The sequence below is a fragment of the Lynx canadensis genome, chromosome F1 (assembly GCF_007474595.2).
Source record: "Lynx canadensis isolate LIC74 chromosome F1, mLynCan4.pri.v2, whole genome shotgun sequence".
Taxonomy (NCBI): domain Eukaryota; kingdom Metazoa; phylum Chordata; class Mammalia; order Carnivora; family Felidae; genus Lynx; species Lynx canadensis.
Window position 1 is genome coordinate 63,586,237 of NC_044319.2, and position 134,553 is coordinate 63,720,789.

Sequence of the window (134,553 nt, forward strand, 5' to 3'; positions counted from 1 at the left end):
TTTTATTTATTTTGAGAGAGAGAGAGAACAGAGCACACACACACGGGAGGAGCAGAGAGGGAGAGTGGGAGAGAGGAACTCCCAAGCAGAGCCTGACGTGGGGTTTGATCTCATGAACTGTGAGATCATGACCCGAGCCGAAACCAAAGAGGTGAATACTTAACTGACTGAGCCACTCAGGCGCCCCTAAAGATTTTATTTTCAAACAGTCTCTACACCCAGTGTGGGGCTCAAACTCACAACCCTGAGATCAAGAGTCACTCCACCGAGCCAGCCCAGGCGCTCCAAGTTAAGTAAATCTAAATGACATTCTTTGCCCGCGTTACTTTGTTACAAACTAGGAGAATGTCACAGACGGTATATCCTTTTTTTGTTTTAATTTTTCAAGTTTATTTATTTATTTTGAGAGAGAAACAGCATGAGTGGGGAGGGGCAGAGAGAGAGGGAGGGAGAGAATCCCAAGCAGGCTCTGCACTGTCAGCACAGAGTCTGATGCGGGGCTCGAACCCACAAAACTGTGAGATCATGACCTGAAACTGACAGTCGGGCAACACTCAACCGGCTGAGCCACCCAGGCACCCCGATGGTATATCTTGCTTTCAGAAAAACATGGGTTTCCTGACATGTTCCTTTAAACAGAGAATGGGCTAGAATATAGAAGCATTTTTATTTGACTGAACAACCAATCAACCAAAGAACTGATTCTCTAATTAGCTAGCTGGGGAGGCTGGTTTAACAGGGGGCCGTTTTGGGTCATGGCCTGTAGGATACCCAGTGGCTTAGAAAAAGTCATCCACATGGGGGCAGCAGAGAGCACTGGTAAAGAACCCCAGGGATTTCTGAAACCTGCTGAAAATTCTAATCCATAAATACTGGGTAACATTGATAGCGCACTTACCATGGGCTGGGTCCTATGCTAACAGTTCATATATATTAACTTAATATAGTCACTAAAACAGTGACCTATGGGGTGGATGTTATATTTGCCCTTTTACAGAAGCTCAGAGAAGCAAAGGAACTTGCCCAAAGTCGTTATCAGTGAATCAGAGCAGGGGAACGAGCAAAGGGAACAGGTTAAGGAGATTTTTACACAGGTCACTAGGATTCATGACTGGTTGTGGTCCCATTCAGAAGCCAGGAGATACTGGAGTTCTAGCTAAGGGCTTATAGTTAGGTTTGAAGTTCAAATGAAACTAGGAGCTAACAAGATGTCTGGCTGAAAAAGAATAACATGAACAGATTGCAGTTAACAGACCCAAGAACTAGAGAGAACTGTCAGGTCCACAAGTCGCTGAAGGGCCAACATTCAAGAGTAAAGCCCAGGCAGGGGCACAGGAATCAGAGTGGTCCCGGAAGAGTCAAGAGGATTTTTTTTTTTTTTTTGTAATGTTTATTCATTTTTGAGAGAGAGACAGACAGAGACAGTGAGTGCATGCGCATTACGGGGCAGAGAGAGAGGGAGACACAGAATCGGAAGCAGGCTCCTGGCTCTGAGCTGTCAGCACAGAGCCCAGTGTTGGGCTCGATCCCATGAACCATGAGATCATGACCTAAGCTGAAGTCTGACGCTTAACTGAGTGAGCTGCGCAGGCGCCCCCGAGTTTTGTTTTGAAGTTTATTTTTTTTTTTTTTTTTCAACTTTTATTTATTTTTTTGGGACAGAGAGAGACAGAGCATGAACGGGGGAGGGGCAGAGAGAGAGGGAGACACAGAATCGGAAACAGGCTCCAGGCTCCGAGCCATCAGCCCAGAGCCTGACGCGGGGCTCGAACTCACGGACCGCGAGATCGTGACCTGGCTGAAGTCGGACGCTTAACCGACTGCGCCACCCAGGCGCCCCTGAAGTTTATTTATTTTGAGAGAGAGCACAGGCAGGGGAGGGACAGAGAGAGAGGGAGAGAGAGAATCCCAAAAAGGTTCCGCACTGTCAGCACAGGGCCCAAAGTGGGGCTCAGACTCAGGACTGTCCGAGTTCATAACCTGAGCTGAAACCAAGAGTCGGATGCTTAACTGACGAAGCCACCCAGGTGCCCCAGTTTCCCCAAATTTCTAGTGGAAGCAAGGAGGGGGTAGAAAGGGATCATAAGGCAAGAGACGAAGTTGTTGCTTTCACTGTAGAGATGACGGAGAGGTTAAGCCAAGGGGGAAATGGTTTAGCTATGGCTAACACAAAACCTTAATGTGTTCGAAACACTTTTTCAGGTGACAGGTGTGACAGTGCCCGTTTCCACACGGGTCTCTCTGCTTTAGCTCGTGTTTTTACAGTTCATCTCAGGAAATCTGCTCAGCTCTGATGTGGCCATTACGACCTCTTCAACACCTATTACATCTCAAGGCTTCATGTCGAGAGAGTGAACTTCCAAGGCTCCCCAAACAAAACATTCCTACAGATGCAGTCACCAATGGATTGACTAACTTAGGGACAGCCGGCCAGGCCCTGGGATTTGTAAAGCTCAGTTGTTAAGTTGAAGGGGAGCCCCAGCCCTCCCTTTCGTTGTCCATTCTGAGCTTAGAGGCACTGTGGTTTCTCCCCCGTAGGCTTCAATGGGCACACTGGACACCACACTATTGGAGAAGGCCGTCCTCGGCACGCCATTTCCTCTCTGATCCTCTCAATGCGGTTGCACTAAGTTTGGAGAGGACGGGTGGGCTCGTGGAGAGGCATTACTGCCATGACGTCCACATCACCAGCATGTCAAGCCACTTTCAGGATGTGGGTATGGAGAGAACGTGAGGTTAGTTTTAGTAGTAGACCTGTTTTTCTTTTGGGGGGGGACTTACGTATTTGGGGGCACACCCCCCCGACATCACAGCTACCTATGTCCTGATGAGTCTTCCTCGAGGGAAAGCGAGGGAGCAATCTATGAAGAAAATGAGGTGAGAGAGGAGTCTGTTTACAAAGGAGGAGTTCCCATGGGTTCAAGGGGGGAAATGAGTGGGGTTGAAATTTTTGGCTTTTTCTAAGGGAGACCTCTTCCCTTCGACCTTCTTTTTTTGATAATGTTTCTTTTATTTCTGAGAGAGACAGAGCACGAGGGGGAGAGGAAAAGAGAGAGAGGGAGACACAGGACTGAAGCAGGCTCCAGGCTCTGAACTGAGCCAAAGTCAGATGCTTAACCGACTGAGCCACCCAGGTACCCCTCTTCTTTTTATTTTATTTTATTTTCTATTTTATTTATTTATTTATTTATTTATTTATTTATTTATTTATTTATTTTTAGACACAGAGAGAGACAGCATGAGCAGGGGAGGGGCAGAGAGAGGGAGACACAGAATCCAAGGCAGGCTCCAGGCCTTGAGCTGTCAGCACAGAGCGCAACACGGGGCTTGAACTCACGGACCGCGAGATCGTGACCTGAGCTGAAGTCGGCGGCTTAACCGACTGAGCCATCCAGGCGCCCCCCTTTCAACCTTCTAAAGTAGAGGCTGTTCATCTTCAGAGGATTGTGCTTTCATCATCTTGCTAAAACCCGTTCCCCCTTGAAGCTTCAGCCCTACTGCTTTTTGAGGACCCCGAGCACCTATTCAGTAACCTCTGTCTGCCAATTCCCCTATCGTTCTGGGTGGTTTTAGGAAAATCCACGTGACCTCTAGTTAGTTCTTTTTCTTTTAATGAGTCGCCCCCGCCCCCCCCCCCCCGCCCCCCAGTTACTTCTTGACTTGCTCAACTCCAGTCTATACCCCTACTTTCCTTATCTTCACCATTTCGGCAACACAGGGGTTTCTTTCTTTCTTCCTTTTTTTAAAGAGAGAATCCACTTCCAATTTTTAAAAAAAAAATTTTTTTTTTCAACGTTTATTTATTTTTTGGGGGACAGAGAGAGACAGAGCATGAACGGGGGAGGGGCAGAGAGAGAGGGAGACACAGAATCGGAAACAGGCTCCAGGCTCCGAGCCATCAGCCCAGAGCCCGACGCGGGGCTCGAACTCCCGGACCGCGAGATCGTGACCTGGCTGGTCGGACGCTTAACCGACTGCGCCGCCCAGGCGCCCCTCCACTTCCAATTTTAAGTAACCCCGACACCCCATGTGGGCTTGAACTCACAACCCTGAGACTCTTGAGTCGCATGCTCTACCCACTGAGCCAGCCAGGTGCCCCAACACGGGTTTTTTCTGGAGGGCAGCTTCAGGGCCATGGCAAGGAACGGGAGAGGCAGCAATGCTGAGTGTGGAAACATGGGTGGTGTCAGAACCGGATTCTGAGATGGGGCTGGCAGCCATGATGCATAAGGGTGCAAAGCACGGGGATCAGATTCCACATATCTGGGGGAAGGTTCATGACCTGCACGTGACCTCTGTGCCAAGCTTCCAGAAAAAGTAGGCCTGGAACGAAAAGCACGTTTCCTGTTAGGTGCCTTCCTGAGGACATCTGACACTTTTAACGACTGTGATCCTCTTGAAACACTCACTCTCTTCCCTCCGGTTCTACAACAGTTATCACCCCATTTCTACTCTTTCTCATTGGCTGTTCCTCTTCAAAGATTCTCCGAGGGCTCTTTTTCTACTTGGACTTAAAAAAAAATTTCTTTTTTAATGTTTATTTTTGAGAGAGAGCAAGCAGAGAAGGGAGACAGAGAGAGAGAGACAGACAGAATCGGAAGCAGGCTCCAGGCTCTGAGCCGGCAGCACAGAGCCCCATGTGGGGCTCGAACCCACGAACCGTGAGATCATGACCTGAGCCGAAGTCAGACGCTCAACCGACTGAGTCCCCCAGGCGCCCCTCTACTTGTACCTTAAATGCTGGAATTCTCCCCAAAGCACTCTCCTTAGCCCTCTGCTGTTCTCTGGAGTTGACCCAAATCTACAGCTTCAACTGCCACTGAAATGTTCGTAATTCCGAATTTCTGACCTATATATCACTAAGTTTACAAAAAAAAGTAGTTTTCTGTAAAGACCACATATGTACATAGGAAAACAAATTCAAACAGTAAAGACGGATCTAAAATAAAAAGTATAAATTCCACCCTGCGCAGGCCCACACGCTTCATGGTCAATTTTTTAATGCCTGTGTAAATGTGCTGTGTGGATTCTTCTAGCATTGCTTTTTTTTTCCCCAGGTAGTAATTTCCATTTAATTTACTTCTACTATTAGATCTGTATATTCAATCGCCATTGGTAGCTCTGGCCATCCCACAGGCAGCGAAAACTCCTTCCCTTTCTTTGGAATTCAGCCTCGGGCTACACTCGACTGCCAGGCCCCCTTTTTTTACAGACGACACCTTGAGAAAACGGTCTACACTGTCCCTTTCCAGTCGCTCAATTCAACTTACTCTGGTTCCTATCCCACCGCATCTCTGGAACAAGGTGCTTCAAAATTACTAAAGGCAATTTTGCAATACCCACTGGGTCACATTTTAGTCCACGTTTACCTAATCTCTTATGTTTATCACTTTGACCAGGTTCCCTGATACTTCTCTCCTGGATTCCTTCTTCCCTTCGTCTGCCCCTTCTCAACGCCCCCCTTTCCTGTTCTCTTCCCTCATCTCATTTTTCAGACGCAGACATCCCTCTCCAGGCCGTCTTATCCACTTCCCCGGCTTCAACAACTATCGACCTTCACACGCTCGCTCGCGCGCACGCACACCTCACACTTTTCCGTCGGGCTTCCAATCCACGTTACCGAATATTCAGTGGTCTGATAGGCATCCCACAGGCACCGAAAACTCATTCTCTCCCCCAAAACAAAACAGAAAATGGCATCACTTTCCCCCAGTTGTCCAAGTCAGAGCACTGGGAAATAACCTCGGCCTCTTCCCCATCCCCGATCTAGTTTTCTCCGCCTGCAGTCGCCCTTCTCTAGGGCGGATCACCCCCGTCTCCTGCCTGGGTAAAAAACTCCCCAAGTGGTCTCCTTGCCTCTAACTTCGTTCCCTCCTATCCATTCTCCCTACTGCGACCAGCGATCTTTAAAAAATGCAAACACAATTGTTCCCTTCTCGGCCAAGGCTCTTCGAATAAAATCACGGCCCTTCGGATAAAATCAACTAATTTACAAGGCCTTGCGCAATCGGCCCCTCCCATTCTCACAGGCCTCCTCTGTTACCTCTCCTTTAACCCACAGGCTGCTGACAGCTCCAGAACGTATCCGGCCCACCCCCCCCCCCCCAGCCCCAATTCCCACCAGTCCAAGGTTCGGCTCTGGCGACACTTCCTTCAGGAAGCGGGCGCTTAAAAGGCAAATGCTCAAAGAATGAAATCCGAGGGGGCATCCGAGCAGCGCTCTGGGCTCCGGACTAAGGTTTACGGAAAGTCCGGATTTACCGGAAGTTCAGGGCAAAGGTCAAATCCCGATCGTGAACCTTTCCCGAAGTTCGCGGGGCAGTCCGACCCTTGCTAGATTCCGCCCTTATGAGTCATGGCTGCTAGTCCCAGTCTTTCGATGGGTCTTGAAGTCGACGCCGGCCGGCTCCGGCGCCGCCAACGTCCTCACACTCGAGGACGCAACCCGCACTCCCTCCTCGTGACGGCCCTGAAGCCGCCGTCGGGAAGAACTTGCGTTGCCCGCTTGCCCCAAAGCAAGATGGCTGCCAGTCTCTAGTCTCTCGACCCAAAGTGAAGCTATCCACGCCCCGGTTAATGCCGCTGCCAGGCTGCCCACACCTAGCATGGCCACCCCGGCTCATGCCTCACTATGGTCTCGAAGCCGCCGCTAACCGGCCAGGTTCCGGGAGGCGCTGCTCCGGACGCGGCCGCCCACCTCCCCCCCCCCGCCGCCTCCCCCGCGCCCGCGGCGGCGGCGGCGGCGGCGGCCGGAGCCCGGATGCGGCGGCGTGCGACGGCACGGGAGGGCGGCGCGGATGGATCCAACATGGCGGCGCCGAGCCTGAGCCGAGAGTGAGGCGGCGGGGCGGCGGGGCGGCGGGGTGGGGAGGGGGAGGCGAGCGGGACGGGGCGGGGCCGGGCGGGGCCGCGGAGGGCTAGGGGAAGGAAAGTGGAGGGGGAGGCGGTGGCGACGTCCAGCCCGAGAACCTCGAGAGAGGGAGGTGACGGGACGCTGCGAGGTGGGGGAGGGGAGCGGCCGAGGGGGCGTGCGGGGGAGGTGGCAACTGTGGGAGAGAGCAGGGGCGAGGCGGGGGATTGGGCGCGGGGAGGGGCGTAAACAAGGGCCGGGCCGGGCCCGGCCGGGGGTGCTGGCGCGGCCGAGGTGGGAGTGAGGCTGCGATCCCGCCGGATTGAGGGCGGTGGGCGCGGGAGGGAGCGGCCGAGGGTGCGGAGGGGAAGAGGCTGGTGGCATGTGGTGGGAGGGACTGGACTCTGGAGAGCGGTCTCGGGAGGGGGTGGGAGAGGGTGAGGAGGGGACTTCAGACGTGTGGGGGGGCGGTTTTGAAAGTGTGAAATTGGAGGTGGGAGGGGGAAGGGCCTAGGGGAGCTTTTGGGTGGAAAAGGAGAGCACGGAGATTGGGGGGAATGGAGAGCGTGGCGGTGTGACGAGGTAATGGGGAAAGTGAGAGACTAAGAGGAAAGTTTGGGAGGAAGGGGAATGGGCTGGGAGATAGGACAGTGGAGCTGCACGGGGGGGATAGAGGTTGGGGGTTTCCCTTTCCCCGTGGAAAGGAAGAGAGAGCAGAGTTAAGCAGCCTCAGTTGCAACCAATTCTAATTGCCAGGCCTTTAGCTTTTAATAGGGTGGGAAGGGCAGAAGGGAATGGTTTGGAGAAATGGGGAATTGGGAGAATTAGGGAATTTGGAGAACGGATGAGGGTTCAAGTGGATTTGCTTTCCAGAGGCTCCCTGACTTACTGCTCCCTTGTTTTTCCTGGTTAGGGAGAGAAGGGAGAACGGGGAAGCCGGTGTCACCGCCACCGAAGTGTAGAAGGAGTAAAGGACTTTTCTAGTTTCTAGCAATTAGCAGTGTAAGAATGGGGAAACAGCCATGCTGGGTTGGAGCCCTACACGCCAGGGTGGAGGCTCTGGAAGTCTGAGAAAGGGAACAGAAAACAGGATGGCATCTGGGCAGCCTGGATAATTAAATGATTGCTTTAGTTTCCAGACTTTTTCTTTTCTTTTCTTTTTCTTTTTTTTTTTTCTTCTGTTTAAGTGCTAAGAGGGAGGGGTCAGCGTTCACATATAGGAAAGGTTCCCTGGTGAAATGTAGATGTATCAGGGAGCCGGGCCTCAGTGGATATTTTGTTTTCACTGTGTGCAGAGGGAAAGGGTGAAGACAGAATTTGGAGGCTAGCTCTGCTCTGATCAGCGAAGGGATAGAAAGTGCCTTCTTTGGCTGTAATCATTTCCCTGTCTCCAGTTCTCCCTAAAGTTGAAAGTCAGTGTTAAAATGTAACAAAAATGTAACGAAATACGTGGGTCTCATAAGGCATTGAGGAGTCCGGTGAGAAGGTATCAGAGGATGATTGGTTTTCCCGCAAGTTGTTGAATTTGGGACCTTTCTTGCCATGAGCCACCCAGGCTGGAAATTCTGGGAGTTGGTATTGTTTCGTGAATTGGCCAGTAGAGCGTTAGGGAGGCCTGGGGACTTGGTTGGGAGTGAGTTCTCCCCTTTAGCTCACAGTGGATCATTTTAATCGAAATGGCTTTAGGTGTGTCTGTGTATTTTTGGAACTGGGACTAATTCTTTGGGCCTTTGATGTTTCAAAATCAGGCTTGAAAATTGACTCTTTCCCCCTCATTTGTTTTTGTTTTGCTGCTGGCTTCCAACCTTGTGCTAGGAAGAGACCTGGGAAATTAAGTTTCTTGCAAAGGTAAGTCTGGAACTTTTTATGTTGTTGTTGTTGTTGTTGTTGTTGTTGTTGTTGTTGTTGTTTTGAACAATGGAAGGGGATGGGAATGGCAAGAGAAATGCATTGGGGTTGAGCCCAGTAAGGGGTTCGAGGCCGGGGAACGTGTGTTTTCACCTACCCAGCTGAGTGCATAAGACCTGTTGCAGTCACTGTGTCTCTGGGTAACTGGAAATCGGTAGGAGGAAAAGGAGAGCAGAAATCAGGTGTTTGGGGGCAAGCCCCCAGCTTCGGTTTGTCATTATCTAGTCTTCTTGGTGAGCTCTGAGAGACACATTTTTTTTTTTTTAACATACGGAACTAGTACTGTAGTACGGTGTCTCTGAATGTTACTCTTGGAGGGCTGCTGAGGCACCTCACCTTTGTCTTTTCGTTGTTCAGGGTTCCTGGAATCTTCCTTTTGAAAACATACTGTGTAATTCTGACTTCCAGATATTTGCTTACATTTTCCCTATCCCACCAGCAGGAAAGCTCTTTCTGCACTCTTCAGGCTTCTCCATGCTGTTTTCATTCCCACTTTCAAGACCTCACTCTTTTAAAATTTTTTTTTTTTTTTCAACGTTTATTTATTTTTGGGACAGAGAGAGACAGAGCATAAACGGGGGAGGGGCAGAGAGAGAGGGAAACACAGAATCGGAAACAGGCTCCAGGCTCCGAGCCATCAGCCCAGAGCCCGACGCGGGGCTCGAACTCACGGACCGCGAGATCGTGACCTGGCTGAAGTCGGACGCTTAACCGACTGCGCCACCCAGGCGCCCCAAGACCTCACTCTTTTAGTTCTTCCACATGACTTTCGTCCCTCAGGGCTTCGGCGAGAGTCAAATACCTCTAGCTCTACGAAAATACAGATGTCATCCTTGTTGCGACGATACCAGAGTTGCGTCTTCCTTTCAAGAGATCGTTCTTTTTTGTTTCCTCCACATGACTGTCCTCTAAGGGCTTCTGAGAGAGCCAAGTACCTCAAAAAATACGGATGTCATTCCTGGTTGGGATGAGACTAGAGTTTGCCTGGAAGTGGAAACCAGATAGACAATTCTGTAGGTATATAGGCACGGCCTGTTGGCCCTGGGCTGGCTTGGGCCTCCCTAAAGAAAACAAACTAGCAAAAAACTACGGCTCCAGGAAATGCGGCAGTTCCTCGGAATAAAGAATTATTCTTGGGGCGCTGTAGCGGGGGGACCCCTGTTAGGTTCTCAAGTGGACTCAAAGCCGCCCGCGGGATCGGGACTCTCGTGGAGCGGAGCGTTTGGTCTGTTTCTTGTTATCTGGCAATATTTCAGATACCAGGACTCAGAAGGTCTCTTAATTCTGCTGTTTAGAGGGGCTACGTTCTCCTCACGACTCTGATATCTCTAGGATCTCTGTATAATTTAAGCTGTGTTCCCAAGCTTCACTGCCACAGAAAGCCGAGGATATTTTGGTTTAAGAGGAAGTTGGCCATGTTCTTTGAGCACTGAAGTTAGGTCGATTCTTGGAACCCCATCTGGATTGCTAACTGAGTGAACTCACCATCCCAGATGATAATTAAGTGGGGGGGGGGGGTGCTGCGTATTAGCTTGCCCGTCAGCCTCCTGACAGTTCTCTCAAGGACACGGCCTTGGGAAACTCTAGCCTCTTCTACGTTTTGCTTCATAGAATAAGCAGGAGGTCTGATCAGCAGTCAAATAAGGAGGGGTCTGCAACTCTAGGTTCAGGACTTGAAAGGTGGCTGTGAGGCCTAAGGGCAGGATCCTTTTTGTTTGTCTTGCAGAGGATGGCATTTCTCTTCTCTTCACAGACGTCCAGGTTGAACTGGGTCACGTTCGACCTCCTGGGATGGGGCCGAAGAGAGTGTAGGCACCGCTCACCTGAATGGCAGCCGCAGGTGCTAGAGAAGCCAGGGTTGGAGTGGGTGGGACTCCTTCGGGTTCGTTGGACTTAGGAGTTTATAGTCTGTGTCTGACCGGCTTTGCTTTTCTTCTGAAATACTGCTCGATGGGTTTGGGTCAGAGGGACCCAATGGCTTCCGTCTCTAGATCTGGGGGGGAAGGTGACATACTGTCTCTCTTCTTTGGCCCCTTTGTGTCATGGTCCATCGAGAACAGGGTTTCTCATCCTCAGCATTATTGACATTTGGGGCTGGATAATTCTTTGTTGTGGGGGCTCTTCTGGGCATTCTAAGATGTCTAGAGACATCCGTGGCCTCTACTCACTGCATGCCACTGGCACAGTCCTTTACCCCTTCCAGTCATAACAGTCTGAAATGTCTCCAGACATCGCCAGATGTCCGGGGGGGGGGGGGGGCGGACAGCGTCCTCCGTGGTTGAGAACCACTGACCTAGAAGCGCTGATAATTCCTGGCACTTTGAATGATCCAGCCTGGGGTCTAGGACTTAAGGTGGCTGTTTCTTCCCTCCTATCTAGGGAGTTAACCCTCAGAGGACTGAGGTCTATTACAGAATTGCATCCATTGATATATAATAATTAGGACCATAATGCTTTCCTGCATTTTGCCTCATTTTCCAGGGGCGAGGTATGTAGGGACCATATTTCTTCATTTCCGGGGACTTAAAGTCAGAACACTTTGAATTAGGGAGCTCTCTAGCAACCTGCTCTTAGGATTGGTTGAATGTGAAACCTGCCCATCTGCTTTTTCTGAGATCCTCATAATCAGCAGCTGGCCAAGAGGAACAGGTGGGACAGGGAACAGGGAGACGCCTAAGGAGGCTCGGTTTTCTCATGTTGCCTGCTATGAGCAAGGAGTTACTTTCCTTCAGCACCCCCCCCCACCCCGCCCCCATTTGTACCCAGTAAGTACAACAGGTGAGAGGAAGATACAGAGAAAACTACCCTGTAGTTGGGTAGCTGTTTTCCCAGCTGTTCCCATGCTCAGCAGGCGAGTGGGGGGTGGGGGGCATCTGGGCTCTCCTAAGGAGCTGTGAGCCATATTTCTTGTCCGTATATCAAACCCATGTCTGGGGGCTAAGTGAGTGCGGGATGGAGCTCCCCTTTTCTTATGGGTATGAGTCTCTGCTTCCCTTTTAGGTTCTTGAGGAAGGGAGGATTGGGTTCACTTGCTCTGCAGTTTTCTAAGGCCCCATCAACTTGGCTCTTTGGAAGTGGCTTATTTTATTCTCTCTCTCTTTTAAACTTTATTTATTTTGCAAGAGAGAGAGTACACACACACACACACACTGTGAGCAGGGGAGAGGCAGAGAGAATCCCAAGCAGGTTCCATCCTGTCAGCACAGACCCTGACCCGGGGCTTGATCAAACCGTGGGATCATGACCTGACCTGAAATCCAGAGTCGGACGGTCACTTAACCGACTGAGCCACCCTGGCGCGCCTTATTCTCTTTTGTAACTTAGCCTCAGTGTCTCGGTGTATAAAACGGGACCACCAACCTTCTTGCTTAGTAGGGTGCCGTGGTATGGGTGGTTCCACACAGTGTAGGGGAGGCTACGGCTAGCTAGAGTGTATGCGTGGTAACCAGGCTGTGTGTATCTGTTTTTGTTTTTTTTTTAATTTTTAAATTTATTTTTGAGAGAGAGAGAGACACAGAGTGCGAGTGGGGGAGAGGTGGAGAGAGAAGGAGACACAGAATCCGAAGCAGGCTCCAGGCTCCGAGCTGTCAGCACAGAGCCCGACGTGGGGCTCGACCCCACGAACTGCAAGCTCTTGACCTGAACTGAAGTCAGATGCTCAACCGACTGAGCCACCCAGGCGCCCCTGTGTGGGTTTGTTTCTTAATTGATGCTGCTTTTGATGATCTCTTGGAGACTAAGCTCGGTTCAGTAGGTTGTGAGTACTGTGTACCAACCTCTATGCATTGCTAGGCACTGAGAATATAAAGGTGAATGTGACTTAGTCCATGTCCACGAGTTGCTTAAGATGGGCTGGGGTGATAAATACACAAATGGGGTTTAAAAGAAATACACATGATGTTCCATAGGAGCACAGAAGAGGATTACGTATCCCAGCATGGAGGTGTGGAGAATGAATTTGAAGATGGTATCTGAGCTGACTCGTAAAGGACGAGTAGGAGTTAGCCATGTGGAAAAGAGGAGTGGTATAGGGGGGTAGGGTACAGAGAAGGGAGAGGGGCACTCAGGCAATGGCAGTAGCCTGAAGAAAGGGACAGAGAAATGAACTGCCTGCTGTATGTGAGTTATAAACAAACTGATAATGGTAGAGAATCAAAAGTGGGTTATGAGGTTGAAAAGGTAGGCAGGGCCTGATCTCAGGCGGCTTGGTGTGTGGTGTGAGGAGTCTGGAGTGTTCTAGGTAAGGAGGGGGCTGTAGATAGGTCTTAAGCAGAAAAGTGATGTGGTCAGTTGTGCATTTTATTTTTAAAAATGTGGGTTTTTTTAATGTTTTTATTTATTTTTGAGACAGAGCGTGAGCAGAGGAGGGGCAGAGAGAGAGGGAGACACAATCTGAAGCAGGCTCCAGGCTCTGAGCTGTCAGCACAGAGCCTGATGCAGGGCTCGAACTCACGGACTGTGAGATCATGACCTGAGCTGAAGTTGGATGCTTAACCGACTGAGCCACCCAGGCGCCCCCAAAAAATGTTTTTTTCAATGTTTATGTTTGAGAGAGAGAGAGAGAGAGAGACAGAGCATGAGTGGGAGAGAGGCAGAGAGAAACAGAGACACAGAATCCAAAGCAGGTTCCAGGCTCTGAGCTGTCCGCATGAGCCTGACACAGGGCTCAAACTCACAGACTGCAAGATCATGACCTGAGCTGAAGTCGGACGCTTAACCAACTGAGCCACCCAGGCACTCCTCAGTTGTGCGTTTTAGGTAGCGAATTCAGCCGGATATGAGGGATGGACTTAGGTGGGTTAAGACTGGTGGGCAGGGGAGCCTTCGAGAGGCTGTTGCCATAGTCCAAGTGAGGGATCATCAGGACCTGAAGCAGGGCAGTGGCGGTGGAGGTGATTGGAGACATATTTAGAAGTGGCTTCAGTAGGAATATATAATGGATCAGGTGATTGGAGCTGTGGTTTGGTGGAACGGTATTGGGCAGCACGTGTATGTGACAAGTGTGGATGTGGAAGCCTGTGGACTTCAGGCTTGGTCACAGGTCATTGACATTACCCAGCTTGATGCTGAAACTTGGTGAACCAAACGCTGAATTATGGGGGCGCCTGGGGGACCCAGTCGGGTGAGCGTCTGACTCGATTTTGGCTCAGGTCACGATCACGACTGTGAGATTAAACCCCGCGTCAGGCTCTTTGCTGAGCGTGGAGCCTGCTTGGGATTCTCTGTCTCCCTCGCTGCCCCTCTCCTCGTTCTCTCTCTCTCGTGCTCTCTCTCTTCCAAAATAAATAAATATTAAAAAAAAAAAACCACAATGCCAAATTATAGAACGAGTGTCGGCTGCTGTGGGTCATTGTGAGGGGGTGGGGAAATGACAACTACGAGGAAGGAGTAGAAGGGGCATATATCCAAATGGTGCGTGAACATCATTGGTGAGTTCACCTGGCACAGGAGGGTCACGAGCGTGCTCAACGTAGTAACGTTCGTTGATGTAAATCCATGAGTTTGGGTGAACATTATTGGTTAGCCTCCTGTGCAGTTAGGCTTTTGAACTTGGTTGGATTGCAGGAAGTATGAGGATAAGGTTGGGGGAGGGGGTGGCTGTGGGCTGTAGAGGTCAGGGGTGCTTATCTCTTTGAAATCTCTTTCACAATCATTGCCCCAGCAGTTTCACATGTATTTTCTTTTTTTTTTTTTTTTATTTATTTTTTTTTTTTTTTTAAATTTTTTTTTTCAACGTTTTTTTTTTATTTATTTTTGGGACAGAGCGAGACAGAGCATGAACGGGGGAGGGGCAGAGAGAGAGGGAGACACAGAATCGGAAACAGGCTCCAGGCTCTGAGCCATCAGCCCAGAGCCTGACGCGGGGCTCGAACTCCCGGACCGCGAGATCGTGACCTGGCTGATGTCGGACGCTTAACCGACTGCGCCACCCAGGCGCCCCTCACATGTATTTTCTAATTGGATTCTTAACAAGTCTGAGGAGTAGCTTCTTTCCTTCATGTTTTGTAGATGGGGGACAGCGCGACTTTGAAGTGAGGTGACGTGCCTGAAGTCACACAGCTACACAGCTAGCTTGTTAATGATACAGGCAGAATGAAAACTAGGTCTTATCTAAAGATTCTCAGTTTCCCTACTGTCCGTCTGTAGGTTTGTCTCCTGCAGCTTCCATATTAGTTAAGGGCGAATTCTTGGGGCGCCTGGGTGGCTCAGTGGGTTAAGCATCTGACTTCAGCTCTGGTCACGATCTCACAGTTTGTGAGTTCGAGCCCCGCGTCGGGCTCTGTGCTGACAGCTCAGAGCCTGGAGCCTGATTCTGCGTCTCCCTCTCTCTCTGACCCTCCTTGGCTCACACTCTGTCTCTCTCTCTCTCAAAAATAAATAAACATTAAAAAAAGAAAGTGAATTCTTTACTTTTCTCGGGATTGCCTATCTTTAAGAGGTGAGATGGTTGGGGGTAGGAGGGAGAGCACAAAGGGACCAAAAGCAGTATTTGGGGGGCAGGGGAAGAATCGGGGTAACCTCTAACAGCAATTCCTACTGAGTCTGCAGCCTGAAGTTGCATATAACACTCTCAGGGAATGCGACCCTGTCTCTTTACCGTTGGATGTGGAGAGCTCTGGGCTTTATTTTGCAATAATCACTTTTTAAAACGTGATAAACCCTCAGTGTTGCCGTGCGCCAGGCACGGCGTTAGGCACTGGGGGTTCGGGAGCGAACAAGACCAGTTCTTCCACCGGGTGGCTCACAGGCTCTGTTTCCTCGTCCCTGCAGTGTAGCGGGGCCCGCGGCCGCCGAGCGGGGACTCTGGACCGCGCCGCGCACCTGAGCCCCCGGCATGGCGGGCCTGAAGCGGCGGGCCGGCCAGGTGTGGCCCGAAGAACGCGGCGAGCAGGAGCACGGGCTCTATAGCCTGCACCGCATGTTTGACATCGTGGGCGCCCACCTGACACACAGGGACGTGCGCGTCCTTTCCTTCCTCTTTGTCGATGTCATCGATGACCACGAGCGTGGCCTCATCCGAAACGGACGTGACTTCTTGCTGGCGTTGGAGCGCCAGGGCCGCTGTGACGAGAGTAACTTCCGCCAGGTGCTGCAGCTGCTGCGTATCATCACTCGCCACGACCTGCTGCCCTACGTCACCCTCAAGAGGAGACGGGCCGGTGAGGGTGCACGAGGGGCCAGACCGCAGGGCCCGGGGACCAGTCGTGGGAGGCCTGGAGCCGGCAGCACAGGAGCCCGGGTGGGAGGAGGCGATGACCCTGGGGGCTACCTAGGAGGAGTTAGGAGGCCCGTGGGAGGGTTGGACCGGGGGCGGGGGGTGCATCTTTTCCTGAAGGACCCCCTCCCCTCCTATAGTGTGCCCCGATCTTGTAGACAAGTATCTGGAGGAGACGTCAATTCGCTACGTGACCCCCAGAGCCCTCAGCGATCCAGAACCGAGGCCTCCCCAATCCCCTAAAACAGGTAAGAAGATAGGAACTCCTCTGAATTTTCCTGGCTGGCTCGGTCAGCGGAGCATGCACTCTTGACCTTGGGGTTGTGAGGTCAAGTCCCATTTTGGGAATAGCGCTCACTTTAAAAAAAAAAAAAAAGACCCTAAGGACTCGTCATTTTTCCAGCCTCGCCAGCCTGCATGAAAGGGCACTGGGTCTCTCTCGCCCCCGCTCCCCCCAGCATCTAGCCCTATAAAAATTAGGTGAGGTGTTAATGCTTCACCTGCGTCCTGTGATTGTCCCCACATCGTGCGTCCTCTTTTCAGATCCCCTTTTCAGGTCCCGTAGGCTTTTAGTGCTCAGTCTTAAGTGATTCCTTCCTCATTCCAAGAGATCGGTTTGTATTTCTACTTTTCCCCTACTATGTTTTTTCCCCTTTTCCCCTCTGGCCAGTGCCTCCCCATTATCCTGTGGTGTGCTGCCCCACTTCGGGCCCTCAGATGTGTAGCAAGCGGCCAGCTCGAGGGAGAGCCACACTCGGGAGCCAGCGAAAACGCCGGAAGTCAGTAACACCAGATCCCAAGGAAAAGCAGACATGTGGTGAGGACGTTTAAGGGTTCTGGAGGTGGAGCAGATGGGAAGGGGAAATACAGAGAAGTGCTGAGACCCCGGGCAGTTTCTGCTGTTTAGTGCCAGGCTCGCATTGAATGGGTGAATGATTTAGTGGGATTGAACGGCCTCATCTGTGGGGAGAGAATTCCTCTGTCTTTGTGGCAGAGTCCAATTCACGTCTTTCTAGTTAATACGAGATCAAAGGGATGCTGTTACAACATCCTTATTGTAGGATGGACCAAGTTTTGATCGAATACTAAAATGAACTCGTGTGCCTGGGGGCGCCTGGGTGGCTTAGTCGGTTAAGCCTTGGACTTCGGCTCAGGTCATGATCTCAAGGTTCATGGGTTTGAGCCCCGGCGTCGGGCTCTGTGCTGACAGCTTAGAGCCTGGAGCCTGCTTTGAGCTGTGTGTGTGTGTGTGTGTGTGTGTGTGTGTGTGTGTGTGTGTCTGTCTGTCTCTCTGCCCCTCCCCCACTCATGCTCTTTCTCTCTCAAAAATAAATAAAGCATTTAAAAAATATATTAAAAACAAAATGAAAACAATTAAATGAACTTGTGCCTGTTAGGAACATACTGCCTAGAAGCAGGGTGCTCCTTGTGAGGGATGGCAGTGATCTGGCCTGGGCCTGGCCCGTTTAAAGGAAACTCGTGTGTTCAGGCGAGGATTTCAGAGGTGCTTGGAAAAGAACTGGTCCCGGGGGAGAGGTAGGAAAGCTGTCAGGTGACGCTCCCAGCTCTGCTCCTCCGCTGGTCTTCCAGCCTCCCGCGCCCGCTTGTCCGCGCCCCCTCGGCAACCGCTTGTGCGTGTCTTCTCTTGCCCACAGACATCAGACTGCGGGTTCGGGCCGAATACTGCCAGCACGAGACCGCTCTGCAAGGCAACGTGTTCTCGAACAAGCAGGACCCACTGGAGCGGCAGTTTGAGCGCTTCAACCAGGCCAACACCATCCTCAAGTCCCGGGACCTGGGCTCCATCATCTGTGACATCAAGTTCTCCGAGCTCACCTACCTCGACGCCTTCTGGCGCGACTACATCAACGGCTCGCTACTAGAGGCGCTCAAAGGTGTCTTTATCACAGACTCCCTCAAGCAGGCTGTGGGCCACGAAGCCATCAAGCTGCTGGTGAATGTGGACGAGGAGGACTACGAGCTGGGCCGGCAGAAACTCCTGAGGAACTTGATGCTGCAGGCACTGCCCTGACCTTTCCCCTCTCACCTCTCGGGGGAATGCTCCCCCCGCCCACCTCTGGAGCTCACATACTGTTCTGGGGTTTGTTCTCTACCCTTCCGACCAATCACACCCCTGCCTTTTTTTTTTTTTTTTTTTTAAAGGAAAAGACAAAGGAAAATGGAAGCGGTGTTCCCCACCCCTCCCTGCACCCACGTGCCTGGGCCTCCCCTCTGTTTCCCTTTCCCACGTCCCCTCCTCCTGATGTGCGTCTACAGCCACCTTGCCACTGAGCCGTAAGACAAACGTAGAGGGAGAAGCAAAGTCTATAGAACATAGTCTTTGTAGGGGATCGAAGTGAACACTGCTTCCGGGTGCATTGCGGGGTCATCAGTACTTCTGGCTTTCTGAGGGCTCTTAAATTTTGTCTGCAAAAACCAAAGGGCTGAGTGAGGGAGCTGTGTGGAAGGTGGGACTCTGAAGCGTATTTTGGAAACTAATCACCACCCTCTCCCAAATTATAGAATTTTTAAAAAACAAAGAAGCTGTGGCCCTTTCCACTCTCTGCCGGCCTCTGGTGCTGCTCCTCTCTGCCTCGTTTTCCTCCATTCCATGGCTTGAAACCTCTGCCTGGTGTGGCGCCTTCCTTTTCCCCCTTTGGTCAAACCCTCCGAAAGGGAGTCTGAGGTAAGAGGACTAGGCCAGCCTAGTTCCCTGCTCCCGCACAGGGCGGATGGCAAAGGGGTTGCTGATAAAAATACACTCCCCCTGGAAAGGGGAAGGGGGAGTGTGAGACTTCCCTTCCATGTTCAAGTGAAAATAAATCATGTACCCTGCAGCCCTTTCCCCTTTGCTTTCTTCTGGCTTGGGCGAAGGGCAGTCTAGGTGAAAGCGAAGTCATTCAGTACCCACCCGTCTCTCCTTTTTCCTCCCCCACTCTCTACCCCACTCCCACGCTCAAGCTTGGGAGCGTGGGGCCGGGACATGCACTGAGTGTCGCACTTTGATCGGGGCAGGGAGGCTTGTCGAAGGAGCCAGAAGGCCTAGAACCGGAGCCTCGTCCGGCTGGTACGACCCCACCTCCCGTTTTCAGCTCCCAAAGGAGATGTCCAGACACAGACTTTCTGATGATTCTATTTTTTTCAATGCCAGTGCTGCTCAGCCCTCCGCATAACTTCAGTTTTCATGAAATAAACAGAGACTGTAGAAAATTCCACCTTTCTGACACTGAAATGGGAGCTCAGGCGAAAGTTTCTTCTTTCTCGAGAAGCTGAGCCTGTGTTCCGCCAAGGCAGTCTGAGCTTCTCCAAGTGAGGGGAGCCGCGCCTGGGTCCTGCCATCAAGTCACGGCAACGCCAGCTCACGATGGGAGTGTCAGCTCACAGAAGTCAGTCTTGAGACCGTGGGTGGCCCAGACTGCCATAGAGGTCAGGCCTGCGGTGCTGGAACACAGGCAGCTGTTGGCGCAGCTGTCGCAGATAACTGAGGTCGATTCGGGCAAGGCAGAGGCCTGGTCCTTCAGAGCAGCGGGCCACCACTGTCCCCCAGGGATCCACCACCATGCTGTGGCCATAACTTGCTCTCTTCTCGTGGTGGCGTCCACACTGTGCTGCTGCCACGACGTAGCACTGGGTTTCAATGGCACGGGCCCGCAGCAACACCTGGGGATGAGGAGACGTGAGTTCACTTACGTACATGGAACGTCCAGCGGGGAATTGATAGGTGACGGATGTTACAGGCCAGTCTACTCCTTGTGACCATTTTGATAACTGCCTAGGAATGATTTACTGTTATCTGTTCTCTAACGTGAAGGGCAGCAATCTAGGGAATGAATGCTTCCCCCTGGGTGGGAAGGGGAGGAAAATCTTTTCTTCGGCTGGTAGGGCCAAGGGTGGAGAAGGAAGTTTAGAGGAGGCCCTTGGGTTTTGAAGGGAGGGTCTCTTACCTCCCAGTGGGCTGGGCCCGTAACAGATCCGAAAGCTGAAGGGTAGGTAAGTATTTCTGCTCCGGCCTGAGCCAATGCCAGAGAGAGTTCAGGAAAGCGCATGTCGTAGCAGATCGCTAGACCAATCTGCAACGAAAAAGAGCCTGACACCCCTGTTCTGTTCGTCACAGCATCTAGTCGTTACCTCCCTACCCCGCTCCTTAGGGCTTTCCAGCCTCTGTTACCACCTCAGAGTGTTCCTACTCTCCTCCCTCGTGTTCCTGATCCCGCATCTCCTCCTCTCACAACTCCCACCTTGCCTGCTGGTGTGCTGACAGGAGACTCAAGACTGGGCCCCGGAATGGTAGAGTTGCTCTCACGCATAGGCCCCTGCCCTGGAATCTCCACGTCACACAGATGGGTCTTCCTGTAAGTGGCCACTACTGACCCTGGAGCAAGACGGAGAAGGAGTGCTCAGTGCTGGTGCCCTAGAAGCACCCAACTTCGTTCCTCTCCTCCCAGGGAGCTAGCTTATAAGCTAGGATGCGAAGTACAGATGCCCCTTGACCAAGCAAAGAGTTGCGTAACAGTTCTGGAGGATCTTGCTTTAGGTAGCAAAGCCTGGGAAGAGGGAGGCTAGAGAGTTCTGAAGTCTCACCCTTGTTGTCCAGAAGCACATGGCAATTGTAGATTTTCTGAGTCTGTTCCCAGTCCTGGCCTCGCTCGTGGAAACCACCCAAGGACAGCCAGAGTCCACATTCCCTGGGGGAGGAGGGGGGCAGGGGGAGGAGGCGACACGGACGACTCTTCTCAAGGTTCTACCCTCCCACCTGGCAACTCAGGGACAAGTGCCCAACAAAGAAACTACCTTTTCCTCCCCCTTGCCCTGATACCTGGCAAGCTGGGTATATCCTCCTAAAAGGTTCCCACCCAGTGGCTCAGACAGGCGGAGCGTCTCTGCAGGGTCCCTCGCAACGAAGTCAAATGCCTCCGGCAGGAAAGCCAGGCAAGCACCCAGTCTGGCAGCCTCTCGAACAAGCTCTGCGCATGTTTTGAAGTTCTGCTGCTTGTCTGGGGTTGAGGTTACCTGGCACACAGCCACCAGCGGTAGTTCCCAGGAAGAAGAGAAGATGGCCATGGCTCTGGGCCTGTGAATGGCACAAGGCAGGACTCAGATTTCCCAGCACGGGAAAATCCCAGTTTAATGATAAGGGTCTCAAATGGGGAGGCGGGAGGGCTGGACTGCCCTTTGATTTGTGCTCTTAACGGGGCACAACCACCCACTGATGAAATGTTCTGTGGATGGTTGGTACCCCAGTGTTTCCCACCATCTGGTCATTTAACAAACATTTACTGAGCATCTACCGAGGCACTGAGGACAGAACAAAACGTGTTACCTGGGCTGTGCACAAAGTACTGACGGTCGAGGGATCCGGAGTCCAGGACACAAAAGAAGGGACAGCAGCTGGTGAGGAGGCCTGATGATGAAGCCCAGCCTGAAGATGGTGAGAAATCAGGACACCGGCCCCTCCCTCAAGGAGTACATTTCTAGGCTTCTCTGACTTTTCACACTGTGGGGCCGAATCAGGGCCCTGCCAGTAACACCCCCTAGGTCTTCAAAACACTCTTTACTGTAAGTAATTATGGGCTACAGGAAGAGATCATAAAGTGGGAAGGTGGAGGAAAGGGCTTTACTGGGCACCTGAATACCTCGACTTCCAGTGATCTCATATTAAACTGAAGCCATTTTCCTCAGCCAAACCTATCCGCGCTTCAAAAGTCATCTCCATGAAACTTCCTTGTTTTTCCCAGCCTCTCTTCCTGACTGCACACCTGCACAGCTTTGCTGCTCAAAACCTATCCACCCCCCCCACCCCCACCCCTTACCCCGGAATCTCTGACGGGAAATTCACCTTCCCTCCTTTCCCACCGCCCCGTGCTGGGCAGAGGGCACTGGCACCCAGATCCCAACCCGCGCCCCCACTCTCCGGTTAACCCGTCCGAAAGGGTTCTGCCCCTCTCCCAGGGGCAGTGTCTCTGTTGCACAAGTTAAAGCACCGCAGGCGGAATTCACCGCGGCCGGCGGGGCAGACGGTAGGTCCTACATGAAGACACAGCCAAAACCATCCGCAGGATCCGAACCGAAGAGCGGCCTGGAGGCAGAGGCACCGGGGCGAGTGGGCGGTAACTCCCAGACCGGATGTGACGCACGGCGGGGCGGGGCTGCGCAGGCCGGAAGCCCAGCAGGCGGCGAAGATGGCGGAGAGCAGCGGTCGCGCCGGCAAGAGCAGCGGCAGCGGCGCGGGGAAAGGGGCGGTGTCGGCAGAGCAGGTGAGGAACGGAGAACGCGAAGGAGGGCAGCCGGGCCGGGTCCGAAGTCGATGCGGAGAGGGGGGGGGAGCCTGTGGCCGGTGCAGGCCTCACTCCAGTCCCACCTTTGCGAGGCCGCCCAGAGAGGGGAGGGTCCTTGGAGAAGCTGGCCGAGCCCCCAGGGAGAGAGCTAAAGGGTTGGTAGGTGAAGGCCACGCCTCCCTTGGGGGTGTTGGGTGAGCCAGCAGGAGGCGAGAGCCCCGAGATGCGGGGTGTGGGAGGATGCACACTTGTGAGGGGAGATAGGTCGTCACTTTCCCCACTTCTCCGCACCCTCAAACAGGATAGGCTGGGCAAGGCAGCTCGTAACGAATCCCAGGGGATTAGTCAACGGGCTGGTTGTATGTGGTCTGTTACGTGACCCTGAAACCACGTTGACAGTCGCCCTCACCCTGCAGAGCCACGTGACTCACATACTCGAACAGTCTAGTGTTCCATACTGTTTTGATTCGGGACTCATTGTAAGATTGAATTTCTTTAGCGACCAGAAACCCTTTCCTAACCCGAGTTTGCATTTCCCCCAGTCTCTGGCATCGCGAGATGTTTGATAAATAACTCAGAAAGCCTTTTGTGGCATGGGAGCCATTTGCTAATAGTGAGGCTAGTGTTTTAATGGGAGTGGGAGGAAATCTCCATGATAGAAAGGGAAACATAAACAAGAGCTCTTCTAATTACAGGTTCATTTATCATTTATTTGTGGAACAGTTGCTACAGGCAAAGGTATCTGCATAAGGGTTTTTCAAATTGCCCCATGCAAAGAGCCCGTAGTAAAATAACACATACAAAATGCTAATATGAAGCAGAAGGTGCGTGTTCTAACAGGTATAAAGTGCTGTGGGGTTTTGGGGGAGGAGGGGGAGAAAGAGTTTCTGCGGGGGAGGGGGGAGAGAGATGGAAGGGAAGGGAAAAGAAACCTAATACTTTCTGAGGGTCTGCCTTGTGCCAGGTCCTCTGCTGTGTATAGGGAAACCTAGATCTTGTTCTCAAGTTAGCTCACAGACTCAATGTACAGTATTCCACACGGGCCCCTCTTTATGGTAGCTAAAGGAGGGACCCCCTAGCAAGAGGTTATGAGATTCGAGGAACGGGTGGGAAAGGGAAGCTGTGGTATAGTGGGGTGGCTGAGAGCGTAAGAAGTGCACTTGGGTTTGACAGATCTGTGTTTGAATCACATTTCTGCTATTTATTTTGTATAGGTGACTTCTTTCACCTTGCTCTCCTGTAAAAATATAATGGTGCAGGGGCGCCTGGGTGGCTTGGTCTTTTGGGCATCCGACTCTTGATTTTGGCTCAGGTCATGATCCTAGGGTCGTGGGATCGAGCCCCAAGTCGAGCTCCGTGCCAGGCGTGGAGCCTGCTTAACATTCTCTCCCTCTGTCCCGCATGTGCACACGCTCTAAAATAAAAATTACGTATAATGGTGCGTACCTCATCACTATTTTGATTATTAGTCAAAAAAGGTGTTCAGAGTGTTTTTGCACAGTGATTGGAATATAGTATGTGCTTAATAAATGCTAGGTTTTTTTTGTTTTGTTTTTCTTCTTTCCCCTTCTGGAAGAGATATTCCTTCCAGTGAATTCTAAAGGATGAGAGGAGTTAGTCAGGCAAAGAAGGAAGTGGGGAATTTCCTAGGTAGAGGGAATAAGGTACTTAAAAGCACCGAGGCATAAAACTGCCTGGCATGTTTAGGGTGCAGGTAGACAAAGTATGGCATGGGGTGCAAGACTTGAATGTGGGGAAAAAGGGATAGAGAGGGATCTGGGATATTTCTCAGATCTCTGTCTTTGACGGATGCTGGTGCCGTAGAGAATGTAGGAAGATCGGAAATGTCTGGGAGGGAAAATACGTTTATTTTAGGGGGTTGAATTTGGGTTTCTTGTGGGACGGTCAAGTAGAGACATCTAGTAGTTGGTTTGATTTATAAGTCTTGAGTTACAGAAACCTGAATCAGAGATACGGATTAGAGAATTACAAGCTTATGGACGGTAGACAAAGCCATGGTTGTGGGTGAAATCCTCTAGGGTTTGTACAGAAAGTGAGAAAAGAAGCAGAACGAGGGTGGAGCCAATATTTAAAGGGTTGTGGAGGAAGAAAAGAACCCCTCAAAGAGGGCTGAGCGTTGTGATAATTGAGTTCGGAGGCTGTTCTTGCTTAACATTCTGTGGTCTTTGTGTTCTAGAGAGAACACTGGGTAAAACATGTAAGATTTATCAGGGCGCCTGGCTGGCCCAGTAGGTGGAGCATGTGATTCTTGATCTTAGGGTCATGTGTTCCATCCCCACGTTGGGCCTGGAGCTTACTTTAAAGGTGTGTGTGTGTGTGTGTGTGTGTGTGTGATTTATCACTGCTGCAAACGTGAACTACATAGGTCCCTTATAAACAAGATAGAAGGAAGTTACATTGTACTAGGCATTTGTTTGATCTTCTGTTAATTTATTATGCCATTTGGGTAGGTTATGTTGTCTTCCTATACCTTATCTACCTATATTGTAGGTAAGGACATTTGAGTTTCAGAGACTTTGGTTAACTCACCCAAAGTCAGTAACTGGAAGGGTGGGGCTTTTAACTGAGTGAGCGAGTTGAGAATCAGACAGACCTATTTTTCCATTTACACCACGACCGTATTAAAGATATTTGAGCTGGGCCTGAAGGATGGGATAGATTTGAACAGGTGGTAATGGAAATAGAATATAGGGAATAGGATGAGAAGAGGAGACCTAGGGAAAGCACAGGCTGACAGTGAGTGGTTAGTTTAGCTACATCACAAGGTATAAGAAAGTTGTGGTGCTTCAAGCAAGCTGAGTCTTTGCCTGGCAAAGAATTTGGAACCTTTTTTTTTTTTTTTTTTTTTTTAAGTTTATTTTGAGAGAGAGAGAGAGAGTGTGTGTGTGTGACAGAAAGAGAGCGTGTGCGAGCGAGCAGCGGAGGGGCAGAGAGTGAGGGAGAAGAATCCCAAGCAGGCTCTGCACTGTCAGCTCAGAGCCCTGTGTGGGGGCTTGAACTCATGAACTGTGAGATCATGCCCTGAACTGAAATCAAGAGCTAGATGCTCCACTGACTGAGCCCCAAGAATTTGGAACTCTTTAATGTAAGCAGTGCCCGAGTCACAGAAGGATATATGGTATACTATTGTTTTTTTTTTTTTTTCTGCTACCTAAAATAAGGCATGTTTATTATGGAAAATGTGGGAAACACAGGAAAAAGTACAAAATAAGTGAATTTACCCATGAGCCTACTTTCCAAAAGATAACTATTATTACCATTTTGGAGTATATGCTCCAAAAGAGGTTTCTCCCCCTCTTTTATGTTTTTGTATATGCATGTATAGATGGAAAGGGAGGATGTGTGTTCTTTACATATTTGCATACTTTATAATATTAGTCCAGGACAATAGCATTGTACAGTATATACCATTTTGCAATCTGCATTGTAAGCCTAATATGTCACGAACAGTTTGCTGTATCATCCAAGTGTTAGGAAAATTAAGTTACCAGCAGCGTATAGGATGAATTTGGAGAGTCCAAAACTAGGGAGATAATTTAGAAGACGACAGGAGTAGTTTAGACAAGAGATAGTGAAGGCTCGAAGTAGGGTGATGTCAGTGAGCCAAAGAAAAATTGCTGAGGTTGATGCAATAAACTTGGCAGTTGTTGCGATAAAGGTGTGTTCAAAGATGAAACCCGGGTTTCCTACCTGGAGGGCCAGGGTGGTGTCATTAGCAGAACTAGGGGAGACAAGAAAAGGGAACAGTTTAAAACGGGGTAAAAGATGATCAGTTCAGCTTTGAATGACCCGAGTTGAAGGTACCCGTAGGACATTTAAGTGGAAATGTTCTGTGCTAATTGTTACCATTTAGTGACAATCTGTTTCCTGCTGGAAATTGTCCTAAGTTCTTGATGTAACTAATTGATCTTCACAAACATGCTAGGAGACTGATATTACCTTTATGTTCTTGGTGAAGAAACTGAGATTCAGAAAAGGGGTAACTCGCTCACAGATTTTGAAGCCATTTCTGACTGACTTCCGAATGCCTTCCTCTAACTTGAAATTTGGGTCTAGAATTTCTGAGGCCTGGATTTGCAGGTAGTCAAATGAAGGCAGTTGTTGGAACCACAGAGGTAGCTAAGAATACCAGTTGAAATAGTATAGGTAATAAAGGGAGAAGTGCTGTGAAAAGAATCTTAGATCCTTCTCCACTGTTGGGATGAGAGGAAGAACTTCAGGAAGGGGAACGGAGTGTTAAGACAGGTTGGAGAACCAAGGAACTGAAGGGTCCTGGAAGCTAAAAGTGAGAAGAGAATGTACATTACACTGGGCCTCTCAGTTCAGTCCTCATTGCTACCCTGAGACAATGGTTCTCCGCTTGCTGGGACTCCCCCCCCCCCCCCCCCCCCAAGAAATTTGGCATTGCCTGGAGACATTTTTGGTTGCCACAAGTAGGAGTTGCTGCTGGCTTTTAGTAGGTGGAATCAGGGAGGTTGCTAAATATCTTACAATGCACAGGACAGCCCCCCATAAGAAAGTATTTTCCTGCCCAAAACTTCAGTAGTGCTGACGTTTAGAAACCCTGCTTTATGGTGTATGAACTCCATTTTATAAATGAGGAAACCAAGAGAAGTTAAGTAGCTTGGTCATACAGCAAGTAAACAGCAAAACACTAGGATATGAACCCGTCCACAATAGACTCAGAAGTTTGGGCTAGTTCCACCTTACCGTGTGCTACTTAAGAGAGTTTCAAAGCAGCAGAGTGAACATTGAGAAAAAATTGTTGGGTTAGGCGGGAGGCCATTCATGATCTTTGAGAAGTTAGTTTAATAAATAGTAATAGTTTAATAACTAGTATAGATAGAAAGCAATTTAAAGTGGGCTGGGAATGAATGGGAGGCGAGGAAGTCAAGGCAGTGAGTATAGACTAGTCCTAAAAACATGATGAAGGGGCGACTGCATGGCTCAGTCAGTTGAGTGCCCTACTCTGGATCTCAGCTCAGGTCTTGATCTCTGGGTTGTGATTTGGGGCCCGCAACCGGCTCCATGCTGGGCGGCAAGCCTACTTTAAAAAAAAAAAAAAAAGATGAAGAGAAGGGCTTAGAACCATTATTTGTTGGAGTAATAAGGTCAAAGAAGTTTTCTTTTTTTTTTTTTTTTAATTTTTTTTTTTAATGTTTTTATTTATTTTTGAGACAGAGAGAGACAGAGCATGAACGGGGGAGGGTCAGAGAGCGGGAGACACAGGGAGACACAGAAGTGGAAACAGGCTCCGGGCTCGAAGCTGTCAGCACAGAGCCCGACACGGGGCTCGAACTCACGGACCGCGAGATCATGACCTGAGCCGAAGTCGGCCGCTTAACCGACTGAGCCACCCAGGCGCCCCAAAGAAGTTTTCTTTGACAGCTGAGTATGTTCGTCAGGAAAAGAGGGCACTGAACTGAAAAGAAGATATTTAGCGAGTGATACCCTATAAAATGCTTTTCCAGATGCACCCAGTCGTAATTCTTGACCTGTTATTCTATTCTTCAGTGAACCAATAAGAGTAAATATCATGTAGGTAAGAAGACCAAAGGACAAGAAAAAAAAAAGACCAAAGGACATTTTGGGGATAAAGGTATTGATTGCAGATTTTTTTGTAAAGCTACCAAAACCATACGGTAGTGATTAAACAAAAGAAAAAAGAAAGAAAAAATAAAACAGGCAAATAAATCATACAAAACTAGTTTGACTTTTTTTTTTTTTTTTTTTAAGATTTTATTTATTTTTTTTTTTTTTCAATGTTTATTTATTTTTGGGACAGAGAGAGACAGAGCATGAACGGGGGAGGGGCAGAGAGAGAGGGAGACACAGAATCGGAAACAGGCTCCAGGCTCCGAGCCATCAGCCCAGAGCCCGACGCGGGGCTCGAACTCCCGGACCGCGAGATCGTGACCTGGCTGAAGTCGGACGCTTAACCGACTGCGCCACCCAGGCGCCCCAAGATTTTATTTTTTAAGTAATCTCTCCATCCAATGTTGGGCTTGAACTCACAATCCCTGGGTCAAGATTCACATGCTCTTCCAACTGTCTCAGCCAGACACCCCCTAGTTTGACCTCTATGAGAGGTGACGTATGACAAGCCGGGAATAATACATCAGTCAGAAAAGGGTCCTTAGAGTTCCACAGAGCTGGGTAGAGGTACCAGTTCTGCAGCTTGCTGTGTTTACACATTCTCTCTCTCTCTCCCTCTCCCTCTCCCCTCCCTCCCCTCCCTCCTCCTCCCCTGCTGCCTGTCCACCCCCCCACCCCCACCCCCTGCCTATCTCCTCCCCTCCCCCTCCCCTCCTCCCTCCTCCTCCCCTCCTCCCTCCCCCCTCTTTGTCTCTCCACCATCTTTGGTCTCCTGACCCATAAAATGAAGGTACAGGTCTTATACTGTGTTTTTGTTTGTTTGTTTTAGAATTAAATGAGATAGAGTCGAGCAGAGTGCCTGGCATATAGTAGTGTTCTTTTCCTTACAAACCTTGGGCAGAAGGTGCAATATTGTAGGACTGTGGAAAAAACAGGTATTTAAAAAGAGGTTGCAGGGGTGCCTGGGTGGCTCAGTCAGTTGGTCCGACTTCGGCTCAAGTCATGATCCCACGGTTCTTGAGTTGGAGCCCCGTGTCAGGCTCTGTGCTGACAGCTCAGAGCCTGGAGCCTGCTTCAGTTTCTGTCTCCCTCTCCCTCTGTCTCTCTCTGCCCCTCCCCTGCTCAGTCTCTGTCTCTCTCTCAAAAATAAACATTAAAAAATTTTTTTAAAAGAGGTTGCATTTGCATATTTAAAATTTCAAAGAAGACAACAGTAAAGATTAGAAGGCAGGCCTGCATAGTTGAAAATTAGAAATGCACTAAAATTGGAAAGCTTTTCTACCAAAAAATTTAAGGAATTGATATGCATTTAAATGTGAACACACAGAGAGGGTTAACATATGGGATGTATTAACTAACTTTATTATCAATCATTTCACAATATATACATATACTAAATCATAATGTATACCTTAAACTTGTACAATGTAATATGTCAATTTTATGTCGGTAAAGCTGGGGGGGGCGGGGGTAGAAAACCATGTCCTGTATAAAATTGTTTGTGCCAAGAATGTAAAGAGCTCTGTATAGTTGCCAGGATTGAAGTTACTTTTGAATAGGATAAACAGTTGGTATTTTAATTTAATTGGATTCTTTTTCAGTCGGGATGTTTACATGTAAGATGAAGATTTTAGTAGGGCTGAGGGAATCAACACTGACCTAACCATCCCTTCTCACGCCAGACAACTTTAGGAGAATGGGAATAAGGGAAAGAGCAGGAAAATAAGTTTGGCCATAAGGGAAAAGACCATTAGAAAAGTATTTTCAGAGGAAGAACGTGGGAATACATCACAGCCTTTCTGTCTTCATTGGCAGGTTACTATGGGCTTATTTTGCATCTAATTTACAGTTAGGTTACCGTTAGCTGCTAAGAGATTTCATTTCCTTTAAGGGCACCAGTGGCTGAAATTTTCCGTAATAACTGTAGATAACTCATACACCGAAATAGATTTATTTTAATTTGCCATCTGATTAAAAGTTCATAAACTGGGCCAAGAGGAAGTAGGGGTTGTTAATTAGCAATAATGTTTGAAGAAAAATTGGAGTTGAAATCAAAACCTCTTCTTGCCTTTAGTTGTGTTAAATTGGTGGTTGAAAAGTAGATTCCTACTGATTACTAAGGAAAATAAGTCTAGGCCTCAGAAATTTTAGACTCTTAAGCTGATTTCACTGATGTGTTCAACAAAATACATCCAGAAGAGAGGGTCATTTGGATGCTGGGAGAGCATTGAGAATCTGGTTTCGTTGTGGAATTTCCATAGATGAAATTACTTTGATCTGTAACATCGATAGTGAAGGAAAAGCTAACCATAAATGGAATAGTTTGGTATAGGTAGTGGAGTTAGGTTTCAAAGCGTTTGTTGCAATGAGTGCGAGAAGTACACGGAGATCAAAGGTTGGTGGCCGGGAGGAGGCAGCATACGACTGGGGCGACTGGGGCGACGGCGTCCTAGTCAGACTTATTTCTTGGTTTTTTGAGCAGGAAAAGAGATGTAGGGGTGGCACAGCCCAGCCAGCAGGGTCTTATCAGCTGTAGATGAGCCTTGTGGAGAGAGGTATGGGATAAAAGGTCCTAGTAAAGATGAGACGGTCACCAGTAGCATGAGACTGGGCAGGATCTGGCTGGGAGCGAGAGCGTGGGCGGGCCCACGGCCCTCAGCTGATCAGGAAGGGCCAAGGGGGCACTTGGGTTTGGGGAGAAGGCCATGACAGCAGTTAATGCACTTTGCCTGCCTACGAAGCCCTTTCCTACTAGCCCGCACCATACGACAGTTCTATAAAATAGGTGACCCTGTGTGTGTCACAGGTGAGGGAACTCAGGCCCAGAGGGGGAAACCCGGTGGTTCTCCTTTCTGGATGCACATTAGAATTATGGGGGAGTGTTAGAAGTGCTGAGATCCCAGGGGCCTCACCCAGTGATTGTGTAATTGTTCTGAGGTTCCACCATTCATGTTTTGAAAATGCTCTCCTGGGGACTTTAACGTGTCGCCAGGGTTGAGAACCATCGGATTAAATGTCCGAGGCCGTAGAGCCAGTATATGGCAGAGACCAACTTGAACCTGGTTTTTTGTCTCTGGGCCCCATGTTTCCCCCGCACACACCCCCACGATTTTCTTTCCTCATTACATTTTCCGCCTTTTATCTGGTACTTCTTTCCAAACACAGTCATCAGAGCCCTGTACTGAGTGACGGAGGTGGTGATTTTAGTACCCAGTCTGGCTTTCACGCTGTTTTAGGTTCCCTGCTCTGTTTCTGGGGAACAAGGAGCTGGTAGTAATCATTTCTCTGGGCCTTTACGTGTGTTACTTCTTATGCCTCCTTTGCACCCTTTCCTCCCCCAGTTTCTCATCCTTCAGGCTTCAGTTAAGGCCGTGTCTCTCAGGAAGCCTATGTTAGTTAGGGTTTCTAGGCTACGGACATGGACTCTGACCAACTTTTTCTTTTTTGAAGCAGTGTTTTGGAAGGACAGCGGGTAGTTCACAGAATTGAACACAATGAAAAGAAAGGTTAAATAACTGGGTCCCACCAAGTTCAAGAACTAGGGCAGCTTTGGGGATTTCAGGAGGAGGAATGGAGGATCATCTCTGCAGGGCAAGTAGTTGCCTTCGCTGCACCTGTCTTCCGTACCTGTTTCTCTCTGCCCCCAAAATCAGTTCCTGTACAGAGAGTCTGGTATAGAACAACAGGTCACTGCCCTTGTGGTCAAGGGCCAAGGGTCCTGTGAATAGTAGCCCCACAAGCACCCCCTGAGCTAAGGAGGGCGGCTCCCCTGTGGGAAGAATGCTGGCTGGGCAGGTCCAAACAGGAGTTGACTCACTACAGAGTCTTTCCGAACAGCCTTCTTTACCTGCAAGTCTAAGCCTCTCTGCAGGTGCCCCAGTAGCTCTCCACCCCATCCCGAATTACGCATGCCTGTTCCTCACCACACGGGAAGCTGCGAGAGGGACTAGCCGAGCTCCCTCTCACACAGGGCAGGCTCTCAGTGCAGGGTGAATGGCTTCCGGACAGACTGAAGGTCGAAATGGCAGACGTGGGTTCTACTCCTTTTCTAAGGGAGGTGTCCAAAGCTCGCCGTCCTGTGTTGTGTCTTGACCCTCTGCCGCGCCCGCTGTCTCCTCTCTCACTCAACTCTTTCTCACCTTCCAAGGTTATTGCTGGCTTCAACCGCCTTCGACAGGAACAGCGGGGTCTGGCATCCAAGGCAGCCGAGCTAGAGATGGAGTTGAACGAGCACAGGTGAGGCCGTCGGGGAGGCGCAGACAGGAGAGGTGGGCGGGCTGCCGTGGAGCGGGGCTGGATTCTCCGAGCGGCCTTGTCCTCCCACCCCAGCCTGGTGATAGACACCCTGAAGGAGGTGGACGAAGCCCGCAAGTGCTACCGCATGGTTGGAGGCGTGCTGGTGGAGCGGACGGTCAAGGAGGTGTTGCCGGCCCTGGAGAGCAACAAGGAGCAGGTGAGCGGGAGTCCCTGCGGACAAGCTCTGGGCGCCGAGGGGTGAGGGAAGGGAGGCCGGGACTGGGGGAGCGTGGTGGAGGAGGTGGGTGGGCACCCATGTTGAAGACGGCACACGTAGCCTGTTAGCCTGTGCTTTTTATGCTGTGCAAAGTCTAACTCCTCACACAGGAGGGACTGCTGGCTGGCGGCCTCTTCCCCGGCACTCTGTGACCTGGCTCACAAGCCTGGCTCTCCCAAGGGGGAGAGGCGGCAGTGAGAGCAGGGTCTCTCACAGTGTGGTCCGGGGACACCTGCATCCAGGTCACCTGGAGGCCTGACCCAAAATGCAGCTGCCTGGACCCACTGATTCAGAACAACTGGCCAGGGGGCCTATGGGGTGGCATCCTTTTTTTTTTTTTTTTTTTTAAGTCCTCTCCGCGCCCAACGTAGGGCTCGAACCCACAATCCCACGATCGAGAGTCACAGGCTCTACTGACCGAGCCAGCCAGCCGCCCCACGGAGTGGCATTTTAAACATAAACAGCCCAAGCGGTTCTTAACGTACATTAAAGCTCATACGCCGTTGCGTTTGAGAAAGCCATACTTTTAGGCTCTCGGCTCTACTATTGATACTTGGTAAGAGGTGAGGTTACAGGTGTCCTCTCTCCTTCCCGTCCCCCAACTATAGTCCATCCCAGGTAGGGGAAGGTGGTTCCTGAAATCCTCATGTAATCCTATCGCTGGCCCTCTAGATACAGAAGATCATTGAGACACTTACACAGCAGCTTCAGGCAAAGGGGAGAGAATTAAATGAGTTCCGGGAAAAGCACAACATTCGTCTCATGGGGGAAGATGACAAGCCAGCAGCCAAGGAAAACTCCGAAGGGGCTGGGGCCAAGTCCACCTCAGCCGGAGTGTTGGTCTCCTAGGGACCAAGGCCTTTGCGTTTTTTTTTTCTACCCTGACTCCCACTTCTTCTGATTTCTCTTTATTGTTATTATTATTATTTTCTCTGCTATTGTAATATTTTTTTGTTAATTAAATGTTTTGGTCAGAATGCTCAGCTCCAGCCTCAAGCTTTCTCCCAATATTAGGGGCGGGATCTGCATGAGGCATGGAAAAAAGCCCATGATCTGTGGGGTTTGGCTCCATCAGGCTAACGGTTCACAGTTTCAGAGGAGGCCCCATATTTTATCCTTTCCCTTGCAAATAAAGATGTATCTCCTTATTCACTGCCCCCCCCCCCCCCCCCCCCCCAAAAGATTCAGAGACAAATGTTGACTCTCAGGTTGAAATTTAATAAGCAGGTGAAATGAGGCAGATCGCTCTGGTGGTAACGCGCTGCGAGTTTGCAACAAAACGGGGGCTTGGCGATGTGTCTTGGCATATTCTTTAGATAAAAAGGTCCAGGATGCAAACCTGTGGACAAGGCGTCCTGCCATCCTCACCGAAACCCCCAACCAGGTAAAGCTGGTCGTTCCAAAGGCAGGTGCGATGGCCCACACGCTTCAGCCCTTGGTCTGCGCAGGGGAAGTGGAACCACGAAGGAGGAGACCTGCCTGTTGGGGAAGAGCAGAGGGTGCTTATTGAGGCGGTACCGTTTTGGCACCATGGGGCTCCTCCTCGTCTTCCCCCCTTCTCCCCACCCTCTTCCCCCCCTCAACCAGCCGGCCCTCACGGGTGTCATAGATGTACAGGTCATTGCAGATGGTGTCTCTGGCTCTGGTCAGAGTTTCTCCGCCAAACAGCACGGCAAAGGGCCCCACCACGGAACACGAGTGATGCCGCAGGCCCCGGGGCCCCTGCCGGGACCCCTGCCCAGTGCTCACAAGCCTGGCAAGCTGCTCCCTCAGATGGGGGGCAGCAGGTGGTTCCTCCTTGCGGGAGAAAGAAGGCGTGTTGGCTGGAGGGATTCGGGCCTCACAGTTTTTGCCCCTTTCCACCCTAACAAGTTGTGAGTCGACAGGTACCCCAAGCTTCCCGTGACTCCAGTGCCCGGCTACTTCTGGTTCAGCCGAGTTGCAGCCCCCAAAGAGCAGGAGCTGGTGGCCTGGGCGGGGCCCGGGAGTTTGGAGCAGGGCGGCGCAGTGACCCGAGCGTGAGGCTGTGTGACAGCCCTCTTCCTTATAGCTGTGGATATGCAGCAGTTCGGGCCTGAGTTGGGTTTTCTGGAAAATACAAGTGCTGTACTGCCCTTTCCCCAGCCCCTTTCTGTGGTGCCAAGCATGGAAAGGAGGCAGGGACCGAGCAGCGGTCGGATGAGAGAGAGAGGGTAGCACCGGCAGAGAGCGAGCTCGCTATCTCGCTATCGTAGTCACGGTGGGTGCGGGGGGAGGCGGGTGCCGGGGTGCGGCTGTGGCCGGAGTGCCTGCGATTCTGTTCCCCTGCGCTTTTCCAGAGCACAGATGAAGGGACGGGGGACGGTGCGGGGCCCGGGGTGCCATACCTGTAGGTGCGGGCGCCGGGGTCCAGCCGTAGCGTGTAGACGCTGCCGTAGCGACGCTGGGTGCGGGTCCCGCCCTCCCGGCCCGCCACCCGCAGCTCGCGGTCGGAGACGCGGGTGCAGGTGTGGCTGCTGAGGCCGGCGGGGGGGCGGCTGCCGGGGGCCGCGCTCCACGCCTCCCACGCTCCGCGCTCCGTGTCCAGCGCGGCTACGGTGGCCACGCGGCGCGACCCGTCCCAGCCGCCCACCACGCAGAGCCAGCGCCCGCCCACCGGCGCCGCGTCGTGGTGGCTGCGCCGCGGGCCGCCCCGGGCCCCCAGCCGTACGGCCTGGCCCCCCGCCGGGTCGAAGACCACTGTGTCGCCGCTCGGCTCCGTCGCCCCTCCGGCCGGGAGGCCCCCCACCAGGTAGAAGCGTCCCCGCAGCTCAGTGCAGGAATGGAAGGCCCGCGCCAGGAGCGCGTCCCGGGCCACCGGCCGCCAGGTCCAGCCCGCGCCCCCCGGGGACCCCGCGAGCGCCATGACCCCTCCCCCCGCCTGCCCCCCAGGAACCGCCCTGGTCCCTGCCACGCGCCGCCGTCGCCCAGCAACCACTGCCGCACTGGCAGCGCGACCGGCTGCAAACCGAAGGTCGCAAAGCACCGGTTACCGTGGAGACCGGGAGACCCGGGTAGCTGCGGGAAGGGACGGTGTTGTCACCGCGGCGACGGGAGCTGCGCGAAGTCCAGAAGAATCCTGAAAGACTGTCAGAGGGCGGCCAGGTCCTCAGACGGACCCCCGTTATCAAAGCCGCGAGCTGATTTGAGGTGCAGGCGTGGCTCTGCGGGGGGCGACGAGGGACACCCTTTTCCAATTGCACCTGTCCTCCCCCGGGATGAGTCTGGGGGAGGGGAAGAGGGGGCGTGAAAGTGGGAGTCAGGAGACTTGGGTTCTGGTCCCAGCCGTGCCCCTGACTCTCGGGGTGACCGCGGGCACCCTCAGCTTTCTCATTTATACACTGTGCTGTGGGTTTTCTTTCTCAGGCGTCTTGCAGACGACTTTCCCTGCTAGAGGCTGAAGATCCCGGTTGGCTGGGTGGGAGCGTCCTTTCTGTTCTGGCCACTAGAGGGTGGTAGAGCCTGCTGTCAGGGCACACCGCGCGCGCGCGCGCGCGCGTGTGTGTGTGTGTGTGTGTGCGCGCGCGCGCGTGCGTGCGCGCGCGTTGGGGGGCGGGGTTGGGTTGGGGGTGAGGGGGAATGCCTGAAACTTGGAGAACTTTCCACTACGGTGTCCCGGGAAGAATAATTCCTTATTTCAGCTCGCCTCATAGGCTCGCAAGGAAACTGAGGTGCTGTGGCATCTGCAACTCGAGGTTAAGGGCAGGGAGCTTCTCCCGAGAAGATCCAGGCCAGCAGCTGCCCAGCCCTGGAAGCTGGAGGAGGCGTAGTGGGGGAGGGGGGAGAAGAACAGAAAAACAAGCATCTGTTACTCCCTGGTATCTCCCTTTAATTCCAGCCAGGTCCCCTGCCCTTCCTCCTGACTCTGTCCCTCCAGGACCCGGTGAGGGACCAAGAGGCCCGGATCCAAGCTGAGGAGTTTGGGCCCCAGGAGCCAATGCAGACAGATTTCTGCTTCCAGCACAGAAACCGGACGTGTGTCCCCAGCCCTGGGCTGCAAATGCGGGTGATGGTCTCCACACATCAGCTCGTTCCCCATCACGCCCCAGAAATGGAGGCACGAGGGAGACCAGGACTGCGGGCGGGGAGGACCTGTGATTCACGGGTCTGATGGTGCGCGTCCTCTGAGCACACGTCCTCTGAGCACACAGCATGGTGACAGTATCTGCGGGAAGGCGCAGAGAGACTGGAAGGTTACCAGACCCGTTTCCTATTTGTCCTTGAAGCCGAGAACCAGTAAGAGATTCGAAAGTCCCCGTCCCCCCCAATTCCAGCCTTCCTTGAGTCTGGCGGAGATGATCCTCAGTTTTGCCAGATCATGGTAACGAAATCTCTAGAAAATCCCCAACTGCTAACATCCCCGACTGAAATCTGAAAGCCAGCCTTCCCCTAAGACTGCTCTGACTGGCTAGCCTCCAACCAGCTAGGACTTAGGCAAGGAGTTGCCTGGGATGAGGGGGGCGGGGTGGTCATTTCACTTAAGCCTTGTGGGCCTATATGCCCATTTTGCCAGACTCCTTTTCTTTTTTTCTTTCCCAAAGATTTAATTTAATTTAACTTCCTTCCTTCCTTCCTTCCTTCCTTCCTTCCTTCCTTCCTTCCTTCCTTTTTCTTTCTTTCTTTCTTTCTTTCTTTCTTTCTTTCTTTCTTTCTTTCTTTCTTTCTTTCAGAGCGTGCACTCCAGAGCAGGGGAGGATTAGAGGGAGAGGAAGGGAGAGAATCTTAAGCAGTCTCCATGCCCTGCATGGAGCCCAACCGTTGGGCTCAAACACACAAACCATGAGATCATGACCTGAGCCAAAATCAAAAGTCAGATGCTTAATCGATTGAGCCACCCAGGCGCCTCCAAAGATTTTATTTTTAAGTAATCTCTATATCCAAGGTGGGGTTTGAACTTAACCCCAAGATCAAGAGTCACATGCTACTGACTGAGCCCGCCAGGCGCCCCTTGCCAGAGTCATTTTCTGCCTCTCCTGGGTAGAGCCGGGAACTCCCCACCCCAGGGGCCTTTCCAGCTTCTCTCTCACAGCTTTGTGTTCCTTCCCTCAACTTCCACCCTGGCTCTGAGCCCTCAGCGGCTTGCATTTCGCTTGGATGTAGAGCCTGAACCCCGCATCCTCCTTGGTGGTACCCCCTCCAGGGCCATCTAGAAGCTTGAGGTATTTAGCCACTGCTGTTCCAGACATAGACCCAGGGGAGGAGCTGCTCAGGACTCCCACCTCCTTTGGTTAGTCTGAACCAAGCCCATAGTTTGGAGGAGGTAGAAAAGAGTCTAGGGGAAAGAAAGAGAGAGAGGAGGGTGGGAGGAAGGAAGGAAGGAAGGAAGGAAGGAAGGAAGGAAGGAAGGAAAAAAAGAGGGAAGGAAGGAAAGGAGGGAGCCAGGGGTGGAGGAAGGAAGGAAGAAAGAAAAGACAGAAAGAAAAGAAAAAACACAAGCCAGTCTGCCTTTGTATGACTTATTTTATACCCAGAGCAGCATCTAAAGTGGTCTATGATGACCCTGTCGGTGATCCAGAAGCTGAAGGGGCATTAGGATAAAGTGAAGGGTAGGCCTGACAAAGGACTTTGAGAGAACAGGAGAAGGGCAGCCGGAAGGGCCCCTCCTTTTCTGGACCTGCTTCCACCTGCTAATAATATCCAGGGACGATGTCTGTCCAGGGCTGGGGGCCAGGGCAGATCATTCTGAAAGTCTCGCAGTCCTGACGCGATCCCATGAGTTTGGTCCCAGTTGGCCATTTCCGGTACAAGGGTGCCCACCGCCCAGCTTCCCAGTCTCAGATGTCTGTCCCAGCCCCAAATCTGTACCCAATCTGTCTTCAGAAAACTCTCTTTTCTCCTTCCCTTAAATTCAGTCTGGCCCTGGCGCCATCCCTGGTTCTCAGCATTGTTCAGGACACGACCGCCCGCTCAGGACTTGCTCAGTTCCTTCTGCCGATGTGTCCCAGGCTGTGCCACCCTTCAGGCCGGCCCGCACTGCCTCTTCTACTGTCCTCTGACCTTTCTACATTTTCTCCCACAGCTCCCTCTGGCCAGTTGTCTTCCTGGCTCCCTGCTTCCCTGGCCCAAATTCTGGTGCTTTGCTCTCAGATCAGCCAGAATAAGGACACGGATAAACAGAAAGGCAGAGGAATGGCCGGGAAAAGAGACCGCAAGAGGCCAGATCTTGAGAGCTCATCCGATTGTAACAGTGACATGAGCTGGAAGGGGTTTGAGAAAAGGTGGACCTGTCAGCAGACGGAGTGGGGGGTGGGGGGAGGCATCAGTCTAACTGGAGAATGGTGGAGAGATGGAGTAAGGATGGGGAATATCTTGAATTTTTGAAAAAAAAATTTTAAATGTTTATTTTGGAGAGAGAGAGGGTGGGGACAGAGGATCTGAAGCAGGTTCTGTGCTGACAGCAGAGAGCCCGATGCGGGGCTGGAACTCACGAACCATGAGATCATGAACCTGAGCTGAAATCGGATGCTTAACTGACTGAGTCACCCAGGTGCCCCCAAAATTTTGAATATTTAAGGGACTTGGTGGTATTGAAGAGGAAACGTCGTTGGGTCCCACTGTTGAGTGGCTGAAACTGAGGTAGATGAGGACACCTAGGCATTCAGAAACTTCTCTTTAGGGTCTTTGTGTCTCTGCTTCAGGCCTTGTCTCAGCGTCTTTGTCTCTGAATTACGCCCCTCCGTTACTCCGTGTGTGTGTGTGTGTGTGTGTGTGTGTGTGTGTGTGTGTGTATGTGTGTTTCTGCCCCGACTCCTTTCTTTCTCCAGGTTTCTACCTGGTCTCACTGTGCCTTGAGATCTGTCACCATTTCCAAGTCTGCTCTTCCCGCCCCTCCCTGCCCCCCCCCCCTCGCTGAACAGAGGCAACCATCTGACTTTCCTTCAAGGAGCTGCTCCCCCCCCCCCCTCGCTGAACAGAGGCAACCATCTGACTTTCCTTCAAGGAGCTCTGGAACCTTCCAGGAGTGACCAGGCTTCTCCCCTTTGGCTGTGCTCTAGACTGTACACTCAGTGTGGGGTCCCTGGGCACAGTCAGAGGGTATACTGATGACTAACGAGGACCCGAGGGAGCTTCGATGTCCGGGGCCTTTTCAGGGAGTAGGATTTCCCCACAGGAGACCTTGGAGGGTGGAGGCCTAGGCCCAGGGAGGGAAGCTGACAGGCAAACGGAGACAGACTCCCGTCTTTACTCCTCTAACCTTTCCTTTATGGACCTGATCTTGCAAACTGTCGCAGGAAGGAACTCGCGCTCTGTTTCCTGATCCCTAGTCCTTTTTTTATGCCACTTCTAGAAATGAAGGAGCAACTGGGGTTCAAAAAGGCTTCGGGGTGATGCTGGAGGGCAGTCACTTAGGGGTGCCTGCAAGGGGAAGGCACGCGAGCATCTTGGGGTGTGCGGGGTCGTGGGGGGCGGGGAATGCCCAGCAGGGGAGTGGGGGGCCTGCTCGGCTTGCACCTCTGCCTCCCGGGACTTCTCAAGCTCCCGACCTCGCTGTGTGTGGGGCTGAAAACCGATGCAGGACAGAGTCCAGGTCTCCCAAGTGTGGCGGGAGCAAGGCCAAGAACGAGTTGTGCTGCCCCAGGGCGGCCGGAAACCGGAAGTCCTGGCCCCTGCTTCCTGGGGGCCGGGGAGGGGTGGGGGGGGCGCAGACCAAGATGGAACCTGGGCGCCCGGGACTGGGCCCCTCGACGGCTGTGACGCGTCCTGGCCTCTGACCAGGGCAGCCACGCGGCTGCTGAGTGCTGGCCATGGAAACAGGCCCGGCCGCAGGTCTGAGGCCACCTGGGTCTTGGAGGGGAGAGGAGGAGGGAGCTTGGATTTACAAGACTGACAGGTGAATGTTCCCAGGCCACACAGAAGGAAGATTATGCCAACAAACTTCAAAAGAAGATGTGCCCTCAAATTACGGGGAGTCCCCAGCTCCTCCCCGTTCCCCCCTCCCCGCCCCCCGTGCCCCGCTCCCCCTTGGCCCCCGTGCTCTGTCAGCTTCGGCCCCTCTCTGCTCCTGTGTCCCCTCGAGAACATCCCCCTTTCCCCTCAGGGGCTTCTCCACTCTTCTCGAAGCTCCCAGCCCTTCCAGGCTTCTCCCCGCGCTGGGCCTTCTGGTCTCCTGGATTCGCGGGGCCATTTTCCGCTCTGCAGCCGTCCTGCTGCCCCCAGCGCCTGGTCCGAGGTGGACACTTGATGGCAGGGCCTCTGAGGCTTGCTTTCCCGTGGGGCAGCTGCGCCGGGTGGTGACAGGGGCTCAGGCTGATGGCGGGGGGTGGCTGTCTGGTTTGGACAGGCACCCTGCCCTGGGCATCCAGGCCGCTGTTTGGAGGGGAACAGAAGCCCCAAAGGCCGGGAGCACCTGAAGGTACCCGTCTGGCCCCTGGGGAGCTCCCCCTCATGATTCCCGGCAGCCGGGCTTCCCAGGAGGAGCCTCCGCGGTTGGGATGGAGACTGGGAGGATGCATGGGGAGCACCGCTTGGGGTCCGAGCTCTCAGGATCCTGCCTGCCTTTGCTCCTACTTCCTCCTTTGCTGCTACATCTCTCGCTGCTGCTCCAAAGACTCTGCTCTCTGTGAGGGCTCCGACTCTTGTCCTAGACCTGCCAGCACCCACTTCTAGAGCCTTCTAAAAGGGCCAGCCCATCCAGAGACAGGGGGTCAAAGAATAAGGGCATCTGTCTCCTACCCCATGCTCGAGGTCCCTGAGTTCACGGTCGTGTATTTGCAGACGCTTGGGGGGTCCAGGGGGTGACAGCCAGCAGGTGGGGCTGCGCACCCGGAGGCCTGAGAAACGGGGCCCACGGGCGCGCCTCTAGCTGAGCCGTCGCCCCTGGGTGGGTCACCCCAGCTTTAGACCTCTTTAGCGGCAAACAAACCCAGCCCCCTGGGCTCCCAGGGATGTTGTGAGGCAACCAGAAGTGTGGTTGTCGTTGAAGGACCGGGGCTGGGTACCCGGGATCCCTGGGCCTGCAGAACGGGGCGAATGGGAACAGCAGAGCACGTGCCAGATGGAACGTTTAGATGAAACCTTCCGGAAAACTGGGTGCCACCATCCTAACAGTGGGCACAGAGAAGCTCCGGCTGCAGGGGTGGGGGGCGAAGGGGTGTCTCCGTGGCGGAAAAGCTCCGGGAACCCCTCCTCTGTGCGGGACCCTCTGTGTGAGGGGGGCAGCCCCCGGAAGGGGCAGAAATGAGCTTGAAGCCTCTACCTGAAGGAGCCGCGGTCCCGGGGGACAGAATCAAACCCCGTGTCGGGAATCTTCTGCCACAGTGTCGGTCAGGGCCCCCAAAGCCTCTCTGTGCAAACTGCAGAAGCCAAGGCGACGAGCGCATGGGAAGCAGCTTCGTGTCGCGCAGGGCCACACAGCCGGGCAGGACTGGGTCGCAGACACGCCATCCACCCTCGTGCCTCCGACTCCGTCCACTCTGATTGGACTACCCCGTCTCTCCCAAAGCCCAAGGTTCCCCCCCCCCCCCCCACCCCGGGGTCCGCTCCTCCTCCCCCTCGCTCAGCCTGACCCTCGCTCTCACTCTCCTCGCCACCCCACCCCACCCCTCCTCGTCCCTCCCTGACTCACCTCCCAGTCCCACTGACACAAACAAAACTTTCAGCACGACCCACCCCGACCGGTTTGGCCTAGGTGTGCAGCCTGCCGCGGGGACAGACAGGAGTTGCAAGCGGGTGCCCGGCCACAGGACGGTAAGCATCCGCAGCTCCGCTCGCGGAAACAGCCCTGAGCCTGGAGGCGGCACGTGCACGAGGACGCGCAGGGAACGCACGGTGGCGGGACGTGGCATCTGCCGGCCGACGCGGCCCCCTCCCCCAACGGAGGGGCTCGCGGAGGGCAGGGGCCGTGTGTTCTGCGGCCCCGTCCCCTCCCTGGAGCCTGGTGCTCAGCGGTGCTCACTAAGTGTCCGTAATTGAACTGAGGCAGGCAGGCCCGGTGACGCCGCTCAGACACGTACGCACGTTAACGATGCCACCGCGGCTTGAATTGTTCCCATTCTTCGGGCCCAGAATGTGGGTGGGAGGAAGGTAGGTAGGGAGGCATGAGGGGAATGGGGGTTCGATGGGGAGCAAAGAACGGAGGGCAGGAAACCAGGCACTGGTCTAGAAAGGCTTCCGCAGCCAGGATTTTCTTCCAGCCCCAGCCCTAGAATCTGCCTTCCGCAGGACTCATCCCAAAAGAGGGACAGAAAGGGGCCTGCGTATGAGGGCTTGTCCCCCAAGCGCATGGCCCTGGTGAGACACGCAAGACGGCCCAGGGAGCAGAGAGATTTGGAGACGGATATTTGTTTGGTGAGGGAGGGCAACACTTCGACTTCAAGCAGAGGCCTGGCTGGACCACCTTGGGTCCTCGGCCCCAGCGACACCTCGGGCAAGTCCCGCCTCCCGTCAGCTCTCCACATGGCTGGAGCTGGGGGTGAGTGGACCAGGGGCTCACAGACTCCCTGACTGGTTGCACTGGGGCGGGGTTGCGGGCGTATGGTGCATGGGAAGGCTGAGGAGATGCGGGGACCAGAACTGGAAACCCACTGCTGTCCCCCCTGCCCCCCCCCCCATGCCTCGGTTTCTCTGGTGGTTTCCGGGGCCAGGAGGGGTGAATCCGTGGGAAGGAAACCGTGCGATAGGATCCGAGGTGTGATAAGTATAATTATAATACAGGATGCTCCCCCCTCCCATAGCCCCTGGCCCTACCCCACCCCTGCGACACTGCATCTCAAAGCAGCATCGGGGTGAGGCCGCTTCCCCTGGCACAGGTGGGGACCTGAGTCCTAAAGGGGGGAAGGGGTTTGCCAAGGTGGAGGTGGAGAGGAGCTGGGGAGTTTTGGCATCTGGCCTGGCCCTTGAGGAGGGCCTGCCGGAAATAGCCCTTGAAGAAGGGGTCACTACCAAGGTCACTGCCAAGGGTTGGGGTCATGGTCCTGAGGCCAGGGTTAGAGTCCGGGTGACGGCTCAGGTTCGGGAGAGTCGGGGTGTCCCCTTCCCTGGCCCTCCCTGACCACCCTTTCCACACTGACATCCATTCATTCACAAACGCGCGCCCTCGACAGAAGTGTGTCCCGTGCGGGCCTGGGCGACTGCGACAAAGGTTATAAAACAGGCCTGACTTTCCAGGAGCTCGCAGACTACAGCTGCCGGTCCTGGCCCCCGGTTTCACGCGTTTAACCGAGTCCCTGGCACGCAGCAGGCTCCAATGCATGTTTCTTGAAACCGAAGCTTACGTTTAGTCAAGGAGATAAGATGCGCACAAATTATGGGCGCACAGGCTCTAATAAAGGGACTAGCAGAGGCTGGGGAAGGACAGAGGAAGATTCGTTTTGGGTGGGAGGCGCTGAGAAAGCCCCACGGGAGACGTGGCCTGTGAGGGCAGCTTTGAAAGATGAACAAGATTGTGACAGAGTTGGGGCGTGGGGTGTGGAGAACACAGTCTAAGCAAAGTGACCCTCCCTTATTGCCCTTGAACCCCGCTTCCTGCCTCCGGCCAGACAAAAGGGTCCTGCTGCAAATTGTAACCTATATATATATATATATATATTTTTTTTTTTAGCCCCAGTCTGACAGTGAGCTTGTGGCTCCTCGTCACTCAGTTTTCAGGGAGTTCAGAGCCTGCCCCCGTCCTCTGGCTGTCCCACATTGGCCAGGAAGGTCTTGTGTCACTTGGTGGTTATATTGTGTGCATCCGGAATGGAAACCCAGGGGCTTACAGGTAGGAATAAACTTACAGGGATACAGGGGCAGAGTATTTGAAATCGAGCTTGACCTTGCAAAGTCCAGACATGTGGTCTTGTCCCATGACCGTGGGTTAGGAGGGTAAAATGACCGTGGAGTGTTGGGCTGGTGCACTTTGGGGACTCCTGGCCAGGTGACGAGGAGGCCTTGAAGTGGAGAGAGGATCCAGCGAGGGAGGCCAGGAACCCGCGGGGCTCATTTCTTGGTCAGTCCATCAGCTTCTATATACGGTGGCACTGGGGACGGTGTCACTTAAGCTCCTTCTCGGGCGTCTTGGAACCAGCCCCCTGTCTGAGGATACAGGCGTCTGAGAAAACCGTGTTCCTACCTAAGCTGTGTGTCCTCCAAGGCCGTTCCCCTCCCTGGGCCTCTGTTCTCACCTAAAGCAAGAGGTATATGGGCCAGTCCCGTACTTCCCAGTTCTGGCCCTTCTCTGGTTCTCAGCTTCAAAGCCGAGCCCCTGCAGGAGACTGGGGAACTCGGCAAGGCCCCCGGGAGGCAGCGAGGCTGGCTGGGGTGTGGGATGCTTGGGCTCCTTTCCACCCACAAGGGCCTTGCCCCTGTTCCTCCTGGCCTGGTGCCTCCCTCTTTGAGCCACCCTGGGCCTTTTCCTGCCCCGCCCCCCGCACCCTGCCTCTCCCTCCCCAGCCCCTGCCACACTGCCCGGTGAAGCCTGGAGCTGACGATGGGATCCCCCCCCACACACCCCACCCCCCCGCCGCCGCCACCACCACCACCGCCGGGTCCTTCCCTCCTGCCCTCCCTCCCTGGCGCCCATTAGCTAGCCCAGGCCGTGGGGGCGGTGGCTGGTACGTCTTCGTGCCAGGCCCAACCCCCGGAGACGCACCTGTTCTGACCTGCTGAGCAGGTTCCCAGGTTTCTGCCGTCGTCGTTGGCCACGGCGTGGGAAGCAGCTCTGGGGGAGCTCGGAGCTCCCGATCACGGCTTTTCGGGGGTAGCCGGAGCTGGGCGGGTAGAGGAGGGCTGGGTCCCCAGCAGAGACCCCGGAGGGATAGGCAGGCGAGGCAGTGCCTGAGGACTCCGCGATTTCCTGCCTTCCGGGTCGCGCCCTACCCAGCTCTAGAGCCGGCTCCCAGGGAGAACTCAGGGGACCGTCAGAAACACTGGGCGGCTCTGCCTTTCCACCGATGCCCCTGTCCCTGGGAGCCAAGATGCGGGGGCCCGAGGCCTTGCTGCTGCTGCTGCTGCTGCTGCTATCGTTTCCAGGTAGGACTTGCCCGAACCATCGGGACCCTTGCTTCTGAGCCCGAGCCAGCACAGACACGCACACGCACGCACGCACGCACACGCACACACGGACACACGCACACCTAAACATTCTCTTCCCTTTGACTCTGGACTGAGCAACCAACCTCTCTCTCCCACCCCCACCCCCCCACTGCCGATGGCGCCCCCAGGAGGGCCAGCCTCACTCTTTCCCTTCGCGCCCTCTTCCAGCCCCAGGCCACAGCCCCGCGTCTGGGGGCCCGGACCGCCTCTGCCACAGCCTTGCCTCAGCCCGGGGGGTGGACGTGTCGACCCAGTGCAGGTGGGGCAGGGAGGTGGCACAGGTGGGGGGCCCTCTCACCCCAGGGTTTCCTGGAGGCTCCTTCGCCTGCTCCCAGAAGTGCTGACTGGAGCTGGGCTGACTCAGGGCGGAGCTGGTGTCAGCAGTCATCAGGGTGCAGGGAGCCTGAAGCCCAGACCGTGGACAGGGCCCTTCTGTTCCCTTCTTTGTATGAGGTCCTACAGCACCGGCTTTGGAGCACCTGCTGGGAGACAAGGGGGGAGCTGGGGCGCCTTCACTCGGGCCCCTCTCTTTCCCTGGAGACACTATTTAATGGGGGCGGTGATGCTTAGATGAGGGGAGGGCTAGGGTAGAGTATCTTCTAGATAGGGTGTGGTCTCCTTTTGTTTATTCCCTGTCCCCTCATTTTCTCAACTGGATGCCTTCTGTTACTCCTGTCTGATGTGTATATAGTAGATGTAAATTGCAGGAATTGACAATCTCCAGAGTGGGGGACAGAATGTGTGTGTGTGTGCGTGTGTGTGCGTGTGTCTAAGCATGTGTATGCACAGTGACACCACAGTGGGATTCCCTAGGCTCTTTCCAGAGCAATGAGCAACTGAGGAATCTTTGTCCTGGGAAGACAGAGCCCTGTCTGGATAGGCCCAGGAGCAAGGAAGTGTCATTGTCCAGCAGGGCCCGGCCGGGATTCCTTCTCCGTCACCAGCTGAAGCTGTCAGGAGCATGAGGCACAGATGGGGGGCGGGGGGGGGGGCACTGCTCCTGTCTGATCTTATAGTGGAGGGGGGATGCAAGGGCATCGGCCAGTCTCCAGTCACAGGGTCCTGAGCTCCAACCCCTCTGCTTTCCACCCCTGCCTTAACTCCCATCTTCCAGACAACCCTCCTCACTTGCTCAGGCCCAGAGGGTGGGGTCTGGTCGCTGGGGCCAGAGAACTCGGCAGCCGCTTTTCTGGGGGACCTGGCCACCCTTGAAGAATGGAGCCACAATGTCTCAGGACACGGAAAGGGTCAGAGAGGCCACCGCTCTAACTGCCTCATTTTACAGACAGCAAAACTGAGACAAACAGGCAAGCGACGTCTCAAGACGACTCAGTGTTAGCAGCGAGACCAGGGCGAGTGTCCGGGTCTCCCAGCCTCCAGTCTGTTAAAGGCTAGTAGGTCTGAGTGTGCACGGGGCACAGCCAGGGGACTAAATGCTGGAGATGCGGTGGCAAACAGGACGTGGTCCTGCCTTCTTTTTCCAGGACGTGAGGCTGTTCTAAGAGAAGCCCAGGGAAGGGGAGAGGAGACCTCCTGCAGTCAGGGCATCACCCCGGCCTTGCCCAATGCCCGATGGACAGGTGCCATGGCTACGGGGGCACCCTAACTCCAGAATTATCCGGGGTAACTGGGGCCCGGTGAGCCCCCCGCCCCCCCATGGCTGCGAGGACCTGCACAGAGCTGGAGGGTGCTCTGAGGCCTGCAGCGCGGGCCCCAGGTTCCCAGCCTGACGACCACATCCACTGCCGCCCCCCCTTCTGGCTCCTCTCTGTGGAAGCCCCCAGAAAGCCGGAGGTCTTGCCTCCGAAAGAGCTTTGGGCTGGGAGTCAGGAGGCTTGCGTTGTGGCCCCATTTCTGGTCTCCATTTGCTAGGTGACCTTTGGCAACTAAGAATGTAGACTTCGGCAGCCCACGAGGTGGGACCCCGGGATCTCTATGGGCCTTCCAGCTCTGCAGTCCTGTGACGGTGTGCCTGTCCAGCCGCTGCCCGAAGGGGGGTGCTGGGTGCAAGAAGAGGTGGTCAGTCTGGCTGCGGTGATGGCGGGGGGAAGGGTCCTGGCCCATCTCTCAGTGGGGACCAAGGTAGCTTTATGCCGGACGCTGCCTTCCGCCCCTGCCCTGCTGCAAATCAGTGCCCCCCCCCAACTCCTGGGTCATTAGAGCTCTGAGCCCCAGGGCCCTGCCCCACCCCTGACAGGGAGAGGAGCCCAGGCTTGGGAGGCGTCTGACACCACAGTTCTTTGTCTCTCCTTAATGGGATGAATTTCCGGGTAAGGTCCCCTCCCTACTCCCTCCATCTCCTGTCCTGCAGCCGACGGGCTCAAATCTACAGACACCCCTCCAGTGAGTGGGATGCTAGTTTCTAGCTCTTTGTCTGGACCCAATCGGGTCCTGTAGGGCCAGAGTGTTGGGGGGGGGGGTTGCCCTGAATTCTGTGCCCTCCAAGGATTAGGATCTGCTTTCTACCTGAGGTTAGTTTCCTAGAAAGGGAGGGGCCCCCATCCCTGCTTTTCTGTTCCTGTTTACAGAGGGGGGCAGGCCCTTTCCTGCAGGACCTACCCTAACCCAGGGAAGCCAGAAAGGGAAGCTAGCTTCCCCACCCAAGGTAGCGGGGACTAGGAGAATCACAAGGGAAGCCCCGTGGCCCCAGTGACCTTGGTCCCACCCTGGTGTTTCGCCGGGGCTGGGCTCAGAGGACCCCAGCTACAGAGATGGCGGTGAGGAGTTTGTGGCACAGGGCACGGTCCCAGCTTCTGGAGCATCATCTCGGGGCCCTGGAGTCCTCCAGGCTGAGGAGGACAGCCACTGTAGGGAGCTAGGCCTCGTCAGGAGAGACTGCCTGGGCTTTCCGGCCTCCAAAGCTTACTCTAGCACTGACCAAAGGCTAGCAGAGTAGAAGGCTGGGGGTGGGGTGGGGAGCTGAGTCAGGAGGGAAGGGAGGACAGGAGCCTAGGGGCTGAATCTAAAACCGCACGCGAAGGTCAAGTTCAGAACTGGGGCCGGGCCACCAAGCCTCGTAGAGGAGGGCTGTGAAGGAGGTGGTTTGGATCATCTCTCTCTCTGGGACGGGGAGCCTCTGGCCCCAGGAACTTTTCCCAGAGAGTTTTCTGGCCACCCCCTCCTCGCTTGCCTTTGTAACTGGTGTCCTGAGAGCTGGGTTGATTTGGGGTGGGGCAGAGCTGGCCCCCACTTTGGGGGGAGGTGGCTGGCAGGATTTAGGGGTGCGGGGTGGCTAAGATCTCAGGAGTTTGGGAGAAGCTGAATTCTGGGTCTCCCACCCACAGTGTGGCTGTTGTGGTGACTCAGCCGGGCTCAGACTCTGGCTCCGGGGGGGTTTAGGGGACTTATCTGTGCTGGGAGCTGTGTCTGGGCCAGAGCCGGGCTGCCTCAAGGCCTGTCCTCCCCCCATTGTTCTCAGCTGCCTTTGTGATTGGTGTGGCCCCCCTCCCCAGACACTAATCTGTGGGTGGGCACTTTGCCCGGGTTGGGAAGCTGTCACTAAGCTGGGGGGCTTAGGACGATGGGGGCCAAGTGAGGGACGTGGATGAAGGCAGACGGAGAGTCTCCTGGTTTTCCAGGCTTCTTAGCACCTCCAAGGCCAAGGTTATGGGAGGAAGGGTGGAAGAAAAAAGGGCTTGCCGGGTGGTTGATGTCACCTGTCTTGAATGAGGGGCTTCAGGGCTCCTCCCAGGTTCTTTCTTACCCCAAACACTCCCACCCATTCCAGCTCTGTCTGGTAGAGGCTGCCACTGTGGGGCGAGGGGAGGCAAGAGTTAACAAAGGAGCCTGAGCCCCTGGACCGCTTGGACCCCTCCCCCTAGCCCTAAGCAGGAGTCCCCCCACCCCTCCCTTCCCACCAAACCCACACCAGACAACCCTCACCCCAGGCCCGGAGCTAGAGCTGGTTTTTCTGGTGGTGGCAGCAGCAGAGGCCTGACAGAGATTCCCAGGGAGAGGCCTCCTGGGGGGCCGAGGGAGGTGGTTGGGGGGTCGGGGGAGGGGGGGGAGTCCTTCTAGCAGGAGCCTGAGGAGCCAGGGGAGGGTGAGCCTCTGTTTTGCTCTGCTGAGGAGTCCTTGACGGCAGTTTCCCATCACCTGGAGGGACAGTGACCTCATCTCTGGGTACCTCCGCCTGAGATGAATCTGCCCTCAAGTCTGGGGTGAGGTGGGGAGGGGTGCCTGGCTCCGCTCCAGATGGGCCGCAGAGGCGAAGGGGCAGAGCCAACCCCCCACTGACCACGGGCAGCTAAGACAGACAGACAGACACGTGGAAGCCAGGAGGGACCAGCATCAAAACATTTACCCTGTGTTCAGAGTCCCGCGGGACGGGAGCGCGCACGCGCACACGCACACGGACCAGTGTCCGCGCACACGCTTGCACACAGACCACTCCGCGGCTCTTGTCTCTGGAGGCAGGCGAGCACAGACACCTTCCTAACGATAACACGTGAGCGCTTAGAGGTGCAAAACACCCCCAAGTTCAGCAAGGAGTCGGCCTCACTTACACCCGCCAGGCCCTCTCCCAAAGTCATCAGACATTCACACGCAAAAGACCCATGCACAGACTCGTCGCCAGGACCCCTAGATGCAGGGATACTGAGGGAGAAAGGCCCCTCACAAAGGAAAGCCTCCTTCCCCAACGACGCTGTTATCTGCAGCTGCTAGCCTCAGTTTCCCCTCCTGAGATCGGAGGCCAGGCCCCCCACACAGAGGAAAGCTGGGACCCAGGCAGCCAACCCAGACCAGGAATGGAGGGCCTGTCTGGGAGCGGGTGGGGGACACAGAGGGCAGGGCCCCAAAGAGGCCCGTGGGGGCCTGGCCAGGGGTGGGGGAGGCCGAGGGCAGGGATCCCGTCTGGCCAGTTGGGCCTGTTTTTTCCTTGCGCAAGGTGGTGGCTGGTGGCGGCTGTGGCTGGGCCTGCTGCTCTGTGGCGGCATCTGAATCACCAGGGCTCCTGACCAGCGTCCTGTGCTCCCGGGAGGAGGGGTGGGGACGGTCAGAGGGAGGAGTGCCCAGCCAGCAGAGTCCACCAGCCTCGGCGAACAGTTCGCAGCAGAAGGGTCCGTGGGCTTGGCCCGGCCTGGCAACTACATGCCCGCGGGGTGACCTCACCAGGCGGGCGGCGTGTCTCCTTCGCTCTGGTGACATCATCATGCTGACGCCAGGCGGGCACTGGGTGGGGGAGAGAGGGAGGAGGCAGGGCCGGCCTGCCCTGGCCTGGGAGTCTGGGCTTCTGGGTCCAGTTTAGTCCAGGATGGGGATTCTAGAGCCCAAGTTCTCTCCTCCTTCTGTCGCAGCCCCTGTGTGTGTGTGTGTGTGTGTGTGTGTGTGTGTGAAGCGTGAGGGGCTGTTGCCCGAAGCTGTGATGCTCCCGGTGAATAGGGGACTTAGGACAATGCGGGGCTGTGGGAGAGATCCTGAAAGGGCTCTGCTGTTTTGCTGGGTTCTTCATCCTGTGAAGCGTGGGCTTGTTGCTCGGCGGTGGGGATCTTGGACTTACGGGGAGGGACGCAGAGGACCGCGACGCAGGCATATGGTCTGTTGTGCCCTAAGGGAGACGTATGTTGGGGAAAATGTGGGCGATGCGTTGTGGAGAGGGGCCGGATGGTTGGCAAGCATAGGGATAGGGATGGGAAATACGCCATCCGACGGTGTCCCGTAGAAGGGTCTGAGTGTCCCAGCGGAGCAGGGCTTGTGACCCCTGTGCCTGTGGAAACCAGTGCTTGAAGCAGAGGATGTGCTGGGGGCTGAGCCCCCATCTCCAGCCCACCTCCAGCCCTTCCTTGGCAGCCCTGCTCCCTGCCAAGGAGGGGTGCGGGTGGTGAGCCGGACTCCCAGGCCGGGCTGGGTGGGACCGACACCAGCTTAGGCAGGTCAGGGCCCCGGTATCTGGCCCTGCAGGTCTGTCCCGTCCCGTTCGGGTCCTCCCAGCTCCCGACAGCACCCTCCCTCCCTCCGCCCCTGCTCGCAGGGTCACGGGACCCCCTTCCTCTGGCCTATGCTCAGCCTCCCCGGAGCCCTCTGGTCCACCCCAGTGGACCACTTCCTCCCTCCATAACCGCCCCGTCCAGCCCCGGCCTTCTCCCTGTGCGCGGTCAGGGCTGTTCCCTCTGGCATCGAACCCAGGTAGCCAGCCCAGCCTGCCTCCACCCCGGGCTGCCATGCCAACCCCCTCCCTGTCTGCCCAGCCCAGCCCAAGGTTCATTCCTGCTCTCTCTACCTTTTCCTTCTTCTCCCTGTCTCTCTCTCTCTCTCTCTCATTCATTCATTCACTCAATGAACATTCATCGAGGTCCCCTTACGTGCCAAGAAGGCAGACCACCTGCCACTGAGCCCTAAGTCAGAAAACCGTGTTTCCCTATGTGATGTGAGACCCAGCTTCTTCTCTTGGGCAGCTCCGTCCGGCGGGACAGGCAGACGGGAAGGGCCCAAATGCAATCCAGGGGGGATACAGTACGGTGGTGAGGTCAGAGCAGGGCGCTAGGGCAGGAGGGAGCGAGGGCCCCTCATTCTGCCTGAGGTGGGGGTGGGGTGGCGGAGGAAGCGTTGTCTAAGCGGAGTCTAAGGCTGAGGAGGAGTCATCCCTCCAGATACCGGGAGGAGCGCCTCCCGGGAGGGGCCCCGGGTGAGCCAGGCATGTGTGGCCAGAGGCAGGGGCTGCGCGCTGCGGGGAGTTGCTGGATATACATCCCAAGGCAGAGAGCTCTTGGCTTCCCAGAGAGAACCCTCCCTCTGCCCCCAGCCCTGCGTTTCACATGCCTTATTCCACGAATTTATTTATTCCTCCTGGACCATGAGTTTCCCCAGGCCCCGCCCCCCCTCCTACATCACTCATCCTGGAACCGGTAGGAGCTGTCTTTGTCTGGCCTCTCTTTTCTCTCTCTCTCTCTCTCTCTCTCTCTCTGGTCAGTGATCAAATCCTGCCGAGGGTCCTCCAGGACTGTCCCCTCCTCCCTGTCCCACAGCATGAAGGGTTCCTAGAGAGTCTCGGGGCTTCAGTCTCCCTGCTTTCCAGCCGGAGGGCACACAGCCACTGGCCTCTTGCCGCAGTGATGGCGCCCCATGAGTTCCTTCCCCTGGTGTGCAAGGCCCAAGCACGCGTACCTGTCCTGTTGGACGCACGCCGCCCGCCTTAGGTGCGTCCTTTCCGCCCTGTTTCCTGAGCCAGCCAGCCTCTCCACCCCTCTGGGTCCCTCACCTGGAATCCCTTTCCGGGGTCTCCCCCTCCTGGTCCTACCCAGCTCATGCACGAGGCCCTCCCGCAGGACTCGGGTCCACGGTGACTGTCCCATCCCCCAAGTGGCCTGCAACACACCCCTGAGCACTAAATCAGAGGCCGTCACGCCTTTCCGTACACGTCCACAAAATGTGTCTCCAGACCTCAGGTTCCATGAGGACAAGACAGGAAAGGGATCCTTCTTTGAAAACGAGGTGACCTGATAGATGCCCCTGGGTGCTGCGTGCTGTCCTTGTCGATGCACAGAACGCTCGCCCTTCCCTGCTGGTGCCCGTCTCCGCCCCTCTGATTCCGGCTCGCTCGCCACCGTTCTGACCCTGTCGCTGGGTGTCTGCCCTGACCTCATCTCTCTGGGCTTCTGACCTGGGGCCTTTCTGTCTTCAGTGACTTGTCATTCCTGTCTCTGAGCCTCCGTTGCGGCCATTCCTCCCACAGAGAAGGCCTGCTCTCTGGGAGTCCAGATCGGTCATCTTGAAGCCGTGAAAAGAATGTTCCGAAGGGCCCCTTCGCCCCCTACGTGCCCCATCCCAGCCGCCAGCTGCCTTCCATCCCTGCCTCGTCTCCTGGCCACACTTCCTGAAAGCGTTCACTTTCGCCGCCCCCCCCCCGCCCCCTCCTTGGTGGGTTGAACCTTCTGTGAAAGTTTGCCCAGGGCTTCCCCGGTCTCTGCGCCCCAAACCCGTTTCCGTGAGAGGACTGGGAACTCCCTGAGGGCGGAGGCTGGCTCTCTCCAGCCGCAGCCTCCCTCCGTGGCTCAGGACTCACTCCTGGGCTGGGAGAGGGTGTGGCTCTCCCACCCGGCGTCCCCGTGGCCTTAGGCAAGTCACTTCCTCTCTCTGGGCCTCAGTTTCCTCATCTGTCAAATGGCGATAATAACGCCCACCTCGGGAGTGCCGTGTGGATCTAATGAGGTAATGGACTGAACGCGCTTGGCAAGCAGAAAGCGCTCCAGGAGTTGCGGTGGCCTCCTCGCCCCCGGGCGTCTGCATCAGGAAGTGCTCCCCCGGGCTCCCGCCGCGCCCCCTAATCTAGGCTGCTCCTCTCTGCCCCCTGCAGGCCGCTGCCGGGCGGGCGAGCTGGAGACCTCGGACCCGGTGACCGTGGTGCTGGGCCAGGACGCCAAGCTGCCCTGCTTCTACCGAGGGGAGCCCGGCGAGCAGGTGGGGCAGGTGGCGTGGGCTCGGGTGGACGCGGGCGAGGGCGCCCGGGAGCTCGCGCTGCTGCACTCCAAGTACGGGCTGCACGTGAGCGCGGCCTACGAGGGCCGCGTGGAGCAGCCGCCGCCTCCACGCAGCCCCCTGGACGGCGCCGTGCTCCTGCGCAACGCGGTGCAGGCCGACGAGGGCGAGTACGAGTGTCGCGTCAGCACCTTCCCCGCAGGCAGCTTCCAGACGCGGCTGCGGCTCCGCGTGCTGGGTAAGTGGGGTGCGGGGCGCACGTAATAGAACATTCTTCTGTTGACTTGCACCACCCTCCCTGGTGGCTGTCGCCCTCCGAAGCAAGGTGGCACGGGCTCATTCTCTCCTCTGCCCGCGAGCCTTTCAAAGAGCTGAGGACCTTTGCCGTTCCCCACGCCCACCCCAGCCCCCAGCCTCCTCTTCTGGAAGCTACACTTACTAGTTCCCGCAGTGCTTCTACCAAAGGCACTCCTTCGCAGCCTCCCTGGCCATCCACGGTTTTAAAATGTGGGGCCGAGATATGGACCACGGGACCCAGCCCCCAACGGGCGTGGCTGTGCCTGACCAGTGGGGCTCATACCTTTCCTGGTCTGGACCTTCAGTGACTGTGGCTGGAGATCACAATCACCTTTTATTTCACTTTATTTTATTTTTAAGTTTATTTGTTTATTTTGAGAGAGAGAGCGAGCGAGCGAGCGTGTGCACCAGCCTGGGAGGGGCAGAGAGAGGAGACAGAGAGTCCCAAGCAAGCAGGCTCTGCACCGTCAGGGTAGAGCCTGATGCGGGGCTCGATCTCAGACCGTGAGATCATGACCTGAGCCAAAGTCAAGAGGCAGACGCTCAACCAACTCAGACACCCAGGCGCCCCTCACCATCACCTTTCTTTCTTTTTTTTTTTTTTTTTAATTTTTTTTTCAACGTTTTATTTATTTTTGAGACAGGGAGAGACAGAGCATGAACGGGGGAGGGGCAGAGAGAGAGGGAGACACAGAATCTGAAACAGGATCCAGGTTCTGAGCAGTCAGCACAGAGCCCGACGCGGGGCTCGAACTCACGGACCGTGAGATCGTGACCTGAGCCGAAGTCGGACGCTTAACCGACTGAGCCACCCAGGCGCCCCCACCTTTCTTTTAAACCACCATTTTGCGCCGTGGGCTCTTGTGGTCGATGGATGCCCTAGACCTATGGTCTACTTAAGGCTTTTGCATTTTGTGCTTGAGCTGTTCATGTCAAGAAGATAGAAATAAAGAACCTTCTTCAGTTTCCCTTTATCTGCGTGGAACTTAGTAACAATAGCCTTGGGGGTGAAAATCCTGAGTGTGAATCTGGGCCCCATCCTCCAACAGCTGACCGTCTGGGACAAATCCTCTAACCTCCCCAACGCGCCGGTGTCCTGACTTGTAGAACAGGGGTAGGGATGCCCACCTCGCTGGCCCGCAGGCCGGCAGGATTAATGAGATAACATCGATCGAGTGTTTAGCACGATACCCGGCACATAATAAGTGCTCACTAAGTGCTGGCTATTATTATTAGGACAGAGATGTTGTCTGGTCAGCTCTTTATTTACTTCATCATTTCTTATTAAAAAATGATCCCTGCTCATTGTAAAAAAAATTTTAAAAATCAAAACCATGGAGAAAGCTGAAAGCCTACCACTCATGTGGGGGTGTCCGCGTTGGTGAGATAAGACAACGAACAGGGCCTGAAAATGTTCCCTTGCAAGACCGAGCTGGGACGGGCCAGGGCCTCCTGACGGGTGTGCAGACCGTGACCCCTGCCTCCTCCCCCCACTGCAGTGCCTCCCCTGCCCTCCCTGAACCCTGGTCCGGCGCTAGAAGAAGGCCAGGGCCTGACCCTGGCAGCCTCCTGCACAGCAGAGGGCAGCCCAGCCCCCAGCGTGACCTGGGACACAGAGGTCAAGGGCACCGCGACCAGCCGCTCCTTCAAGCACTCCCGCTCAGCTGCTGTCACTTCGGAGTTCCACCTGGTGCCCAGCCGCAGCATGAATGGGCAGCCACTCACCTGCGTGGTGTCCCATCCGGGCCTGCTGCAGGACCAAAGGATCACCCACATCCTCCAAGTGGCCTGTGAGTACTTGGATCTTGGGTAGAGACTCACCAGTCTGGCCAGGCTGGATCGTGAAAGGCGGCCTTGTGTGGCCGGGAGACCCCTAGTGCAAAGGTAGAAGACCAGGAGGCCGTCCCGGATGACCTTGACAGATCACTCAGACCTCTCTGGCCTTTGGTGTCCTGTTTACGAAGGGGGTTGTCCTACGCCGCAGGGTTGTTGGGAGAATCCGGTATAAACACAGACTTGAAAGCACTTTGTGACGCACACGAAGAGAGACAGGTTCGGACCCCACAGCTTGACCCTGGTTCTGGTCGGACAAGCCCTATTTCTGCCGTGCACCGGCTGTTAGTCAATCTTGTCCGTCTTCATTTTCCTCCGCAGCAGGAGTATAATTATACGAACTTTACAGGGTTCCGATGGGAATTAGAAACCACGAACGCGAAGCATCTCACACGACGCTGAGTGCTTGAATGGTCCTCAGTCCGCAGCAGATACCGTTTTCCCAGCACTAAGCTCAGAGCCTCTCCGGGCGCAGGGCTGTTTTCGATTCATACGAACCCAGCATTTGGCACAAAGTAGGCCCTCGACAAATGTTTGTCAAGGAAATGTACAGACAAGTAGGATCGTTACGTCTTTGGAGAATCAGGGAGCATTGACGGAACACGTGTTCCGTGACTAGCACTGTGCCGGGGACCACAGGGGATTCCGAAAAAGCGTGACTCTTTGCTGAGGGACTTCTAGGCTCGTTGCCCAGACAAACCACAGTGGGCTCTGAGCTCAGAGCTCCACAGGGGAGCCGGGGGGCCAGGACCCGGCGGCCAGGCTGGGCTGGGCTGGGTTTGGAAGCAGATGAGAAGGACAGAGAAGGGCAGGGTGGGGCCCGAGCAGGGGGCCCCTGGAGGAGCAGATGATGGAAAGCCTCATTCCCCTTCTTCCTCCTCCCTCCTCCCACTCCAGTCCTCACCGAGGCCTCTGTGAGGGGCCTCGAAGACCAAAAGCTGTGGCAGGTGGGCAGAGAAGGGGCTACCCTCAAGTGCCTGAGCGAGGGATACCCTTCTCCCTCGTACAACTGGACACGGTAAGGGCCTGGCCCGGGGGGAGGGCCTCGCTTGCGGCCAGGGTCCTTCCCTCGCAGGGCTGCCGTGTCCTCATTAGGGGCTGGGACAGTATATTCTGGACCCCGGATAAAGTGGGGCACGTGTTCTTGGGTGGCCAAGAATACGCGTGGTCACCAAATATCACGATTGGCTTGCACCCGGGGGCCCACGATGCACGCGGTCATTGGGAGGGAACAAGCTAGTAAGTCCTTGGCTTTTCCCCCTAACTCTTCAAACGCGAGACATAGCGCGAGATTTAAATATTAATGTTTTATATGTTTACGTGAGTACCTGAGGCGGAGAGGACAAAAAGGCACGGCTGTGATCTTGTAAGACCCTTGTAAGCACCTTAGAAGTGCCAGCCGCCCGCCTCTGCCGGTTCCTTGGCTTTTTCCCGGGTCTCAGGTGTCCAGGGGGTTGGGGAGGGGTCAGGTGCACACGTGTGTGAGCCCCCGACAGGCACATTCTCACACGTGAACGGATGAACCGTGCGTGTGGCCTCGTGCGTGCCCCGGGCTCCGTTCAGGTCCCCTGCCACGCAATGTCGTGGGTGTTGGGGCGTGCGGTCACACTCTCCCAGTCCGTCTGAGCCCAGAGAGGGACGGGGTGTCCTGCGGTGTGGACCTGGTACCCAGTGCCGGGTGACGTGTGTGGTGTGTGTGTGTGGGGGGGTGCCCGGGTCAGCCTGGGCGGCAGGGAGCAGGGGCCTCTGCCCAGACCTGCCCGGGGGAGGGAGGGGCACCGTGGGAACAGCCAGCGGCTCGGGTGACGTCACGGGGGCGGGAGGGGAGAGCTGCCCGGGCACGTTGGGTGGGGGCAGCCTCGGGCCGCCGCAGCCTCCCTGTCGTCCAGGTTGGACGGGCCTCTGCCCAGCGGGGTGCGAGCGGAAGGGGACACTCTGGGCTTTCCTCCGCTGACCCCCGAGCACAGCGGCATCTACGTGTGCCACGTCAGCAACGAGCTCTCTTCGAGGGATTCCCGGGTCACTGTGGACATCCTTGGTGAGCACCGGGGCAGACACGGGGCGGGGGGGGCCCGGCCGAGAGCCCGGAGGGGCAACGGTGACGGAGAGGGTGAGCTGGGGGCGGGGGGGGGGGGGCCTGGACCGCGTGTATTTTGCAGAGGGTCAGGCTGAGGGGGTGGTTTGGGGGGGGGGGTGTTGGGAGGACACAGGGGCAGGGTTGGGGAGGGCGGGGGTGTGGGCAGCCACCCCCGACCGAGGCCTGTCTCCCGCAGACCCGCAGGAGGCCCCTGGGAAGCAGGTGAACCTGGTGTCGGCCTCAGTGGTGGTGGTGGGCGTGATCGCCGCACTCTTGTTCCTCCTGCTGGTGGTGGTGGTGGTGCTCATGTCCCGGTACCATCGGCGCAAGGCTCAGCAGATGACCCAGAAATAGTGAGTCGTGGCCGCTCGGGGGGGCGGAGCTAAGCTGGGGGCAAAGCCGGCCGGGCGGAGCGGGAGGTGGGGGCCCCGGCACCCAGGAGAGAGGGGAGGCGGGCGGGGGTGCTGACGGCTGGGGAGCTCATGGACCGGAGCTGGGCAGGGTCCTTCGGGGAGCCAGGGGCGCTGGGGCCACAGCTCAGTGGGGAGGGAGGCCCAGATCCACGTGCCTGGGTATCCCCAAGCACACACACCCTAGCAGGGCTCACGCTCCCTCTGCAGCCACTCACTCACACTGGGGGGGAGGGGGGGGGACAGCACAGCCCCCACACCCTCCAGCCCCGGCTCACATAGGCTCTCGGCCTGCCCACCTTGGGAGCCACCAGTACCCTCAGCTCCTAACAAGGGCGTGTCTTTCCCAGTGAGGAGGAGCTGACCCTGACCCGGGAGAACTCCATCCGGAGGCTGCACTCCCATCACTCGGACCCCAGGAGCCAGGTGTGTGCCAAGGTCGGGTGCATCTGGGAGCGGGTTGGGGGAGGGGAAGGGTGGGGAAGAGAGGTGGGGAGAAGGGGGGCTCGGGGGGCCCTTCTGCAGACCAGGAGGACAGACAGCCCTCGGCCAGGTCTGGCCGCTGACTCGCGGCCTGGGCTGGGGGTAGGGCTGTTTTGGGGTCCACTCTGGGTCCACCTGGCCCCCCTTTAGCACTGGCCCCGGGGGCTGCTCGGGGAAGCCGCCGTCAGCCCTGGCTCCAGGGTGGGGCCGGGTGGGGGGGCGAGGACGGGCGTCAGGGAGAGCAGACAGGCAGACAGGTGGACAGGTCGGGTGGGGGGAGAGGTGATGACGGAGGAGGCTGAGCCCTGTTCTGACTCCTCCCCCATGTCCGGGCCCCACAGCCGGAGGAGAGTGTAGGGCTGAGAGCCGAGGGCCACCCCGATAGTCTCAAGGACAACAGTAGCTGCTCTGTGATGGTGAGGCCCCCCGGCCCCACCGGCGTCCCCACCACTGTCCTCAGGCCCCTCTCCTGCTCGGGGATGTGGCGCGCCAGCCGCCCCTCACCAGACCCTCTGTCTCGGGCCGGCACCTCGGCTGTGCCTGTGTTCACCTGTGGCTCTCCTCCCCCCCCCCTCCGCGCCTGACGCTCATTCCTGGCCCCCCCGCGTCTGAGCCCCTGACCTCTGACCCTACGGCTCCCCACCCGGCCCCCCTCCCGTCTGGCTCCCCTGCCTCGGGTCCTGACTTGCCCTCTGCCCTTGGCGTCCAGAGCGAAGAGCCGGAGGGCCGTAGTTACTCGACGTTGACCACGGTGAGGGAGATTGAAACCCAGACTGAACTGCTGTCTCCAGGCTCCGGGCGGGCAGAGGAGGAGGAAGATCGGGACGAAGGCATCAAACAGGCCATGAACCATTTCGTCCAAGAGAACGGGACCCTGCGGGCCAAACCCACGGGCAACGGCATCTACATCAATGGGCGGGGGCATCTGGTCTGACCCAGGCCTGCCTCCGTCCCCTAAGCCTGGCTCCTTCTGCTGACCTGGGGATTTCTGTTCGGGGAGAGGGGGCTCTCTAAACACCCTATTTCTTCAGGAAGATGCTCCCCATCCCGACTGCTCGACCTTTTCCTCCAGCCCCTCTGTTCGACCAAGGTGGGGGGGGCTCTGCTGGTTGAGTCCTTCCCTGTGTGTGTGTGTGTGTGTGCATGCACGCAGATCACCGTGTGCATGTGTGAGCGTTCGCTGACCTTGTGCGTGTGCGGGGGTGATGTGCCCGTGCTTCATGTCAGCGTCCAAGTGAACTGCGGTGGGTTCGCTGGCGCGTCGTGTGGCTGCGTGACCTCTACCCGTAAGCACAGGTTATCTCCTCGGACCCCAGAGCAGTATTAATGACGCAGAGGTTGGAGGCGAGAGGTGGAGACGGTGGGCCAGACCCAGGTGCACGGGCCGGAGCTGGATTCTGGCCTCCTCTGAGTTGGGGAGCTGGGCTCCCTCCACTTGAAAGCCAGCGGGGGCAAGTGTGAACGGCCAGCTCAGGGGCCTGCCAGGCTAACCCTGTTCAGGAAGAAGCCCCTGGCCCTCTGGTGGCCTCTGGTGGCCTCTGGGCCCTGCTGCACCTGCCTATTTTCTATAAATAGACCTGTTGGGGGAGTTTCTGTAGGGAATACTGCTCCGAATACTTTAATACGAGACACAAAAGTTTGAATTTCTTTCCAATTGTCTTTGAAAGAAAATTTGCGCTGCCTCTGGATGTTTGTTATTGCTTGGACTGCTTGGAGTATGATTAGCCAACAACCCTGGGAGTCAGCCACTGGTCAGCCACCCCCCTCCTGAGAGACTGTGCTCAGACCCCAGCAGGGGGCCAACGCCCATGGTTCTGAAAGGTGTTCCTGCTAAGACACTTTAATTCAGGCAGCCTCTTGGGAGGGAGCCTGGAGTTGTGGAGTCTGAGTCAACGGTGTGAGCCCCTCGGTCAGGGGCTGCAGGAGGACAGGGTGGGGTCCCTGGCCCTAGAGGCTCCCCGGTCCCTTCCCTACCGCGTCTTTTTTCTTAGTTGCGTCCCCAGTTGTTTGTGGTCCCTTGGGGGGGGGGGTGCGGGGACTGGGTGACAAGGGCTCCTGGTTCACAGGTGGTATAAGGGAGGAAGGGTCGTGATTACAGACCAGGGGAGGGGGGGGTCAGGTGGGGCAAAGCTGCCGCTGGAGGCAAGAATGTCTCCTTTCCCCCAGGGAACTCTGGGTCACTAGCTTGGGGCTCTTTTGGAAGTTTTGGGGGGGGGTGCTCGGGTTAGATACGGTCCACCGTTGCCTTGCCCACCCGAAACACACTCAGCCAGAATGCCAAGATTTTGTACCCAAACCCCACTTGGCCCGAAAACAGCTGGATTTCACCCCCTGCTCCCTGGCCAGCTCAGGACTTTGGATGTGGAGCCCAAAGATCTGGGGTCCTCGTGTGTACATTTTGTGTAAATATGTGCATATTTGTATATAAAATGATATTCTGTTTTTAAATAAACAGATAAAAGCTGTTCTGCCTGGTTCCTGTCTTGCCCCTGAGCTGTGTAAGCCTTGAACAACTCGATTCTCCCTCTGCATCGTCCTCCCTGCGGCCCCGAGTAGGGCAGGAGAGAGCGTGTCTGTGGCTGGGAGGTAAAGGGGAAAGACGTGTCCCCGCCAGGCCCTCTGCCGTCTCCCAGAGTCCCCGGGTCCTTCTGGGACAGCCGGCGCCCTTGTGCGCCCTGTTGTCAATCCTGTGTCGTGCCCCAGCGTCACCAAAATGGGCCTGGGAGGCAGAATGCTGTGCACGCTCTTTCCAGACAAAGAAGCTGGCCCCCCAATGAGTTCCGTGGAAAGAGCTGGAAGGATTAGAGATCACCTAGTTCATCCCCTTCCTTGTCACATGTGTGGAAACAGGCTCAGCGAGGTAATGGGACTCGTCACAGGCCCGCCAGGGGCCCAGCCTGGCATCCTCCCGGGGGCTCCGCACGGCCCTGTGCCACCTCGCTCTCAGGCCGGCCCCCTGTCTCCGCCTCGGAACCCCGAATTCTGATCTCCGAGGGTGTCAGGCACCTGCTCACGCCCCAGGCGCCGCCACCCCACCCCGGGGCTCTGACATCACCTCCCCTTGACCAATGAGCGAAGTCCCAGCGCTGGGTTGAGGATGTGAATGTCGGCTGCCTCCCCCACCCCAGGCCCTGTGGTTGCAAAGATGCTCTAACAGGAAGCGGGTTTGAGGAGCCACACGGCTTCCTGCTCCCCCAGGGCTGAGCAGGGCCGGAGGGGCGAGTGCCAGCCTGGGCCACGAGACACAGCTTCTTGTCAGGGTCCCGGCGGCTTCCTCTTCCACGGCCGCTTCCGTGTGGCCGGGGCCCCCAGAGGCGCGAGCTGTGGCCCGTGGCCCAGGCCACCCTCCACCCCGCCCTGGTTCGGAGCCCTGCCCCCTGGGGCCGGGCCAAGCCCAAAGACTGGCTTGGGATCCTATGGGGGACCGGTAGGGCAAAGGTCTTGGGGGGCAGAGAGGTGGCTGGGCCAGGACCTGGGGGCTCCAGCCATGAAGTCTCGGCAGAAAGGGAAGAAGAAGGGCAGCTCCAAGGAGAGGGTGTTTGGGTGCGACTTACAGGAGCAGCTGCAGCGTTCCGGCCAGGAGGGTAAGGAGGTGGCTCAGGGCTGCTGTTGGGTGGGGGGCCCGGAGCCTCTCCAGCCCGGTCCAGCCTCAGGGACGGAGGCAGCTCCCAGGTGCCCGTGGCGAAGGGGCAGTGGCTCGGGGTCAGCGCCCAGGCGGCTGTCAAGCAGGCGCGGCAGGAAATGTGGCTCGGCGGCAGAGGAGACAGGGGAGCCCCCTTGTGTAACTACCTGTGGGTGGGGAGGCCGGAGAGCTGGGAGACCGAGAGGCGTAGGCAAGAGAGAGGGGAAGGCATCACTGCTGGGGACGGGAGGCGGCGGGACAGGGCCAGGGGACGAATGGCGAAAGGGCCCATGCACGGGCCTTGGGTCTGAATGAAAGGGGACAGGAGAAGGGTGCCAGGAGAGTTTGAGGGTGGCGCTGGGGCGCACGGGGGTTTCCCGGTTGGAGGAGAGCACCCCGGGGCCGTGGTCGCAGGGCTCGGGGCCCTCTGCAGTCTTGCCGGGCCGCAGGTGAGGGTGTGGGTTGGCCTCTCCCTCTGCCAGTCTCTGTGACTCTCCCTGTGCAAAGGAGGAGCGGGTTTGGGTTGGGAGTGGAGGGGCGAGGGCAGAAGCGGCTGAAATGTGGGCTGCGGGAAGGGTCAGAGAGATGCCCCGGGGCTGGTCGGAGGGCAGGGGTGCAGGGTGCAAGGAGGTGGGTGTGGGGCCTGTCGGCTGCCTCCCTGAGTTCCCTGGAGGGGCTCAGAAGCCAGGAGGACGGGGGCCCACTCCGGGCTCATCCCCGCACGGAGTGGCCGCTCACAAACTTCGCCTTGATTTGACATTGAACGCAGGTATCCTGGTGGCCCAGCCCAGCTTGTTTGTGCCCCTCCGAGCTCCTCCCAGAGAAGGGCACGATTTCCACCCCCCCACCCTACCCCACCCCAATCTGTCATTTCCTCTTCTCTGCTCTGGGTTGTGGTGCCTTCAGTCCAGGAGGGTGATGGGGGTTCCCGGCTCATTTCCTGCTCGTAGCCCCGCCCCCTCATCCCCAGACACCTCCTTCCCCTTTTCTCCTCCCCCAGGGGCCCCCATCCCCACCGGCCTCCGTTCAGGGAAACCCAGGGCCCCAGAGAGTCTTAAAGAGCTGAAGGCCCGAAGGCTTTGCTCTGCCTTTCTCTTCTCGCCGTGAAGAGCCTGACTGCTAGCACAGGGCTGACTCCTTTACAAGCGATTCCTCTCGAGAACGATGACTTCTGGGCCAAGCAAGGGCCACGTGATCCAATGGGGCTGATGTGCTTCCAGTTCTCTGCAAACCCTCAGTTCAGTCTCCTCATCCTGGGGCTGCCCTTCCCCGTGGCCCCCGCCAGCGCCATGTTGAAACACGGAACCCCCAGCCGGCCCAGACCCCACTCCTGTATCCCCTCCTGGCCTGTCTGCATTCCCAGCAGGTGAGGGGCGTGTTCTCTGGAAGGTTGCTGGGGTCTGGTCCTAGTGAGACCCAGAGGAGGAGAGGAGCACCCCCTTCCTTCCCTTCCCCAGCATCTCACCTGAGCCCAAGGGTGGAGTGATCTCGGGTACCTCTCCCTCTCCACCCCTTCCCTGGGCACAGACAGGTGGACAGTGAAAGGTCAGCGAGAGGCTGGTGATGGCTTCTCTCTTCAACCCAAGACTCACGGTCTGTGTTTCTGCTTCATTTATCCTCCCTGAGGATCTTGGTTTTCTCCATCTGTCTTCACTCCGTCTCAGCACCCTCTCCCAGCTCCTTGCCCCGGGGGCCATCTCTTCCTTCCCCAAGCCCTACCTCTACTGAGTTCTTTCTTTTCCTAACGTTTATCTCTTTGCTACCCTGGTCAGGTAGCATTTCTGATCCTCGAAGTCTCTAAATTCTGGGCCCTCCTCCCGGACCCCGCCTCCATTCCCCGATGTCTCCAGCCCTTGACTCCATCACCTCAGCCCTGTCTCTTACTTTCGTCTCTGATGCCATGGCTCTGATCTCTATTTCCTTGACGCTCCCCCCCGCCCCACCCCGTCTCTCAGCCTGTTATCTCTCCTTTCATCTCCACGACCCACCTCCTCCGTGGCTCTGACTCCTTAGGCTCTCTAATACCTTCTTTAAGGGCTTTTTCTGGAGATTCAGAATCAACAGAGAAGGGCAGGATGGGGAGGATCTGGCTTGGATGTAGTTCATGTGAAAAGGACCTAGGCCTTGGGTGACAGCGGACTATCTATGAGTCAATGGAGTAACATGGCGGCCAAGAGAGTTGGTGTGGCACTAGGCACCTGAGGAGGGTCCACCCCATTTCTTCAGTGCTGGGAACCTGAGGTCAGGGGGCCCTGGCAAATGGGCACAGGTCGTGGAAGGATGGATGGTGAACTGTAGGGCCAGGACTAAGGTGAGGCAAGAGAGGTGACCAAGGAGCAAAATTTAAGGAAGCCCTCAACCTAGGGCCACCACAGCACCCAGAGTGCCCCTTTCTTTTTCCCTCCCCCTTCCTTCCTTCCTTCCTTCCTTCCTTCCTTCCTTCCTTCCTCCCTTCCTTCCTTCCTTTCTTCCTTCCTTCCTTCCTTCTTCCATCCTTGCTTCCTTCCTTCCTTCTTCTGTCCTACCTTCCTTCCTTCCTTCTTCTGTCCTTCCTTCCTTCCTTCTTTCCCTCCTTCCTTCCTTTCCTCCTTCATTCCCTTCTTCCTATCTTCCTTCCTTTCTTCCTTCCTTCCTTCTTCCATCCTTCCTTCCTTCCTTCTGTCCTTCCTCCCTCCCTCCTTCCTTCCTTCCCTCCTTCCTTCCTTCCCTCCTTCCTTCCTTCCTTCCCTCCTTCCTTCCTTCCCTCCCTCCCTCTTCTTTCCTTCCTTCCTTCCTTCCTTCCTTCCTTCCTTCCTTCCTCCTTTCCTCCTTCCTTCCTTGCTTCCTTCCTTCCTTCCTCTCTCTCTCTCCCTCCCTCCCTCCCTTCCTTCCTTTTTTAAAAAGTTTACTTATTAATTTTTTTAGTACACTCAATGTGGGGCTCGAACTTATGACCCTGAGATCAAGAGTTCCATGCTCTTCTGAAGGTCGTGTTTGTGCACAGTTGGCATTTGCACAGCTCTAGGAATGGGTGCTTCCGTAAATTCCACACCTGCACCTTCCTTGTCTCACCCAAGTCCTGGCTCTGGGGTGGGGGTGGGGGACAAAGGGTGTGGACACCAGGCCACATGAGGAGGGTTTACAATAGTGAATAATGGGTTTATTGATTATTTCCTTCATTCTATATTTCTCTAATTAATTACTTCATCCCACCAAGAACTTGGCATGGATGATTCCAAAAGCTAACACTTTACAAAAACATAGAATAAAATGACTGAGGGAATTGGGTTGAAGGGGGAATGAGAGGAAGGTCAAGATCCATGCCCAGAAGTGTGTATCGGGTGATTCTATATGGTTCCTAGATGTGGGCTCTGAGCTTCCTGGTAACCAAAGAGGTGAACATAATCAGGTCTAAGACTCATAAAGCCCATAAGGAAAAAAAACAAACAAACCAGATGGCTGAGGAGAGACAGCTTTTCGTGACACTGACACGGGAGAGGGATTTCTCTGGAAAGTCTTGGTGAATCAAACTTAGTGTTTTGTCTTGGGCAGTATTCTCTAGTTCAACCTCCAGGGGATGTTAGTCATCCTCATACCTGATGGCTTTCTTCCCTGAGTCATCAATACACCATTATTGAGCACCTGCTGTTTCCACACCGTGCTAGATGCTGGGGAACATGTCACTGGTTTTCAGAGGTGGAGACACAAAGGAAAGTAGTGATAATGAAGTGTGGTAAGTGCCACGATACAGATACAAGCAAGGGGCTCAGAGTTGGAGGTGATCTTTGAGGCGTGTTTTGGCGAACGCATCAGAGTTCACCCGTCAAAGACAGAGGGAAGGGTATTTCCAGGCAAGGGAACGTCACGAGTTACGGGGCAGCAAAGAGCCGGATCCTAGGGCCTGTCGGAGAGGCAACCGGAGCCGAGGCTGGGAGAGCAGCTGGGCCCGGCCTTTGCAGGGCCTTATGCACCAGGCTGAGGGGTTTCTCTTTTATCCTCCCTCTGTAGGCCGAGCAGTGAAGACTGGGCTGAAGCAAAGTGTTTATGGAGCAGAAGATTTAAGGCAGGGAAAGCTTTCGCAAGAGAAACCTTCTGGAGACAGGGTTTCACACAGGGCGTTGGAAGGTTTCCCGAGTCTGAGACATCATGTCAGAAAACATGAGGGATGTTGGGGCGCCTGGGGGGCTCAGTCGGTTAAACGTCCGACTTTGACTCAGGTCACGATCTCGCGGTCCGTGAGTTCGAGCCCCCCGTCGAGCTCTGTGCTGACAGCTCAGAGCCTGGGGCCTGCTTCCCATTCTGTGTCTCCCTCTCTCTCTGCCCCTCCCCCGCTCATGCTCTGTCTCTGTCTCTGTCTCTCTCTCTCTCTCCCTCTCTCTCTCAAAAATAAATAAACATAAAAAAAGAAAAAAGAAAACATGAGGGATGTCAAAATCAGTAACATTCTGTTTGGGCCTCAGAGAGGGTGCACACACACACACACACACACACAGCCGGTCGCACTTAGATCTTGTCCTTCAGGAGCTTACGGTCTGGCAACAGGGGAGGGGGCCCAGGGTGGGAAAGAGAAGGCAACTTTTGGCACCCCTGGATGGGAATCCTGGCGCTAGCTGGTAATACTGGGCACTCGTTACTTCTCTGACCCTCTGCAGAATGGGGACTAGGATACCTAATGCACAGAGCTTGGCACATCGCTGCTTCTCTCCTGCGCCGACCTGTGTGCAGGTTTGCCGCGATCTTGTGCGCCTTCCTATGACAGACCTACTACGCACGCGCTGGCCTCCTGGCTCGACAACAGTCCCCGTCAGCCCTGCGCCTTGTGGGTCCGGACAACTCACGCTGCTTCATTTTCTATAGAGTGTTAAATAAATGTACTTTCCTTGTTTTTTTAAGTTTAGGTATTTCCTTTGAGAGAGAGAGAGAGAGAGCAGGGGAGGGGCAGAGAGAGGGGGGGGAGAGAGAGAATCCCAAGAGGGCTCCGCGCTGTCGGCACAGAGCTCGATGCGGGGCTCGAACTCACGAACCGTGAGATCGTGACCCGGGCCGAAATCCGGGGTCAGACCCTTCATTGACTGAGCCCCCCGGGCGCCCCTAAATAAATGCACTTTCAAGACCCGTCCTTTTACTCCGAGTCTCCTTCCAAGCAGACTGCTGCCCCTTCGAAGATTCTGGGGTAGCAGCTAGTAATTACAGAGAGACAGACTTCAGCTCAACAAAAGGCAGAACTTTCTAGCAGCAGTGGGCGGTCTGGACAGGCAGTGTGCTCCCCCCTCACCTGGGGGATTTTCGCAGAGGCTCTGGACCCAATGGACGGAGAGACCGGGGGCCGAGGCCCTCTGAGACTCCTTGCGACAGGTGGCTATTCCGCGAGCTCTGCCTTCAGTCTCCCCAAACCCCCGTCCCCGATGCTTCCATTTCTCAGATCCCCTGCGGTCTCTGTCCTCCCAGACCTGCTGATCTCTCTTCTCTGTGTCGTCTGTGTCCCCAGTGCCACAGGTGCTGAGGAGCTGTGCAGAGTTCGTGGAGGAATACGGGGTAGTAGATGGGATCTACCGCCTCTCGGGGGTCTCCTCCAACATCCAGAAGCTCCGGTGAGTCAGGCAGGGAGGGGAGGGCTCCGTGGGCCAGGAGGGGCGAGGGAAGCGGGGAGAAGGAAGCGTGGACTCTGGAGTCTCCTCAGGAGGTGCATGTCTCCACTCCCATATACGCCCACCCAGTTTTAAAAACTTGGATATAACTCATACACCATAAAACTCACTATTTTCTTTTTAATTTTTTTTTCAACGTTTATTTATTTTTGGGACAGAGAGAGACAGAGCATGAACGGGGGAGGGGCAGAGAGAGAGGGAGACACAGAATCGGAAACAGGCTCCAGGCTCTGAGCCCTCAGCCCAGAGCCCGACGCGGGGCTCGAACCCACGACCCGCGAGATCGTGACCTGGTTGAAGTCGGACGCTTAACCAACTGCGCCACCCAGGCGCCCCAAAACTCACTATTTAAACATGTACGACGCAGGGGCGCCTGGGGGGGCTCAGTGGGTTGAGCGACCGACGCTGGCTCAGGTCATGATCTCACGGTCTGTGGGTTCAAGCCCCGCCTCGGGCTCTGTGCTGACAGCTCGGAGCCTGGAGCCTGCTTCCGATTCGGTGTCTCCCTCTCTCTCTGCCCTTCCCCCGCTCTCTCTCTCTCTCTCTCTCTCTCAAAACTAAATAAACAACAACAAAAATAACACTAAAAGTAAATACGTACGACTCAGCGATTTTTAGTGTATTCACAAGGCCAGGCATGCCACCATCACCACTCATTCCAGAACATTCATCAACCCCCAAAGCAGTCGCTCCACATTTCCCCTTTCCCGCAGCCTCTGGCTGCCACGGGTCCACCACCTGGCTCCGCGGGCTCGCCCGTTCCGGACGTTTCATACAAACGGAACCGTATTACGTACCCTTTTGTGTCTGGCTTCTTTTCGTGGCGGGTCTGCAGGGGCTCGTGCACGTTGTCGCACCTGCCGCTGCTTCATCTCCGTTTCCGGCTCGACCGCATTTGGTTCATCTGTACATCGACCGATGGACAGTGCGCCTCTGGGCTGCGAGGAACAGCGCGGCCGCGAACGTTCGCCCACCGGCATTGGTGCCGACGGGCGGCTTCAGTTCTCTGGGGTAGACACGTGGGAGCGGGCTTGCTGGGTCGCATGTCGAACTTTCTAAGGAGCTGCCGGACCGTTTTCCGTGGCCGGGCGTCAGTTCACACCCCAGCAGCCGGGCACGAGGGCTCCAATTTCCCCGCATCCCGCCGGCCATCCCAGCGGATGTGAAGTCATGTGTCACCTGGATTCGCATCTTCCCTGAGAGCCAATGACGCCGAACATCTTGTGTGTTTCTTACTCCCTTGTAGATCTTTTTATTTTTTAATTTTTTTGAGGCTTAGTTACGTTAGAGAGAGAGAGAGAGAGAGAGACAAAGTGTGAGCAGGGGAGGGGCAGGGAGAGGGAGGCACAGCATCCGAAGCAGGCTCCAGGCTCTGAGCCGTCAGCCCAGAGCCCGACGCGGGGCTCGAACTCACGGACCGCGAGATCGTGACCTGGCCGAAGTCGGACGCTTAACCGACTGCGCCACCCAGGCGCCCCTTGTTTTTGTTTTTTTAAGTTTATCCATTTACTTTTTGAGAGAGAGAGAGAGAGAGAGAGCCCAAGTCGGGGAGGGGCAGAGAGAGAGGGAGAGAGAGAGAGAGAATCCAAAGCAGGCTCTGTGGTCAGTGCGCAAACCCGGATGCAGGGCTTGAACTCACGAAGCCATGAGATCACGACCTGAGCCGAAATCAACAGTCAGATGCTCAGCTGACTGAGCCACCCGGCCACCCCTCCCCCCACCTCCCCGCCTCGGTCATTTTTAAATTGGGCTATTTGTTGCCTTTGAGCTGTAAGAATTCTTCACACGGTCCAGATACTAAACGCCCCAGCAAATCTGTGCTTCGCACACGTTTTCTTCCATTCTGTGGGTTGTCCTGGCTTTCGTGACACTGTCCTCTGGCGCCCAAAAGTTTGTCACGCGACGCTCCGTGTATCTGTTTGTCCTTTGGCCGCTCGTGCTCTTGGACGTCTTATCTGAGAACCTGTTGGCTGTAACCACGAAGAGTTACCCTTACGTTTCCTTCTAAGATCTGCGTCCCCTCCACCTTTTCACGAGCCCAGAAGCACGTGCAGGCGCACCCCTCCGCCCTTACTGGCTCGGACGCCCCCCTGCCTTGCCGCTCACCCCCCGCGGCTCCGTCCCCGACGCGTCTCCCTGTGCCCGCACGCACGGGTCCCTTTCCCTACCCACCCGGCCGCCTGCACACCCCCCGGGCACCGCGACAGGTGCACCTGCGTCTGCTGCCTCACGGACACACACGCCCCAACGTCCTCCTCCCAAGTCCCGAGCCTGCTGACCGCCGACCCTGCCCGGACCCACCCGCACAGCCCCCGCCTCTCCCACTGCCCCCCCCACCCCCCTTCCCCCACTCCTCACACTCCGCACCTCCCCAGGCAGGAGTTTGAGGCAGAGCGGAAGCCGGACCTGCGGAGAGATGTTTACCTGCAGGACATCCATTGTGTCTCTTCCCTGTTAAAGGCCTACTTCAGGGAACTTCCAGACCCTCTGCTCACTTACCGGCTCTATGACAAGTTTGCTGTGAGTTGAGAGGTCGGGGGGGGGGGGGGAGGAGACGAGGCTGAGGGGTGATCGTCCTGGCGCCGATGTCCCAAGTGGGTGTTCAACGGCCGGACAGAGTGCTGGCGATCCCGAATGACAGAGACCACGTGAAAAGGAAAAGACCCCCCCCCTCCCGCCAATCTCCCCCCTCTTCTCTTCGCCTCCCCTCCTTCCCTTGGGGCCTGCGGCTCACGCACGGTGCAGGGACGAGGCTGGGGGACGTAGAACGCAGGCGGAGAGCAGAGGGCCCTGGGAAATCACCTGGGCCAGAGCTTCCCTCCGTGGGAGAGAAGGAGAACCCTTCTTAGAAGTCAAAACTTGTCCCGGAGCGCGCCTCCACCAGCGGACTGGATGCTGGACAGCTTTTGAGTGAGGGAACGCAGGACAAAAATGCTCTCTTGAGTTCAGTAGCGTTTAAAGAGTGAGTTGCATTTTGTCGAGCACGATAGGGTTGTAGGAGCCGGGAGCAGCGGCCCACGCAGTTCAGCCCACGCCGGCCGGACCGTGTGGGCGCAGGCCTCCCTGGGCACCTCGGAGTAACTCCACGGCCCCTGGAACACCCGCAGGGAGGGACCACGGAGGTATTCCTGTACCGGAGCGGCACCGGGGGAGGAGGCCAAGGCAGAGCGGCAGGGAGTTGCTCAAGGTCGCAGAGCTATGGGGTGGCAGGGCTGAGACCCAGCAGCAGGTGCCGTGGGCCCCGAGCTCTGGGCTCTGTCTGCTCATCACGTGGCTTCCGAAGAGCTGGGCTGGGGGATGGGGTGGGGTGCAGCACAGGCCGTTTCTGTCGGTGGGGCTCAGTGCTCCGAGGAGTGAGCAAGGGCGGCGCGGGCCGGCTGACCCGGTTCTTGAACCTTCCTCCCCACCAGGAGGCCGTGGCAGTGCAGTTGGAGCCGGAGCGTCTGATCAAGATCCTCGAGGTGCTTGGAGAACTCCCTCTCCCAAACTACAGGTGTGTGGGGTTCCTCCCTCCCCAGAGGGCCGCCCCACGCCCCACGCAACCCTGGGGCCTCGATTTGTCTCTTCCCTTCCGGCTCCCAGACCTCAATCCGACCCCGGCCCTGGGCGTCCCCTGTGTGACCCCCGGCCCACAATGCCCCCCTTCTGCAGGACCCTGGAGTTCCTCACGCGGCACTTGGTACACATGGCCTCGTTCAGTGCTCAGACCAACATGCACGCCCGCAACCTGGCCATCGTGTGGGCCCCCAACCTGCTGAGGTGGGCACATGTGCGAGCAGCCTGGGGGGGGGGGGTCCTGGCAGAGCCCAGCCCCCAGAGGCTGCCCCAGGAATGGGCGTGGCTATGGGGGTGCCCTGGGGAGGGGGGGTGGGGCCTCCTAGAGCCCGGTGAGAAACAGGGGGTTTCGCAATTACGTTGAGCGGGACGGGGCTTACCCACTGGACACGAGGCCTTGTGTCTTCTGGTGCCGTGTCCCCGAGCTCAGAGTCCTTGTTGAAGGTGTGTCGAGCGAACGTCTCGCGGTCTATTGGAGATCTGGCCTGTATATCACCCCCCGTGGTGTAAGGCAGACTATGAGAAGTCCTGAGAGTCATTATAACGAGGCACCCTCGCGTGCAAAGGTTAGAGATGAATTCTGACGGGAGTGAATTCCCAGAGGGCTTCCTGAAGGAAGGCATTTGAGGCTTGAATCACGCATGTGGTTTAAGAGGTGGGGACGAGGTTAAGGGCACGCAGGGGAGGGGGGATGGGGGTATTTTTAGGGAGAATTCAGACGGGGAAGTGTGGTGGGGCTGGAGGGGAATAACTCCACGTCTCCACAGGTCTAAGGACATAGAGGCCTCGGGCTTCAATGGGACAGCAGCCTTCATGGAGGTGCGGGTGCAGTCCATCGTGGTCGAGTTTATCCTCACGCATGTGGACCAGCTCTTTGGGGGCGCTGCCCTTTCCAGTGAGTGTCCCTCCCAGCCACCACACCACCACAGTCTGTCTGGGGAGTCATGTCAGGGTCACAGAGGGCCTCAGAGGCCACCTCGTTCAGTCTCCCCGTTTTGCAGATGAGACAGCTGAGACTCACAGCTGTGGTCACATGGAGAAGATCCTGGAGAGGTGATGGCCTAGTCCGTTCTTGAGCAAACCTCTCCTGCATAGCCTGACCTTCTAATCACCATCCTGGCTCTCGGGGCCACTGACCGATCATTCCTACCCCAGCCCACCTGGCCGGTGTGCTGGGATCTCCTGACCCTTGTCCCCGAGGATGCCCTCTTGAGGAGCCCAGACACAGAGGGTCTGTCTCCCAAGACCTCTGAGTATATCCTTAGCCTGGCGGTTAGTTGGTGGGTGGGAGGGTTCTACAGGGAGCTGAGGCCCTCTTTCAACTCTTTTTTAAAACATGTTTATTTTATTATTTATTATAATTATTTATTATTAAAAATTTTTAAATATGTATTTATTTTTGAGAGCGAGAGAGCGAGACAGAGTGTGAGCAGGGGAGAGGCAGAGAGAGAGGGAGACACAGAATCCAAGGCAGGCTCCAGGCTCTGAGCGGTCAGCGCAGAGCCCGACGCGGGGCTCAAACTCACGAACCGTGAGCTCATGACCTGAGCCGAAGTCGGATGCTCAACCGACTGAGCCAGCCAGGCGCCCTGTCATCTCTGTTCTTGGCCGGCCAATTCCTCTTCTTTCGCTAGGTGGTGAAATGGAGTGTGGATGGCGATCACTTCCAGGGGCCCGGGCGTCAGGCAGCCCCGAGGACCTTATGCCCAGGTCCCTGCCCTACAATCTGCCTAGCAACCTGCAGGCTGGCGATGGACCCCCGCAGATACGGCCCTACCACACTATCATTGAAATTGCGGAGCACAAGTAAGGTCTCCTTCCTGGCCCTCCTCCCCGACATTGACCACCAGGCTCCAACCCCAATGACTTCTCCATTCCTTCCAGGAGGAAAGGGTCTCTGAAGGTCAGGAAGTGGAAATCTATCTTCAATCTGGGTCGCTCTGGCCATGAGACCAAGCGTAAACTTCCACGGGGCGCTGAGGACAGAGGTGAGTCTGGAGGGACGTAGTGGGGGGGGGCGCTCTGCTGAAGGCGAGCAGGACCCTGGCCCTACAAACATTCATGTCTTGCAGAGGACAAATCTGATAAGGGGACCTTGCGGCCAGCCAAGAGCATGGACTCACTGAGTGCTGCGGCTGGGGTCAGTGATGGTGAGTACAGGTGTGCATGTGGTGTGTGTGTGTGTGTGTGCGCGTGTGTGCGCGCGTGCATGCAGAGGCTGATGAACACCTGCGTGCGCGTGTGTGGGTGTCTCTGCAAGGGAATAGCAGTGTTATGGATGAGACAGACCATTGTGGGTGCACTGCTGCGTGTTTGTGTGTCTGTACACGTGGCTGTGTGCTCGCTAATTTCAAAGAAAAATATACACGTAATGAGTGCTTATTATACACCAGCCACAGTACCTGATGTTGGGTTTACAATAGTGAGTTGATCATCTGATCAACAGGTGTGTTCAAATGAGCGTACAAAGGGGGAGAGAGCGGGGTGTGGGTTTGTGGGGGGGGGGGCAGGGACGGCCGGAGGGACGGAGGGGGGGGTTCCTAAGTGTCACTGTGGGAGGTTCGCAGCGGTGGCCAAGGGAAGCCGGGCCCGGTGCCTTCCAGGCTGTCCTAACTCTCAGGCTTGAGAAAGCAGGGCTCGCTCTCCAGAGCCTTCCTGAGGTGTCCGGGCCCCTTTACCCCCCAGCGCTCTCTCCCGCACAGAGCCGGAGGGGCTGGCGGGACCCAGCCATCCCCAGCCGAGCGCGTTGCCGCAGGACAGCTCGGAGAATGACTCCGGGGAGGCGGCGGAGGGTGACCGGGAGCGGGAGCCGGAGGCGCTGGGCGGCACCAGCTCTGAGCCTGGCACGCCGCGGGCCGGCCGGTCGGGGATCCGCGCTGGGAGCAGCGGCCGAGCAGAGCGCTGTGCTGGAGTCCACATCTCGGACCCCTACAACGTCAACCTCCCACTGCACATCACCTCCATCCTCAACGTGCCCCCAAACATCATCTCCAACGTCTCCTTGGCCAGGCTCACCCGAGGCCTTGAGTGCCCCGCCCTACAGCCCCGGCCAAGCCCTGCCTCCGGCCCGGGTCCCGGCCCCGGCCCCCCAGGTGAGGCCCCGGGGATCTCCCAGGCCTGGGAGAAGGGACTAGAATTCCAGGCTGAAGCTCTGATGCAAGGTATCTGTCCTGAAAATGGCAGACGCCTCAGTCCTCAGGCTCTGGGTGGTCACCTTCGGCTGCCTCCCTGACTTCCAGGCTGCGGGGGGGGGGGGGGGGGGAATCCAGTAATATTATCAGGTTCTGTGAAATCCACAGAGAGAGGACCCCCGGCAGTCTTCAGATCACTGATGTACCCGAGACTGGGAGTCCGGGTCAGACTCAGACAGTAGGGATCACGGAGTACAAGGCGGGGCTGTATAATAGATGCTGGTGATAATACAGGATTAACACTAATCGTTAACATGTATTGAAGGTTTACTGCTTGCCATGTGCTGTGTTAAGGACTTCGCAGGCATTCGCTTGTTTTCTTCTTTTGCGATCTTATGACGCCGTCATTGTTGCTGTGCTTCTGTCACAGCGGTGGGACTGGAGACCTAGGTTAAGCTACTTGCCGTTGAGTTAGTTCAGAGGTTCTGAAGTGTCACTGATGAGAAGTATTGAGGCAGCACAGGGCAGCGGGGAAGGACTCGGGCTACAGAGTTAAGTAGACTTGGGTTCAAAATTGGGCCGTGCCACTCACTGTTTGCGTGACCTTGGACAGATCTCTCTGGGTCTCGCTTTCCTCATGTGTAAAATGGGGATAAATACCCTACATCATAGGGCTGTGTCGTGGGGGGACGAAATAGGACAGCGCACTGTAAAACGTACAGGATGGTGCCTGGCACCTGGCGGGAGCGATAAGCCAGTAGGTAGGGATGCTGGTCTGAAAGCATTGGCCACAGGCCAAATCTATGCCGGGGGCGTTGGTCCCGATACGGTAGCAGTGCTAGGAAGATCCATTTTGTAAAGGGTCAAGGCTGGTCTTGACCTGTGTGTTCCTGGGACTACCTTTCTCTCAACAGATGAGAAGTTGGAGGCAAGTTCGGCCGCAGGTCCCCCGGCTGACTGTGGCCCGGCGGACGTGGCCCCTGCCCTGGAGGACTGCCTGTCCCAGGAGGTGCAGGATTCCTTCTCCTTCCTAGAGGACTCAAGCAGCTCAGAGCCCGAGTGGGTGGGGGTGGAAGATGGGGAGGTGGCCAAGGCAGGAACTGCAGGAGCAGCCTTCTCCCCTGGGGAGGACGACCCTGGGATGGGCTACCTAGAGGAGCTCCTGAGAGTCGGGCCTCAGGTAAGAAGGAGCTGTGCTGGGTTTGGGGGTGCTGGGGAGGCCAGAGGGCGGACAGGGCCCCCTGGTCCTGAGCCACGGTGCTATGCCCGCAGGTGGAGGAGTTCTCTGTGGAGCCGCCCCTGGATGACCTGTCTCTGGATGAGGCACAGTTTGTCCTGGCTCCCAGCTGCTGTTCCCCGGACTCTGCGGGCCCCGGGCCTGAAGGAGAAGAGGAGAGTGGGGAGGAGGTCTTCCTGAGTGCCTACGATGACCTAAGTCCCCTTCTGGGGCCCAAACACCCAAACTGGGAGGGCCCAGGGAGCCTGGAAGAAGAGGCAGCAGGATGCAGGGGACAGGGGGCTCCAGGGCAGGCTGAGGGAGAGCAGGCATGCCGGGAAGGTGGGGAGGACAGGGAGGCTGAGCCTGAAGGCAGACGGGACGTCCCAGAGGAGGCTGAGGGGAGTCCGGAGAGCGAGGTGGAGGATGGAGAAGCAGGTGAGGGAGGAGGGAAGGCTGGGGAAAGCCAGGAGATGACGGTCAGTGTGAAGGAAGGGGGTGGGGAAGAGCCAGAGGCCAAGGGAGAGGAGTCCCGTGGTCAGCAGGAGGAGGGCAGTATGGAGGAAGCTAAGTGTGCGGTGGGAACAGGAGGAGAGCAGGGTAAAGACGAGGAGAAAGAAAGCAAGGAGAGAGGGGAAGAGGCTGAGGAAGGAGAGGAAGCCCAGGTACAAGCCAGAAGGGACCCGGAGCGCGGGGCCCAGGAAACCCAAGTTGCCGAGGGGAGCTGGGAAGCTGTACACAAACAAGAGGCTGACGGAGGCAGAGAGGACGAGGCCAAAGGACAGAGGGGGCCTGAGAACCAAGGGGCAAGAGAAGCCCAAGGAGGTGGTGAAGACGGCAGAAGCCCCGAAGCAGCAGCTGAAGGAGGAGCAGGGAAGGTCAGCAAGGAACAGGAGAGTGGGGACGGGGAGCGTGAGGGAGACCAGAGTGCTGGAGGTGACCGTGTAGAGAAGGACGCCCTTCCTGAAGGGTCACACGCAGAGCCCCTGGAGGTTGGCAGTGCCAAAGAGGGCAACCCCCAGTCCTCTGAGGCAGAACAGGCGGTCCCGCAGCCACCCCGGCCACAGGAGATGGAGCCCGAGGGGCCGCTCGTTCCAGAGGGCTGCAACCCGTGTCCCTGTCCTCTTGGCTCAGCTGGTGGTGTGGGCATGCGCCTGGCTTCCAGCCTGGTTCAGGTCCAACAGGTCCGCTCTGTGCCTGTGGTGCCCCCCAAACCACAATTTGCCAAGATGCCCAGTGCGATGTGTAGCAAGATCCACGTGGCACCTGCAAACCCATGCCCGAGGCCTGGCCGGCTTGATGGGACTCCTGGGGAAAGGGCTTGGGGGTCCCGAGCCTCCCGTTCCTCTTGGAGGAATGGGGGCAGTCTTTCTTTCGATGCTGCTGTGGCCCTGGCCCGGGACCGCCAGAGGACTGAGGCCCAGGGAGTTCGGCGGACCCAGACCTGTACGGGGGGTGGGGACTACAGCCTCATCCCCAGAACCTCCCCGTGTAGTGTGATCCCTGCCTATTCTCGGCCACTTAGCTGCCTGGAGCTCCCACCCGAAGACACAGAAGGGTCTGGACACCGGAGTCGGCTTAGTCTGCCCCCCAGGGAACCCCAGCCCCCCGACCCTCTTCTGTCCCCCCAGCGCCGATCATATGCGTTTGAAACACAGGCCAACCCTGGGAGAGGTGAGGGACTGTGAGTAGGACCACAGCGCTGGGCAAAGGGGACAGTACGTTGTCTTGAACCTCCAGATTCCCAGACCGGCTGTTTCTCCTGCAGCCCGAGCAGCTGGAGTGTCCAACACCATAGGCTTTGACCCTCCAGCTTCTCTTTTCGACTATGGGAAGCATTGCCTCCGTTGGTTTACTTGAGCTTGTCTCAGACACAAAGCACTTATCCCTTAGGATGTTCCCAAGAAAGTCACCGAGATCCTGTTACCAAGGAGCGGGGTCACTGGTCAAAGGGAACAAAGAGTAGGCAGAAAACTTAAGAGGTTTCTCAAAGTGAAGAATGAAGAGGGAACTGTACTTCCCTTCATGGAAGCCCAGGGTGGAGGAGGGGAGGGTGGGGCCAAGCCAGAGGCTGTCACACATCGACACTTCTGAGTTGCCCGTCCTTATTCTGCTCTTGGACCCTTGGGTACCTCCTGACTCTCCTAGCTCCAGATTAGGAGGACCATGTCAAGGAAGCCCTCTGAAGTCCTCAAAGTGTGTTGGAGGGACTGGCTCCCTCTCCAGCATCCCCACCCTCTGCCTCCAGTCGCCTTTAGGAAGAGAGATCTTCTGCAGATCTCCCTGGCTTCTCCTTTTTCCTTTGGAATAACTTCCTCCTATCCCAAGGAAGGGGAATAGCATAACTCAGGCCCTGGGACTGCTTCTCCAGACAGGCTGGGGCCATATGTTCCATCCTAGTAAGAAGCAACCTCAGAATAAAAGTTGTACTTTTATACCTACACGGTGTGAAGCCTCGTGTTTTTTTTTTTGTTTTGTTTTGTTTTGTTTTTTAACTAGAGTCTTAGGTGACGGGTATTACATTTTCATATTTGGCAAGATGTCTTCTTGCTGTTGTTGTTAGGGTGCTCTTCCTCAGTTGTTGTCATGGAGACCTGTGGCTAGAAACTAGAGCTGGGTTCATGGTGGTCAGGAAATGGGGAAGAGAAACTTCTATTTACATAATGCTCATGATCTACCAGTAAAGGCGAGGTATTCTACGAGCGTAACATCTATACCCCTGATTTTACTTAGTCCGTATAACGATTCGGTAAGTTTGGTATTGGTGTCTCCATTTTACAGATGAGAGAACTGAGGCTAATTAAGTCAAAAGGCTTGCCAATGTTCTCAGCGGTAAGAAGCGGCAGAGGCAGGTTTGAGATCCGAGTTTGTCTGGCTCCAGAGGCTAAACTCTTCTGATCACACCACACTGCTCCAAATCCATTAAGAGCAGGTCTTAACCAAGAAGGAATGGGAACCAAGATCCCTCTCACAGAAACGGAGGGCCTCACAAAAACTGGAAGTTCTGGGGGGGTCTTTGGGTGAGCAACTGCTGACGCTACTACAAAGGAATATACCCAAATCTATCTTCGTCTCCAGCAAAAAAGCGTCCCGGACAGCAAAAAGCGTCGTGGACAGCAAGAAAGCGTCCCGACCCAAGATGGCCTCCCAAGTAGCCCTTGTTAAAGATGGCGCCTCCGTCCGACGTCTCTCCCTTGATCTAAGCCAACCTCCCTCCCTTCTGCCCCTAAAAACGCCTTGTCCAGCAGAAAGATGGAAGCACGCATCAGTCGTCTTTCTCCCGTTCTTGCCGAATGCCACAAATACTCCAGTGTTACTCTCCCCGGACCCCAGGAAGTGACTTCTTCTACGCCCCGGCGACACCCCCACCCAACCGCTTCTTTCCTCAAGCGGGAACGGCCGGAAGTGGGGCCGCTCAGAGCCTGGGCGGGTCGAGAGAGACACTTCCGCCCCTCAGCAACATGGCCGCAGGCCGGGAGTGCGCATGAGCAGCCGTCCATGGAGCTCTCCGAGTCCGGAGAGGGAGAACACGGTCGGGGGAGATCGGCGGCTGAGGCGGCCTTGGCCGGTGAGTTCGGGACGGGACGCGAGCCGGGAGTCTAGGGGCTGGGTGGGCCGGCAAGGCAGGGCAGCGTGGATCTTGTTCCCGTTTTCAGGTGGCGGACCTCCCGGGGAGGAAGCCTTTGTTTTGCGGGAGGGGGCCGAGCCCGGTTCTTTCTCTCCCGCCCCCCTTTGTGGGCCGAGCGCACTCCCCGCCCCCGAGCGCGCGCGTCCCCGCCCTCCTGCGCTGCCTGCCGCGGGGCCGGGACCGCGGGCCCGCCGAGCCCCGCGCCCTTTCCGGGCCGCCGAGCGCAGCGCCGGGCCGCCGAGGGAGCGCGGCGGCCGCCCGGGCTCGCGGGCTCCCGGGCTCGCGGGCTCGCGCCTGCTGGCTGCGGGGCCTGCAGGGACGCGCCGCGTTCTCGGGCAAGGTCGGGCGCCCGACTTCTTTCGGGACCTGGTCGTTCTCCCCTTTGTGTCCAGACGTAGCGGGGGCTCTTGCTGGGCCCTGCTGGCCCGAGCGTGCACGCCACAACATCCCGTCCGCGTTTCCGTGTCGCATCCCCTAATGCTCAGGAAATGCTTCCGGATGTCCAACTAAGATTTGAATAAGCGGCCTGACCCCGCTGCTGGGTGTCCTCCGAGGCTGCCCCTGGCTGACAGCTGTGGGCGATAGAGACGCCTCCTGTGCCCTGCCGTCTCTTCCATCGCCTCCTCCTGCGGTCAGCGCAGCAAGCCTCGGAGGGGCACTTCCTCCGTAGGTTTGAGGATGGACAGGTAGGTGGTCCCGAAACCCTGGTCCTACTTCCCCTTAGGGACTGGGATCTTCTCGCTGCGCTGCTTCCTCCGGACACTTTCGCTTTCGGTTCTTCTTTTTTTTTTTTTTTTTTTTTTTTCCTTCGCCCTTTGTTTTTGTTTGTTTGTTTGGTTTTTTTTCTTCTCTTTTCGGTCAATACTTTCCTTCGATGCGGGCTTGTCAATCATCCGCTGAAGATTTCCCTTGGATAGGAGAGGTTTGGGGGACCTTTGACCAAAAAGCTTACCCTCTCGTGCGGGGATCGTTTTGTCGTTTTGTACGTGTAGCTGTATCTTTCTGGAGACATTTGTCTTCTCCGCTCTTTGTGTTTCCTGCCCTCCGGCCGGGTGTCAGGGTCCTAAGGCGGGCACCTTGCAAATGAGTTCCTTTTCCATTGTCTCTCCTTCCCGAACCTTGAGCCTGGAGTGGTTTTTTTTTTTTTTTTTCCCCCTTCTTGCTGGGATTCAGTTGATTTGGAGTTGTCATGGCAACATTTTAGCAACCGTGTTGTTCCACGGGAAGGCTTGGTGAAGAAAATAGAAGGGGCTTGTAGAGGACACACTTGGACTCTAGGGTCTTTAACAGATGACACAAATCTGGACACCCCAAAACAAGAGCCCAAGGGGCTAAGCAGAATGAGGCCCAGGGGCCACGGATGTTCTTTATGGTTCAGGGAGGTGCGCCAATAGCAGTGGGTTTCAGGTGTCCCCTTCCTAGATTTGAAAACAGAAATTTCTCGGTACGTGCTGAGAAGCGGGAAGGAGCACCAGTGCCCACATGACTTGGAGTGATCGTGGAGGGCCGAGGAGCACTATTTGTAGAGTTACTTTTTCAAGTACTGTAGCCCACCTCTCAGCATCAGAACGGAGGAAACTGTCCCCTGTAGGTGACTGCACTTTGTTCCTGGCTGAGTCTTCATGGAGCCCGGCTTCTTGAAACAGGCTGTTCAGTTTCTTGGCCTCACCGCAAACTCCCTGATTTCTACCAGGACTTAACACTCTGGCCTGTGAGGCGGGAGATACAAAGGCTTCCAAAGAAGGACCAGTTCCTTGGATGTGCCCCCTTACAGAGAGATGAAGGGGTGAGTGAAGAAGAGGTAGGGTCTGGGGCGGGAGGTGGGAGGCCGGGGAGGACGCAGAACGGCTGAGAGCACTGGCTCTGGAGTCAGGCAGACCTAGATTCCGGTTTCAGCTCCGTCACCTACTAGTGTTGTGATCCGGCTCTCCATCTACAAAACGCAAGTGACGCCGCTTAGCTCATCGTGCTGTTCTTCGTGTGAGCGAAAATAACGCGTGTTCAGTGCTGAGTTCAGTGCTACGCACACACAATAAACACTCAGTAAATACCAGTTAGATTGTTATGCTAACCTCACCCGGCATCTGTTGGGAAGGCCATGGGAGTTTGGGAGCCACATGGAACTGGGTCAGTGAGCTTTTTATTCACTTCCTGCCTTATTCCCCCCCCCCCACCCCCATCACAAACAGGCAGCAGAAAACAGCTGAAGCGGAAGAGGGGACAGTGCAGATTCAGGAAGGTGAGTGGTAGAAACAGACCTGAGACCCAGAGCCCATCGTGGCCCCTCCCCGCCCCCCCCCCCCCCCCGCGGGCGCACCTCCCATGCACCCTTGTCCTTCGTGGAACAAAGGGAGAAAGTCCATACCTCGCAGAGTTTTCCTTCGCTCTTTTAATTCAGGAGCGGTGGCAACTGGGGAGGACCCCACCAGCGTGGCCATTGCCAGCATCCAGTCAGCTGCCACCTTCCCTGACCCCAACGTCAAGTACGTCTTCCGAACTGAGAATGGGGGCCAGGTAAGGGAGGGGGCCAGGCGCCTGCAGGTGTTACCTGGGGTTGGGGTTGAGGGAGGTAATCGAACCCTCAGGGGGAGACCTGGCTTGGAGGTGGGGGTGGGGCGAAGGTGTGGACCCCTGCGGGGTGGGGAGGGGCTTGGAGGATGAGGTTTGGAGTAGGGATTGGGGGTGGGGGTGGGGCCGTGCTGGAACTTCTGGGGAAAGAGGGGAGAGTGGCTGAATCTCTGTCTCTGACGCACTCTTGTTTTGGGGCATCATCTGAGAGAAGTTTTATGAGGGTCCTGGGGTCCCCAGCATTTACTCTCCTGCTCTCTCTCCCTCCCCACCGCTTCCCTTTCCTCCTGCTTCTAGGTGATGTACAGGGTGATCCAGGTGTCTGAGGGGCAGCTGGATGGCCAGACTGAGGGGACTGGCGCCATCAGTGGCTATCCTGCCACTCAGTCCATGACCCAGGTACCAGGGTACGGGCTGGGGAGGGAGGAAAATGAAGCTGAGCCCATGGGCTGGGGCTGGGGCTGGGGCTGGGGCTGGGGGCGGTGAGGCACCTGGGGCTGCTTTGTCCCAAGGTGCTAGGTTCTCCCTTTCTCGATATTTCTCCCTCCTTCCTCTCGGGGATAGCTGTGCAGTGAGTAGTTCGGTGGGAAGTACCTGACTGTCGTTGAACTTTGTTCTCATGTTCCCTTTCCCAGGCGGTGATCCAAGGTGCGTTCACCAGTGACGATACGGTTGACGCTGAGGGGACAGCTGCTGAGACGCACTACACTTACTTCCCCAGCACTGCCGTGGGCGATGGGGCCGCGGGTACCACCTCGGGGAGCGCGGCCGCGGTTGTCACGACGCAGGGCTCAGAGGCACTGCTGGGGCAGGCGACCCCTCCCGGCACCGGTGAGACGTGTGAGGGTGCGGCTGGAGGGACAAGGCTGGGGGCAGGGGGCCTTTCCTCATGACCCCTTAACGATCGCTAAGACCTGGGCAGGCAGTGAGTCTGGGGCTGCCCTTCCAGCAGGAGGAAGTGTGTCCTTTTTAGAGGATCCCAGGGCCTTGGCCTCAGAGCTCGATGAGGTTCCTGGTCCCACGTCCTGACAGAACCGACCCCGCATCTTCACAGGCCAATTCTTTGTGATGATGTCGCCACAAGAAGTGTTGCAGGGAGGAAGCCAGCGCTCCATTGCCCCAAGGACTCACCCTTATTCCCCGTGAGTGACCCCTGGTTCTTCTCGGCTGCCGTGGTGTTCTTGATCCCCGCCAACTCCTGTGTCGTCCCCTAACCCCACCTCCAATCTTCTCTCTCGTCCTTCCCTTACCCTGGCCGCCCTGGGCTCTGTCGTCAGGAAGTCAGAAGCTCCGCGGACCACTCGGGATGAGAAACGCAGGGCTCAGCATAATGAAGGTGGGTACTGCTTGGTGGCATTGGGGACAGCGTGGTGTCTGAGCGAGAGAGCTTGGGGGGTTGGACAGGGCCGGTGGGGGGGGGGGGTTCTCACAGAGTCACCTTGACCTCCGCTCTGCCCCACAGTCGAACGCCGCCGCCGAGACAAGATCAACAATTGGATTGTGCAGCTGTCCAAGATCATCCCAGACTGTTCCATGGAGAGCACCAAGTCTGGCCAGGTCACGGGAGGGCCCCGGGAGTGGGCCGGATGCCTGGGTTCTGTGTCCTGGTATCGTCTGGTGGAGAGGGCACACGTGGCAGGAACCCGTGCTTCTCTCTCTCTGAGGTTCCCCGTGTCCTTGTGAAAGGTCACCCCACCGTCCTTAGGGGAAAACGAGGCCCAGGGGGTGTGTGTGCTTTAGGAAGGCCAGGCAGGGAGCACCTTAGTCCTCATTTTGTTGGCTTCTTCTTGCAGAGTAAAGGTGGGATTCTCTCCAAAGCCTGTGATTATATCCAGGAGCTTCGACAGAGTAACCACCGGTTGTCTGAGGAACTGCAAGGGCTTGACCAGCTGCAGCTGGACAATGATGTGCTTCGACAGCAGGTCAGACCCCTGTCCTCCGTACAGCCCTCCTCGACTCCAGGGCCCCTGAGCCAGTTTGGGACTCCCTCCTTTGGTTTCCATAGAGCGGGCCTCATCCTCTTCCCCTCACTAGTGGATGCCTGAAGAAGGTCAGAAAAGTGCCAACTTTTCGACTTACTCTCCTCATCGCCTCCTTTCCGCGTCAGGTGGAAGATCTCAAAAACAAGAACCTGCTGCTTCGAGCTCAGTTGCGGCACCACGGAGTAGAGGTCGTCATTAAGAACGACAGCAACTAACTCTGGGGACTCCGGGGCTTTGGGCCCTACAGCCCCTTTCTGAGAACTACACATAGCCCAGGAGCAGCAGGCCAACCCCGTGCCCCTTTCCTTCACTGCCCACTTCTGGCGTGGGACCAGGGGGAGTCAGAAGGCGTGGCTTTGAACTGAGGCCCTGTGATCCAGCAGCCTGCAGTGGTGTGAAACACACGCGTGGGCGGGCGCGGACAGCCTTGCCCAGCCGCGCGCCATGCAGCCCCTGGGCCCTCGTGCCCCTCTTGCGCATGCATGTGCTGTCTCCATGCTGGATACTGGACACACAGAACCGGGGGTGGGGGGAGCTTGCCCCGTGCTCGCTTAGAGCGCCAGCAGAGGGTCCGCTAACGAGTGATGCTCTGGCCTGCCCCAGGACTCTGGCGCTCTCTTCCACTGGTTCTTCCTCGCCCTGGAGCTCAGATGTGCACCTGAGGACTCTGGGGAACAGGCTTTAGCAAGAAGTGGGGAAAAGGATGCTTAGCAGCGGCCGCTGCCCCCGGGAAGAGGAGATTGGCCGGCAAGCATCTAAGGCCTATGCAGAAGTCTCTGGAGCGGGGGAGAACAACAGACAGGGGCCCACTTGGGGCCTTCCCCCTTGTGGGGACGGTTTTTCTTTTACTTTCTTTTCTTTTTTTTTTTTTTTTTTTTTTTAAAGATAAAATGTTCAGAGCCACATTTCTCTCCTGGTTTTCCTTTTTGTGGGCCCCAGGGCGGAAGGGGGGGGCGCACATTGCACTTTGCCCAGGAAGGGTTGGTCGGCCCAGGTTAGGGTGGGGTGCCACTCCCGTGTTCATGACTCTCAGTCCCGGTGCCTGGGCCAAGCCTGACCGTCCGCGCTGGGCAGTCGCAAGAATCTCGGGCCGGCGGGGGTATCAGCTGTACCGCGCGCGAACAGGTGCCGAGGGGGCAGATCGGGAGGCGGTGCCTTCGCTTCCGGTTCCGGTCCCGGCTCCGGGAGGCGGGGGAGATGCCGCGGGCACTGAGGGGGCGGCCCGGGGCCGCATTCCTGCAGCTCGCCGTCGCGGCGCGCACCATGGCCGGAGGTACCTGCGGGGAGACGTGGGGCCTGGCCCCGACCCCCGGGAGCGCGCGGAGCCCCCGGAAGGAGGCGCGGCGGCGGGGGGCGCGGAGGTCCGCACGCTCCCGCTCCCGCTCCCGCTCCCGGGCTGGGGCGCCGCGCTCCGCTCCAGGCTCTCGTGCCTCCCTCCTCAGCGCCCACGGTCTCGCTCCCTGAACTGCGTTCGCTCCTGGCCTCGGGCCGGGCCCGGCTCATCGATGTGAGATCTCGGGAGGAGGCGGCAGCGGGGACCATCCCGGGGGCGCTCAACATCCCGGGTAGGGGGCCGAGGGGACGCCCGCGCGGGTGGCCTAGAGGCCGTGCAGGGGGGGCGTCTAGGGCGGCGTGGGGGAGGCACGGCTGCGGGGGTCCCGCCTTGCCTTAAGCCGCACGCACCCACCCACCTGCCGACTTCCTGGAGAAGCGCTGGTGGGAGGCGGATCCTGGCAGCGCAACCGGCCCTTCCAGTTTGAGCGGATCGCAGGCGGCGAGGAAGGGGCGGACCCGCTGCTCCGCGCTTGACCTCCCCGAGGCCGGGCGCCCGCCCGCCGCTCCTCCTCGCCGCAGGGGAGGTGGCCCCCGTTCAGCTGTGTGCGGCCGCCTTCCTGCGCGGGCGGGCCTGCCCTGTCCTTGAGGTTGGGGTGTGGCGTGGTCACCGGGTGTGGTTTGGGGGCGCTCCGGAGACGCGCTCGGGCCGCAGGAGCCAGTCCTGCCGGGCCCGGTGTGAACCTGAGATCGCCAGCCGCCGGCTTCCCATTCTGTCCCTTCGACTCCTCCCAGTGTCTGAGCTGGAAAGTGCCCTGCAAATGGAGCCCGCCGCTTTCCAGGCTTTGTACTCCGCCGAGAAGCCGAAGCGGGACGATGAGAATCTCATTTTCTTCTGCCAGATGGGCAAGCGGGGTTTGCAGGCCACGCAGCTGGCCCAGGGCCTTGGATACACAGGGTATGGGGGAGGTGTGCATCGCCGGCTGGGGGTGACTGGGGACTGCCTCCCGGGCCTGTCCTTCCCTCACCCCCTCCACCTTTTGTCTCCACAGGGCTCGCAACTACGCAGGGGCCTATAGAGAATGGTTCCAGAAAGAAGGTTAGGTAGAAGGTGGCTTACTGACGGCCCCCTCTCCCTCCCCACCGCGGCCACCGTAACTGCGGGTGGTGGAGGGTCTGACTCCCCAGCTTGCGCACTGCTTACAGTGCTCTGCGCGCAAAAGCATCAAATAAAGACCGTTTACTCGAAGCATTGGAAGCACTTAGTTTGTCAGGTGCACTGCGAACACTCCCAATCTTAATCTAGACTTCACTTCAGCCCTGGGTCCTTCTCCAGCATCCTCTGTCCCCACCCCCCGCCCCCCACCCCAACCTCCCAACCCCCTGCAGTTTCCTGAGAGGATAATTCTCCTGGAACAACTGTTTTCATCTCAGGATGCACATCAGAATCAACTGGCACCTAAAAAAAAAAAAAAAAAAAAAAGCGTGGGTCCCCTTCCAGATTTGGAATCTTGGGGGTGAGACCTGGGGAGTGGTGGTTTTATGAGCCCCCGAAGTGATTTTTTAAGTGTTGTTTAATATGGGGCTGGATCCCACGACGCTGGGATCATGGCCCAAACTGAAATCAAGAGTCGGATGCTCAAACGACTGAGCCACCCAGGCGCCCCTCTCCCCCCCACCCACAACCCCCCACCCCAAGTGATTCTAATGTGCAGTCAGGGACCAGAACCACTGCTCCAGAGGGCAGCCGACTGGGGCTTGGCTTGGCCTTGCTGCCATGACTGTTTTTTCCACGTTGTCTGTGACTGCTTTTGTGTAAAATGGTGGCATTGTTGTGACAGGGACTCCATGTTCTTCCAGTCCTAACATTTTTACTATCTAGTCCTTGATGGCCATAGTTTGCCCGCCCCTGCCCCTGCCCCTGCCCTTCGGGTCCCCAGCCCCCACCTGCCCTCCCTCAGGCTTCGTCACTGGGTTGAGGAAAGGAAAGGGCAACTCCAGGCAGTGAGGGACTGAACAGATGTCACCCTTCATGCCCACAGGTGTGTCAAACACAGGTTACAAGTGTGAGGTTACACCAAAGACAGGCCCCGGCTTCTAGCAACACCGTCCTTTGATCCCACGCTGGGCTGAACAAAATTTAATTGGTTAAGGAAAATGAGAAACACACACTTGCTGACAAAACTCAACACAGCGTGTATGTGCCTTCCCTCTGGTGCGGGGCATGGTTTGAGGCATATCCTTCCAGACCTTTCAAATATTTACATGCCAGGGTTCTGACTTCCTAAGTTTGCTGTCTTAAAATTTTATTCCTTGAGGCGCCCGGCTGGCTTAGTCGGTAGAGCCTACAACTCTTGATCTTGGGGTTGCGAGTTTGAGCCCCACGTTGGGCGGGATGATTCCTGAAAAAAAAATAAATGAAAACTTAAGAGGAGTTCCTGGATGGCTCGGTTGATTAAGCATCCATTTCTGGATTTCGGCTCAGGTTATGATCTCCTGGTTGGTGAGTTTGAGCCCCACATCGAGCTCTGTGCTGACAGCTCAGAGCCTGGTTGGGATTCTCTCTCTGCCCCTCCCCTGTGCTCACTCGCTTGTGCTCTCTCTCTCTCTCTCTCTCTCTCTCTCTCTCAGAATAAATAAACATATTTACCGTGAGGAAGGGAGGCAAACCCTAAGAGACCCTTAAATACTGAAAAACCGAGGGTGGATGGTGGTGGGGGAGGCGGGAAAGTGGGGGATGGGCACTGAGGAGGGCACCTGTTGGGATGAGCACTGGGTGTTGCACGGATGCCAATTTGACAATAAATTATATTTAAATAAACAATTTTTTAAAATGAAAAAAGATACAATCTTAAAAAATAAATAATACAATTCTGTTCCTTTATTGGTGGAAGAGGAAGTTGGACCCAATTTTCTGATTTTTCAAGTTTCTGGAGAAACGCCTTCAAATCCCTGCATTCCTTGCCTTCCTCTCTCTCCTTTTCTCTCCCCTTCTACCTCCTGGGCTGTACCCAGCCCTCTGTGTCTTATGTCACAGCCTACCGTGCACCTCCACAAAATCTGTTCGTCTGGGTTCTCCAGCTTCTCTGTCATGGCTCTCCCATTCTCCCTGGGCTAACCACAATTCCTCCCTTCCTCCCTTCCTCCCTTCCTCCCTTCCTCCCTTCCTCCATTCCTCCCTTCCTCCATTCCTCCCTTCCTCCTTTCCTCCCCTCCCTTCCCACGCTTCCCACCCTCCGTTTCCTTCCTTCCTTCCTTCCTTCCTTCCTTCCTTCCTTCCTTCCTTCCTTCCTTCCTCCTTCCCTTCCCTCCACTCCTTCCTTCCTACCTTCCTTCCTTTGTTCTTTTTTTCTTTTCTCTTTTCTTTCTTTCATTAACGTTTACTTATTTTTGAGAGACAGAGACAGACAGCGCACCAGCGGGGGAGGGGCAAAGAAGAGAGAGGGAGACACAGAATCCGAAGCAGGCTCCAGGCTCTGAGCTGTCAGCACAGAGCCCGACTCGAGGCCCGAACCCATGAACCATGAGATCATGACCTGAGTGGGAGTCGGATGCTCAACCGACTGAGTCACCCAGGTGCCCCAACTACAGTTCATTTCTGTCTGCACTTAGCTGGACAGCGTTGGGTCTACAGATACAATCGAAACATGTGAGTCTGGGCTAAGTTCTGGCAAATCGTCCCTGCCGTTTCTTCCCTCAAACACCCACCTCCCTTTGCTTTTCAGACTGTTTGGAAGGTTTTCCTGGGGTCTAATTTCCCTCCTTGTTTGACTCTCAACTGTTCTAGTGTTCTTTTTTTGCCTCCTCAAATATTGTAATTTGGTTATAGCATTTCTTTCTTCCTTTTTTTTTTTTTTTTTTGAAGCATAATTCACCTCCAATAAAATGCACAGTTCTTAAATGTTCAGTTCATTGAGTTTTGGCAAGCGTATGCTCACTTGTAACAACCACCCTGATAAGATCTAGAACACTGACATCCCCGAGGTTTTTCTGGGGCCCCTTTGCAGTCAGTTCCATCCTTAATCTTTTTCTAGGCACCATTGTCTATCTTCTGTCACCGTAAGCTAGTGTTTTAGCTTCCTTCCCAGCCTGCCAACCTACGTTATTTGCTTTCTTCAGTTTAGCTGGTGAGGGTCAGAGAGGGCCCCAGAAGTAAACTGGCCTGCTCTCCATGACCCACCATGCCCCCTGGCTTGGTCATCATGAAGAGATCTTTCCTCTTTCTCCCTCATTAACTGTTTGGTTCATAAACTTGATAAGGCTGTTCCAACCCATTCCTTTGCCCTTTAAAATTCTTCCCTTTCAGGGGCGCCTGCGTGGCTCAGTCAGTTGAGCACCGACTTCCACTCAGGTCATGATCTCATGCTTCGTGGGTTTGAGCCTCGAGTCAGGCTCTGTGCTGACAGCTCAGAGCCTGGAGCCTGCTTTGGATTCTGTGTCTCCCTCTCTCTCTCTGCCCCTCCCCAGCTCGTTCTGTGTCTCTTTCTCTCACAAATAAATTTAAAAAACATTAAAAGGTTTTTTTGTTTTTTTTTTTTAAATTCTTCCCTTTCCTCATAGCTAACTATTTCAACAGGTGAGGCCGGGAGCTCGAGCGGACCAGCTGTCTGTCCCCTTGCCTTCTGCCTTCCTTTCCAGACTCCACTGGGCTCCTCCCTCTCACCAAATTTTGCCCCACGTTGTGTGGACCAATACCTGTGTCATATCTGTCACACTCCATTTTTGTTGTTAACTCTTCCCAGTCGGTGTGAGCTCCTTAAAGACAGAAGTGCCCCAAACGAACGCGAATTCTCAGTGGGTGTTTGTTGAACCTCACTACCCTGCCAACGTTCAGAATCTTCTGACTTCAGCCTTTTGGAAACACCGCTGGCTGAGCAATCTTAAAATAACATTTTTGGGCGCCCAGCTGGCTCAGTCAGTAGGGCATGCGACTTCCTGATCTCAGGGTGAGGAGTTCAAGCCCCATGTTGGGTGTGCAGCTTACTTAAAACAACAAAACAACAACAATTGGTTCCTTGGGGTGTGTGGCTGTGGCTCAGCTTCAAGACCATGTGGCTCTTGATCCCAGGATTGTGAGTTCAAGTCCCACTTTGGGTGTAGAGATTGCTTAAAAATAAAATCTTTTTTTTTTAATTTTTTTTTGTTGTTAATGTTTATTTTTGAAGGAGACAGACGGAACGTGAGTGGGAGAGGGGCAGAGAGAGAGGAGACACAGAATCCGAAGCAGGCTCCAGGCTCCGAGCTGTCAGCACAGAGCCTGACAGGGGGCTCGAACTCACGATCTGTGAGATCGTGACCTGAGTGAACTCAGTCACCCAACTGACTATTTTTCATTTAAAAATAAAATCTTTTAGTGGCAACTGGGTGGCTCAATCAGCTGAGCGTCTGACTCCTGATTTCGGCCCAGGTCGTGATGCCAGGGTTGTGGGATCAAGCACCGTGTCGGGCTGAGCTTGAATTCTGCTTCGGATTCATTCTCTTCCCCTCTACCCCACTGGTGCACTCTCTCTCTCTCTCTCTCTCTCTCTCTCTCTAATGTAAAATAAATAACTAAAAATAAATAAATTCTTAAAAAAATTTTTAATGTTTGTATCTTTTATTTTTGAGTGAGAGAGAGAGCGTGCAGGCAAGCAAGTAGGAGAGGGACGAGAGAGGGGGACAGAGGATCAGAAGTGGGCCCCGTGCTGACAGCAGCAAAAGCCCATGTGGGGCTCAAACTCACGAGCCATGAGGTCATGACCTGAGCTGAAGTCGGTCACTCACCTGACTGAGCCACCCAGGTGCCCCTGAAATTTTTTTAAAAATTAAAAGGGGGCGCCTGGGTGGCTCAGTCAGTTGACCGTCCAACTTTGGCTCAGGTCCTATCTCACAGCTCGTGGGTTCAAGCCCCGTGTCGGGCTCTGTGCTGACAGCTCAGAGCCTGGACCCTGCTTCGGATTCTGTCTTCCTCTCTCTCTTACCCTCCCCCCCCCAATAAATAAATAAACATTAACAAAATTTAAAAAATTAAAAGAATAACATTTTATCTTATCAGTCAGAGTCGATAATTTTACAAGAAGTCCTTGTTGCCTACTGGCTCGGGCACGCATCGTGGCCCGGCCTGCTGAGCAATCTGTAGCCTAGATCTGGCGTCACCCTGCCTTTCCAAACTTCCTCTTCAGCACCTGCCCCCACCAGGCTGGGTGTTTTTAGGGGACTAAGCAGCCTCTACTCCCTCCTCACCGTGGTGGCGCCTGCTCACCATTTCCCCCGTTTGGGAAGCTTCCAGGCTCTTTTGTGATTACTTTGAATTTCACAAGAATTAGAAGAATGTGTTTGGCAGGACACTTGCTGTCCTCATCCAGCGGGCTTTAAAACTAAAGGAGGAGGGAGGAAAATAAGTAGATGATATTGTATCACTGAATTCCACAAAGGCCATGAGACCAGGAGGACAGGGAGGAGGCACGCACTTCTCATGCAGTGTGATAACTTGCATGGATGGCTCTTTGCTTATGTTGACTCCATTTTTGTGTGGCCAACAATTCAACCAGCACCTGGCTCGTAGGAGGTACTTCCATAAACGTGGAATTTTTCCTGAGGTATTGAGTAACTCTCAGAGGGAAAAATGCAAGGGGAGAAAGTTGGGACTAATACTCATGAAGGGTAGCACATTGTTCTGTAAAAAGGAAAGGCTAAATAGGGGTCACCACTAGCTACTTTTTAACTATTCCAACCCTCACTTTCTTTATCTGTAAAAATGGGGGTTAGAACACGTCTCTTTGGGTAGTCATGGAAGTTTATTTATTTATTTAATGTTTATTTTCGAGGGAGCGTGTGAGCGGGGGAGGGGCAAGGAGAGAGGGAGACAGAGGATCCAAAGCGGGTCCCGCGCTGACAGTAGTGAGCCTGATGTGGGGCTCGAACTCAAACCGTGAGATTATGACCTGAGCCGAAGTCAGATGCTCAACCGACTGAGCCACCCAGGTGCCCGGTTGTGGAAGTTTATTAAGATAACATATGGAGGGGCACCTGGGTGGCTCTGGTCTGACTTCGGCTCAGGTCATGATCTCACAGCTCGTGGGTTTGAGCCCCGCGTCGAGCTCTGTGCTGACAGCTCAGAGCCTGGAGCCTGCTTCGGATTCTGGGTCTCCCTCTGTCTCTGCCCTTCCCCTGCTTGCATTCTTTCCTTCTCTGCCTCAGAATTAAATAAGCATTAAAAAAAAAGTTTTTTTTTAATGATAACACATGTAAAGTACCTGCCATGTAGAAGGTGTGGATATATATATATGAATAATAAACACAAGAAGGTAAATAAAATTGCATAGGTATTTTGAAACTTGATGGAAGGGAACGTGTGACAGGCTGTGGGAAAGTATGTCATATTAAAAAGAAAATATATTGAATAGAACAGCCAGACTTCATAAGCGTGCAGCTGGATGGATTTCTGCAAAGTGAACACGATCATTTTACCACCCCTGTGCTCAGAAAACACACACTGCATGTACAAACTTAAACTCTGTTGTGACTGGCTTTATGGCCAATTGTATGGTCAATTTTTGTAGATGTTCCATGAACGCTTGAAAAGAGGGTACAGGGGCACGTGGGTGGCTCACCGACACTTGGTTTTGGCTCAGGTCATGATCTCACAGTTCATGGGTTCAAGCCCCGCGTTGGGCTCTGTGCTGACAGGGTGGCGCCCGCTTGGGATCCTGTCTCTCTCCCTCTCAATAAACAAATAAATTTTTAAAAATTATTTGCAGGGGCGCCTGGGTGGCTCAGTCGGTTAGGCGTCCAACTTCGGCTCAGGTCATGATCTCGCGGTCCGTGAGTTCGAGCCCCGCGTCGGGCTCTGTGCTGACAGCTCAGAGCCTGGAGCCTGTTTCGGATTCTGTGTCTCCCTCTCTCTGACCCTCCCCCGTTCATGCTCTGTCTCTCTCTGTCTCAAAAATAAATAAACGTTAAAAATTATTTGCAAAAAAAGAGGGTATGTCCTGCAGTTTGGGAGTGCAGTGCTCTCTATGTCCATTAGGTCCAATTTATTAATTATAATTATATTTATTAATTAATTATTAATTAATAGATTGTTCAAATCTATTTATGTCTCTAGAATTTTCTTGTCTACTGGTACTCTCAGCTTCTTAGAGAGGTATGTTTAAATCTGTCACTATGATAGGGATTTGTCTATTTCCCCTTTAGTTCTGTCACGTCTACTTTGTATATTTGGAGACTGTGGTATTAGATTGTCCACAGTTAGAACTGTAACGCTTCCTCCTGATTGGATTCCTTTCTCATCATGTCCCCTTCGTCTAGTTTCAAAGTCTGTTTTGCTTCATATCAGTGCAAGTATACCAGCTTCACTACAGGAAGGGGCATCCGGGTGGCTCAGTCGGTTCAGCGTCCGACTTCAGCTCAGGTCATGATCTCATGGTCTGTGAGTTCGAGCCCTGCGTGGGGCTCTGTGCTGACAGCTCGGAGCCTGGAGCCTGCTTCGGATTCTGGGTCTCTCTCTCTCTCTCTGCCCGTCCCCCACTCACACTCTGTCTCTCTCTCTCTCTCTCTCAAAACATAAATAAACATTAAAAAATTAAAAAAAAAAGAAGTGGACTCTAGGAAAGCAGATTTTAAAACTGAAAGAAAACATAAGTTAAGCTCATTGCTAGAGACCCCAAAGAGAACATGAGTCGGGAAAACTGTGTCGTCAGATTATCCAGAGGGACGTCCTTCCCACTCATTCACTCTGCTTCCTATTCCTATTCCTATTTGTCACCACGTTCCTCAACCTACCAAGTCATCCAATTCATCAACCTTACCAACATTTTGCTATTTATTAATTTCCTCATGCCTTTGTATTCCTCCTAATGCAGTAGATTCTACGCATGGGTCATTGCTATCACCGTTCCTTTGCAGAACCAGGGATAAACTTATCAAGAAAGCTCAAGCTCAAGTCCATGGGCGCCTGGCTGGCTGAGTCGTGGAGCATGTGACTTTTTTTTTTTTTTTGAGAGTGGGGGAGGGGCAGGAGAGGGAAAGAGAGACTCTTAAGCAGGCTCCACTCCCAGTGAGGAGCCCAAGAAACGTGCTCTCTTCTCTCTTTCTCTCTCTCTCTCTCAAAAACAAAAACAAACAAACAAACAACACAAGCAATCAAAAGTCTTCTGCCTGCATGGCCGAGACAGGCAAACATCACAGAAATCAAGTCAAAAGACAAGCAGCCACCTGGGGGGAAAATCAACTCAGTGTGCACACAAAGGTCTAATTCCTGACTATATAAAGAGCCCTTACAAATGGATAAGAAAAAGACAATTACTGCAATAAAAAATGAGCAAAACATATGAAGAGAAATGAAAAACGAAGAGCTCACAGAACACACAGGACTCTTGAAGTTATAAGGATGCTCACTTTGAGATACACAAGTTACACTAAACCCCGGGGCGGCTGGGTGTTCAGTCGGTGAGGCGTCCAACTCTTGATTTCGGCTCAGGTCCTGATCTCAAGGTTTTGAGATGGAGTCCGCATTGGGCTCCATGCTGGGCTCGCAGGCTGCTTAAGATTGTCTCTCCCACAACAGATGCTGGCGAGGATGCGGAGAGAGAGGATCTCTTCTGCACTGCTGGTGAGAAGGCAAACCCGTGTAGCCCCTCTGGAAACAGCATGGAGGTTCCTCAAAAAAATTAAAAATAGAGCTACCCTATGACCCAGCAATTGCACTACTAGGCATTTATCCACGGGATACAGTTGTGCTGTTTCGAAGGGACACATGCACCCCCAGGTTTATAGCAGCACCATCAACAATAACTGAAGTATGGAAAGAGCCCAAATGTCCATCGATGGATGAATGGATAAAGAAGATGTGGTATACACATACAACGGAGTATTACTCAACAATCAAAATGAATGGAATCTTGCCATTTGCAACTACGTGGATGGAACTGGACGGTATTACGCTAAGGGAAATTAGAGAAAGACAAATATCATATGACTTCACTCATATGTGTAATGTAAGATACAAAGCAGATGAACAGAAGGGAAGGGAGGCAAAAATAACATAAGAACAGGGAGGGGAACAAAACATAAGAGACTCTTAAAGACAGAGAACAAACTGAGGGTTGCTGGAGGGGCTGTGGACGGTAGAATGAGCTAAATGGGTCAGGGGCATTAAGGAATCTACTCCTGAAATCATTGTTGCACCATATGCTAACTAACTGGGATGTAAACTAAACTAAAAAAAAAAAAAAAAAAAAAAAAAAAAGACGGTCTCTCTAAATAAATAAATAAATAAAAATTAAAAAGATAGAATGTCTCCCTTTTTTTTTTTTAATTTTTTTTTTCAACGTTTATTTATTTTTGGGACAGAGAGAGACAGAGCATGAACGGGGGAGGGGCAGAGAGAGAGGGAGACACAGAATCGGAAACAGGCTCCAGGCTCTGAGCCATCAGCCCAGAGCCCGACGCGGGGCTCGAACTCACAGACCGCGAGATCGTGACCTGGCTGAAGTCGGACGCTTAACGACTGCGCCACCCAGAATGTCTCCCTTAAAATGTCTCTCTTAAAATTTTTTTAAACGTTTATTCATTTTTCGATAGAGAGAGACAGAGCGTGAGTCAGGAAGGGCCAGAAAGAGAGGGAGACACAGAATCTGAAGCAGGCTCCAGGCTCTGAACTAACAGCACAGAGCCTGATGCGGGGCTCAAAGTTATCACCTGAGCTGAAGTCCGACGCCTAACCGACGGAGCCACCCAGGCGTCCCCAAAATGTCTCTCTTTAAAAAAAAAAAAAGAGGGGCGCCTGGGTGGCGCAGTCGGTTAAGCGTCCGACTTCAGCCAGGTCACGATCTCGCGGTCCGTGGGTTCGAGCCCCGCGTCAGGCTCTGGGCTGATGGCTCAGAGCCTGGAGCCTGTTTCTGATTCTGTGTCTCCCTCTCTCTCTGCCCCTCCCCCATTCATGCTCTGTCTCTCTCTGTCCCAAAAATAAATAAACATTGAAAAAAAAAAAAAAAAGATACACAGGGCACCTGGGTGGCCCAGTGGGTTAAGCCTCTGACTCTTGATTTCCCTTCATGTCATGATCTCACGGTTCCTGAGTTCAAACCCACATCTGGCTCTGCCCCTACTCTGCTCACACTCTCTTTCTCTCTCAAAATAAGTAAATAAATAAAATTTTGAAAAGACACTAAAAATGACACAAAAAAAACTAAACTCATTTTACATTAATCAGGTAAATGCACTAATGTAAATTGTACTTCAATTTACATTGATCAGTTTATTTTTTTTTTTTACGTTTATTTATTTTTGAGACAGAGACAGAGCATGAACGGGGGAGGGTCAGAGAGAGGGAGACACAGAATCTGAAACAGGCTCCAGGCTCTCAGCTGTCAGCACAGAGCCTGACGCGGGGCTCGAACTCACGGACCGTGAGATCATGACCTGAGCCGAAGTCGGCCGCTTAACCGACTGCGCCACCCAGGCGCCCCTACATTGATCAGTTTAGCCAATATTCAAATGTCTGAGAAAACACTCTTTTGCAAGACTATGAGAGAACAGATATGCTAATAGTTATGTTGGGGCACCTGGGTGGCTCAGTCTGTTGAACATCAGACCACAGCTCAGGTCATGATCTCAAGATCTCAAGATCGTGAGTCTGAGCCCCACAAGTGGCTCACTGCCGTCAGCACCAGAGCCTGCTTGGGATCCTCTGTCCCCCTCTCTCTGTCCCTTCCCCATTCTCTCTCTCTCTCTCTCTCTCTCTCTCAAAAATGAATAAACTTTTGGGGCGCCTGGGTGGCTCAGTCGGTTAGACGTCTGACTTCAGCCCAGGTCACGATCTCGCGGTCCGTGAGTTCGAGCCCCGCGTCAGGCTCTGGGCTGATGGCTCAGAGCCTGGAGCCTGCTTCTGATTCTGTGTCTCCCTCTCTCTCTGCCCCTCGCCTGTTCATGCTCTGTCTCTCTCTGTCTCAAAAATAAATAAATGTTAAAAAAAAAATTAAAAAAAAATGAATAAACTTTTAAAAAAATAAAATTAAGATTGAAAAAATAGATTATGTACATACAAATTGGTACACACTCTATGGGAGGACTCTTTGTCAGTATCTGCATATACCCTTTGACCCAGCACTCACATTTCTGGAAGCTTTCTGGAAATAAGCTTCCACCCATGTGAAATGATACGTGTACATGTTTATTCATTTCATTACTTATGTTAGCAAAAGACTGGAAGTAATCCAAGGGTGTCTTAGTGAAAACTGGCTAAATCAGCAACATTATAAGCAAACAACAGAATATTATGGAACTGCAGAAAAGAACGAGGAAGCTCTCTGTGTACTCAGGATCTCCCAGAATTCATTGTTAAGTGGGAAAAAAGGTACTATGCTATCTTTTGTGTTAAAAAAAAAAAAAAGTAGCTCAGTTGAGCGTCTGACTCTTGATTTCGGCTCAAGTCATGATCCCAGGGTCATGAGATTGAGCCCCAGGTTGGGCGCCACGCTGAGCGTGAATCTGCGGAAGCCTGCCCCTCCCCCCGCCAATTTCCAGGGATGTGCACACAGTGAGCGCGTGCCCTCTCTTTGAAAAAAGGCCTTTCGTTATGTGTTAACTAACTTGAATTTAAACAAAATCTTGAAAGAAAAAAAGTAAGATAATATGGACACGCATTTGTGTGTGTATATCCACACATTTCCTTATTTATTTGCTTACTTATGTGTAATCGCTTATGTTCGCAAAAGGAAGGCTTGGAAGGACACAGAACTAGTAAGAACTTGTAAGAGATGGAAACCCCTTCTGCATCCTTGCTGTTGTCTCCATCAGCTTGCTTAGGAAAAACCCAACTATGGTCAAACCCAACGGCTTAGTCCTTCCCTGCAGTCAAACAGCTGGGGTAAAACTCACACCTATGTGAAGGATCTCTCTTTAAATTTGTGTCCGAAATATCTAGTAGGCAGTTGACACAGCTCACTAGTCCCGATACACTTTCCTAGTGTGTGTTCAGTTCCTGTCTCCACTTCTCCCCACCGTGTATTTTTTAATTTTTTTAATGTTTCTTTATTTTTGGGAGAGCGAGCAAGCGTAAGCAGGGCAGGGGCAGAGAGGGAGGGAGACACAGAATCCGAAGCAGGCTCCGGGCTCCGAGCTGTCAGCACAGAGCCCGATGCGGGGCTCGAACCCACGAACAGTGAGATCGTGACCTGAGCCAAAGTCAGACGCCCAACTCATTGAGCCACCCAGGTGCCCCATTTTTTAAAAAATATCTTTAATTAATTAATTGATTATTTTTTATTTATTTTTTTAACACAAGATTCTATTGTCTTCAGAATAAAACAAAATATGAGGATTGGAACTGGACCACAGGGCCCTTCCTCTTCTTATCTCTTCACAGTTCAAAATGTTCACATCTTTTTTTAAATGTTTTTATTTATTTTGAGAGAGAGAGAGAGAGGTGGGGGGGTGGTAGAGAGCAAGCAGGGGAGGAGCAGAGAGAATCTGAAGCAGGCTCCCCAGTGTTAGCTCGGAGCTTGACAAGGGGCTCGAACCCATGAATGGTGAGATCATGACCTGAGCTAAAACCAAGAGGCTGATGCTTAACTGACTGAGCCACTCAGGTGCCCTCGAAACGCTTGTGTCTCTTAACAGCCAGCATTCTCTTAGATCTGCATCTGGTCTCAACACCTTCAAACCTCAATGCAAGCTGCTTCGTACTTTTACAGCCCTTTACTGGAAAATGATCTTAGTCTGCCCACTGTGGCCACCCTGCTTCCTGTCATTATGCCGCTTGCCCTGAGCCTACAGAGGATCTTTCGCCTGTCTTGTCCTGTGTCACTTTGTGGGCTGGCGCTTGCCACACTTCTCACAGAAAGCCTGGCAGGTTCTAGGAAGGCTCACCATGCTTGCAAGGGTGCTACCTGCACAGGAGGTCCCCCCACTAGTTAGATCCCCTAACCTTCCTTTCTCCCTGTGCATTTGTTGCTAATGACTTTGCCTCCTACTGAACTGAGAACAGAAGTCAGACGGAATTTCCATCATCTTCCCGCAGACGAGTAACGGATGACCAGCTGTACCAATCACTTCCCTCTTGTCACGGAGGATGGTTGGCTCTGTTCCTTTTTAACACCCACCTTGAACCCTGGGTCCCATCCCCTCTCTCCTCATGAACTGGGAAGTGCGGCTGTCCCCTCTTTCTCACACAGCGCTGATTTTTTTCTTTCTGCCTGATCGTTGCCATTAGCATACAGTGTTTCCATGCAAACAAAGAACTTACTCTGCCTTCCTCCAACAGCCCTCCAGTTGCTGCTTCTTTTCTCTGCTGCCCTCTCAGCAAAATCTCAGTTGACCTGTCGTAGCCACTGTCTTTATTTCCTCAATTGACATTCTCTCCTTAGTCACTGCATGCACGTTTTATTGGCCACCCCGCTGCTCCATTGAAACTTCTTTCAAGATGGCCCAGGAATGACACACGGAGATCAGTCCTTGGATAGAGGGGACCCTGGGAAGCGGGTGTGCCTTCGGCCTAGGTGCCTCTCTTTAGTGGAGGTAACTCCCAGAGGCCAACAACTGGGGCCGGAAATCCTTATTCCTGCAGGGAAGCATGTCACAGTACCTACCATGGCATGTTTGTTGTACGTGCATAAACCCTACATTTCAAAATGGACACAAAGTATTTTATTTATTTTAGTTTTAGTTTTTTAAAGCTTTTATTTTTATTTATTGAGAGAGAGAGAGAGAGAGAGAGAGAGGGAGAATGAGCAGGGGAGGGGCAGAGAGAGAGAATCCCAAGCAGGCTCCACACTGCCAGCACAGAGCCCAAGGCAGGGATTGAATTCCCGAACCGTGAGATCACGACCTGCGCGGAAATCAAGAGTCGGAGGCTGCACGGATTGAGCCACCCAAGTGCCCCTGGATAAAAGATTTTTCAAAAAATATGTCAAGGTAAAGGGAAAACGGAAGAGCATACTCAGGATAGTCCGATGAAGTCAGATGGAGTCAGGAATGCGTATCAGTTTTTGGACTTGAATTGCCAATTTGGATTTGGTCTTCCTAGAGACTAAAGCAAAATGACTAACAGGATTTGTTATAAAATTCAAGGTATCCATTAGACAAATACATGGCAGAAACACGGTGTCTCTCAGCAGGAACATTTGGGAATATCAACACCTAGAATGCTAACAGTGGCAGCTTGGGAAGAGGTCACTTCCGGATTCCGTTTGCAACTCTGTCCTTGTTCAATATTTTTTTTATTAACCTACTGGGTTAGGCCGCAGAAAGCATGTTTATGAAACTTGCATAGAACACAAATTCAGGTGCAATTGCTAATATATTGGATGACACAATCAAGATTTACATTTAATAATCCCTTCCAGTTTTCAACTTTGCAGGCAAACTCACCAGCCTGACATTTACAAATCTGTTCCTTTTTAAAGAGACTATAAGAATCAAATGTCAGGGCGTCTGGGTGGGTCAGTCGGTTGAGTGTCTGACTCTTGATTTCGGCTCAGGTCATGATCCCAGGGTCATAGGATCGAGCCCGTGTCAGGCTCTACACTGAGTGTGGAGCCTGCTTAAGATTTTCTCTCTCTCTCTCTCTCTTTCTTTCCCTCTGACCTCTCCCAGCTCTCTTTCTCAAATAAAAAAATAAAATTGAAAATTAAAAATAGAAACAAATGTCAATGACAATGAGATTTATAAACTTGTTTATATAAGCAATTTTATGAGAAAAATAAATATATGGAGAATAAAAAATCATTTGCATGCCGTAAAATTACGTTCATGCTTTATACTTGTATACACAAATATTTTGTGTAGAAATAACTGGGATGCATACTATTTGTATTTCCTTTTTTTCAATTAACATTAACCATTAACATTATTTCATGTATACTTTTGTATATATGAATATTTCATTTTCAAAACAAAAAAATATGAACTCGAATGAGGTTAAATGCAAATGTACTACAGTTAAGAAACAACTGTTGGGGCTCCTGGTTGGCTCAGTTGGTTAAGCATCTGACTTTGGCTCAGGTCACGATCTCACAGTTTGTGAGTTTGAGTCCTGCGTCAGGCTCTGTGCTGACAGCTCGGAGACTGGAGCCTGCTTCGGATTCTGTGTCTCCCTCTCTGCCCCTCCCCTCCTCATAAATAAAAGAAAACATAAAAGAAAAAAGAAACAACTGAACAAGTACAGGTTGTGAGAGACCTGACTTAATAGTAGTCCAATGGAAAATAAAGGCTTGTAGCACTATCGACAATAGCCAAAGAATGGAAGGAGCCCAAATGTCCATCGATGGATGAATGGATAAAGAAGACGTTGGGGCGCCTGGGTGGCTCAGTCGGTTAGGCGGCCGACTTCGGCTCAGGTCATGATCTCGCGGTCTGTGAGTTCGAGCCCCGCGTCGGGCTCTGTGCTGACAGCTCAGAGCCCAGAGCCTGTTTCAGATTCTGTGTCTCCCTCTCTCTGTGACCCTCCCCTGTTCATGCTCTCTGTCTCAAAAATAAATAAATGTTAAAAAAAAATTAAAAAAAAAAGAAGACGTGGTATACACACACACACACACACACACACACACACACACACACACTGGAGTATTACTCGGCAATCAAAAAGAAAGAAATCTTGGGGCGCCTGGGTGGCTCAGTCGGTTAAATGGCCGACTTCGGCTCAGGTCATGATCTTGCGGTCTGTGAGTTCGAGTCCTGCGTCGGGCTCTGGGCTGACAGCTCGGAGCCTGGAGCCTGCTTCGGATTCTGTGTCTCCCTCTCTCTCTGCCCCTCCCCCGTTCTCACTCTGTCTCTCTCTGCCTTTCAAAAATGAATAAATGTTAAAAAAATTTTTTTTTAAAAAAAGAAAGAAAGAAATCTTGCCATTTGCAACGACGTGGATGGAACTGGAGGGTATTATGCTAAGTGAAATTAGTCAGTCAGAGAAAGACAAAAATCATATGATTTCACTCATATGAGGACTTTAAGACACAGAACAGATGAACACAAGGGAAGGGAAGCAAAAATAATATAAAACCTGGGAGGGGGACAAAACATAAGAGACTCTTGAATATGGAGAACAAACAGAGGGTTACTGGAGGAGTTGTGGGAGGGGGGACGGGCTAAATGGATAAGGGGCATTAAGGAATCTACTCCTGAAATCTTTGTTGCACTATATGCTAACTAACTGGGATGTAAATTTAAAAATAAATAAATAAAATTAAAATAAAAAGATAAAGGTTGGTTAAAGCCTGAATGTTAGGAAAATGTAGATGAGCTTATGACAACAAAAGTTATTATCTATGTAAAAAAAAGAAAAAAAAAAGAAAAAAACGCCTTGTGGGTTTGACTTTGCCACAAGTTGGCTGTAACTAACTCAGTGGTGTAATATGGCTATTATATTTTGTGAATGCATTCTTATGCTGTAAGTACACGTGATGGAAATAGCCATCACCCCAGTGCTTAAAATGGACCAGGTGCTGTGCTTAGCATATTGTGTGTGTTATATTATTTAACCCTTGTTTTTGCTGTAAGGTATTATTGTCATCAGAACTACCTTCTGGATGCAGAAAGTTTCAGAGGGATGTGAGCTGGCCAAGGACTAGCTACAAACTGGGGGACCGGATTTGAACTGAGATCTGTCTATCTCATGGAGAGATGGTTTCTCCCGTGCCTGGCGGGGGTGGGGGGGTGGGGGGGTGGGGGGGGAGAGGGGGGCGGAAGATTGCGAAACCATGCCATATGAAGACTCTTGAAGGATTTAATGATGTTTAGCTTGGAGAAGGAAAGACTTAGGAGGCTCATAATAAGTATATTAAAATACTTGAAGGAAGGGCTGTCATTGGCAAAGAATAATGACATTATTTTGCGTAACTCCAGAGAGCAGAGGCTGGAAGTTACCAGCAAGCAGATTCCAGAAAGTATATATACATATTTTTTATGAGGGGTGGTAGGGGCAGCAGGAGAGAGAGAGAGCATCTAAAGCAGGTTCCATGCTCAGCGTGGAGTCCTACGGAGCGCCGAGGAGCCCCACGGAGCCCGACTTGGGCTTGATCTCACAACCATGAGATCATGACCTGAGCTGAAATCAGAAGTTGGGTGCTTAACTGACTGAGCCACCCATGTGCCCCCAGAAAGGATATTTTAACAGTTAAGAGCTGTGCAAAAAAGCAGAATGGTTTGCCTCGAGAATTTTTATTAGAGTTTAAACAGAGGATGTATAAACTCTCTGTGGTTGGGGCACCTGGGTGGCTCAGTGGGTTAGGGGTCCCACTTCAGCTCAGGTGATGATCTCACAGTTCATGGGTTGGAGCCCCTGCATCGGGCTCTGTGCTGACAGCTCAGAGCCTGGAGCCTGCTTCAGATTCTGTCTCCCTCTCTCTCTGCCTCTCCCCTGCACATGCTGTGCCTCTCAAAATAAATAAACATTAAAAAATTAAAAAAAAAAAAAACCCACTCTGTGGTTGTATGAGCCTTCCTATGTAGGGCAAGAGAATGAACTAAACGACCTCTAAGATGACCCTTCCATCTAAAGACTTCTGACCAGTATCAGAGTTCCTTTAACTGCTGCTCAAGTCCCCCCGCCCTTAAAGTTTTCTCTGACACTCGCAACCCCGCAGTGATCGGTCCCTTCCCCTAGCCCATCCTTCCCCGTGTATCTGCCTCTGTCTCCAAGACCTTAAATTCCTTTGAGGGTAAAGAAGAGAACTTTGCCCCTGGCGGGCAAGGAACATTTGTTTCAATTCAGTGACATGAAGTTTCTTTTGGTTACATAATATCTTGTTTCTGTATCAGTCTTGGGAGTAGACTGTGGGTCATGTGAAGTCAGAGACTGGTTTATATCGATCTGTTTTTCCCTACAGCATCCACTAGGTGCTTAAATAACCATTGCTTCAGATTGGGTGGGACCAGAAGTGATGTGGGCAAAGGACTGAGAGCAACAGTTCAAGAAGCAGGTCAAAGAATGCTACCTACCGGTTTGCATAAAGGTGTGGACTTTTCACTCAGGGAAATCACGTTCAGGAAGTTTTCCAATTGGCAAGAACAGTTAAGATGAAATCACGGTAAAGCAAAAGCTAGAAATAGTAAAGGTGGTGAGCGTGAGTTTCAATTAAAAGAAAATGACACAACAATGTAAACATTAACAGAAAGCTCGAGGGTTAACATAGTCTATAGCAAGAGGGGCTTAGTCAGCACCCGACTGTGAGTCACAGAGAGAGGATAAACAATTTTGAAACGCAGCGTTTCGCTGACACATCGGACGTGTGTAAGGGGCAAATCCTGGCCCTCACGGTGATGTCTGTAGAGCATCTGTCTGTGGGTCAGCTCGTATCAGCCGGGTGTGGGTGTCCCCATCGAATGTTTAAAGTTCTTGAGAGAAGGTAACTCTGCTTTTCCCGCCTTGGAGTTGAGGGCTCCCTTCCCTTTCCTCCTCTCTGCGCGCCCCCTCTCGAAGCTTGTGACGCTGCGGATGGGGCGGACGGAGGACGGCGTTTTGGGGCTCGCGTCCTCTTCTCTCCGGGTCCCTCTCCCCCCCCCCCCACCCCCCCATATGAATGTGTGGCTTTCACCCGCCAAAGGACGAGGGCCAAGGTTCCCGCAGCACCCGGCGATGCACCCGCAAACCCACACCCAAGCCACGGAAAGCAAACCCAGCCGGGTGTCCACGAGGCCCGCAGCACAACACCCTCCCCTCCTCCCCCGGGCTCTCCCTCCCGTCCTGACTCGGAACCAGCCAGTCAGAAAGTCCCTACTTGAGGAACGCCGGCCAATCAGGGCGTCCTCACCTGCAGAAGGTGCGCCCTGGTCCCCGGACGCGACGGGCCCGCGGGCCAATCGCAGGCGGCTCGGGCTTGGAAAGGCGCCAGGCGCCGGGGGGCGGGGAGCCGGGGGCCGAGGTTGCACCTGGCGACGGTGAATCACTCAGCGGGAGCGGCGACTCCCTCCGCCAATGGGAGCGCGCAGGGGCGGGGCGCCGGCCAATCGCCGTGGAGGGCGGGGCCGGGCGGGGCTCGACCTGGCGGCTGGAGTTTAGTCCGCGCGCGGCTGCGGGGGAATCTCTGACTCTTCTCCGGGGCTGCAGCGGCCGCGTCGCGTCGGGGTCCTGATCGCCATGGGGACCGAGGCGAGAGCCGGGAGGAGACAGCTGCTCGTCTTCACGTCGGTCGTCCTGAGTAAGTTCCCGGAGTTTCGGGAGGAATCGGTGGGTCGGGTCAGAGGTTGGAGGGAGGCGCTCCCCACGCCCCTCGCCCGCGGCAGGAGAGGCGTTGAGAAACGCGCCAGCCTCACCCAGCGAGTTGCCTTTCCACCCCTGGCCCTTCCCTGTTTCCCCTCCCCCTCCCCCCTCCCCCCGGCGGGTGGCCGGCTCCCCTCCCCCACCCCCTGCCCCGGCACCCACCGGGAGGGGGTGGCCCCGCTTTTCACAGCCTCTCTTGCCGGCGAGGGCCCTGCGCGCCTCTGCCCAGGCGCACCCCTCCGCCCGCGCCGGGGCGGGCCATCCTGCCCCGCAACGCGCACCCGACACCCGCGCCCAACCCGGGAGAAGCCCCGAGCCCCGCACCCCTGACTCCTTTGGCCCCTGGGTGGTCTGCTCCTGAAGGGTCGGCAGGGCAGACCTGCTGGAGGTGAGGTGGGGTGGGAAACCACCGGGGGAAGTGTCTGGGTGCAAAGTCCGAAGAAGAAATCAATTCGAAATCTGAACTTTCTCAGAACACAGCACTTCAAGTTCCTTTCTGGAGTAGCTACCTTGAGAGCCCTTGGTGGCTGTTGTTGACCGAGGGACTATTCCCAGGGGAAGGACCTGCCTGTCGGTTGGCTGGAGGCTTCTCAGAGCCAGGGCTCTGCCCTCCCCCTGGCCGCCTCTGAGAGTTTTTGTTTCCTTTGTAAACTCCCTTTCCTGCGGAACAATGAGAGTCACTTGCTGGGGCTTGCCTCCGTCCAGAGATAGGTTTGGGCCTCAGTTCAGGCGACCCGTGTCAGCAGCTGGACGTGATCCGCCAGGGTCTTGAGGGTCTGTGCCTCTGGGGGTCGTGGTGCGGGTATGCGATCTGTGGGGGGATCTTCGTTGGTCCCTTGAAGAACGAAGCTTTAGGAAGTGAGAAGGGAACGAACAATTAAAAACAAAAATCAGCATCGGTGGTTATACGGCGGTTCACTTTGCCCAGTTGCGAAGCGTGGAAATAGGTTCCCTGCCCTTGGATGGATGGATGGACAATTTCTTTGTCCCTCATCACAAAAACATAAAAGCCCTTGGGGTGCACTGGACCAGAGGCAAGTCTAACCCTCGCCCTATTGTACAGACAAGGAAACAGGTCCAGAGAGGGGAAATGACTTTTCCAGATGGGTGAAAGGACCTGGGAATGGCACCAAAATCTCCTGAGTCCCTTTCCTTTTCCCACTCCCGGGTCCGAGTCTCAAGCACCCTGTGGCACGGGAACCGCGACCTCAAACATCAGCCTGGGATAACGCTCCCGGGTCCACCCTCTTACCTTTTCAGTTCCCACTAGAGTCTCTCACTTGTCTTCTTCATTCTATGCCTCCATTTTCCTTTTTGCCTCAGTTTCCAGTCTTTTCCTACTCTCCAGCTTTTTCATTTCTGCCTGGGCCGTAGAACTGCTTGTGACACCCATGGCCGGTTCTGTGTGGGGCTCCTACTGGTGCTCGGCCTCATGCTGTGCCAGTGCTCCCTTCCCCAGACCCAGAAGTTTCTCAGCGGTGACTCTGTTTGTGACAGAGTGTGTCGGGTTCACAAGCTTGCTGGAGCCACCTTCTTCTTCCTCTTCGTCTTCCCTTTTCTCTCTTCCCACTGTTGTGCATCGTGACATCCCCCAGTAATCTCATACTGGCACTGAAAGAATTGTGGTAGCACCGTCCTGAGCTTGGGGACGTCCTCCAGTCTCTTCTGGGATTCAGATGGTTCGCAGGGAACCTGATGTGATGTTGCATCAGCGTGACAGGACTGTGGGTCCTGGGAAGTAACATGTCCAGGGGATGGAGGAACCTACCATGTCACATTAAAAAAAAATTTTTTTTTTTACATTTATTTTTGAGGGACAGAGAGAGAGAGAGCATGAGCAGGGGAGGAGCAGAGAGAGGGAGACACAGAATCCCAAGCAGGCTCCAGGCTCTGACCTGTCAGCACAGAGCCTGACGTGGGGCTCGAACCCACGAACCGCGAGATCGTGACCTGAGCCAAAGTCGGACGCTTAACCCGCTGAGCCACCCCGGCACTCCATTAAAGGCTGTTTTTCGGGTGTCTGGTCTGTCCTGTGACCCTGGGATGTCTGCATCATATGTGGGTGCCCACATGCTCTCTCTTCAATCAGGGCTGCTGCCCATCAGAGAGGAAGGAGCAAAAGGGCAGGATATTATCCAAGTCAAGCAAAGGTCCAGCCCCAGCCTGGGGAGCTCAGTGGAGAGGAAGGCCCAGGCTGTTGGCCAGGGATGGGAGCCCAAACACTGAGGGAACTGGGCCTGGGGAAAAGCCAACCAGTGATGGAGAACACCGTCTCCCTCTCCCTGGGGAACCTGCACTTAGAAGTTTCCAGCCAGCTCCCAAGCAGGGAGAGGCATTTCTGCTTAGCAGGGTCCTGTGTGACGAGGATGGCTTTTGGTGTCACCACGGGGAAGAAAGGGGAACCTGGGCTGGAACCCTGGTCCTTCCTCCTCACCCCTCCTTGAGGGTGGTGTCCCCACTGAGCTGGTCCCGGAGGGAGGGGCTGCTGGCCCTGTGTCTGGGTCCGCCTGTGAGCGCTGGTGTTCTCCAGGGACAGTTCCCTCCCAAGCCCTTCCAGCTTTACTGTTGAGCTTTGCTAGCTTTACCTCAAACCCCACGTCGATGAGTCACTTCTCCTTTCCCCTCCCTCTGCCTGCCAGTTGCTACTCCCAGGAAAGAATTGTTCCCTGGAAACCTGAAGCCTAGTGGCTGATGGCAGCAGGAACTAGGAACTAGGAAATGAGCGGGGATGGGATTCCAGTGTCTCTGCCTCAGTCTTCACCTCCGGGCCCCAGGACACTTTCACTTCACCATGTTTCTGTCTGGTTTCTTTCACTGGTTTGCCAGGGGTCTCCGGCCTGGTTTTGGTTTGGGGTGGAGCTCCTGCAACGAAAAGGAACAGGTTAATACCTTGTTTGAGAATCAGAAGGATGTAGAAGGTTCAGTCCAGGCCCCCCCCCCTCCCCCCCAGATTCTTATGTCTCTTTCCAGTGTTTTGTTACACAGGCACAATTACATATAAATATGTATTTGTTTCTGCCCTTTCTTACACCAAATGAGGCACACTACAGATTTCCTACTACATCAGGCCCCTCGTTTAATTCGCTTTGGGATACCCTGGAGATCTTTTCCTTCTGGATGTCGTGGCCTTGGTCATTAGGACCCACCCTCCCCACCCCCCCAAGTCCACCGGGTCGAGGGCCACCTGTTCTGTGGACACTGGCACCCTTGCTCAGAGATAGGTTTAAAAGCTACACACGTTTTGTGTGGCCGCAAATGGAAATGGTGGGCCTGGTTTTTCGCCTCTGTTAGCATCGAGGAGAGGAGACCTTGGGGACCTCCCGACTCAGACGAGCTTCCTTTGCCGCGGTCCAGGAAAGATGTGGATGACGGCCCGTCAGATGTCATTGTGGACGAGGGTGCGGTGTTGTGAGGGGGCTGGGAGGGGAAGCCGCGTGAGTGGATGCACGCTGGGCTTTGCCAGGCATTGAAAACTCAGAGTTCATCTGTCTGGGACTCCCTGATAAGCGGGGTTTCTGTCTAAAGTCCGGCTGTGGTATTTGTTTTGCAGTGTGGGGATAGGACAGGAGGAAGCAGCTGGCCGACCGGGAAGTGTGATGCCAGGCCCCTGGAGCGAGCAGCCCTGGGTGGGCGGGCACAGCCTTGTCATGGGGAGATGGGTGGGGGAGGGGAGGAGCCCAGCAGGTAGAACTGGGAATGCTGCCGAGCGAGGTCAGGAGGGAGCCTTCCAGTGAGAGCTCTCCTGTCCCACAGTGCCCGCCCCACCCTCTGCCCTCCTGAGGGCCCACCGGGCCAGCCACTGACGTCACTCTAAGCGCAGCCAAGAAGGGCTGTTTAGACTTAGCCCAGCCTGTCGGGCTCACAGAGCCTTCCTCTTGCCCCTGCATTCCTTATCCGTCCTACCCTAACCCCCAGGAGCGAGTTCCGTCTCTACAGGGTGGCCGGTGGGGAGGAAAGGGCAAACCCGGGGTGGAAGCCCTAGGGCCAGGTCCTGATGGTATATTGCTTTGTCAAGTTCATTTGTTAATCCAGTAAACATTGGTGTCTACCGTGTTCCAGCCCTGTGCTTAGAGAGTAGGGACAAAGCAGCGACCACACCTGCTATCTGGAAGTTCTGAGGCGATGGGGCGCCTGGGGGGCTCCGTCGGTTCAGCGTCCGACTTCGGCTCAGTTCATGATCTTGCGGTCCGTGAGTTCGAGCCCTGCGTCGGGCTCTGGGCTGATGGCTCGGAGCCTGGAGCCTGCTTCGGGTTCTGTGTCTCCCTCTCTCTCTCAAAAATAAAACATTAGGGTGCCTGGGTGGCTCCGTCGGTTGAGCGTCCGACTTCAGCTCAGGTGATGATCTCGCGGTCCGTGAGTTCGAGCCCCGCGTCGGGCTCCGGGCTGACGGCTCGGAGCCCGGAGCCTGCTTCGGGTTCTGTGTCTCCCCGTCTCTGCCCCTCCCTCACTTGTGCACCCTCTGTCTGTCTCTCTCTCTCAAAAATAAGTAAACATTAAAAAAATTAAAAAAAAAAGTTCTTAGGAGAGCTGGGGGTATTGGAAACAATTGGCTCACATCAGGAAACCCGGGAGTAACCTTTTTGGAGGTGAGGGCTCCCCCTCATTCTCCAGCTCCTGCCCCCCCCCCCCCACCTCCCGTGGACCTCATATGCCTGGAGGCGAAGATCGGAGGAATTCTTAGAGAAGACCAGAGAGACTGGCTGGCTGGTTTCCCTCCTTTTTCTTCCTTTTATTTAAAAAAAAAAAAAAAAAAAAAAAAAGAATTCAAGCAAACTCATGGCAGAAAAGCAACTTAAGGAACATTCTAATGGACAGGATGTGTAGAGGAAACAAAGTTTTCTTTCTTTCTTTCTTTTTAAGTTTATTTATTTATTTTGAGAGGGTGGGGAGAGGCAAAGAGGGAGAGAAAATCCCGAGCAGGCTCTGCCACCAGCAGCACAGAGCCCGAGGCAGGGCCTGATCTCTCCGACCCTGAGATCATGACCTGAGCCGAAATCAAGAGTCAGATGCTTAACCGACCGAACCACCCAGGCGCCCTCAAAGTTTTCTTAATAAAGTAGTAGAAGGAGGGGCGCCTGGGTGGCTCAGTCGGCTGAGCGTCTGACTTCGGCTCAGGTCGTCAGGTCATGATCTCGTGGTTCACGAGTTCGAGCCCCGCATCAGACTCGGTGCTGACAGCTCAGAGCCCGGAGCCTGCTTCGGATTCTGTGTCTCCCTTTCTCTCTGCTCCTCCCCTGCTCACACTCTGTCTCTCTCTCTCTCAAACATAAATAAAGATTAAAAAAAATAAAATAAAAAAATAAAGTAGTAGAAGGAAGTAGCTTTTCTGTGGTGGATTTGGTCTACAGGTACAGGGATGCTTGCTGGCTTCTGTTAGCTGGAAGCCTCCGCCCTCTGTGACCACCTTGTCCTCACAGCGTGCTTCAGTTAGGGGTCGTGGAGCATCTTCGCTGGCAAGGCACCGTGCTAGGAGCTGGGGACCTACAGATTCTCTCCTCCAGGAACTACAGGCGTAGACTGACAAGAGGGTGCCAGCGGCTGCATTCCAAGTACAAAATGGGGAGCATAAAAGGGAAGAGATCAATTTTTCAAAACAATAAATTTTTATTAAGAAACAATAGGGGTGCCTGGGTGGCTCGGTTGAGCGTCCGACTTCGGCTCAGGTCATGATCTCACAGTTCATGAGTTCGAGCCCCACGTCGGGCTCTGTGCGGACAGCTCTGAGCCTGGAGCCTGCTTCAGATTCTGTGTCTCCCCCTCTCTCTGCCTCTCTTTCTCTCTCAAAAATAAATAAACATTAAAAAAATATACATATATACTTCTTAAAAAAGAAGAGAGAGACACAATATGTGCTCAGTGTAGAAAAATGGGAAAACAGGAATATGGAGAAAAGAAAATCACACGTAGGCCTATTATCAAGAGATAAATACTTACTGTTGGTGTTTAATTGTAGTCTTTCCTTTATGAATAATGTGGTATCTGTATATATTTAAGCAAAATATGCTTTAAACAAAATCCATTCTATCGTATTCTACTGTATGGCTGTATCATAATGAACTGTTCATCTTTTGTTGGACTTTGAGGTTTTCTTTTTCTTTGCTGTGCTAAATAATATGAAATTGTTCCATCTTTAAGCTTAACTCTTGAGTGTTTTCTTAGGCTACATTCCTAGAAGTTGGGGAAGATTAATTTTGACTGGGAAAAGTCATAGTGGGTCAAGGGGCATTTGAAAAGGATCTTGAAGGATGAGTAGACTTTTCTTGCTTGTCTGACGGAGATGCTCTGTAGCATCATAGTTTATTATTATGATTATTATTATTTGGGTTTTAATGATTATTTAGTTTTGAGAGAGACAGAGCACGAGCAAGGGAGGGGCAGAGAGAGGAGACACAATCCGAAGCAGGCTCCAGGCTCCGAGCTGTCAGCACAAAGCCTGATGCGGGGCTGGAACTCAGGAACCATGAGATCATGACCTGAGCCAACTAACTGACTGAGCCCCAGTAGTATCATGGTTTTAGAGCCTCAGAATTAGGCAGACTTGGGTTAAGATGCCCTTCCCACCATGGAGCACCTGGCTGGCTCAGTTGGTAGAGCATCCGACTCTTGATCTCCAGGTTGTGACTTTGAGCCCCATGTTGGGCGTAGAGATTACTCAAAAAAAACCCAACAAACAACAACAAGATTCCCTTTCTACTTTGCTGCTTATAGCTGTGTGATTTGGAGCAGCTGTTCTAAGCTCAGTGTTCTCATCTGGAACATGGGATGGTGACAATAGAACTTGTGTCTCATGGGGTTTTTGCAATTAGACTCTAAGGAGACAATGCATATGGCACCCACCTTCATGGGAGGGCTCACTGTGTCATTTCTCCCGTTACACTCCATTGGTCGAAGCAGTCACAAGACAGTGCCCAGATTCAAGAGGAGGAAACCTAGAATCTACTTCAGTCACAATGTAAGAAAACCAGGTGGGATGAGATAGATCTGTGCGTCTGCTTCTGGAAAATAGTAATTTGCCACGGTTGTTTTATTATTCAGATACATAGTGATTTTTCAAGAATTGTATCCTCAGTCTTACAGATTTCTACGCCACCAACTCTCTTCTGAAGCATATGAAAACATGTAGGGATTGATTTGAGTATTAATGGCTGCATCACAATCTATCTCCCCTTCTCTTTATCCGGTTCACTTCTCTTCCCGGCTCCCACCCCCTTGAGCCACTCCTACCGCCTATCTACTTCCCATTGTCAACTACAGTGTCTCCAAGTCACCTTTGCTCTCCTTACCTCCTGCCCTTTTTCTCTCCTTGAAATTTATCAGACACTGTACAGGATCCCGATGGTATAGTACTCTCATATTTCTTTCTCATCTATTACCTCATTTCACCTTTAAAGTTTTGTTTAACCAGGGGCGCCTGGGTGGCTCAGCCGGTTAAGCGCCAGACTTCGGCCCAGGTCATGATCTCACGGTTTGTCGGTTTGAGCCCCGCATCGGGCTCTGTGCGGACAGCTCCGAGCCCGGAACCTGCTTTGGATTCTGTGTCTCCCCCTCTCTCTGCCCCTTCTCGGCTCACGCTCTGTCTCCCTCTCTCTCAAAAATAAACGTTAGAAAAAATTAAGGTTTTGTTTAATCAACGTTTTTGCCTCTCCTTTTTGGCTTTGTTTCTTCTCTCCTTCTTGTGATCTGATTTTCTTTTCCCCCTTTTTCATCTCCTTTCCCCCGCGTTTTTCTCTAAATTAAAACACTTAATCCCGTGCTTGCTGATTACACAGATATAGAACATAGAGAAGAAAAGCTGCCTGCGGTCTCAGGTGATATGCACTGTCTAGTGCTTGGAATCTATTCTTAGAGATTTTGTTATGCATATACTCAGATTGTTTTTATTATTTATAAATATAGGGTCATATTCTACCTATTGCTTGTACATTTTGGACATACTTCTGATCTACTTTGACCTTTGAGATGGCAATATGTATTTCTTACATAGTTTTTGATAATGTATCATACTGGAGCCAGATTACCAGGGTTAGAACCCTACTCTGCCACCTACTAGCTTTGCACTTGAGCAAATTACTTAATTTACGTGCCCCAGTGAACTCATCTGGAAGATGAGAGCAACAGTAGTGTTTATTTCATGGCATCATGGCAAGGATCAAATGAATTAATCCTGTAAAGGGCTCAGAAGAGTCCTGCCATGTGGTAAGTATTCGAGAAACGCTAACTGTTAATATTATTTTATTCTTGCTCCTACTTTATTCATTTGGTCATGTTCAGTAATATGTGTCTAGACTTTAGATATGATTACGGTCGACCCTTGAACGACGCATGCGTTTTGGGGTCTCAACCCCATGGAGTTGAAAATCTGTGCAGGGGAGCCTGGGTGGCTCAGTCAGTTGAGCAGCTGACTTCGGCTCAGGTCGTGATCTCGAGGTTCATGAGTTTGAGCCCCGTGTATCGAGCTCTGTGCTGACAGCTCCGAGCCTGGAGCCTGCTTCGGATTCTGTGTCTCTCTCTATCTCCTGCCCCTCTCCTGCTCACTCTGTCTTCTTTCTCTCCTTCTCTCTCTCCAAAAAATAGATATACATTTTAAAAAAAGAAAGAAAGAAAATCTGTGCATAACTCTTTGACTCCCAAAAAACTAGTAACCTACTATTGACTGAAAACCTTACTGATAACATAAATAGCTGATGAACACATATTTTGTTATATGTATTATATAGTGTGTTCTTCCAATAAATTAAGCTAGAGAAAAAAATGTTAAGATCGTAAGAGACGATACATTTACAATACTGTACTGTATTAGAAAAATTTTGTGTCTAACTCGACCCGTGAAGTTCAAACTTGTGTCATTCAAAGGTCACCTGTAATTGAAAGTATAGGACAAGTCTTATAAAAAGGTTTTCAGGAGTTCTGTTGATTCTTTCCTTTTAGTTATTTATTTTTCTTGTTGACATAGCATTAGATTAGTTTCAGATACACATCATAATGATTCCATATTTCTATAGATGATAAAATAATTACCACAGTAAATCTAGTTAACATTCATCCCCATACATAGTTACAGAATTGTTTTTTCTTGTGATGGAAACTTTTTAAGATCTACTCTCTTAGCAACTTTCAGAGATATAATACAGTGTTATTTTAAAAAAATTTTTCTGACGTTTATTTACTTTCGAGAGAGAGACCGAGCACAACAGGGCCGGGCATAGAGAGAGGGGAGACCCAGAATCGGAAGCAGCTGCAGGCTCTGAGCTGTCAACACAGAGCCCGATGTGGGGCTCAAACCCATGAACTGCAAGATCATGACCTGAGCCGAAGTTGGATGCTCGACTGACTGAGCCACCCGGGCGCCCTGCAATATAGTGTTATTAACTGTAGTCACTATGCCGTACATTACGTCTACTACTTACTTTATAACTGAAAGTTGGTAACCTTCGACCCCCATCAACCATTTTGCCACCCCCCATCCCCCACCTCTGGGAACCACCAATCTGTTCTCTGTATCTACAAGCTTAGTTTTGTTTTTGTTTTAAATTTAGATCCCACATATAAGTGAGGTCCTATGGTATTTGTCTTTCCATGTCTGACTTATTTCATGTAGTATAATGGCCTCAAGGTCTACCCATGTTAACACAAATGGCAAGGTTTCATTCTTCTTTATGGCTGAATAATAAACTGTTACATGTGTGGACCACATATCCTTTATCCATTCACCGATGGACACCTAGGTTGTTTTCATATCTTGGCTATTGTAAATAACACTGCAATGAACATGGGGTGCATATGTCTTTCGTAAGCAGTGGTTTTCTTTTCTTCAGATAGACACCCAGGAGTGGAATTGCTGGATCATACGTATTTCTATTTTTAATTTCTCAAGGAACGCCCATACTATTTTCCATAGTGGCTACAGCAGTTTACGTTCCCAGCAGCATGCACAAGGGTTCTCTTTCCTCTATCCTTGCCAGTACGTGCTACTTCTTGTCTCTGATAATAATGCGTGGTGAGATTTCATTTTGGTTTTGATTTGCATTTCCCTGATGATTAGCGATGTTGAACATCTTTTCATGTACCTGCTGGCCATCTGGATGTCTTCTTTGGAAAAACATCTATATGGATCCTCTGCCCAGTTTTTAATTGGATTGTGTTTTGTCCTTGTTGTTTTACTAGTGAGTTGTGAGTTCTTTGTATGTTCTCAATTTTCTTGGATATTAATCCCTTATTAGATAAGTGATTCGCAGATATTTTCTCCCATTCAGTAGGCGGCCTTTTCATTCTGTTGATGGTTTTCTTTGCAGAGCAGGACGTTGATTCTTCCATTGTGTGGAAATGTCATCGTAATTACCTAAGTCAAGGCTGTAGTTACAGGGGATTCAGCCAGAATGTTCACTGCTGATGTCCAGCTGAGACCTTCCTATTCATCTGCCTGGGCCAAGGTCACGACGACTTATCACAGACAGACAGGGATGGGGAGAGTGAGGGTGGGGGCTTAAACAACAGTGACTGATTTTCTTACAGTTCTAGAGGCTTGAAGTTCACGACCAGTGTGGTGTTAGGGTTGGTTTCCTCTGGAGGCTCTCTCTTTGGCTTGCAGGCAGCCATCTGTCCCTGGTTGTCCTCTGTATGAGCACCTTGGTGTCTCTTTGTATAAAGGACACCAGTCACACTGGATTAGGGCGTGTCATACGGGCCTTATTTTAATGTAATTGTCTTGTGACAGGCCTTGTCTTCAGATACAGTTACACTTTTTTTAAGCTTTATTTTGAGAGAGAGAGAGCGTGAGTGCAAGCATGTGAGTGAGCATGAACAGGGGAGGGGCAGAGACCATTCCAAGCAGGCTTCACTTTGTAGCGCAGAACCCGATGCAGGGCTCGAACTCAGAACCCAAAAACTGAGATCATGACCTGAGCTGAAACCAATAGCTGGTGGCTTGACCGACTGAGACGCCCAGGCGCCCCGATACGGTCACATTTTGAGGTACCAGGGATTCAGGCTTTCACATAGGAGCTGAGGGAACACCATTTGGTCCATAACAACCGTAAACCATATTGAAGATACCTTTGCAGTGAGAGCAATGCCCTACCTGGCCAAGGCCTCTTCCCCAGCTGACTTGAACCTGCTTGGAGTTCCCTGTTGTGGTCATGAAGACAGTGGGGATTTTTGTTGTTTATTTTTATTAAAAAAAATTTTTGTTTTTACATTTATTTATTTTTGAGAAACAGAGAGCGTGAGCAGGGGAGGGGCAGAGAGAGAGGGAGACACAGAATCCGAAGCAGGCTCCAGGCTCCGCGCTGTCAGCACAGAGCCCGACGCGGGGCTCGAACTCACAGACTGTGAGATCATGACCTGAGCCGAGGTCGGACGCTCAACCGACTGAGCCACCCAGGCGCCCCCAGTGGGGATGTTTTAAATGGATTCACATCCTTCCCCCACTTCATGCTGCTGGTTTAGACCTCGCATCAGAAAACCTCCTGCAACTTCCTCTTTTGTCTCTGGACACCTCCCTGGATGCAGGAAAGCAGTCTGTAAGCACTGCAACCCACGCGGAGAAACGAGTCCCTCGGGGCGCCTGGGTGGCTCAGTCGGCTCAGGTCATGATCTCACCGTTCATGGGTTCATGGGTTCAAGCGCCGCGTGGGGCTCTGCACTGACCGTGCAGAACCTACTCGAGATTCTCTGTCTCCCTTTCTCTTCCCCTCCCTCATGTGTACTCTCTTTCTCTCTCAAAAAAAAATTAATAAGCTTAAAAAAAAATTAGTGCCTGTTGCAAAATGCCAGTTGGAAGTTGCTCATGTGCAGAGTACTCTGATTGTATTACAAAACTATGAAGCAAATTTATTTATTTTTTTTATTTTTTTTTTAAATTTTTTTTTTCAACATTTTTTATTTATTTTTGGGACAGAGAGAGACAGAGCATGAACGGGGGAGGGGCAGAGAGAGAGGGAGACACAGAATCGGAAACAGGCTCCAGGCTCTGAGCCATCAGCCCAGAGCCTGACGCGGGGCTCGAACTCCCGGACCGCGAGATCGTGACCTGGCTGAAGTCGGACGCTTAACCGACTGCGCCACCCAGGCGCCCCTGAAGCAAATTTAAAAACACTTAATTTGGGGGGCGCCTGGCTGCTCAGTCAGTGGAGCGTGTGACTCTTGCTCGGGGCCGTGAATTCAAACCCCATGTTGGGTGTAGAGATTACTTAAAAATAAAAAACATCTTGGGGTGCCTGGGTGGCTCAGTCGGTTAAGTGTCCGACTTCGGCTCAGGTTGTGATCTCACAGTTCGTGAGTTCGAGCCCCACACTGGGTTCTGTGCTGACAGCTCAGAGCCTGGAGCCTGCTTCGGATTCTGTGTCTCCCTCTCTCCCTGCCCCTCCCTTGCTCACGCTCTCTCTGTCTCTCAGAAATAAATAAATGTTAAAAAATTTTTTTTTAAATAAAAAAGATCTTGGGGCGCCTGGGTGGCTCAGTCGGTTGGGCGTCTGACTTCGGCTCAGGTCATGATCTCACAGTTGGTGGGTTCGAGCTCTGCTTCGAGCTCTATGCTGACAGCTCAGAGCCTGGAACCTGCTTTGGATTCCGTGTCTCCCTCTCTCTCTGCCCCTCCCATGCTCATGCTCTGTCTCACTCTGTCTCTCAATAATAAAATAAACGTAAAAAAAAAATTTTTTTTTTAATCTTTAAAAAAAACCCACAATTCTTAGGGTGCCTGGGTGGTTTAGTAGGTTAAGGGTCCCATTCCTGGTTTTGGCTCAGGTCATAATCTCACGGTTCATGAGTTTGAGGCCCACACCGGACTCCACGCTGACAGTGTGGAGCCTGCTCTGGATTCACTCTCTCTCTTCCTCTCTCTCTCTCTCTCTCTCTCTCTCTCAAAAATAAACTAAAAAAAAAAACAAAAAACAAAAAAAACCACTTAATTTTTATGTTCTGAAACTAAGTTTTTACAAAAAGATTGATGGAATAGTCATCCCCCCCCCCCCCCCGAAAGTAGAATAGTTTCTTAAACTTTTAAAAAGATTGAGCTTTGGATCAAATTTGTTTTTTCCTCATTTGGGCGTGCCCCATCTGCCAGTGTGAAAACTGGGGTTATCTTTGTAGATAAACCTTAACAGTAGATGTTATGGTGAATGGTCTGCTATGACCTAATTCGTTTAAGGCTCCGTGTTGTTCAATGTCAACTTGTACCAGGCATTCTGCTGAGCGCGGAGTACTCAGAATAATAAATACCACATGGTCCCTGTTCCCTGGGGGGTTTACTGTCTGCTAGGGGAGACTTATGTGCACAGATGACGTCATTATAACGTGGGAAGTACTTCACCCGTGTGTTGCATGGGGTAGTTCAAGCCTCCGGAAGAGGTCTGAAGCTGGCTCTCGTAGGATCGGGGGTTGGTAGCTCATTTCCTGGAAAATAACGTGGATGAATAGCTGACCAGAGGGAGAAAGAGGGGAAAGGGTGTTCTACAAAGCTGGAACGGCAGGAGCAAAGCAGACGTTGTGAAATGGCTCTTTGCTGGGAATTTTAAGTCCTCTGTACTGCTAGAGGGGGAAACACGCCAAGAGTAGACAGCCTTTCAGAGGGTCCGGTACTGCTGGGCCTCTGCCTTGATGAAGAATTTGGTGTTTTTTTGGTTTTTTTTTTTATTGTTTATTTATTTTGAGGGTGAGGGGTGTGGGGGGGGGGAGGAGAGAGAATCCCAAGCAGGCTCTGTGCTCTCAGTGCAGAGCCCAATGTGGGCTCGATCCTATGAACCATGAGATCGTGACCTGAGCTGAAATCAAGAGTCAGGTGCCTAACTGGCCGAGCCACCCAGGCGCCCCCAAGACGTTGAATTTTATCTGAGAGGCAATGTGGAATCCTTGAAAGCTTGAAGCAAGTGTCAGATTGGCATTTTTAGGAAGGCTGTGTGGTGGATTGGAGCAGAGCACAGCCCCAGGAATTGCCTGGATTGGAATCAGCACCAGCACTTTGCTGCTCGGGGCCTCAGTTTCCCCGTGTAGAAAATAGAGATGATGATGGGGCGCCTGGGTGGTGCAGTCGGTTAAGCGTCCGACTCCAGCCAGGTCACGATTTCGCGGTCCGTGAGTTCGAGCCCCGCGTCAGGCTCTGGGCTGATGGCTCAGAGCCTGGAGCCTGTTTCCGATTCTGTGTCTCCCTCTCTCTCTCTGCCCCTCCCCCGTTCATGCTCTGTCTCTCTCTGTCCCAAAACATAAATAAACGTTGAAAAAAAAATTAAAAAAAAAAAAAGAAAATAGAGGTGATGGTAATAAACAGTATCGCCCCACTCCCAAGGTGGCAGGGATGAAGAGACAGACCATGTAATATGCTTACAGCACTGCCTGGCACAGAGTAAGTGCTCAGTAAATACTAGCCCTTCCTCCGGCCCTGGGACGGAGGGTGGATCTGAGTGGGTTAAGATTAAATGAGGCAGAGACACCCAAGTGTGCTTGAGAGACGAGATGTGGTTCGTCAGACAATGATGGTGCTAAGAAGTGACGGTCAAAGTTTGAGGGAGATTTGGGAGGGGACGATGCCAATGCTTGCTGTTTGAGGAGGGGAGACGTGGTGGCTGCTGGAAGGCTTCCACTTTGACTGATGATGACGGATGGAATACATGGGAATACACCGTGATGCCACCGACCTGGGGGAGGAGGAAGAGGAGGAGGAGGGAGCGGGCGGCAGATGGGGAGGGGTGTGGGGCTCCGGTGACGAGGGCAGGAGGCTTCTCCACCCGGAGCCTGCAGCTCAGGTGGGAGGCGGGGACTGGAGGTGGCCGCGTGTGGGTGCAGATGAGTTTTGGGGTGGTGTTCGAGATTTCCTGGAGAGAACGTGGAGAGGAGAAAAGGCCCAGGATAGAATGCTGGGGAGCACTCATATTAAGGGATCCACAGAGGAAGCACGGTTCAAGGGAGAGAATGAGAAAACTCGTCAGTGGTGGGGATGACCAGAAGGGCGGCACGAAGAAACCAAGGGGCGGCCAAGGGGCGGCGTGACTTCTGAGGAAGGGAGTGGTCGGCGGGGCCAGGGCTCTTACAGGGGCCCCTGAAGGGAACTGAAAAAGCCAATTGTGGCTGTCCTTAATTCTAAGACTACTTCAATGTTTTGGAAATTGGGATGCGACGTACAGCTTAACTATACATTTAATATGATGTCCCCACCCCCCAAGGAGCTGTTATTAAATCGCTGTTCTATCGTATAATCAGGGCATCATAGAGTTGAGGAGCGAATGACTGGTGATCTTAGTAAAAGCAATTTTCATTCCAAGGTGAGAGCCAAAGACATATTGCGGTAGGTGGGGCGGTGATTGTGTTGGGCTGGAAACTGTGTGTAGACGCCTTCTTTGAAGAAGTTTGCAGAGGAAGGGCACCCGGGTGGCTCATGTTAAGCGTCTGACTTTGGCTCAGGTCGTGATCTCAAGTTCCATGAGTTTGAGCCCCTCAACGGGTGAGCACAGGCCTGGCTTTGGGTAAAAAACATGAGCCTCAGGTGAGCCCCCCTTGTCTGTCTGTCTGTGTCTCTCTGTCTTTCTGCCCCTCACTCGCTTGTGCCCTCTCTCTAAAACAAACAAACAAAGAAACAAATAAATAAAAGTTTGCGGAGGAAGGGAGGAGAGGAGTCCCTCTAGAGAGGTGTGCGAGATTGAGTGCAGGTTTTCTGTACACGAAAGGGTCCAAAATCTGTTGATGCCTTTGACTTTGTGGCTTTTCTTACTGCGAACTTGTAGTAAATTAAGCATCGTGGTGAAAGGGTGAACTTTCCTTCTATTTTGGTTTCCTGTGTGTGTCATTGAGCCAAGTATAGGTCTGGGGGGTGGGGGGATGAGGAGGCAAGGGAAATACAACATAGATGAAGGCCATGGGCAAGAGCCTGGGTGTCCTGATAGAGATGGGGTGCAGTGAGGGGAAGCCCTCCGCTCTGCTGGTCTACCTGGGAAGGTTCTAGAGAAGGGTTAGCTTTTCCAAGACAATTACAATGATAGAGGAGAGGTGGTTTGGTGGGCTGGAACATAAGCATTTTTCAGGCAGTGTTTATATTTATTTATATGTCTTATTGAAGAAAGTTTTAAAGTCAACAATTAAGTGTGTGGAGAAGAACCTATGGGCAGATGATGATGATGATGATAATAATAATAATAATAATAATAATAATAATAAGATATAATAGTTGTTTGCTGCTTCCTGTTGTAAAGCACTTTATTTGTATTAGCTTGTTTAACTCAACCACAGCCCTTTGATGTAGAAACTGTTATTATCCCCACTTTACAGATGGGTGAACTGAGGTTCAAAGCGACTAAGGTAGCTTGCCCAGTCACACAGCCTAGTAGGTACCGGAGCTGGGATTTGAATCAGGCAGCTTGGTTCCAGAGGCTTATTCAGGGGCGAGGTGGGAGGGGGTGGGGGGAGGCATGGACCACGGTGGCGGAGGTGTCCCACGGTGAGGACGGAGCACTGGTGAGGCTGAGTATGACACATGCGGCGATTCACAGGCACAATAGAGTGAGAGTGTTGACAGGCCACAGTCAGCTGCAGTCCTGCCTCCGAGGGAGGTGGGATGGCATTGAGGGGCAGGCCCTATGTTTTGTTTTATTATTATTTTATTGTCTATCTATTTATTTATTTATTATTTTTATTATTTATATTTTATTATTATTTTATTATTATTATTATACGTTTATTTTTTTTTTTAATTTTTTTTTTTCAACGTTTATTTATTTTTGGGACAGAGAGAGACAGAGCATGAACGGGGGAGGGGCAGAGAGAGAGGGAGACACAGAATCGGAAACAGGCTCCAGGCTCCGAGCCATCAGCCCAGAGCCCGACGCGGGGCTCGAACTCACGGACCGCGAGATCGTGACCTGGCCGAAGTCGGACGCTTAACCGACTGCGCCACCCAGGCGCCCCTATACGTTTATTTTTCACAGAGAGAGAGCAAGAGAGAGAGTGCGAGAGGGGAAGAGAGGGGGGCAGACAGAGGATCCAAAGTGGGCTCTGTGCTTACAGCAGAGATCCCAACACGGGGCTCGAACTCGTGAACTGTGAGATCGTGACCTTCGCCGAAGTCGGATGCTTAACCCACTGAGCCACCCAGGCGAGGGGCAGAGCCCGTGTTTTAAACCAGAGAAGCCTGGGGGCGCCTGGGTGGCGCAGTCGGTTGAGCGTCCGACTTCAGCCAGGTCACGATCTCGCGGTCCGTGAGTTCGAGCCCCGCGTCGGGCTCCGGGCTGACGGCTCGGAGCCTGGAGCCTGTTTCCGATGCTGTGTCTCCCTCTCTCTCTGCCCCTCCCCCGTTCATGCTCTGTCTCTCTCTGTCTTAAAAATAAACATGGGGCGCCTGGGTGGCGCAGTCGGTTGAGCGTCCGACTTCGGCCAGGTCACGATCTCGCGGTCCGTGAGTTCGAGCCCCGCGTCGGGCTCTGGGCTGATGGCTCGGAGCCTGGAGCCTGTTTCCGATTCTGTGTCTCCCTCTCTCTCTGCCCCTCCCCCGTTCATGCTCTGTCTCTCTCTGTCCCAAAAATAAATAAACGTTGGAAAAAAAAAAAAAAAACCAGAGAAGCCTGGACTAGCCAAGTAGCCAATGGAGGTCAGGACACTGAGGAGCTGGGGAGGACGTGTGTGTGTGTGTGGGGGGGGGGGGTTCCTGAATGTTTTAGATCCGGAGGTCTGAGAGGTCTCAAAAGAACTTTAGCTGACGTCAGAAGTGATGCGGAAACAATCACCCGATTCCTGTGCTGTCATTTCTTTCTTGGCAGCCCTTTATTTCAAACGCTAGTTTTTAGTGTAATTAGAAGCTCTTCCTGATTTGGGTCATGTCCTAGGTTGGGTTCTAAGGAAGCTGACTCTGAGATGTCCTTTATCGTGCCAGGACATTTATTACGGAGGGCTCTTGGGGTCCACAGCTCGGGAAGGGCAGGGGAGGGAAAAGAAGCAGGCTTGGGCAGAGGGAGAATTCGGGCTGCAGAGTAGCTTCAACCTATTCCCCAGGGAGCTTTACGGGGCGGGAATAGCCTTTCAGCGTTGTTCTGAGCTGGGGGGGGTGGTGGTGGTGGTGGTGTGGGGGCATTGGGGCAGTAGACCTGGGGTTCCCTGGGGCTTCCCTCCTCTCATTCAGTGATGAGGCATCGGATGCCAGCTGCCCCTGTCCCTGCCCGGGTGGACCGCATGCCCCCGGGCCCCGCAGTGTCCCGGCTGTTGTCCCCGAAAGGGCTGATAGGCTGAGGGCTTTGATTTGGCAGAAGTCCCAGAGGCTGGATGACAACAAGTCAGTCCTTCATTCCTGAAGAGAGATCTCGTTCGAGCATCGCACTGCACATCACGGGTAGCAAATTGTAAAGTGTGAGGATCTTAAAAAACAAGTGCCCATCGTTGAAGCAGAGAAAGCTGATCCGGGCGAAAATCAAAGCATTTCATTCTCCGCGTTCCCCCCTCACAGCTGAGTAAGAGACTCTCATGGGCTCAGTTTTCGACTTAGGAAGGGCTATCTGGTTTAAGTTTCTTACGTGTTATTATATTTGATTATACATTTGACATTAAAATGTAATGCTAAATGCACACATATAAGGTAATATTAGTATAAATAACTCACAGATAAAAGAATGGCATTTTATTACATAGTCTGCCCCCCATTAAGCCACGGCCTCTCTGAGAAACCTCATGGTTTACAAAAGTCTGACATAATAAGAGGGAAATGGGGGTGTAGGGGGAACCTGTGTTTTCCTCTCAGCTCTGCCGTTTCATAGCTATGAAAACTTGGGGCTAGATGCAGAACTTTTTTTAGACACTTAATTTTCTCATCTGTAAAGTGGGAGAGAGAATACGTACCTGGACGGAGTCACAATGTTGTGTCAGATAGATATAAATGTATGTATAAAAGTCCTCATTAGACATTAACGTCCCCAAACCCCCCACAAAAACCCTAAAGGACTTGAGCGAACATCTAGTCCAAACCTTTCGTGTTCTGGGTGAGAAGAGGGCGCTTCAGAGGTCATGAGACCGTATTCAGTTATGCGAGTGATTACGTAAAGGAAAAATGTGCTTGCATTTATCTAAGGAAGACGGGACTCTTAGGGATATAAGGAAAGCCCAAGTGGTGAATTTGAACTTGGAAAACATGGACGGGAGTGACTGTCCAAGGGCAGGTTTATAGCAGAGCCCGGCCGTCTGAGCCCAGGCCCTGGTGCTTAGTTTGGAATGCTGGACCCTCCAGCGACCCTGTCGTGCGATCAGCCTCGTCTCTGTGCCCCCAGCACATGCCACCCCTTCTTTGCCTTCTCCACTGGGCACGAGGAGATCTCGTCTCTAGATCTGGGAGAGGATCTAGCCCACTTCTGGTCCCGACCCCAGCTCAGACCCAGCTGCGTGATCTTAGGCACGATTCTTTACGTCTCATGGGCTTGGTTCCTCATGTAAAACTGGGATAATAACACCTGTCCTGCTGATCTGTCATGCTGGTTTTGAGGATCAAACAGCGTAATGTAGGTGAAAACACTTTAAAAAGCACAAAATGCCCTACAAATGTTGAGTATTGTTATTATCCTCATTACTGCTCCTCCCCTGCCTCCTTGCGTCCCTCCCTGCCCCCTGCCCCCCCTGCCTCCCGGCCTCCCCCCCTGCCTCCCGGCCTCCCCCCCTGCCTCCCGGCCTCCCTCCCTGCCTCCGGGCCTCCTTGCCTGCCTGACCCACCTCCCTTGCCTCCAGCTTTGCTGGCTTCCTGCCAGGAGTGTCTGACAAGTGACTGCAATTAATTATTTGTTGAGAAGCTTTCTCTGAACCATGAAAAGTCATTTGGGAAGCTGTTCCTGGACTACTGGGAATCTAATTAGATTATTGGGAGTTGCAGAGGGAAAAATAAAAAAATGAAAGACATTACATCTGAGAGAAATATTTTTTTTTCCATTGATAATGGAAGTATTGGCCTGCGATTGTGGCAAAAAGCATTTGAAGGTATTTAGGATATTGGTGAGGAGGCGTGAGACCCAGGAGGAGCCTGGATCTCCTGAGTCTCTTCACCTTGGAGAAGCCACGGGAAGGGCCTCAGGAGCTCGTTCAGCTGGGCCGCCCTGGTGTCCCCTCCTGATGGCCCACCCCTCTCCTCCTCAGGTTCCCTGGCGTTGGGCAGGGGCGCAGTGTATACTTCTGAGCCCGATGTCAGAGTTCCTGAGGACAAACGTGAGTCGTGGGCGGCTGTGCAGGGGGGGTGGGGCGGAGGAGGGGGGGGGAAGCAGGCGCTCCTGGGGCCTGGAGGGCGGGCAGCGCAGAGCCGCTGACGCAGTTTGGGGCCCTCCTCCTTCTCCGTTTGCCGCCGCTCCTTCGTCCCGCTCACTTTTGCGCTGCCCACAGCCGCCAAGTTGTCCTGCTCCTACTCGGGCTTCTCCAACCCCCGCGTGGAGTGGAAGTTCGCCCATGGTGACATCACCAGCCTCGTTTGTTATAAAAACAAGATCACGGGTGAGTTGCCTCAGCTCCTCCCCGGTGGCCTAGGTTGTGGAGGGGTCGACGGGGCCGGACCCCCGGGGGAGAGGAGCACCCTGGGGCCCAGGTCCCGCGGACTCTTCCGCGGCCTGCCCTGCCACCACCCAGCTTCTCGTGGCCCCGCAGCGCACTCAGCCGGCCGCCCCTTCCTCTCTCCTGGTAGCCTCCTATGCAGACCGAGTCACCTTCTCGCACAGTGGCATCACTTTCCATTCGGTGACCCGGAAAGACACGGGGACGTACACTTGCATGGTCTCTGACGATGGCGGCAACACGTACGGGGAGGTCAGCGTCCAGCTCACTGTGCTTGGTATGTGCCCCACGCGTTTTGTGTGTGGGCTTGGCATTCATTGCTTCCCAGGTCCTCAAGGGGCTTTGCTGAGCTTTGCAGCTCACTGATGGCCAGGGCGCTGGGGGGGGGGGGGGTGGGGAGTGGGGAGTGGGGGGGCTTCAGTCTCTGTGCTGCAGAGGCGACGAGCCCCGCCCCTCCCCCTCCCCCCTCCCACAGTGGGAAGCAGAGGGCCTGGTAAGGGATGGAGGCTGGAGCTGACCTATGGGGTTGTCTTCCGCTTGGCCTCTAGGCGGCGCTGTCTGAACTTGTGCTGGGCCCCTTCTGTCCCTTCGCAGTGCCTCCGTCCAAGCCCACGGTCCACATCCCCTCCTCTGCCACCATCGGGAGTCGGGCAGTGCTGACCTGCTCAGAGAAGGATGGCTCCCCCCCTTCTGAGTACTACTGGTTCAAGGACGGGGTCCGGATGCCTTTGGAGCCCAAGGGCAACCGCGCCTTCAGCAACTCTTCCTACAGCCTGAATGAAAAGACAGGGGAGCTGGTAGGGATGGGGTGGTGCAGAAGGGTATGGGGGGGGGGCAGGGCCAAAGAGCCCTGGAAGGTGGGGAAGACAAGCAGCAAGATGAGCTTGGCGTTAGGGTCGGAAGACTAAAGATGGGGCTCGGACGCTTCTCAGGATGAGGGTGTCATAAGGTGCGCCGTTGTTGAATTCGTCTGCCGTGCACCCGAAACCCCAGTGCAACAGCGTATGTCCACGATACTGCAATTTAAAAACGAGGATCGGGGTGGGGGGTGCTCCTGTAGAACCTGCGGCTCTTGGTGTCGGGGGTCGTGAGTTCGATCCCCGCGTCGGGCGTAGAGCTTACTGACAAAACACCAGAAGTAGGTGCTTGGCTTCTGTCGGCAGGAGGCCAACCGATTTCCTCCCTTCAGGTCTTCGATCCCGTGTCAGCCTGGGATACGGGCGAGTACACCTGTGAGGCGCGGAACGGGTACGGGATGCCCGTGAGGTCAGAGGCTGTGCGCATGGAAGCCGGTGAGCAAGGCTCTAGCAGGGGCTTGAGCTCGGGCCTGGGGTGGGGCCCGGGGTCTGCTTTCCACCCTGGCTTTGGTGGTGTTGTCAGTCACGTGAGTGAGCCCTCAGAGGACTGACCTCTCGTTTGTGTCTCACAGCGGAGTTGAATGTGGGGGGCATTGTGGCAGCTGTCCTTGTCACACTCATTCTCCTTGGATTCTTGATTTTGGGCATCTGGTTCGCCTATAGACGAGGCTACTTTGACAGTAAGTACTTGCCCTCAACAGCTCTCCTTTGCATCGTCCCCATTCCAGGGCACGGTCCTCGGGTGCCATCTGAGTACTGACCTGATAGTGAGCCCACGTGTGCAGGGGTTCTCTCCCGGGTGAGCACCAGTGACCTATGAGTGCCATTCCCCCAGCCTTCTGAGCCCGGCCGGCCCCTATCCCGCTGACGCTCACGGTCCCCTTTCTTCTTTTTCAGGAACAAAGAAAGGGTGAGTGAGCCACCTGCCGTCCTGGGAGGTCTCCAGAGGAGGTTGAGAACAAGGATGCGTGTGGTTTGAAGCGGAGACGGGCCCCGGGGGGAGGGGCTGGAGGCAGAGGCCACCCTGGTTGGGTGGCCATCTGTGTGTCTACCTCTCCCCGTTCCCTGTGACCTTGCACTCGTCGGGTCTCCCTCCACCCACCCCTCCCTACTGAGAGCTCTGTGCTTCCGTAAAGTTCTCGGTCGAGCCTCTAACGTTGGCCAGCAGAGGTTAAAGACAGCACGGGTTGGGGGGGGGGGGGTTGCTGAGCGTCTCCGTCTTCTGGCTTGTCCGCAGGACCTCGAGTAAGAAGGTGATTTACAGCCAGCCCGCTGCCCGCAGTGAAGTGAGTGTGCTCCCCTGGGACCGGGAGGGTCTCCCTGCGGGAGTGAGGGGCTCCTCCCCTGTGTTTACAGGTTCAGGAGCTTATCAGCTCAACAAGAGTGTACAGGGTTGATTTGGGCGTTTTATTTCTCCAGGGGGAATTCAGGCAGACCTCGTCATTCCTGGTGTGACCCTGGTCCGACTCATCTCCTGTCCTCCGTGCTTGCCTTCTTCCGGTGCTACCAGACTCCGGCCCGTGGCGTCTGTAGTTTCACAGGGTCCCTTACACGTCTTCTAGCCCCCACAGGGGTCCCCACGTTTATCTTAGTTAGGATGTGGTTGTGTACGCTTTCCCCCTGCATCCCGCCCTTCCTTTCCCGCCATTGCCCAGTTGCCCGGGACTTGTTTGAAAGCTTTCGTCCCCCATCCCTACGAGGGATCAGGGAACAGCCCTGAGCGTCACGCCCCTTGACTTCCCTTCCCAGAACGTGGCAACAGTGGCGGGGCACTCGATACACAGGGTCCCTCGGCCCTTTCCTCCCGTGGTGAGGAGGGACCCACTGTTCCAGAGTGGGGACTGGAGACCGAGCCACCGAAGAGGTTGTGGGGTGACAACACCGAGTCTCTCCCGCCCCTGCAGCCCACTCCACTTTCTTCTGTCTTCCCACGGGAAGTGCCCCCGAGACCCTCTTGCACCGGCCTGAACGCAGAAAGACACCATCTGTGCCTGTAGAAAGAAACCGGAGCTTTGTTATGGAGAGCATAGTCGGGGGGCTCTCAGGGGACACTGAGCGGAAGGGTTTTAAAACCCCTGATCTGAAGAAAAGGAAGCTGGCGCTGGGAGCTCCGACCATCACCCTTCCCTTGGCTGGAACAACTGGATGGACCCTTTTAAGATGCGTCTGCAGGGCCGTGCGGATGTGCGCAGTGGTCTTAGCTCTTTGCTGTGGGGTGTGTGCGTATGTGCGCGTGCGTGTGCGTGTGTGCGCGCGCGCGCGCGCGTGCACATTCACGCGCTTGGGCTTAGCTCTGTGCTGAAATGCGGTGTGTGTCCAGGGCGTCTTCGCTCTTTGGTGAGACTGTTGGTGTGTGTTTGGATGTAGCCGGATGTTGCTGGTTTGTCAAAGCCTCTCGTCGCGGGAAGTTGGGGAAATGAAGTTCCTGGGCTCCTTTGTACAAACAGGAAGGCGCCTGAAACCCTGCTTCCCAACAACCTGGGTTGGTCCTGGCCCCCTGTCCCACCCCTTCCTGGCTCCCGTCTCAAGGCAGAGCTTCTGAGCTTGGGACCCTCATTCCGGAGCCCTCTGGCGGCCGGAGGAGTGCCCTCTGCTGCGGGAGCACACCCGGAGGAAGCCGATGCTGTGCCCTGGGATTCTCCCTGGTCTGGTCCACTGAGGGGAGAAAGTGCCCACCCTCCCCTCCCCCCTCTGCCAACCAGATGCATCGAAAGACTTCTCTAAGGAGAACAGACTGCCCCAGAGCAGTAAAGCAACCGTTGCTTCACTGGAGCGGAGTTGGGGGCTGGGGTGCCGTTTAGAGGAAAGGTAATTTGAGACCAGGTGGCAAGGCCATCCGCGTGTGACTGCTGGGAAGGTAGGCCTGCCTGACTGTTGCTTTCCTTTGTGCGTCTGGACAGCCCCTTTTGCCCTTAAATTTCTGTTTCCCCCTCTACCGTAGCCGCCCGGTCTATTAACGAGCGAGAGGGCGAACACGGGGGTCTTCAAGGGTTGATTTTGCTTAACTTCCTTCTGTGGGGGACACTAAGCCCCACTTTGCCAGGTTTTATTCCCTGACCTGGAAACCCCTGACAGAATTGAGTTTTCTATCGAGAATCCAAGAGGAAAAACAAGCCTAGCCAAACCATCGGTTAAGGGTCATGGGCCAATAAAAAAAGAGCTTTTTCAGATGGAGATAAAATTTAATTAAACAGTAAAAGCAGAGATGATGAAACGGTTCAGTAAGAAAGATTTTTAAAGCGTGTTTCAGCCTCCTGGTTGGGAGACGGGGTGGGAGGGACGCGGAGACAAGGCCACAGGGAAGCAGAGGTGACTCATTGTCCCGTCAGGTCTGAGGTGAGTGGTTCCTCACCGTCTCGGTCACTTGTGATGAACAGAAGTCATGCGTGACCAGCCTTGGAAGTCACCTCTCCAGCTTACCACAGTCCCCTTGAGTTGGAAAACACCCTGTCTGCTTTCATTTCGAAATGTCAAGGCTAATTTTGTAATAAATGTTTATTTTTCACATTGAGTTTGTTTGCAGCCTGAAGTTCTGTGTGGTAAACGAGCTGGGACTTCCAGAGTGATTTGGAGATTCAAAACCTTCCCGATAGTCTTAAGAGATTTGAGATCTCCTTCCACGGAGACTGATAGTTAACTTTTCTCCCAAAATTACCGTTGGCTCGTGCTTGAATGGGAATGACTCAAGTGGACGTTTCTTTCAAGTGACACTTGGAGGGAGGAATTCTATGGAGATTGGTGGTTTGAGACACGAACCCACTGTAATTGCGGATAAAATGCTTGTCAAGGATGTGTTTGTTCTGTCTTAACAGAATCTACAGATCAAGGGGAGGGGAAATGGGTTTGGTCCCTTTCTGGATGAAGGGAGAATATGCTTTATGGGGCATGGGGACACCTTAAGGGGGGGGGGTGTTAAGTGAAAAAGTACAACTTTAAGGAGAAAAACCTAATTTTTTCCTTAAAGTTTATTCACTTTGAGAGGAGAGAGAGAATGCATGCAAGCAGGGGAGGGGCAGAGAAAGAGGGAAAGAGAATCCCAAGCGAGGTCCATGCTGTCAGCACAGAGCTTGCACCCACAAACCATGAGGTCATGACCTGATCCTAAATCAGATGCTTTAACTGACCGAGCCAGCCAGGTACCCCCCCCCCCAACAAAAATCTAACATGAAATGGAAGTTTTTCTTTTTTGAGGGGTACCTTGTTGAATGATTATCATCATCCATTAACTTACTTACTGGCTATTAATATCTCTAGGCCACAGATGGGGAAAAGAGGCACAGACATGCCAAGTTACTTGTCCAAATTCACAACCAGTACTGGACAAGTGGGAGGACTGGGCTCGAGAGAGCTGGGGAGAGAAGGTCGGGTAGACTGTCCCACTCACAGTGACCCTGAATGGAAAAGAATTCAGGAAGAGGAGGAGGAGGAAACAAGGTCTCCTTAGAAGTGGCCCTGTGGGTGTCAGAGAGGACACTGAAAGCAATGATGTTTACCTGGGGTTTCCTCTGAACCGTGATTTCACTTGAGCCTGCCACCCCAACAAGGATCCAGGGGAGGCAGTGAAACAAATAGGAAGCTCTTGGTAAAATGGAGGGCTTATGAGTGCCACCTTCTGGAAGGAAGGGTAAAGCCCACTGCATTTTTGCCAGTGACCCAGGTGAAAATCGGAAGGCATACATATCGTATTTGTGGATGGCAAAAGAGAACAGCAACTTAGGCTGCAGAATGAGAATTCAAGCATCTCAATAGAACAAACAGAGGGTTACCAGAGGGGAGGCGGGTGGGAGATATAGGTGAGGGGGACCAAGAGAAGCGCACTGAGTAATAGATGGGGTTGTTGAACCACTGCATTGTGCACCTAAACTTCTATCCTGGAATTAAAAGAAAAAATCTCAGCACAAATGATACACTCCGTCTTCTAGACCAAAATTCAATAGTAGTAAGTGGACGATTCTGCCTCTGGGTCCAAAAAGTTCAACAAGTCATGAATAAAGATGGAAAGATATAGAGCGTCTAGACCTAGAGAGGCAGGCCGTCCGCTCATGGCACTGAACCCCTGTATCAGGTTGCTTTAGGTGCTACACTTTAAAGCGATTATAGGCCAACTGGAACGTGTTCATAAAAGTGTTGTGGATGGTAAAGAGACCAAGAGTCAAGCTGAGAATCAAAGATCCAGCAAGACAAAATGGCAGCCTGTAGATATTTGAAGATTACTGTATGGATGGCCTCACGGAGGATCGGGACCAACGGTTGACTGTCCAAAGGGGACTGGGTATGGGGCGTCTGGGTGGCTCAGTCGGTTGAGTGACCACTCAGAGCCTGGAGCCTGCTTCAGATTCTGTGTCTCCCTCTCTCTGCCCCTCCCCTGCTCGTGCTCTGTGTCTCTTAAAAATAAACATTAAAAAAATTAAAACAACAACAACAACAACAACAAAGGAGACTGGTTATAATTCAGAATGTGCCCTTCAGACCTCTCAAGAGGGTGTCGTGTACTGGAAAGACTGCCAGCTTTGAGGTCGCAGACCTCGCCTGATTCCAGCCTTTGATGTTGGCAACGTTTTCTCCCGTCAGTCTCTGTCACCTAAAAGCCTCACCCAATGAAGTTTTTAGAAGCAAATGTGGCAAGATTTGGGAAGCACTTTCTGTCACCTCACGCGAGAGCTGTCCATGGTCTCTGTGAATTTCATAATTTCCACATGTCCTGAAATAAGGAACTTTTTATTCCCTGCCCCCCCCCCAGCCCCCCAATCATTTAGAAGTGCAAAAAGCATTCTTAGATCCCAGGCTGCACAAAAACATCGGGCGAGCAATGGCTGTTTTGACTCATCATTGGAGTGAAAAGAAAGCAGTCGAACCCATTTGTCTTCTGGTTAAATTATCTTAATTCCAGTATAGTTAACACACAGTGTTACATTGGTTTCAGGTGTGTAATATAGTGATTCACCATCACTCAGGGCTCATCCTGAGAGGTGTTAACCCCGGATGCAGACTTTAAGATGCCTTTGGTCAGGTCTGCGACATCCCCGGGGAGAAAGGAACTCAGAAGACAGTGGGTGGTAGCAGCTAGACAAGAATAAAGGCCGAAGCATCAGAGACTGCAGGAGAGAAAGGGGTGGGTGGAAAACCAACGTGCCAGGGAGCAGTGATGCAGGGGGGAAAACGGAACTGGAGGAGAGACCCACACCCACTGAGTCATTTTAGAACAACACTTATACCCAGTTTCTGTTTCTAGTTGATTTGCAGTAGGTCATTAATCGGGGCGGGGCGCCTGGGTGGCTCAGTCGGTTAAGCGGCCGACTTCGGCTCAGGTCATGATCTCGCGGTTCGTGAGTTCGAGCCCCGAGCCAGGCTCTGTGCTGACAGCTCAGAGCCTGGAGCCTGCTTCGGATTCTGTGTCTCCCTCTCTCTGACCCTCCCCGTTCATGCTCTGTCTCAAAAATAAATAAACGTTAAAAAAAATTTTTAAACTACGTACAAATCATGCAATAGTTTTCTGCCACAAATCTGCTCCTTAGCTGATGTCACCAACTTCCTTAAGGGCGGGGAGCTTGTGTTGTTCTGTTTGTTGTATGTACCCAGAGTCTGGCACTCTGTGCCCATCAACAAATGGTGACGAATAAGGATCCATTTACAAAACTCGAATGCGATAAATCCCGATAACCTAGGAGCTGCTGCGGCTAGTCGGCTGTCACGGGCTGTCACGAGCGTTGTTACCTCTCGTTATTCATGTGCAGGCCAAGTGAAAAGTGGAAGACGGATGGGGGGAACAGGGGGGTCCCACATCCCGAATTTTTACTTTTATTTATTTATTTATTTTTTTAAATTTTTTTTTCAACGTTTATTTATTTTTGGGACAGAGAGAGACAGAGCATGAACGGGGGAGGGGCAGAGAGAGAGGGAGACACAGAATCGGAAACAGGCTCCAGGCTCTGAGCCATCAGCCCAGAGCCTGACGCGGGGCTCGAACTCCCAGACCGCGAGATCGTGACCTGGCTGAAGTCGGACGCTTAACCGACTGCGCCACCCAGGCGCCCCTATTTATTTATTTTTAAATGTTTTTAATGTTTATTTATTTTTGAGAGACAGAGACAGAGCACGAGCGGGGGAGGGGCAGAGAGAGGGGGAGACACAGAATCCGAAGCAAGGCTCCAGGCTCCGAGCTGTCAGCACAGAGCCCCTCGGGGGCCTCGAACTCACAAACTGTGAGATCGTGACCTGAGCTGAAGCCTAACTAACTGAGCCACCCAGGCACCCCCCCCCCATCCGCCCCAATCCTGAATTTTTAAATGCTGGCACCACAAACGTTTTGTTTCCTCTGGGTACGTGGGCAGTGGAGTCAGCGGAGGTGGGTGCAGGGCCAAAGAAGAGAATAAGTGGACCCATTTACTTATCTCTGGTATGCTGAGTGCCTTCCAGGGTGCTGGACTCCTGGCTTCAGCCCTAGTCCTACCTTGGAGCCCAGCCCATGGTTTAAGGCACTGAGGTGGCCAGTAAGGACCACACTGAA

The 134,553-nt window shown here is 53.7% G+C and overlaps 9 protein-coding genes and 1 long non-coding RNA gene across 24 annotated transcripts; 7 read left to right on the forward strand and 3 right to left on the reverse strand.

The window, feature by feature from the left end:
- Positions 1–6,732: 6,732 nt before the first annotated feature.
- On the forward strand, positions 6,733–18,817 carry DEDD (death effector domain containing). 2 transcript variants are annotated; one of them, XM_030301908.1, is made up of 6 exons: positions 6,733–6,834; positions 8,666–8,698; positions 15,530–15,918; positions 16,115–16,222; positions 16,645–16,791; positions 17,630–18,817. In XM_030301908.1, the coding sequence occupies exons 3-6, from the start codon at positions 15,594–15,596 to the stop codon at positions 18,004–18,006; spliced, it is 957 nt and encodes a 318-aa protein (XP_030157768.1). In that variant the 5' UTR covers positions 6,733–6,834; positions 8,666–8,698; positions 15,530–15,593; the 3' UTR covers positions 18,007–18,817. The 2 variants fall into 2 exon arrangements, with proteins under 2 accessions (XP_030157768.1, XP_030157769.1); XM_030301909.2 differs by lacking the exon at positions 6,733–6,834 and adding an exon at positions 6,925–7,001.
- A 274-nt stretch (positions 18,818–19,091) lies between these two features.
- On the reverse strand, positions 19,092–22,071 carry NIT1 (nitrilase 1). 3 transcript variants are annotated; one of them, XM_030301904.2, is made up of 7 exons: positions 22,003–22,071; positions 21,295–21,393; positions 20,791–21,045; positions 20,556–20,659; positions 20,213–20,346; positions 19,919–20,044; positions 19,092–19,634 (listed from the first exon to the last, which is right to left on the reverse strand). In XM_030301904.2, coding segments are annotated over exons 1-7 (993 nt in total). In that variant the 5' UTR covers positions 22,005–22,071; the 3' UTR covers positions 19,092–19,361. The 3 variants fall into 3 exon arrangements, with proteins under 3 accessions (XP_030157764.1, XP_030157763.1, XP_030157765.1); XM_030301903.2 differs by having other exon boundaries at positions 21,972–22,069; XM_030301905.1 differs by lacking the exons at positions 21,295–21,393; positions 22,003–22,071 and adding an exon at positions 21,631–21,774 and having other exon boundaries at positions 20,791–21,047.
- Positions 21,320–33,361, forward strand: PFDN2 (prefoldin subunit 2). Its single transcript, XM_030301910.1, has 5 exons — positions 21,320–21,402; positions 22,031–22,228; positions 32,013–32,101; positions 32,195–32,318; positions 33,051–33,361. The coding sequence occupies exons 1-5, from the start codon at positions 21,379–21,381 to the stop codon at positions 33,225–33,227; spliced, it is 612 nt and encodes a 203-aa protein (XP_030157770.1). The 5' UTR covers positions 21,320–21,378; the 3' UTR covers positions 33,228–33,361.
- Positions 33,362–33,575: 214 nt separating this feature from the next.
- On the reverse strand, positions 33,576–35,262 carry KLHDC9 (kelch domain containing 9). The gene is made up of 4 exons (XM_030301907.1): positions 34,745–35,262; positions 34,269–34,428; positions 33,977–34,175; positions 33,576–33,857 (listed from the first exon to the last, which is right to left on the reverse strand). The coding sequence occupies exons 1-4, from the start codon at positions 35,260–35,262 to the stop codon at positions 33,691–33,693; spliced, it is 1,044 nt and encodes a 347-aa protein (XP_030157767.1). The 3' UTR covers positions 33,576–33,690.
- A 9,710-nt stretch (positions 35,263–44,972) lies between these two features.
- NECTIN4 (nectin cell adhesion molecule 4) lies at positions 44,973–60,038 on the forward strand. The gene is made up of 9 exons (XM_030302115.1): positions 44,973–45,344; positions 53,701–54,060; positions 55,619–55,909; positions 56,850–56,970; positions 57,842–57,990; positions 58,226–58,382; positions 58,790–58,865; positions 59,264–59,338; positions 59,632–60,038. The coding sequence occupies exons 1-9, from the start codon at positions 45,266–45,268 to the stop codon at positions 59,854–59,856; spliced, it is 1,533 nt and encodes a 510-aa protein (XP_030157975.1). The 5' UTR covers positions 44,973–45,265; the 3' UTR covers positions 59,857–60,038.
- LOC115504908 lies at positions 57,243–62,281 on the reverse strand. The gene is made up of 2 exons (XR_003965842.1): positions 60,108–62,281; positions 57,243–59,796 (listed from the first exon to the last, which is right to left on the reverse strand). It is a non-coding gene; the product is annotated as an uncharacterized LOC115504908 (long non-coding RNA).
- Positions 62,282–62,311: 30 nt separating this feature from the next.
- On the forward strand, positions 62,312–78,514 carry ARHGAP30 (Rho GTPase activating protein 30). 4 transcript variants are annotated; one of them, XM_030302111.1, is made up of 12 exons: positions 62,312–62,506; positions 68,012–68,114; positions 70,547–70,691; positions 71,582–71,664; positions 71,823–71,930; positions 72,494–72,621; positions 73,361–73,532; positions 73,611–73,714; positions 73,799–73,876; positions 74,429–74,818; positions 75,772–76,037; positions 76,130–78,514. In XM_030302111.1, the coding sequence occupies exons 1-12, from the start codon at positions 62,410–62,412 to the stop codon at positions 77,759–77,761; spliced, it is 3,306 nt and encodes a 1,101-aa protein (XP_030157971.1). In that variant the 5' UTR covers positions 62,312–62,409; the 3' UTR covers positions 77,762–78,514. The 4 variants fall into 4 exon arrangements, with proteins under 4 accessions (XP_030157971.1, XP_030157970.1, XP_030157972.1 ...); XM_030302110.1 differs by lacking the exon at positions 62,312–62,506 and adding an exon at positions 63,545–63,910 and having other exon boundaries at positions 70,551–70,691; XM_030302112.1 differs by lacking the exon at positions 62,312–62,506 and adding an exon at positions 63,545–63,910 and having other exon boundaries at positions 70,551–70,691; positions 75,772–75,866.
- Positions 78,515–79,511: 997 nt separating this feature from the next.
- Positions 79,512–85,156, forward strand: USF1 (upstream transcription factor 1). Of its 6 annotated transcripts, none has more exons than XM_030302119.1 (12): positions 79,513–79,641; positions 80,094–80,387; positions 81,395–81,487; positions 81,891–81,940; positions 82,100–82,215; positions 82,567–82,668; positions 82,905–83,100; positions 83,324–83,411; positions 83,547–83,605; positions 83,732–83,826; positions 84,063–84,191; positions 84,275–85,156. In XM_030302119.1, exons 3-12 carry the CDS (start codon positions 81,480–81,482, stop codon positions 84,464–84,466), a joined length of 1,035 nt encoding a protein of 344 aa, XP_030157979.1. In that variant the 5' UTR covers positions 79,513–79,641; positions 80,094–80,387; positions 81,395–81,479; the 3' UTR covers positions 84,467–85,156. The 6 variants fall into 6 exon arrangements, with proteins under 6 accessions (XP_032447587.1, XP_030157979.1, XP_032447586.1 ...); XM_032591695.1 differs by having other exon boundaries at positions 80,187–80,387; XM_032591696.1 differs by lacking the exon at positions 80,094–80,387 and having other exon boundaries at positions 79,512–79,641.
- A 262-nt stretch (positions 85,157–85,418) lies between these two features.
- Positions 85,419–86,772, forward strand: TSTD1 (thiosulfate sulfurtransferase like domain containing 1). Its single transcript, XM_030302124.1, has 4 exons — positions 85,419–85,524; positions 85,694–85,816; positions 86,319–86,481; positions 86,576–86,772. Exons 1-4 carry the CDS (start codon positions 85,449–85,451, stop codon positions 86,625–86,627), a joined length of 414 nt encoding a protein of 137 aa, XP_030157984.1. The 5' UTR covers positions 85,419–85,448; the 3' UTR covers positions 86,628–86,772.
- Positions 86,773–105,492: 18,720 nt separating this feature from the next.
- F11R (F11 receptor) lies at positions 105,493–130,557 on the forward strand. Of its 4 annotated transcripts, none has more exons than XR_003965841.1 (10): positions 105,493–105,637; positions 125,785–125,853; positions 126,025–126,132; positions 126,320–126,466; positions 126,784–126,986; positions 127,379–127,481; positions 127,775–127,845; positions 127,944–127,956; positions 128,284–128,332; positions 128,466–128,487. XR_003965841.1 is itself a non-coding variant. In XM_030302122.2 (10 exons), exons 1-10 carry the CDS (start codon positions 105,577–105,579, stop codon positions 128,499–128,501), a joined length of 897 nt encoding a protein of 298 aa, XP_030157982.1. In that variant the 5' UTR covers positions 105,494–105,576; the 3' UTR covers positions 128,502–130,557. The 4 variants fall into 4 exon arrangements, 2 of the variants coding, with proteins under 2 accessions (XP_030157983.1, XP_030157982.1); XM_030302122.2 differs by lacking the exon at positions 127,775–127,845 and adding an exon at positions 127,619–127,726 and having other exon boundaries at positions 105,494–105,637; positions 128,466–130,557; XR_004343085.1 differs by having other exon boundaries at positions 127,944–128,332; positions 128,466–130,557.
- The last annotated feature ends 3,996 nt before the right edge of the window (positions 130,558–134,553 follow it).

Bases quoted from the DNA above. Each gene is read 5' to 3' on its own strand.
- ARHGAP30 (XM_030302110.1), top strand. From the start codon at position 63,744: ATGGGGCTGATGTGCTTCCAGTTCTCTGCAAACCCTCAGTTCAGTCTC. The intron at 71,665-71,822 runs GTGTGTGGGGTT...CCCCTTCTGCAG, and splicing joins CTCCCTCTCCCAAACTACAG to GACCCTGGAGTTCCTCACGC. The intron at 73,715-73,798 runs GTGAGTCTGGAG...CATGTCTTGCAG, and splicing joins ACGGGGCGCTGAGGACAGAG to AGGACAAATCTGATAAGGGG.
- TSTD1 (XM_030302124.1), top strand. From the start codon at position 85,449: ATGCCGCGGGCACTGAGGGGGCGGCCCGGGGCCGCATTCCTGCAGCTC. The intron at 85,525-85,693 runs GTACCTGCGGGG...CTCCCTCCTCAG, and splicing joins GGCGCGCACCATGGCCGGAG to CGCCCACGGTCTCGCTCCCT. The intron at 86,482-86,575 runs GTATGGGGGAGG...TTGTCTCCACAG, and splicing joins CAGGGCCTTGGATACACAGG to GGCTCGCAACTACGCAGGGG.
- NECTIN4 (XM_030302115.1), top strand. From the start codon at position 45,266: ATGCCCCTGTCCCTGGGAGCCAAGATGCGGGGGCCCGAGGCCTTGCTG. The intron at 57,991-58,225 runs GTGAGCACCGGG...TGTCTCCCGCAG, and splicing joins GGTCACTGTGGACATCCTTG to ACCCGCAGGAGGCCCCTGGG. The intron at 58,866-59,263 runs GTGTGTGCCAAG...CGGGCCCCACAG, and splicing joins ACTCGGACCCCAGGAGCCAG to CCGGAGGAGAGTGTAGGGCT.
- KLHDC9 (XM_030301907.1), bottom strand. From the start codon at position 35,262: ATGGCGCTCGCGGGGTCCCCGGGGGGCGCGGGCTGGACCTGGCGGCCG. The intron at 34,429-34,744 runs GTATGGCACCCC...GCATATCCACAG, and splicing joins CCCGGCGCCCGCACCTACAG to CTATAAGGAAGAGGGCTGTC. The intron at 34,176-34,268 runs GTACCTGTCGAC...TTCTCCCGCAAG, and splicing joins GGAGTCACGGGAAGCTTGGG to GAGGAACCACCTGCTGCCCC.
- DEDD (XM_030301908.1), top strand. From the start codon at position 15,594: ATGGCGGGCCTGAAGCGGCGGGCCGGCCAGGTGTGGCCCGAAGAACGC. The intron at 15,919-16,114 runs GTGAGGGTGCAC...CCCCTCCTATAG, and splicing joins CCTCAAGAGGAGACGGGCCG to TGTGCCCCGATCTTGTAGAC. The intron at 16,792-17,629 runs GTGAGGACGTTT...TCTTGCCCACAG, and splicing joins CAAGGAAAAGCAGACATGTG to ACATCAGACTGCGGGTTCGG.
- F11R (XM_030302122.2), top strand. From the start codon at position 105,577: ATGGGGACCGAGGCGAGAGCCGGGAGGAGACAGCTGCTCGTCTTCACG. The intron at 125,854-126,024 runs GTGAGTCGTGGG...CGCTGCCCACAG, and splicing joins CAGAGTTCCTGAGGACAAAC to CCGCCAAGTTGTCCTGCTCC. The intron at 128,333-128,465 runs GTGAGTGTGCTC...TTATTTCTCCAG, and splicing joins AGCCCGCTGCCCGCAGTGAA to GGGGAATTCAGGCAGACCTC.
- NIT1 (XM_030301903.2), bottom strand. From the start codon at position 22,024: ATGGTTTTGGCTGTGTCTTCATGTAGGACCTACCGTCTGCCCCGCCGG. The intron at 21,394-21,971 runs GTGAATTCCGCC...CACCATCTTCAG, and splicing joins CGTCTGCCCCGCCGGCCGCG to GCTGGGCTTCATCATCAGGC. The intron at 21,046-21,294 runs GTAACACGTTTT...TGCCATTCACAG, and splicing joins GTACTTTGTGCACAGCCCAG to GCCCAGAGCCATGGCCATCT.
- PFDN2 (XM_030301910.1), top strand. From the start codon at position 21,379: ATGATGAAGCCCAGCCTGAAGATG. The intron at 21,403-22,030 runs GTGAGAAATCAG...AACCATCCGCAG, and splicing joins TGAAGCCCAGCCTGAAGATG to GATCCGAACCGAAGAGCGGC. The intron at 22,229-32,012 runs GTGAGGAACGGA...TCACCTTCCAAG, and splicing joins GGGCGGTGTCGGCAGAGCAG to GTTATTGCTGGCTTCAACCG.
- USF1 (XM_032591696.1), top strand. The intron at 82,669-82,904 runs GTACCAGGGTAC...TCCCTTTCCCAG, and splicing joins CCACTCAGTCCATGACCCAG to GCGGTGATCCAAGGTGCGTT. The intron at 84,192-84,274 runs GTCAGACCCCTG...TGGTTTCCATAG, and splicing joins ATGATGTGCTTCGACAGCAG to AGCGGGCCTCATCCTCTTCC.